The sequence below is a fragment of the Lethenteron reissneri genome, chromosome 27 (genome assembly GCF_015708825.2).
Source record: "Lethenteron reissneri isolate LAM-NWPU_2019-01 chromosome 27, ASM1570882v1, whole genome shotgun sequence".
Classification (NCBI taxonomy): Eukaryota; Metazoa; Chordata; class Hyperoartia; order Petromyzontiformes; family Petromyzontidae; genus Lethenteron; species Lethenteron reissneri.
This window is the reverse complement of record NC_083805.1, coordinates 13,669,166-13,777,668: the sequence shown is the minus strand read 5'-3', so window position 1 is coordinate 13,777,668 and position 108,503 is coordinate 13,669,166. Positions and strand designations below refer to the sequence as shown.

General features: G+C 48.0%; 3 protein-coding genes across 7 annotated transcripts; all 3 read right to left on the bottom strand.

Annotated features, from left to right (window-relative positions):
• Nucleotides 1-22,207: 22,207 nt before the first annotated feature.
• Nucleotides 22,208-51,717, bottom strand: SLC35E2B (solute carrier family 35 member E2B). 2 transcript variants are annotated; one of them, XM_061561495.1, is made up of 10 exons: nucleotides 51,310-51,717; nucleotides 34,901-34,969; nucleotides 31,877-32,045; nucleotides 30,505-30,625; nucleotides 29,445-29,572; nucleotides 28,746-28,866; nucleotides 28,209-28,262; nucleotides 27,090-27,162; nucleotides 26,424-26,554; nucleotides 22,208-25,889 (listed from the first exon to the last, which is right to left on the bottom strand). In XM_061561495.1, exons 2-10 carry the CDS (start codon nucleotides 34,964-34,966, stop codon nucleotides 25,628-25,630), a joined length of 1,125 nt encoding a protein of 374 aa, XP_061417479.1. In that variant the 5' UTR covers nucleotides 34,967-34,969; nucleotides 51,310-51,717; the 3' UTR covers nucleotides 22,208-25,627. The 2 variants fall into 2 exon arrangements, with proteins under 2 accessions (XP_061417479.1, XP_061417478.1); XM_061561494.1 differs by lacking the exon at nucleotides 51,310-51,717 and adding an exon at nucleotides 36,774-37,258.
• Nucleotides 51,718-55,615: 3,898 nt separating this feature from the next.
• LOC133348574 (trichohyalin-like) lies at nucleotides 55,616-81,369 on the bottom strand. Of its 4 annotated transcripts, XM_061561470.1 has the most exons (16): nucleotides 80,978-81,369; nucleotides 77,950-78,030; nucleotides 77,069-77,180; nucleotides 76,173-76,288; nucleotides 75,752-75,769; nucleotides 74,689-74,805; nucleotides 73,550-73,671; nucleotides 70,200-70,545; nucleotides 69,483-69,623; nucleotides 67,258-67,428; nucleotides 65,503-65,625; nucleotides 61,480-61,641; nucleotides 60,950-61,014; nucleotides 59,632-59,773; nucleotides 58,305-58,441; nucleotides 55,616-57,543 (listed from the first exon to the last, which is right to left on the bottom strand). In XM_061561470.1, exons 1-16 carry the CDS (start codon nucleotides 81,029-81,031, stop codon nucleotides 57,474-57,476), a joined length of 1,977 nt encoding a protein of 658 aa, XP_061417454.1. In that variant the 5' UTR covers nucleotides 81,032-81,369; the 3' UTR covers nucleotides 55,616-57,473. The 4 variants fall into 4 exon arrangements, with proteins under 4 accessions (XP_061417454.1, XP_061417452.1, XP_061417453.1 ...); XM_061561468.1 differs by having other exon boundaries at nucleotides 55,616-58,441; XM_061561469.1 differs by lacking the exon at nucleotides 75,752-75,769 and having other exon boundaries at nucleotides 55,616-58,441.
• Nucleotides 81,370-90,115: 8,746 nt separating this feature from the next.
• Nucleotides 90,116-107,362, bottom strand: GAPDH (glyceraldehyde-3-phosphate dehydrogenase). Its single transcript, XM_061561502.1, has 11 exons — nucleotides 107,199-107,362; nucleotides 98,322-98,421; nucleotides 96,657-96,763; nucleotides 95,319-95,409; nucleotides 95,075-95,190; nucleotides 94,461-94,542; nucleotides 94,087-94,238; nucleotides 93,256-93,334; nucleotides 92,330-92,413; nucleotides 92,145-92,242; nucleotides 90,116-90,679 (listed from the first exon to the last, which is right to left on the bottom strand). The coding sequence occupies exons 1-11, from the start codon at nucleotides 107,219-107,221 to the stop codon at nucleotides 90,610-90,612; spliced, it is 1,002 nt and encodes a 333-aa protein (XP_061417486.1). The 5' UTR covers nucleotides 107,222-107,362; the 3' UTR covers nucleotides 90,116-90,609.
• Between the last annotated feature and the right edge of the window lie 1,141 nt (nucleotides 107,363-108,503).

Below are 108,503 nucleotides of genomic sequence, written 5' to 3'. Positions count from 1 at the left end.
CCCGAACCCTAACCAGCTCTCCTCCGCCGCAACGCGACGGCCCATGCGTGTCGAGTATGCGGGCCGAGCATGTGAGGTGCCGCGACTTGCCGGGGTTTGTAGGGATGACTTGGGGCCTTGTTCGTCGTCCAGCCGAGGTCCCATGGCGCGCTGACGTGGGGCGCGGCAACCGGACGCCACGTGGCCCCGGAGGCCGCAGTTATAACACGTGATGAGGGTCGTCGGAGATCTCGGTTGCTCCAGCTTGCGGGCCGATCGCAGAGGCGAACGACCCCCCGACCTCCAGTCCCCCGGTCGTCCCGCGGTGAACGCCTCCTCTCGTGGGCTGACGACTTGGGATTCGGTGACTACCGGGCCCGGAGCTGAGGCCACGGCAGCGTTGCAGACGACCCCCTGTTTACGTTGAAGGACCTCGTGCGCTTGTATACTTGTAGCGACCCGCAAGGAAGAAATATCGATCTCGTCGGCCGTGTTGATGGGGACCCCCAGGTCCTGCGCCAACTTGAGCAGTTGCTCCAAAACCATCGCATCTTGGCCCTCCTCGTCCATACGAGGGAACGCGGCGTCGGCGAGAGCCAGCAACGCCGTGCGATAGGCGAGCACGGTCTCCGTGTCCGCCTTCCGCCTTGCATAAAAATGATGGCGACACGCCGAGGGAGGACCGTAGACCTTGGCCATGAGAGCCAGCGCATCCTTGAGCGTGGAGCAGTCCGACCTGCGTGCGGACGTGAAGGCCGCGAGTGCGTTGTCGTCCAGCATGGCAGGCAGTGCCCGCAGCGCCGTAGCGTCGGACCAGGCGGACATCTCCTGATGCGCCAAAAACCTGCGCTGAAATTGGCCCCAGTCCCCGCCTTCCGCCTTGAAGGCTGACAATGTGGGAAGGCGCTGTTGAAAGATGAAGTCGTCCTCCGCCTCGTGGTTCCTCTCCGCCGCCCCGTCGGTGTGTAAGATGGCGGCCCCAGTGGCGGGTGTCTGATGGCGGTCCGCAGCGCGCGTTGGTGACGTAAGCGGGCGCGCTTGCAGAACCGCTGCCACGTGGTGGTGTCCGTTCCCGCCAAAAGTCGGCGCAGATGAAATGGCGGGAATCGCTAAGTCATTTTGGCGGGAATCTGCGGAGCGACCCTGTAGAATGTCCGCCGCCGTCCCCGCTCCTCCCGACGAGCTGATCTCCGCCAGGATGGACGCGGCGGCGAGCAGCAGCTCCGCCAGACGGGAGTGCGCCTCGCGGAGCACGGCATCGGTCCCCCGTCGCTCGTCCGGCGCCGTCGGCGGATCCTGCAGCGTGGGCAATTCTTCGTCCTCACCCCCCGATGCCAGCTGGCCCGAGTCGTCAAGGTTGTCCCCGCGGTCAATCCCGTGGGTCCGACGGGTCTTCCTTGTATCCATGCTTGGAAGACCGTTTCACTTCTGACGCCAGTTGAAGTATTGGAATTGACGGCAGGAACTTCTTGACGGGTAACACACTTTTATTAAATCTTGACGTGTCACAATACAACGTGTGGTCTCTATTCTTCTGACTATACACTCCACTTAACTCGTGTAGACTCTATGCCTCTGGCTACACACAATGCACTTGACTCGTGTAGACCCTATGCCTCTGGCTACACACCATGCATTCGACTCGTGTAGACCCTATGCCTATGGCTACACACCATGCATTCGACTCGTGTAGACCCTATGCCTATGGCTACACACAATGCATTCGCCTCTGGGTTACACAGAGTCCCGGTCCCGTTAGGACAGCGGGACTAGGTACCGCAGGGCCCTATCTCTTCATCCCCGTCTTCATTCTTCGCTGGTTACATACTGCCTTTACGCCTGTGTGCATCCCCTTTTATAGCCCCTGCTCACGGGAGACGGAGCTGATGCGGACGTCGACGTGAGCATCGCTCCTTAGTTAACCAATGACGACGCGCTATCTCTACGATCCGTTTTCCCCAGCGCGTGTTAACACTACTCAACCAATCACACTGCGCTGCCACCCGATCACTCCCTCTCAGCGCGTCACCGGCACACAGCCAATCAGCACCACGTAACCCACGACCCCGCGCTGACCCCTGATGCTCCACCGTCAGCGCGCGTCACCACATACACAGCCAATCACTACGCGCTGGCACACGATCCCTACCCCAGCGCGTATCACCACTACATATGTAATATTAACTTTTTTTATCACAAGATATACAACAATTCCCACTTACAACCAACATCAGCGTCATCAGGAATCAAGGCAATTGAAGTTAAAACTTATTTGGTATGTTATGTACAATACAATATGTATCTATATATATAAAAGGGAAATTTGTGAATATATGTGTCTGTTCGAAATGTTTAGCATACTTACCGACATGCAAATGTACAATATTTCCTATGAGTTTAACAATGTTTCCCTTTTAAAACGGTAAAACAATTTATAGCAATGAGTTATGTGCATTTAAATATAATACATTTTTGACGACCGACTTATAAAACCGTTCAGGTCCCAGGAATGAAATCTGTTTATAAGTCGAGGGCTGCCCATATATTTTACAATATTAAAACATTTAATCCCCCTCTCCACTTCTCCCACAACCACATGTAATGCGGGCGTGAACGACCTCCCGGAGGTGACGTCATGAGGGGAGGAGTTAGGTCACGTGGGGGAGAGGGGTCAGGTCTATAGGGAGAGAAACCGGAAGAGGAGGGGGAGTGACGGGAGACCAGGAACGAGTAAGGCCACGTAGGGCGAGAGCGGAGGGTGGCGAGATCGCCACGGACACGGGGAGCGAGGATCGGCACCGTCGGCCAGCGGTGACCGACCCGAAGCAGCGAGGAGGCTGCAGTCAGCAGCGGGTCTGCATACGGAGTCAGCAGCGAGTCTGCATATGGAGTTGCAAGCGGGTCTGCATACGGAGTAAGGCCAGGAGGGTCTGAATATAGAGTTAGCAGCGGGAGTCTGCACACGGGGTAGCAGCGAGTCTGCAAGGAGAGGAAGGAGGCTATAATAGTGATAGCAGCCGGGGGCTGCAAGCAGAGTATCCCTAAGAGAGTGCCGTGAGGGTAATTACGAAGAACCCAAATAAAGGACACGGAGTCAGAGAGAAGCGTCCGAGTCTTTTATTACACTGGAGTCAGAAGTGAAACGGCATGGCGAAACAACTCAGAAAAAAGAATATTCCGTCTCCGGCATCGGCTTCATCTTCCGACGACGAAGATCTTCCTCCTGAAATCGGCCTGACTCTGGCAGAAGAAGAGGTCCGTGCTGGGATGAGTGCGTGTCCGGGGGTCCAAGATGTCGTCGTGTCGGCGGACCCGTCTGCTCCAAACGACGCGGATTTAAGATGGACCCAGATGGCGGAGCAACTCGTAACTCTTAAGAACGTTATTACGCAGTTGTGTGACCTTGTCATGCCCAGGGCGGCGTCGGGAGGAGACGTTGGTGGTCAGCAGGAGCCCGGGTCGTCTTCGATGGCGCCGCCATCGGCCACGCGGCACGAAGACGCCATCTTGGGCGTGGCGCACGACGAAAAGCGGGAAGCCGCCATTTTGGGACCGCCGCGACGGTCTGCCGCCATCTTGTCGACACCGCGTTGCGACGCCTTGTTGAATTTACCACCGGAGGAGTCAGCTGCTGCAGGAAGCAAGCCAAGGAGTCGCAGTCGTCACCTAACAACTGTCAGGGAATTCTCCATCGGTGGCGATTGGAGTGCGTTCGCCTGTAGATTTTTGGCAGCGGTACGCACAGCAAGATGGACGGACGCCGAGGCACTGGAGGTGCTTCCGACTCTTCTTGATGATGAGTCCGTTCGTTTTTTTTGCTCCATAAAAGCTGAGAAGAAGAAGACTCTGCGAGGGGTGTTCGACGAAATGGCGGACGCGTACGAGCCGCCGGATGACGCCCATCGCCGGTTCGTGCAACGACAACGCGCACCCGAGGAGTCACCGGTAGCGTATAGGGGCGCCGTGTTGGAACTTGCTATGGCCGCTTACCCGGAGACGGAGCCTGACCTGCTGGAACCTCTCATCCTGGGGAAGATGTTGGAGCTGTCCCGAGATCTCGGCATTCCTATGCCGGTGTGCGGTCACGAAAAGCTCACGTCCCGGGCCGCGGCCAGGTGTCTGGACGCCCAGTTTAACCTTCGCCGCTGGAAACAAGTCACGGCGTGGACAGGTGGTCCTGTCGTCGAAGGGGGTGCCTTAGGGTGGGACCCTAAAAAGGCTGTGTACGTGCCGGATGGGAGCAGCCAGCAGGAGCTGTCAGCTGCCTCTGCTCCGTGGCCGGCCAGGAGTGGGCCGGGGCCGCGGGCTGCGCCGCCGGTACGGCCGCGTCGGGACGGGGTGCCCGCTGCGCGCCGCACCGACGTCGAGTGCTTCCGCTGCGGGCGTCGGGGCCATTATGCCAGGGACTGCTGGGCCCGCGTTCCGGGTCCGCCCCAGCAGGAGGCCTCGACAGCGGACGCTCCTAAGAAAGATCCTACAGCACAGGCAAGTCGGTGCGCACCAGACACCCGGCAAGGCCTGACACCTCACTCATCGCCGTTGTTGTGCGACGCGGATGTTGTTAAATACGGGAAGCCAGTATCTGCGCCTTGTCGCTCGGTAACGCAGTGGCGTAAGCTGGCTCGGCGGGTTGTCGCGGCCGCTACCGGTTCGTCCACTGTACCCGGGTCGATCCAAGGGGTGGACGTACGTATTTTGGTGGATTCCGGTGCGTCCGCGACCATCATTTCGGATGTGATATTTCACCTTTTGAACATCCCGCCGGGGGCCGTGAGGCCGGCTTACGCTTCCTGCGTCGCTGCGAACGGGGGTAGCATGGGCATCGTCGGCCAGGTGGACGCTAACATATCTATCGGGGGAGTCTCGGCCTCGGGAATTGTATTAATTTCGAGGTCCCTTGCGGTTCCTTGCCTGTTGGGTACTGATTTTTTGGCCAAAATGCCCATTCTAATTCGAATCAATGAAAACTGCATTGAATTACCGGGGGGCCGGAAATTGGCATTTCTACCGTCCGCCTGGGGGCGACCGGCTCCTGTCGCCCAGGTGCAGGCGTTATCGGAAGTTTCGGTTGATATTCCACCTGGCTCGCAGATGCTCATTCCCTTACGATACCGGAAGCCGGTGCCGGGTCGGCAAGGAGCTTTTGGGGTATTGCTGTCGCCGTCCGCCGCTGTTACGGGCGGATTGGCGCTAGTGGGGGCGCAAACTATTGTCCGGCCAGATCAGCGGCCGTTTTTGCAGGTGCTTAATGCGAGTACTGAAAGTGTGTGTGTGCCGGCTGGTACCGTTGTGGCACATGCCACTACGGCGTTTACGGCTCAGAGTGATCTGCCAGACGGGGGGCTGGTGGGTGGTGTTTCACACGATGGGGCGGTGGATGATCGTTGGATCGCTGAATTGTGTGGGGAGAATTCGGCCCTTTCCGGCGAACAGCGTTGTGCGATTCATAAATTATTATCGAGTTATTCGGATGTGTTCAGCTCCGACGATTTGGACTTGGGACGCACCTCGCTGCTTTATCATCACATCGACACAGGGGACGCTGCCCCTATTCGCTTGAACTCGCGTCGGATGAGCCCGGCTGAGCGCGAACATGTTCGAGGGGCAGTGGATGACATGTTGAAAGCGGACATTATATCTCCGTCTAATAGCCCGTGGGGCGCGCCTGTTGTGTTGGTTAAAAAGGATGGCAAATTGCGATTTTGTGTGGATTTTCGTAAGTTGAATAAAGTGTCAGTGGCAGATGCGTATCCCCTGCCGCGTATGGACGATTCTCTCGACGCCTTGTCGGGGGCCAAGTTTTTTTTCAACGCTAGATCTCTCTTCGGGTTTCTGGCAGCTCCCCCTTGACGAGCCCTCGAGAGAAAAGACTGCTTTCCGTACGCCGCAGGGGTTATTCCAATTTAACTGTCTTCCGATGGGGTTGAATGCGGCCCCTGCCACTTTTCAGAGGTTGATGGAGTTGGTATTAACGGGGTTGCAGTGGGAGACATGTCTGATATATTTAGACGATATTATCGTCTTCAGCCGCACATTTGATGAGCATTTACTGCGGTTGGAGGCTGTATTCACCAGAATGCGTTCTGCTAATTTGAAATTCAAGCCTAAGAAATGTCACCTACTGCAACACTCCGTTCGATACTTGGGACATATTGTTAGTGCGGACGGGGTGGCCACGGATCCGGAGAAGACAGCGTGTGTTCGTGATTGGCCAACCCCGACCACGGTGTGTGATGTGCGTCGATTTTTGGGGTTCGCCTCTTATTATCGGAGGTTTGTTCCCAATTTTGCTACTATCGCGAGGCCTTTGCATCTCCTTACTGGGAAGGGACACAAATTTGCTTGGGGACCGCCGGAGGAGGCGGCGTTTCGGAGCCTGCGCGATTTATTGGCTACTGCACCGACGTTGGATTATCCGGATTTTGAACATCCTTTCATTCTGGATACGGATGCAAGCGACACTGGTATTGGGGCGGTGTTGTCTCAGTCAAAAGGTGGAGTTGAACGCGTGGTGGCGTATGGTAGTCGGGTTTTGTCTCCCGCGGAAACCCGCTACTGCGTCACTCGCAGGGAACTTTTGGCCATTGTTTTTTTTCTCCGCCAATTTCGACCGTATCTGTACGGTCGGTCGTTTATTGTCCGCACGGACCATGCGGCCTTGCAGTATGCTCTCAAGATGGACCAGCCATCCGGACAATTGGCGAGGTGGCTGGACACGCTGCAAGAATTTTCCTTCCAAATTCACCATCGGAAGGGTGTGCGTCACGCTAATGCGGACGCACTTTCCAGGTTGCCGCAACAATCCCCTTGCGCGTGTGCGTCGGGGACGCATAGGTGTGGACCGATTCAGCTCCCCCCTCAGCCTGTCGCGCTGGCGGTTGATGTGCTTGAAACTCCGCTTACGCCGGGACCGGTTGATGGGGGACCGGCTGATGGGATTTTGCGTCTCCCGAGGTCTGTGTGGATTCGGGAGCAAATGTTGGACGATTCCTTGGTGACGTTACGAAAGCAACCGGAGAAGGCGAGTAAGGGACTCGGTGCGGGTGGGGTACCGGAAACTGCTCTCCGAGATGGGTTGCTGATGTGGAGGGAAAGGATACAGGAACGCTGGCGTCTTGTTGTGCCGGCGTCATTGCGGTACGAATTGATTAGGTCTCTGCATTGTGACACACTTTTACATCTGGGGGTGCAGAAGACCCTATTGACGCTGCAGCGAGATTACTATTGGCACGGCATGACGACAGATGTCGTCGGTCACGTTCGCGCGTGTCCCGATTGTGCCCGCCGTAAGCTGCCTAAACATCCATACGTGCCGCCGATACAATCTATTCAGGTATCTCGAGTTAATGAGCTGGTTGCGTTAGATATTTTGGGACCCTTTCCGCCATCCGCTAGGGGAAATAAGTATTTACTGGTGGGGGTGGAGTACCTCTCCCGCTGGCCGATGGCCTGGCCTTTGCCTGACCAGTCGGCGGCGTCTATCACCGACGCCTTTCTATTCGGGTATGTTATGGACAAGGGGGCGCCGGAGAGGCTCCTTACAGACCAAGGCCGTAAATTTTCGTCTAAATTGTTGGGGGAGGTGTGTGCGGCCCTTGGAACTAAAAAGATACGGACATCCCCCTACCACCCACAAACGGATGGTATGGTGGAACGGTTAAATCGGACCCTGTCCGCCATGCTGTGCCATACAGTCGGTGAAAATCAATCTGATTGGGATTTGCATATCCCTGGGGTGCTTTCGGCGTATCGCATGACGCCGCACGCGGCTACTGGATACTCGCCGTTCTTTCTTATGTACGGCCGTGAAAACGAGCCGCCGATTAATGAGCAGTTGGGAACCGGAGCGAGGGGACCTGTTAAGCCTCTTCCTGAGTATATTCAGGACAACGTTCGCCGTGTCACTGAGGCGAGAGAAAGAGCCCGCATGGCTACGGCCAAAGCCCAGGCCCGGAACGAGCGGTGTGCTCGACGTTCAAAGGGGGAGTGCCCCTGGAAAACGGGGGACCTGGCCTGGCTTCATTGCCCACAGGTGCGGCCAGGTACCTCTCCTAAATTACATAAACCATGGCAAGGACCGGTCCGCCTCATTGAGGTTCCCAACCCACAGTCGGCACGTGTTCAGGTTGGTTCGCGGCGCTGGTTCGTGCATACATCCCGGTTGAAGCCGTACGTTGCCCCGCGACCGGATGCGTCATCTCCTGAGGTTGCCTTGCCGGGGTCTGTTGCTGCCGACTCGCCCTTGCCTGTGCCTGCTGACCTTGCAAGAGCGCCTGTCGTACCCCTTACAGACAAGCCGGCCGTGACGCCGCAGGAGGGAGGACGTTCCGCTCGTGGGATGCCGACCGGGGCCGCGGAAATTACGGGACCTGCAGCCCTTCCTACCCCTCCGCGGACGCGATTACGGGACGTCTCTGAACGCGACCGGGACGTTGGCAGGCCTCCAATGGCGACGGACGAACTTGCTCCTGTCGCCCTTTAAACCCTGCCACGTTCCCGCTCGGCGGGTGGGCTGCCGACCATCCGGGACGGCCCGGCTACCCGTACTCGCTCGAAATCCCTCCCATTTCGTTAACTTGTGTTGTGTTCTTGTTATATTGTTGTTGTATGCTTCGTGTCCTTTAGTGTATTGGTCTTTTACGCTCGCATTACTTGTTAGGTTGTTGTTCAGCCGAGGTCGGCTGGATTTTCTCTACGGGGGAGGGTGATGTAATGCGGGCGTGAACGACCTCCCGGAGGTGACGTCATGAGGGGAGGAGTTAGGTCACGTGGGGGAGAGGGGTCAGGTCTATAGGGAGAGAAACCGGAAGAGGAGGGGGAGTGACGGGAGACCAGGAACGAGTAAGGCCACGTAGGGCGAGAGCGGAGGGTGGCGAGATCGCCACGGACACGGGGAGCGAGGATCGGCACCGTCGGCCAGCGGTGACCGACCCGAAGCAGCGAGGAGGCTGCAGTCAGCAGCGGGTCTGCATACGGAGTCAGCAGCGAGTCTGCATATGGAGTTGCAAGCGGGTCTGCATACGGAGTAAGGCCAGGAGGGTCTGAATATAGAGTTAGCAGCGGGAGTCTGCACACGGGGTAGCAGCGAGTCTGCAAGGAGAGGAAGGAGGCTATAATAGTGATAGCAGCCGGGGGCTGCAAGCAGAGTATCCCTAAGAGAGTGCCGTGAGGGTAATTACGAAGAACCCAAATAAAGGACACGGAGTCAGAGAGAAGCGTCCGAGTCTTTTATTACACACAGACCAACTTAATAAGAGCACGTCCGAACCAACGCAATCTCTTGCGGATGGTTAGTGATTTGGATTTGGGGATCTGCATTTTTTCTGCACTGTTCATGTCACTCTGCACCATGGCTTGCTTTTGTTCAGCATCGTGAGGCTTAAAGTCTGCCTTGACCGTGCTCTCGGACTCCAGGAGAGGGTTAACAGTGTAGTCTGCGTTTATAGGCAGAGACAATATGGAGCCCATGCTCATCTCGGCTTTATTTTGGGTCGTCTCGGCTCCATTTTGGGTCATCTCATCGATTGCCTCAATTGAAATAGAAAATTCCTCAACATCCTGAGGCTTGATGCCCACATTAATTATGGTCTCCGACTCTGGGAGAGAGTCAGCAATTGATGCTGTAAGAGACACAGCAGTGTTCAAATCTTCCACCTGAATGCTGCATTTTTCGGTGGATGTTGAGCTAGTGGCTGTAGGCATCTCCCATTCCAAAATGGTTTCGATCAATGACCCAATAGAGACAGAAGCCAGGAAGGCGTCAGTGCTTGGCTGAATGAAGGGGATTGGAATGGCGGCTGGAGGTGGAAGTGAAATGACACTGGACACCTTTGGAGCCAAAATGGGAATTGCCAGTCAGGAAGAGCTGCTGCTCTTCCGGACTGGCAATGGATGAGCTGCACTCATCCATGGTTGCTTGAGAGCACTTTCCGGAGTTAGGCGGTCATCTGGGTTCTAGCTGAAAACAAAGAGACAAGTACCGATGAGAAGATCAGCAAAATATACATGCCCATATTACACATTATGGTGATACAATGAACTGACATCCACTTGACAAAGTAAGGGTTTGCAGGTAAGTGCAGTTAGGTATGGTAAGTCCTCGCTCAAAGTGTGCTTACACAACGCGTTATCGTGAAAATACATTGCTTCCATTTGGAAACGGGCTTTCCGAGTGGTTCACAGCAAATTACTTTCTTCAGCTGCGTGGCTGAGCAGTATAGGAATTCTGGGTTTCCGCGTGGAATGATATAATGATATAGTACGCGTTGGAATACCCTCATCACAGTTCTTTTTTTCGCCATGGGATGACTGCAGGCTAATTTAATAGTGAAAATGTGCAAATGTGCATGGTTTACATTTGTTATCTCTGTAATGTGTAAACGGTAATTCCTCACAAAATGCATTTTTTCTGAATGCAACACTTTTCATAAACGCATCTACTACCGCGTTAAATTACGAATTAGAGTACTGCATTGTCCTTTCATTCTTTACCTAGTTTCTTCTGCAGCGAGATGCAGATTTGCTATACCTTGCAAAGGGGATGCGTATTTCCCTATGATATAGAAACTTACTTGAATTTGTTAAAGTTGAGGGAAAGTCAAAGAGTGGGATACTCACCATAGGATGGAGCTGATGAAGTCCAGGAACAATGGGTCTTTTGTTTTCAGAAACTCCTTGAGCGGGCAACAATGAGGGGTCTCCTGCAGACATTCCTCGGTGAGTTGCCCAAAGAAGTCTGCAGTGGGTACAATCGCAAACGATGTCATGCATTAGAATATTATTCATGTGTACAAGGCTGTGTTGTATAATTAAGGCTGTGAAGGACGTGGGGAAACAACACAACTTTCACGCCATTGTGCAGCCAGATGAGTGATGTTATAATACCTAATCACATATTAAAAATAAAATTTGCATTACTCACGGAAATACCGATGACCGTCTGGTGCAGCGTGCAGCATCTTTAAGGGTGGTGTTCCCAGAATCTGAAAATAAACGATACATTTGCTCTTATGTCACTGGAGAGTTGAGGAGTTTTTCTTTACGTATTTACATGCATGCTTTGTATCCTATTGATTCAATTATTCATAATTGAGTAAACACTTGAAGTCACGTAAAACTAAGCAGTAAGTAATCTCAAAGTAAAACGTTCACCGAGGCAGTGACCATCGCCTGGCTGCGCCCTGAGTCAATAGCAAAACTCTGCATTCCTACGGCAACGGCGAATCTACTTCTATGTCAACCAATGTCGACTTCCCCAAAAAGTGGCACTCATTTTATCGACACTCGAGGGTTGAATAAACCCCCAATCAGATGTAAACTCACAACGTTGCGATTGCGAGCCAATTACTCAACCGCTGAGCCAACATAGAACTGCAACAACCAATCAAACATGAAACACTTCCCGTAATAAAATAGTTAAATCAATTAATTTTGAAACGAATCTTACCTTTGTGATCCCAGCGACCTCCTGAATCGTGCTGGTTATTGCAGGAGTCGTTTCCCAACAGAGATCTCGGCCAGTAAGCAGCCAGCAGCCCACATGTCAACTGCTGTTCCGAACGGCAGGGCCAGCAAGACCTCAGGAGCCTGGTATCCGGCCGTCCCAAAGAAATGGTCGGCTGGAGAAAAATAAGAATACAGTACAGGTCTTTCATAGCTAATGCAATTTTTAAGTCTATGTCACTCTGCAGCACAGACACTTGAAATGAATTGTCAACCTTCTCAGTTTTATAATTGGCAAAAAAAAAGTACATTCAGTCATTTGAAATATCAGGTCCCGCCATAGGTGGGCATTACTAGGTCCCAAGAATAAACGGACCAGCTCTAAAGGGTTAAGTGGACGATCGGAGTCCCAGTTTTACTGCGAAAAATCTCCAATGTGTTCTCGCCCTGTCCTGCATGATATGTGAAAGGACGTGATTTTACACGGAAGTGGACATTCCCAATGCGCTGTTGTGAAACGGAGATCGCAAGGCGTTGTAATCATACCTCGTGTAGAGCTACCATGCACACTCAGCACTGTGTTAAGCTCTTGTAATATCACATATGTTAATTTAATATTATCATCGTTCACGCAATTTGCATGAACGATGCTATAGAAAGCAAAATATTATTGTTCCATATAACAGGATCTGTAGGAAGATTTAGAAATGCTACGGTATGTATAAATGCATATAAAGTGTAACTTACGAGGTTCATTGTCAAAAAAACTTCCTCCGAAGTCGGCCAATCGGATGGCTGCCGTGTGGTGACCTTTCACCAAGATGTTTTCCTGAAAGAAATATAAGAATGGAAACATTTTATATATGTTATTTAACCAGATGAGGATCCGTTAAAATGATCACTGTCTGCATAGAAAATGGCGTTCATTTTTGCACTGTCCATCTAACGTTATAAGTGTTTATGCAATATCTATGTCCATTTGTAATGGAGAGGGAAGCAGGGGGATCAATAACTCTCCTAAAAATTATCCAATATGAAATCTTGCAATGAAGTTGTTCATGAAAACAAGACGCTCATAATGAGAAGAATTGCCAAAGCGACTCTTATCGTCAGCAATAACAAAGTTGTTCCACAATGCAGGATGGTAAAAAAAAACCTCAATAATTACGCATAAGAAGAAAAATAGGGCCACGGATCATTGGTGGTTTTATAGACTCGACAGTTCCCATGGATAATGGGAGTCATGCGTAATATTGTCACGGATAAGAGCTCCACTGTATGAGGCAGCTGCTGTGATGGGAATTAAACTGGCCAGTGTATGTGCATCATGCAGTGTATGTGCATGAGGCACATAAACTGCTAAATCTGCTTAAAAGATCACGGTGAAGGTGCAGCCCTGCAATTACTTGCTCACCCCTCTACTTCTAGAAAGGCCTCCGCCATAGGGAGCTGAAGAGAGCCCCTCTAGATGGTTTTGGGCTACTGTTACACAGCGTCAAATGTCTCGGAAGAAGGGGAAGTACCCACACTTCACCCCGCCACTCGTGACATGATTAACTGTGGCGTACCTGTTTATACTGATGGGTGTACAGAGGTGGTGGGTGGGTGGGGTTGGGATTTGAGAACCTGTCCACTGTTATAATTGCCAATACGGAGTATCAATTTAACCAATTCCCTCTGGGTTTCAAGTCTAGTGTGCGATCCATGACACCATAGCAGCGTCCCTTAGACCTGTTTAATTCCTCTAAAAGAGATATTAATGATAAACCCTTACCAGCTTGAGGTCCCCGTGGACTATGCCGTTCGTCTTCAGAAAGGCCAGCACTTCCATCAGGGACTGGGCATATCTCTTGACGGAGGACAGAGTAAATGCTCCGTTCACTTTCAGAACGTCAAAGAGGCTGCCCATGCTGATAACAGAAAACGAACACAGTGCAACATGGTTAAACAGCATGAAGTACAAAGGCACCAGCTCATCCACACATGCAAGTACTGGAACACTGAGGGTGAGGTAAGGCATTCGACGGGTAACAATTACTTGAATACGTGCTGACTGCAGATTTTTTTTACCACTGGGCCATGACTGGGTCCCGAGAATTGACAAACCAGCTATGAAATGGTTAATGCAGCTCCTTGTTAACAATGCAGTGTAGCATAGCTAAGGATTGTGTACTGATGTGGATCAATCAGCTGCCAAGCTTATATTTGTGTAGAGGTGTAATTGCGCATGGCTACGAATGTTGAGGTGTGATTATGCATGGCCACGGATGGCCAACAAACACAAGGGGCGGGGTTACGGCCGTACACAAGGGTGGCGCTAGCACCGACGTCCGCATGTGTATCCCCCACGGGCCCCCCCTCGGGGGCGAGTCCTATAAAAGGTGATGAGCTCGAGGGCTCGAGGTCGGGACTCAGCTTTAACCAGAGAAGACGGAAGACCAGCTAGTGTAGGCCCCAGAGCTCCCCTGGCTCGCTGTCCTTATAAGGGCCGACCAGGGCAAGCCGGTGGCGTGGCCCCGAGAGCCCAGACGAAGCTGGTCTGGTGACTCAGGGAGCCGGGATCCCAGCTTAACCAAGCTGGAACAGATAGCCTCCCCTAGTCCCGTAGTGGAGGAATTGGTATAGGTTAGAGGGGTTAGCTGTCGAGAATCCCTGTAGCCAAGTGACCTGTAATAACTGTGTTGGTGTAATAAATAAGTGTGCCTCCGATCCTGTCGTCAAGCCTCCATATATACTTACTACATCTGGGGTCAGAAGTAAACGTCCAACGATGGACACACGAGGGACGACACGTACCAGGGAGTCGGAGATGGAAGACGCCGCGGCCGAATCACCACCAGAGATGGCCGGGGTCGATTCGGAGCAGCCGGGGCCGAGTACGCCCGCGCCGCTACGACAGGAGGAGGGGGATGCGTCGGCCGAAGGACTCCGGCTGGCCCACTCCCGCCTGGCGGACCTGCTCTACGCCGCGGCCGCCGCGTTGGAGGAGATCACGCGGCTGGGGGCTGGAGGAGCAGCGCGGGTCGACGACGGCAGCCGGCGCGGGGCAACGTTTCCCGCCACCCCGACGCGGCTCGCGGTCAAATTTCCCGCCATATCTACAGTACGAGCGGAGGGCGGGGCCGGCCCGCGTCACGTGTCTGCTGAGCGCCAAGCACAAGCCGTGACATCATCAACGCCGGCCGGCGCGTCAACATCGGAGCGACCGGCGATGCCATGTGCACGGCCCGCCCACACTGTATCATCGGCGGGGAGCGACGGAGAGCGTTCTGCGGCCACGGACGCCGCCTTACAACAGCGTCTGCCGCCTCTTAAAGAATTTGTCGGCGCTGACGGAGACTGGGGCGGCTTCAAGAGGCGGTTCATCGCTCATCAAGAGATGGCGAACTGGTCGGACGCCGAGGCCCTACGCGCGCTGCCAGCGATGCTGGACAACGACGCCCTGGCTACCCTCACCTCGGCGCCGAGGGAAAAGCGCGCCACTCTACACCTGGCGTTGCAGCTGCTGTCAGCCGTCTATGGGCCGCCTTCGGACTGCAGGCAGCTGTTCCACGATCGGAGTCGGGGCGCCAACGAGTCACCCCTGGCCTTCCGGACGGCCCTCCTGGCTCTGGCGAAGGCTGCTTTCCCAAGGATGGACGAGGAAGGAGTGGATGCCATGGTGGCCGAGAAGCTGCTGCTACTCGCTGACGAGCTGGACGTCAACGTCCTGGCTCAGGACGACGAGGAGATGTCGTCCCTGCTGGTCGCGCGCCACATCCACGGGGGCTTGCGGTCCCTGCGTCGAAAGGCGGCAAAGGGGGCGGCCAGCCATGCCATGGCGGCTACCGCCCTCCCATCGGAGGAGGTCTGCGGGGTGGAGCGGCGAGGGGAATGGAGAGCGGCGGCACCACAGGCTCGGAATGGACCGAGCCGCCAGGAGCAGCCCAGGACATCGGGGGCGCTCACACGCTGCTACAACTGTGGCCTGCAAGGCCACGTTGCGTCAGGATGCCGGGCTCCCCGTCAGCGCGGGGCGACACCTCGTCAGGACGCCACGCCGTCTCCTCCCAAGCTCCAGCAGAGAAATACGGCGAGTCGCGGCACCTCACACGTTTGGCCCACGCACACATCCGACACACACTCACGCGCTCAACCAAACAGGGCTCCAAATTCCCCGTCCGTCGCGCGCGATTGTTCTATAATGCGGCGAGCGCTCCAACCGGGTCAGTGGTCGGAGCTCGCCCATCGTGTCGTTGCTGCGTCGGCGGGATCATCGGTTGTGGTCGGTCATATTGATGGGGTAGAGGTGCGGATTTTAATTGACACAGGGGCATCGGCGACCATTATATCTGATTTGATTTATAACATCCTTCCCGTTCAAAGTCGTCCCTTGCTCCCTGTTGACGTGCCATGCTATGCTGCTAACGGGGGCTCGCTGGGCATTATTGGGCAAATCCGCGCCACTATCTGCATTGGAGACATTAAATTATCCGGGCCTGTTTTGGTTTCCTCCTCACTCGCGGTTCCGTGCCTGTTGGGGACGGATTTCTTGGCCAAAATGCCCATCCGCATCCTGATTGACCAGGGGTGCATTGAGCTCCCATCGGGCCGACGCGTTACATTTTTGTCTTCCCCCACCACGGAGCGCCGGGCGTTTGCCACCGTGCAGGCGCTCGTGACAAAAACTGTGCGCGTACCTCCGGGGGCTCAGATGCTCGTCCCTCTTAGGTTGCGTCGGCCGTTTAATGAAGGAGTTGCGGATCGGGGGGTCTTGTTGGGACCATCTCGGGCCGGGGTAAATGGACCCGATTTGCTCGCGGCTCAGACCATGGTGAGAGGGGATGGGGACCCCTTCATTGCAGTCCTTAATGTGGGATCGCGAACGGCCGTGGTTCCTCAAGGGACCGTGCTTGCACACGCAACGCCGGTACCCTATGAGGAACCACTCGTGGGTCAGGTATCCACCGATCCTCCGTCGCGACCGCATTCGGACTGTGATGACGGATGGCTGGATGCGCTTTGCGCGGGTTCAGTGGACCTGTCCGACTCGCAGCGCGCGCAGCTGCGAGTTCTCCTGAGCGAATTTGCTGACGTTTTTAGTCAACACAAATTTGATATTGGTTGTACTAAATTGCTGCGACACCATATTGACATGGGTGACAGCGCGCCAATCCGCCAAAATCCCTTTCGGTTGAGTCCCGCCGAAAAGGATCATGTCAAATCGGCTGTTGATGACATGCTAGCCGCCGATATCATTTCCCCTTCCAACAGCCCGTGGGGCGCGCCGATCGTTTTGGTGAAAAAACATGACGGCTCACTGAGATTTTGTGTCGACTTTCGGCGTCTCAACAAAATCTCTGTGGCAGATGCGTACCCGCTTCCTCGGATGGATGAGTCGCTCGACGCCTTGGCCGGTGCGCGATTCTTTTCCACCCTCGATTTGCTATCAGGATTCTGGCAGCTTCCTCTGGATGACGAATCAAAACCTAAGACTGCTTTTCGTACACCGCAAGGTCTCTTCCAATTTAACCGCTTGCCGATGGGTTTACATTCTGCGCCGGCAACTTTTCAGCGGTTAATGGAATTGGTCTTGGCAGGTTTGCAATGGGATTCGTGTTTGATTTACTTAGACGATGTCATCGTCTTTAGCAAATCCTTCGAGGAACACCTCCAGAGGTTGCGTGCTGTTTTTCTCAAAATGCGGGCTGCCAATTTGAAATTTAAACCACAGAAGTGCCATTTACTCCGCGAATCGGTGCGATATTTGGGTCACATTGTTGGGCGCTCGGGGATATCCACTGATCCCGCCAAAACGGAATGCGTCAGCTCCTGGCCGACTCCCACCTCTGTGGGAGAGGTCAGGAGTTTCATTGGGTTCGCGTCGTATTATCGGCGATTTGTGGTTGACTTCGCTACGATTGCGAAACCATTGCATGCCTTGACGTCCAAGGGAGTCAGGTTTCATTGGGGGCCGGAGGAGGAGGCTTCTTTTCGCGCCCTCCGAAATGCTTTGGTGGGGGCCCCGCCGTTGAATTACCCGGATTTTTCACAACCCTTCTTGCTCGATACAGACGCAAGTAACACGGGCATCGGGGGCGTGCTGTCCCAGCTCATTGGGGGCGTAGAGCATGTGGTGGCTTACGGTAGTCGGGTACTGTCTCCAGCCGAACAGCGGTACTGCGTTACCCGTCGGGAATTATTGGCGATTGTTTATTTCATTCAGCAGTACCGCCCGTATCTGTACGGTCGGCGGTTCACCGTCCGTACAGATCATGCGGCCCTACAATACGCCCTGCGGGTTCAACAACCATCGGGCCAGTTGTCTCGATGGTTGGAGATTCTCCAAGACTATGACTTTGTCACCACATATCGTAAGGGTCTCCGCCACACGAACGCTGACGCCCTGTCGCGATTGCCACCCACTTCGGAGTGCGCGTGCCTCTTGGGTTCGGGGCGTTGTAGGTCTCCGAACGTCACCACCGATTCGGTCCTCGTGGCCGCTGCCGATGCGCCTTCGGTTTCGGGTCCTATCGAGCAAGAAGGGAGGGATTCGTTGCTGGGGTTGTCGGTCGCGGAATGGGGTCGCCTCCAAATGGAGGACACCTCCCTCCTCGCTCTGTGCCGTCGCGCCGGGGGGGTTGGCCAGGGGGTGGAAAACGTTGACTCGTGGGGGTTGTTCCAGGGACTTTTAATGCACTGGGATGGTAAAACCCGGCGCCAGCGGCTCGTGGTGCCTGCTGCTTTAAGGGGTAAGGTGGTATGGGCTGTTCATGAGCGGCTTCTGCACTTGGGGGTTCACAAGACCTTTGCCACGCTCCAGCTAGATTTTTTCTGGCCGGGCATGGAAAAGGACGTGGGGGATCTCCTGGGGTCATGCACGCAATGCGCGCAGAGGAAGCCACCTGCTAGGGGGTCCAACCCTCCGCTGCAGTCCATAAAAGTTTCCCGGGTTAACGAGCTCGTCGCTCTGGACATACTTGGCCCATTTCCCGCTACACCCAGGGGCAATAGGTATTTACTAACGGGGGTTGAATACTTCACGAGATGGCCTATGGCCTGGCCCCTGGCGAACCAGTCGGCAGCAGCCATCGCGGAGGCCTTTGTCCAGGGCTATGTCCTCGACAAGGGTGCTCCGGAACGGCTGCTTACTGACCAGGGTAGGAATTTTTCTGGTAAACTCCTACGTGAGGTGTGCGACCTCTTGGGTACGGAGAAGGTTCGGACCTCTCCGTATCACCCACAAACTGACGGGATGGTGGAACGGCTGCATCGGACCATCACGTCCATGCTGTCCCAGCAGGTGTCGGTATCCCAGACGGATTGGGACCTCCGCATAGCCGGTGTGTTGCAGGCCTACAGAATGGCTCCCCATGCGGCCACCGGATTTTCCCCTTTCTTTTTAATGTATGGGCGCGAAGTTAACCCCCCTGTGGCGACTCAGCTGAAGCTCTCGGCGCTCCAGGCGAAGTCTAATTTGTCCGAACACGTTAAATTTAACATCGCTCAATTGTCTGAGGCGCGGGAAGCGGCCGTGCAAAATTCTGAACTCCGCCAGAAGGCGAACGAGAGGCTTCGGTTGGGGCGGGTGCAGGTGGTCAAATGGAAACCAGGGGACAGGGCGTGGTTGCACTGTCCCCAGGTGCCGCTGGCAACCTCGTCAAAATTGGTACGGCCGTGGCGGGGGCCAGTGGAGGTCGTACAGGTCTTGCGGCCGCAATGTGTTCGCGTCAAATGGGGGAGGCGCCGGTGGTATGTGCACCCCTCAAGGTTGAAACCATTCATCGCGCCGCCCCGTGGTTCACACACACACACGCATGGCCAAACGTGTGAGGGTTCCGCCGACTCCCCGACGTCGCTGCACTCGCCTAACCCGACATCAACTGTTCCGTCCCCAGGCGCAACAGGAGTGACGGGTCCACACCCACCAACCCCTCCCGGAGGGGTCGGGGGTCACTCGGCAGCGACGCCTGACTCTCTTGCACCCGGACCGTCAACAACCGTCACTGAGCGTGCCAGGACGGGCCCTTGTGACGGGCCCGCCGCGAGAACGCGCGCCAAAACGCGCAGACTATTGTGAGGTCGGCCGTTGGGGGGCCTTGCGGACAATGGGAGGGGTGGCGTCCGGAGTGTGTGTATATATGTTGGTTTTGGGGTATTTATTCGGGGGGGGTGCGTCGGGTTATTTTTTTTCTCTCTCTCTCTCTATCTTCCTGTTGTTGTTCTTGTTAAGGTTCTCTTGTTCTTGTTAAAAATTACGCGAGGCACACACACGGGGTTTTCGTGAGGGATGCACCTTTATTCTGATTTTTTTTGCAGCCAGGGACGGCTGCGAGCTGTACAGGGGGGGGTGATGTAGAGGTGTAATTGCGCATGGCTACGAATGTTGAGGTGTGATTATGCATGGCCACGGATGGCCAACAAACACAAGGGGCGGGGTTACGGCCGTACACAAGGGTGGCGCTAGCACCGACGTCCGCATGTGTATCCCCCACGGGCCCCCCCTCGGGGGCGAGTCCTATAAAAGGTGATGAGCTCGAGGGCTCGAGGTCGGGACTCAGCTTTAACCAGAGAAGACGGAAGACCAGCTAGTGTAGGCCCCAGAGCTCCCCTGGCTCGCTGTCCTTATAAGGGCCGACCAGGGCAAGCCGGTGGCGTGGCCCCGAGAGCCCAGACGAAGCTGGTCTGGTGACTCAGGGAGCCGGGATCCCAGCTTAACCAAGCTGGGACAGATAGCCTCCCCTAGTCCCGTAGTGGAGGAATTGGTATAGGTTAGAGGGGTTAGCTGTCGAGAATCCCTGTAGCCAAGTGACCTGTAATAACTGTGTTGGTGTAATAAATAAGTGTGCCTCCGATCCTGTCGTCAAGCCTCCATATATACTTACTACATTTGTATACATCCTGCAAGTGCCACGGTTGTAATGGACTTGGTGTTATTACCTGATGTAGTCCAACACGAGATAATGGTAATCTCCCACGACAAAGTCTTCCTCGAACCGGATGATGCTATTGTGTCTCAGCACTTTGAGGAAGACAGCCTCGTGATATGCTTGCACTTCCTTGATGCTGCGTGAAGAAATACAAGCACTTATGAGAATCTTCTTGGTTCTTTCGGTAAAGTAACGTAGAAGGGAAGTAATAAAATAATAAAAATAAAACATAATAAAATAATTCTCACGACGTTTCGGCCACAACGCAAGCAGCCGTCCTCAGGTGAAGAACATGTCTAAATCTAAATGTACATTTAGACTCTGTCTTATCGACAGACATGTTCTTCACCTGAGGACGGCTGCTTGTGTTGTGACCGAAACGTCGTGAGAATTATTTTATTATGTTTTATTTTTATTATTTTATTACTTCCCTTCTACGTGACTTACCGAAAGAACCAAGAAGATGAATTCCTGCAGTTACGAAAGCTTTAAATCGAAACTCATGAGAATGTTGGAAATTGCATCATCATTAAAATGGAAAACGTATTGCGTCTTGTCTAGGTAGGCACACGTGAGTTTCTCTGACAGGAAGCTACTTTTCAGTGAAGATTGTGAAGCACATCATTACTTGGTCTCTCTCACCTTAATGTGATGTCAGTCTTTTTGAAGGCCATCTCCTTGTGGTCCCTGTGGTCCCAGCATTTGTACACCTCGCCAAATCCTCCATCGTCTAGTTTTTCCAAAACCGTATAACGATTGTTGAGGAGATTAGTCGCCATCTGGTCAAGAGAGAGTGTTGCAGTAACAGCAAGATCAATAAGTACAGTGACAGTTTCGATAGTAGCTTCCTAACCCCTCATTACTCTGAGTGATACAGCAGAAGGCCGACCTCAAAATCAGTTTCAATTTATAATCAATATGAGGTTTGCTCAGCCAAGCATTCCCCTAGGGTTGATCAAATAGGAACCACTTTGTGAGTCGAGAGAGGTTGCCTAATGGAGAGACTGGTCCTGGCTAGAGAAATGTGGATTTGACGGCACTTGCTCATGGCCACACGTGGGGGTTTGTGAGTTTATGTGAACAGACACTTTGATTATTTAAAATAATCAGGGCCTATTAACGGGCTATGACATTAATTTGGCGAAATAAGTGATCAAATAGTCCTGAGCAATTGTTGCACCCAGTCTAATCAATTGTAAGCAAGCACAGCCCTTCAATTGCTTGCTCAAATAGCTTATGGTGAAAGGGGCTCCACGGGAGGGATCTCTATCGAGTAGTCTATCTGCTCTTTCACGCTAATGAGACGTATTGATAAAGGTGGGAGTGGCCACATTCTACCACACAACACACAACTTGCCAAACTCCACGTGAAATATCAGGATCGGCCACAAGAGGGCATTGCCAGGTCTTAAGACTAAATAGACCAGCTCTAAGCGTTAAGTGCACTGTTGGAGTTGGTTTCACTGTAAAAGATAGATATTCCCAATGGGATATTGAGAGATCACAAGAAGTTGTAATAATTCCCTTACCTCACGTAGAGTTACCATGCACATGTATCACTGAGCACAGGTAATATCACGTATGTTAATTTAATTAGCACAACACATTCCTGGAATTTTATTGTGAATATAGCTTACATTTGGCTTATGCATGAAGTTGGTGATGGAATGGCAGCCTAAGAAGAGAACGTGTTCAAAATTGACCACTGTGGAGATGCAGCAATGACATCGGTTGATGTGGAGTGAGATGGAAGGTAGCAGGGTTGGACCATGTGGGATGGTGACGTGGACAATGGATGATGCAAAAAATTTAATTTCGCATGTATTTTCTATCACCACAATGCATAACCCCATAGAACATTCAAGGAAACTCGGGAATTCTTTTTAAAAAAAAGCTTTTATTTCAACTCAAACATCGCAGTTTTACAGACATTACAAAACCACTACTGCCAATGCATGTAGTGAAGACTGCCCATCTCTACAGGCTCACTCCTCAACCTTCAAACCTAGAGGTTGGGTTAACGGACCACACAGGGATGGGAGTCTGAATGACGAGGTCTCGCATCAAGAGTTGCGGCGGTGATGCTGGTGTATGTGCATCAGATGCCCATAATCTGTGGACGTGCAATCCAGCGAGTGGGTGCTGAATCTGGGTCCCATGTAAGCAGGTGCGCATACCATCCTAGTTTCTTTGTTTCATGAACCTTAAACCAAAGCGAGAAACTACATGGGTGCTTGTCATTACTTGTAAACTTTTTAGATTTGTACAATTCAGAATTTATGAAACAGCAAAGAAATCTGTGCCCATTTTCTCATGATATCCAGCCACATGGCACGATTTCCAGAGGATATCACTCACAATATATCCAGGTTTGAAATCAACCCAGCCGTTCATCATATCTCCAGGGCCAACAAAATGAGGTTTCATTTTGTGGGAAGTTATAGTGGTCATTCTACAAGGAGACTGGTCTCCACCATGGGAATGTGTAATTTCCACAACTCATTCAAGGATGCCAAATGAGATTATATTATCACCACAAACATGCTTATTTGGGAGTGCCTCATATAACCTTGCAGGTGTCTGGCCATATTTATATTCTGTAAGATTGATACTGTGCACAACATATCATCTGTAAAATATGGTACACCGCGCGCTTGAATAAATTCTGCTTAACATAGGGCACGATGGCCCATCTGCTTTGTGCCCTTTTGATTCATCAGCCATAACAAAAAAACACAATAATCACTTTGTACATTTGTAACGTAATAAACCAACATTGTAATGCAAAACATGTTTTGGCATTATCAAATAATTACAATTCGTACACCCACGTTGGCAATGTAATGAAAAAATTGCAAACAATAGGATATTTGAAAAGAACGCAGCTTGGAAAATTATTGGATTATGTTTTTACACCTTTACTTGCATGTGTATGTTTTTTTTCTTCTCCAAATCAAGTTCCTGCATTTTTCGTTTTAACACGTGGTCCCACAAAGCACAGGTTGATATTAAAATTCACGTTCAGCATGTGACTGGCTTTGAATGGCTGTGGCCAAAGGCACTCAACCAATATCGTTTCAGCCACCAGTTATTGAAGCAGGTTGTTACCGGGGATATCAAGTTTTCTGTTGGTCTGTGTCTCAAGTGTAGGGAGCAACACAAGCGATCGTCATCAGTTGCGATCTAAACGTGATATTTTGATTATTTTTTATTCACTTTATTAAATTTTGATTATTTTACTCTATCTACGCGACTTTACCGAAAGACCCAAAGAATATGAATTCCTGCAGTCACGAAAGCTTTAAGTCAAGATTTTGTATGGAGTTGGTCTAAGTCTGGTTACCAGTTATTGCACACACAAATAAAATTCAGCTTTGTAACACATGAAAAAGCTATTACACGTTCACCAGAAAAGTATGAACACAACTAAAATCATAGAATTAAGAAAGACAAGTTTGTCGCAAAGTTACAACAGGAAACGTGGATGCATTTCTGAAGAAGCTAGTCCCTGAATTAAGATTGATGCTTAATTGAGATGTTAAAGTGGTGTAGCTGTAATGCAGCAAGCACACAGTTTAGACAAAGTTGTGTTAACATAACACAATATTCTATTTCCTTAAGACTTGTTTTTTTAATTCTCTTCACACCTTAACGAGACTTGTGCATAAGTACTTTGTGATTATATATATTACATTTTAGAATAAGTGACAGCTAAACGCACTTGCCCCGACTACAAGGTAAAATCTTTACAATGTATGATATATTCATATTCATATATGCAATCACACACGCACACAGACAGCTCGGATTCAATTCCTGGCTGTTTCACACATCAGTGGAGAATTGGTATGTGAATACGGGATGGACCACCCCTCCCCTAGGTCACCACAGCCTGAAATGAAAAGCAACTCTTTGTTGCTGATGTTGATGATCCCAACACCACAGCAGGTACAGTACTCGTTAAAGACCGAGTCAACCTAGAGGAAGCCAAGGACAGTTTTCAAATCCCCATGCCACTGGTGTCAATTATGGCTCGGATTCAAATTCGAGTTGCAAGGATGAGGGTGTGGTGAGCGAACCACGATGTTACTACTTCCCACCACACACGCACGCACACACACACAAACAGGCGCATAAGAATGGCATTGACATTAATACTGACATTTACAACAAAGGTGCCGATTCTACAGGGTGGGGGGTTATCATATAATTCCACAAGACCAAGGCTCTTAAACCACATTAGCACCGATGTATAACTCACAATTACTGTCATGAAGACACACATACAAACACATACATTGGGGGATGTTAGTTGACAGGTACAGTATATACTTTCCCATGACCTTCAGTTTTTTTTACTGCTAAAGCTGCAGTATTTCTTTCAATCTCAGGGATGTAGGTGAATTGTTTGAACCCCGTTCTCAAACTCATGATTGTGTGACGTTGCCACTCGTTGTGAAGACCAACTGTAAAATGTCACTGCCAGGTCCTAAGAATCGTACCCCACACTTTTTCTGGCGTGGTGTTTTGACATGTGCTCGCAAACCATATAGAGGTATCTTCAAATTATGTACTAAAACATCGCTATTGTATGTACATCAATCAGCCAGCACAGTAGTTAGTGTGTCCAATTCACAAGCAGGTTTCCGAGCTAAAATCGTGTGGTAAAGTGTCAAGTCAACCCATCATCCTGCCGTGGTCAGTAAACTTCGTACAACCCTGCAGGAACTCAACAGTGGTGGTTGTCCCATGAGAACGCGACTTGCGTAACAGAAATGTTAAATTTCCACCAACAACCCAGGGTCATCAGAGACAAGGGTGGCTCCAAATTACTCCAAGAGATATTTTGATTCGCTGACGTATCATTATTATACACATGACACGGATGGATAGCCCACCAGTGAATCAGACTCCTGGGATTTAATGACTTGTGTCTCACTGTGACACAATAACTGGAAGGAAAATGGTCAAACTTCCAGGCACTTCCATTCATTCAAACACTCTGTTGTGTTCCACAATAGGGACCCAAGTATTAAAGACTTGTGGGAGCCCCTCCTTGCTTAGCCAATAGCTGCGTCGTCGGCAGAGGCGTGGCTACTATAGGTAGATATGGCCAGTAGCAAAAAGGCTTTTGCCTCCAGCGCGTGGCCAGTAAAAGCGAGGTGTCCATAACCTTCTCTCTGCCTACGCCTGACCAAAATTTCCCATCGTCTTATAGTGTTGATCCCCAAGCTCACCGTGGGATCATAAGGAGGGCATCACTGCCAGGAAATGGAAGGGCCTACTGCTGGCCCCGATCACAACGCGTGTGTGTGTGTTTGCGTCTGCACGTTAATCTGCTTGCAAGCGTTGCTGGGCGTGCCGTGCGTTCCTTGCGTCCCGTGTGTCGCGTGCGTGGCCGCCGTGGCACCGTGCCCGCCGTGAGCACGAGCGTGGCTGTAGAGCGCGACCCCACCCACGACGAGGGCGCTGCCCGCAGCGGAGACGACGCTCACGGGGTTCCCGAACACGAGCACGCTGAGCCAGATGGAAAGCGCGTGCTTCGTGGTGCTCGCAACGCTGCTCGCGGGAACATGCGTGGATGCACGGGGAAAACACAGGGAGACGCGATCAACGACAGGCATACGTACACATGGCTAAACAGGGGCACACCGATTACACACATCTACACATTGATGTACACGGAAACACGCGTATATTGATACACAGGGAAACATGCATATATTGATACACAGAGTACACAGATACACTTAGACACACATGTACCCGTATAAAAACAGGTACACAAAGACACATTTGCAAGGGCACATAGATCCACACAGGTACACAATTAGGTACACAAATAAATGAGTGCATGGACATGCAAATACACACGGGCATGGGCAAATGCATTGACATGGGTGGATGTGTTTTTGCGAATTGTGTGTTGGTGGTCAGGGAATGTCTGTGTATCGTGTGGGCAGTGTTTTGTATGCTTTATGTGTGTGGTGTGCGTTGTATGTGAGTTACGTGGCATGTGTGGTGTGTGATGTATGTGTTGGTGCAGTACGGTGTGTGATGCATGTGTGCGGGGTATGTCCATGTTGAGCCTACCTGAACGTGACGGGGGAGATGTATCCCATGAGAGCGAACGCGCACACGCTCTGTGCATGGAAGAGAGCTCCGTCAGTCACGAGTAGGCCAGCCAGGTCTGGCGTGATGGGCACGGCTAGCCACACCATGTCCTGCACACACCACATATACGTAGTTCCTAATGCATAACACCCACCATACCACACTCCACGCTGTCCTGCAGACAAACACATGGAATACATCACACCATGTCCTGCACACACCAAATATCCCCTGTGTAGCCTTCAGCAAATGTGGAGGCAAGCGCCGTTAGCGAGCACCTACGAAGGCTGCCACGGCACACAAAGTTGGGTGGCCAGCACCATTCCCAGCCGTCTTTATCTCCCCAGTGGCGATGTTTACACACCACACCAGGTACTCATTTGAGGTAAAGTCGACCTAGTGGAGGCCCAGGACCGGTTCAGAAAATTGTCAGCGGGAATCGAACTCGGGTCGCCGGGTCCGTACCACAGGGCTCTGACCGCTGCTCTACCGCTCGAAACATGTCCTGCACACGCACGCACCGAATACTTCACGTATATTACACACCACAGCGCACATCATACCACACCATGTCCTGCACACACCACATACACCCACATGCGCCACACACGCACACTCTTGGTGGAGAGAACATGAGTGCTGTACCGTCATGAGCAACCAGGCAGGGATCATCATCAACACGGCGGCTCCACTCGTATAGAACTGCAACTCCGCAGGCCTGCACCCACACACACCCACACGGACACCCACACGATGAGACAAAGATCCTCCGTGTAGCCTTTTAGCAGAATTTGGAAGAAAATGCCGTTCGCAAGCACCTATGCAGGCTGACACGGCACACGAGGGGGGCGAGTGGCCAGCCTTTGTCTCCCCGGTACTCGTGTTTGTACACCGCAACAGGGACCCATTTCAGGCTGAGTCGATCTAGGGGAAGGCACAGGACCGGTTCAGATATTCGTCTGAACCGGTCCAGACGTCTTGGAAAAGGTCGGATTACCCACACTTGACTCCACCGTACGCAACCTGCTAATCAACTAGCTGTGGTGTGCCCAGTTGCACTGCTGGGTAGACAGAGGTGGAGTTTACGAAACGTGTCCCGTTGTTTCAACTGCCGCACCGGGAGATCGAACTGGTGACTTCTGCATTGGAAGTCCAGTGTGCAGACCATTACACGTGTCCATTCGGTACATGCTCGTTACATGAAAGTGTGCTTGTGTAACTGTACGTATGTATATGGCAAGCATGGCTGCGTTGGCTGGGTCATGTAACCTGAATGCCCAGCCACCTCTTTCCCAAGCGGTTTCTGTTGGGCCGGATAGAGGGGGCTAAACGATGTATGGCACTGGCTAGAGAACAGATGGGCTGATGTGGTACAGGAGAATGTGGAGCCGAGTGGACTTGCCGAAGACTGGTACCAGCAGTGTCAAGATCTGCCTCATGGAGGAGGCTCGTGAAGTACATTACTGTGCAGTCGGAGGCAGTCGCCCTCCAACAAGAGTGGAGCGGCGATGCTCACAACAACAAGCAGAGCGCCGGACGGCTAATAAGCAGAAAGTTAGCAGTGAAGTGGACGTCCGTCAGTCATGTCAGTCAACCCTTGGCAACTGGGTCTGTGCCGTGACCTCTTGCCAGTTAGCCTTCGACACTTAACGTGAGCTCAAAGTACACCTAGCCTGGCACAAGTGAATGGTGGTTGTTGTGAATATGTGCGTGCATGTGCATACTCGTGTGAATGGTGTGGGTTTGAGCATGTGTGCTACTCACGTAAATCGATATTTGTCACCACTCAGAAGCTTCTTGGAGAACACGTTCTGTAAACTGCACACAGACGCACATGTGAAACACCGTTAGCAACTCTCCCATTCCCACTATACACACACACACTAACTCAATGTCAAAAAGCGGCCAGGTGTAGTGGATGGCCAGCGCTACACCTGCACGCTAATGCGTCTTGCATGCGCTATCCCAGCGCTCACCAAGCCCTACTAGGGCTGGTACTACACCCACCTACGGGGTGTACGCGATGACGGTGCATCGCACGCCATGGCCCTTCCGGGCCGGCACCATACAGTGACATCCCCGATGTCACTGCACTTGCACCGGGGCTCGTGCCCACCACATTTCGCCACTGCACCCCCGGGAGCCGGTGGCATTGACGAAGTGTAGGTGGTGTGAGAGATGTGAGAGGTGGGTGATAGGTGTGGAAAGTGGGAGAGAGGTGTGTGAGGTGGGAGAGGTGTATGAAGAGAGAGAGGCAGGAGCAAGAGAGGGAGGAGAGCGAGGCAGGAGAGAGAGGTTTACCAGTCAACGATGTTGGTGGAGAGGGCAGCACTGAAACCCAGCGAGCTGAATCCGACCTCAGTGGCTGTGCACATGGACAGGCCCAGCATGACGGGCATGAGCGACGCGGACACACGCCAACCTGCACGCACAAAGATCACCCGTATAGACTTAACAGACTGTAGGAGCAAGTGCCGTTAGCGAGAACTTACCAGCACGGCACACCAGGTGTTGGGTGGTCAGCACCATTCCCGGCCGCGTTTCGCTTTTGGTAATGTTTTCACGTAGCCTCGAAATGCACCTGGCCTGGCACAGGCGGCATGGTGACCTCACCGCCACTTAGGGGTGAGGATCCAGTTGTCAACCGCCCCCTGTGGTTAAACCATGGAGATTTAACTGCACATCTTTGTGTTCATGTTTCTGTTGCGTTGGGTTTCTCTTCAGTTACAGGTCTGAATGATCATCCCCTTAGAATTATTGTTCCCTCCGTAGTGTAAAGGTTAAAGCCCTCTCCATATATGTGGCTCCCAGAGGCATGTGGGATCAGTAAACATTTATGGCCATGCCGTGCTGAGTAATTAATGGACTCATCCTGGTTACTGCTTACTGCACAAAACATATGTGCAGTGAGCGAAGGGTGTGTACTCGTGTGCATGGTGTGCATGGTATGCAGGGTGTGTATGGGTGTGCAGGGCGTGTCCGGGTATCCAGGGTGTGTACCGGTGTGCTCTCCAAGGATGAAGCGTGACATGAGAACGGTGAAGATCGGTGCGGAACTTTTCACCGTCTCAGCGAACGACACCGCCACGTTCTTGAGGCAAACAAGGCCCAGCACCACCGTGGCACACCTACAACCACAACAACGCACTTACTCACAACCACAACAACAAGCAACAACCACAATACACTCACAACAACAGCCACAGTGATCGTCATCACCATCACCACTACTTTTGAGAACCAGGACAACCGTGGCACAACTACAGCCCCAATGACCACAACAAACTGACCAGCAACACTGCAACAACAACAACAAAACAATAGTCACAATGATCATCATCATCACCAGCACTGCCTTTGATGACTGGAACGATAAGGGAATATTACTGCACCCACATTTAACTTTGTGTGTTGTCTTGGTGTGGTATGGGACTGTTTTTGTTGTTGTTTTGCTGCCTGGCCCAAGCTTGCATTGAGTGTTGAAAAATCAGCAGGAATGTATGTACTTATGTAATTTGTACTTTAATACTTTGTGTTTATTATTTTTCGTGACTTGCTTAGCTTTTCTCTATTTTGCACTTCTATCGATTTTTTTTTGGGATTGTTCATTGTTTGTTGTTGTAACCTGCTGACCTGCCCCGACTGTACATATGTGAAAAAAAGATTCACGTCGTCAAGATGTTAACTACCTCGCCTGGTATGCAGGTGGTATGCAGGAGGTAGTGGGTACGATCCCGACCCTGACGTCTATATATTTGGAGTTTCCATGTTCTCCCCGTGGTCGCGTAAAATTTTTCTCCGGGTCCTCCGGTTTTTCCCTCCACATTTAGAATCAACATCACGCGTTTAGAGCATTTGGCTGTTATACATTTACACACGAGAAGCCACCTCCGTGAGTTATCATTTGTGGCCAGGTCGCTTCTGAAACAGAGCTATATAGCCGAGTGGACCTTACCTGGTGATACATTTTAAAAAATTTGGTTTCATCGGATTCCTCCTTCAGTCTAAATAAAGATTCTAAATTCTGAGACCGAACGCACTGCCCCACGACGAGCTGCACCTCATGCCGCCCATGAGCGTCATGGCGGAGACGAAGTTGGGGGGGAAGTCCTTGTGGGAAGACTTCCGGAGGCACATCTGTATCAAGCCGATGACCGACGTGGAGACCATCTGCACCGCTCCTACACACACCCACAGAAGTATGATACACACAGTACATGTCAGCACTACTCCTACAAAGACCAAGATCCCCGTATAGCATTTAGCAGACTGTTGGGGCGAGTGCTGTTTGCGAGCACCTATGAAGGCCGGCACGGCACACAATGTGGTGGATGGCCAGCACTACACCTGGCCGCCTTTGTCTCCCGAGTAGTAATATCTACACACTGCCCCAGGTACTCATTTGAGGCAAAGTCGACCTAGGGGAGGCTCAGGACCAGTTCTGATAATCGTCAACAGTGTTGACCGTGAGCGGGAATCGAACTCAGGTCACTGGATTCGTAATTCAGCACAATAACTTCTGCACAACCATTCTACACACACAAAAAGACACACATGAAAATTTCGGACAAAATTCCCTTTTGAGCCGAGACATAATCTTGAGGCAAGTGTTGTTAGCGAGCGCCTATTCAAGTCAGCACTCGAGACGCACGAGTGGGGAAGACGACCTGGTTGTGTCTACATTGGGAATGCGACCTCGACCCCCCTGCAACGTCACACGACGGGGTGGTGTGGCCATCACCACGCCTGGCCCCTTTGTCTCCCCAATGCTGATGTTAGCACACTGCACCGAGGATTTATTTAAGGCTTAATCGACCAGAACTGGTTCAGATCTCTCGCCATTGATGGTAGGCATGGCCAGGAGTCAAACTGAGGGAACTGGGTGAGTCGCATAGCGCGCCAACCACTGCACCGCCACAAATGCCCCCACCTCCAACAACAGCCGCTGTTCGCTACTCAGTAGCGGTGACGTCTCCACGGCGCTTGTGCTAGCCGAGGTGCATGATGAGGCTTGAAGTGTCGATGGCTCACTCGCAGAAGGTTACAGGTGTCATGGGTTGACTGAGATGACTGGCAGATGCACCACCTGTCCTCCCCAATATGCCAACTTTCTGCGTTTTAGTCACTCCAGCACTGCGCTCATCATTGTGAGCATCGCTCCTCTGCCCCCCACTGTTGTTGGAGGGCGACTGCTTCCAACTTCCCAGGAGCGTCCTTCACGAGCCTCCTCCACAGAGGCCAATCTGAACACTGCTGGTACCAGTCAACAGCAAGTCCACTCAGTCCTACATCCTTCTGTTACCGCAGCAGCCAATCTCTTCTCCAGCACGTACCGCGATCGTTTAGCCCCCCCCCTATCCAGCCACTCGCGCACAAACACAGTGCATCCTCGCCCATGTCCGCATGCGGTGCGTGCGTGTGTCTGTACGTACCCAGCGTGGCGGGCTCGCCGCCCAGCAGCGAGAGGATGTACTTGTTGAGCACCAGCGTGCAGAAGCTGAGCCCGTACCACAGGCACAGGTAGGTGAAGGCATGGCCGCCCCACAGCCCTGATCCGTGCTCCAGCTCTACTGTCTCCTGCAGGGTCACCCGGACCGAGCCCTGATGCAGGTTATGGGGTCACGGGGTAACAGGGGACATGGGGGGTAATGGGTAACGGTGGCCACGGGGGTCACGGGGCTAATGTGTAATGGGTAACAATGGTCAGAGAGGTAATGGGTAATGGTTAGCGGGGGTGATGGGAGTCGTGGGTAATGAATGGGTCACAGTGGTTATGGGGGACATGGAGGTAATGAGGGTCATGGCTGTGGGTATAGATGACCAGGCTGAGACCATCAGCTCGCTAAATTTGAGAATCCAGTTTAACCACAGGTGGCTAAAACTCTTGATATGAACCAAGTGGTGGTGGCAGTTCAGGATCTCTTCACCCTGAACCATGCGGCCACTTCACTCAAATCAGAGATATCCATTGTAATTGATATGACCCCTCTCTGGTCTTCGCACTTGATTGGTTCACAGTGACGACATCATATTTACCCCTGTACTTAAGACCGAAAAAGGAGGATTTCTCCATAATTCTAGTTGTCGCCTAATGAGGCTTGTAATTACCAGCGAAGCATCGTACTCGAATTGTAAATGTTGTGGGTTTACTCTCCAACACACCGGTGTGCTGAACAAGTAACTGATTGGCATGTTTTGTGTAGGTGAAAAACCTTACTAATTGGCTGTGTCCTGTGGTGGCGGGTTTAAAGAAATATTTATATTTACGTGATCTAACCCAAAAAAACTCTATTATGGACACCTCACTCTGTTCTGTTTAACAGATGTAATGCAGAGACAGGTACGGTTAAAATTTACAGAGCCTCCCGCTCAAACGGGTGGCGAGCGGATGGCGACTTTCGGATGGCCAGTGGTGGAAATTCTACATTACTATGGTAAAGTTATACTTGATCTAATAGATGGGATATTGATACTGGGTTCATGAAGATTCTGATTCTGATTCTGATTTTCTGATCTAATAGATGGGCTATTAATACTGGGTTCATGAAGTGTACCCTCAATTGAAATTTGAACTTGTGACTTTATGACTTCGGGTTGAGTACTCTAACCACAGCGCCACCTGGGCAGATGGGACACGTTGGAGGTAACACGGGAAGTGGAGGCAACACGGAACAGTGGGGATAATACAAAGTGGGGTTACCAGGCAACACGTATGTGAATCAGTGTGTGGCCACGTACGCGTGTGCATGTTAATGTGGGGGGGCAGTGGTGCAGTGGTTAGTGCACTCTGCTACGAACCTGACGACCTGGGTTCTATTCCCAGCCACGGCTAACATCAGGTGATCATAAAACCAAAACGTTGGGCAGTTCACGAGCATTGGTTCAAGCAAGCCTGACTGCTGATGATACGGTGAATGTTTAAAATCGGTCCAGAGTTTGCGAGTCAGCAACCAATGCTGTTTATAGGATACACTCCCAGAAGGCCGTACGGCAAATGGGATTTGTCAAAATATTTTTTCATGTGGAGAGACAACTATGTGATGGAGGCATTCTTTTATTTTGCTATTTCATGTTTAGGTTAACCAACCTCAAATAATGCTGGTCACACCACACTCAAGTAAACCATTCTGGCATTAATAGGTTCTCACTAACAGCACTTTCCATAAATATTTATGCAGACTATAAAGGTCATACTCTTTGGCAATCTTTGGAAGAACGTAATCAACCAGGTAGGGTGTTGACTGTTGTGTTAGCCGACTCTCTGTGTTGTATTGCATTATATTTCTAAGTTTACTAGGTTTGTTGTCTACCTGATGACGATTGCTTGTGTTGCAATCAAAACGTCGCATTCTATTATTTAATTTCTTTTCTTTCTATGTGACTTTACCGAAAGAACCAAAGAGTAATGCCTGCAGTCACGAAAGCTTCAAATCAAGTTTATAAAGGTCATGTTTGTCTTTACTAGTGTTAATGTATTGGTGCATGTGACTGTGTGTGCATACACGTATACTAGGTAGGTATGGATGCATCTATTAATCAATTACATTTTATTATCTCACTCACGAAACATGCATAGAATTGTGCCTGTGTGAATAAATTATGTACAATTCATGCCAATTTATCATGTTTTTGTATTGTTTGTTGTTGTAACGTTCTTACTCGCTCCTACTGGACATCTGTGAAAAAGAGCTCATTGGATTCCTCCAGTATAAATATTCTGATTCGTATATGCATATACAACTAATGTTACATTTAGGCTAATGGGGCCAACAAAACTGTACAAACGAGAAATAATAAATTACGACATAAAAATCGAGGCAACAAAGAATCGATCCTTGAATCAAATCACGACCCCACGTCGTGACATTTCATCAAACCTCTGGGCTGTGGGGAGAGGGTCACTTATTACATGAACATTATGTTACTCTACATGCATTTGTAAATATTAATGGAGAAACACATGGGCAACAACGGAGGGAAGAGGAGCGACGCTCACAACAATGAGCGCAGCGCCAGGCAACTAAGATGCAGGGAGTTGGCACAGTGGGCACCACAAAGGGGGGCATCTGCCAGTCATCTCAGTTAGCCAACCCATGGCACCTCAGTCTGTCCCGTGACGGCGAGCCTTCCGCACTTCAAGTGACAACCTCAAAGTGACCCTTAGTCATGTCACCGCTACCGAATGGCGATTGGTGACTGTTCATGCGACTGTGTATATGAAGTGGTAGTGCAGTGGTTAGCATGCTGCTCTATAAACCCGGGGACCCGATTTCGATTCCTGCTCATGGCCAACGCCAGTGACGATTTTATGAACCGGTCCTGGGCCTCCCCTAGGTTGACTCAGCCTCAAATGAAGTCCTGATGCGGTGTGTAAACATCGCCACTAGGCGTGGTGCTAGCCACCCGACCCCTCGTGTGCTGTGCTGGCATTCATAAGTGCGGATGTGTGTGTCTACCTCTGCAACTTTGTCAGGTGTCAGAGATGGTGGTAATAGAACTTCTTTCTCCTCCGGTCGCTCCATTATCTACACAGTGCCACAAGAGGAGACAATGACCATAAAGTCAGCAAGCGCTTGCAAAGGCTGGCATGGCGCACGAAGGGCTCGAGAGATCAGCACCACCTATCCAGGCCACCTTTGCATTCCCTGTGAAGATGCACACGAATCATATTGGGTACGCACGTGAAGTTGAGTCAACCTCGCGGTAGCCCGCAATTAATTCTAGTACCTCATTAACTGATAGTGATGATTTGTAACATAGCCATGAAGTCGGGGTCAAAGTGTAGTGCATTAAACATTACAGCACCACTGCAAAATCCCCCGTTATCGCCTTTAATAGGCCATTAGGGCAAGTGCTGTTAGCGAATATCACTGATAAAGGCCGGCACAACACGCAAGGAGGTGGTGTGGCTGACACCACACCCGGCCGCCTTTGTCTCCCGAGTGCTGATGTTTACACACCACACCAGGTATTCATTTTAGGCTGAGTCACCCTAAGGGTCCTAGACTGGTTCGGATATTCGCCACCAATGTTGGACGTGGCTCGGATATTTGATGTGGTGGAAGGCTTTTGACCTACTTACAAAGTGAAAGCATACACAAGTGGAAACACACAACAAAATCACACACACAATCCCGCAAATAACAGCACGTTCATGTGCCAGTGCCACGGCATCCGTACACTAAAATCGACATAGAATTAACATCAGTAACTCTTCATGCACGTGTTAACACCAATAAGGTACAGTACAACGAATCCGGGTAGGGGGAGTCGTGGCGCTAAAGTTACCGCCTATGAAATACAAAAAACCCGGACGCATTTGTGTGAACTAGAATATCTGAGAATAACAGCAGAGCGGAGAGATACGTGTCAACACGTGGTCTTGAGTGGTGCATTATTATTATTGACTACACGACTGGCAAAAGCCAGTACCTTGATTTCCTGGGAAGACTAACAGATGTCCAAGGACAGCAGCTGCCTCAAAAAAAGGGTTTTGAATGTCCTGAGAAAACCACCTCAGGTCGCAGCCTGAAGCAGCAGAGTGGTTAGTGCACTGCTGTGCTATGAACCCTGGCCAATTCAGTTAAATTCCCGGCCACAGCTAAAAAACAGTGGCGAGTGATAGCTGAACAGGTCCTACCCCCCCCCTCCACAACACCCTCCCCGCTTCACCAACACACACTGACCAGCGTGGTGAAGTATGCCCAAACAACTCCCCACGATCGACACAGCATGGGGGGGGAGCCTTCTTGCAATAAAAAAGGCTGCAAATAATGACAACCGATTGAACCGACATTTTATTTGTAGTTTCGAACATGGGCACACGATGCAAAAACTCAAACGCAACACAAATTTCCGTCGCGCCAAACCGAAAGGGATTTGCCGCGCCTGCCGCCCGGTGGGTCTCAACACCAAACATACCGCCATCGCGAAACCCTTTTGCGCAAACAAATAAGTAATATTTAAGAAAACTTTTTTAAACACGCTTTAATGAAATGTACCCAACTAGCAATGGAAGAACTCCACGACTCCAACAAGTGGCCCCGAAGCTTGCCATAACGTAAGGGGCCATGGTGATTTACAGCCAACGTAAGTTGAGCGTGGACAATTTGAGCCAAGCCGAAACATAACATATAAAAAGAATGTTTAAAAAGATACGTTTTTTTTTTTCGTCATAAAATATTGTATTGTCATCGGTATGACATAAATATACCAAGTTTGCAGTCGATACCACATTGGGAAGTGGGTAAAAATTGAGTTACAAGATTTGAGGATACAACAGACAAAGTGAGTTAATAAAAAGCGTGTAATAATAAAGAATCCCCGTACCTTCACTGTGGAGTTGACGAAACAAAACACCCTGTAAGTGTACATCCTGGCCACCCTGTAGGAGGGCATGACTTGCGTACGCAAGTGCATGAACGAGACGATCCCCGCAAGCTTTGAGGGGGCCCTCAGCGAAAGACTTCTCCCCTAAGTACGACGACGTCGAAAAGAAAATGTAAAAAAAAGATCCCGCAAGTTACTGTTGACAGAGTCTCCTGAAACGATGGCGCTGTGCAAGAGAGGGATAACGAGAAGCGCAAGATGAGAGCCCCCGCCGCCCTAAGTTGCGCGTGAATGTCGACTGGGCTCTCTCCTGGGGCAAATGTCAAGAGACCAGAGAGCTGAAACATTTCTTGGCATGTGCCTTCAATATAAAGTGACCGAAAACCCCCTACAGATAACCACGTGACTGACACACCCTCTCACAATCACAAAAACACTGCTGACCTGAGCTCGCACTCAAAATGCACGTAGGTGCTTTATAGTGTGCAAACATTTGCACACACACACACATATGCGCCAAAGCACACACACATATACACACTAACTCATGAGACAAACACACAAATCCCCCTCAAATACTTTTGGAGCAAGAACCGACAAGCTTTAGGCGAGAGCGTGGCACAAGAGGGGCTGGTTTGGTCATCACCGCACAACAAACACATGGCATTTTGTTTTATTCTGGCTAAGGGGCTTTCAGGGGAGGTACTGTTACAGAGCACCTATTAAGCAAAGCACAATGGCATAAGTAATGACATTGCAACAGCCTCAGGCAAACACCTATACAATTATATTATGATGTGGCACACAAATCAAAATGACACTGCCGCGCTGATTACATTTTAAGGGACATGAATTGACTTGATTTTCACACACACAAGTGCAATTATATAATTTTAAGACGCATAGGACATACACGAAGTATTGGCGCAGTGGGTTTGCACAATGCAGTCCGAATTCAGTGACGAGAGTTCGATTCCTGGCCACGGCCAAAACTAGTGACGATTATATGAACCGGTCCTGGGCCTCCCCTAGGTCGACTCAGCATCAAACGAGTACCTGGTGCGATGTGTAAACATCACCACTAGGGAGACAAAGGCGGTCGGACGTGGTGTTGGCCACCAAACCCCACGTGTGCTGTGCCGGCCTTCATAGGTGCTCGCTAACAGCATTTTCCCCAACAGTCTGTTAAGGCTATAAAGGGGATCTTTGTCTTTGCATCGGAGCATAAGGATGATGTCCACATTGGTTATTGATACGCTACCAATGCATGAGTCTATTACTGTGTATGCGTTGTGCCATACCAAGGCGCCGTATGCGGCCTTACCTGTCGCCACGATCACGGCTAACAAAAGGGGCTAGTGATATCTGAACTGGTCATGGGGATCCTCCTCTCGGTCAATTCCGCTTTAAACGAGGACATCTGTAAAAAGGAGCTTCATAGCTCATCCAGTTCCACCAGGATAAATAAAGATGCTGATAAACACCAGCAGTGGGTTGATAAAGGGCTGTCAAATACCATTATTATTATAATTCCACATTCACACACTCAAAAACACGTACACCCAAACGCACACGCAAACAGAAAGAAATGTGCCGACTTGGCACAACCTTGAAAAAAATACACCTTCCGTAATACACGTGCAAAGACAAAAACTGCCCAGTGACGATATTTACACACCGCACCAGGTACACTATTAAGGCCGAGTCGACCTCAGGGAGGCCCAGGACCGATTAGAATAATCGTCACTGGTGTTGTGCCATGAGCGGGACTCGAACTCGCCGGGTTTGTAGCGCGGTGCACTAACCACTGCACTACCGCTCCCCACGAATACACGTACACACGCACGCGCGCACAAGGAGCAATAACTGCGCCTGAGCGAAAACACCTGAGCGTACCCACCCCCTTTCTATATCCGCCACACCTCCAGGCAAAAGAAAAACAAGCTGAACGTGAGTGTCGCCTGTTTCTTCTCCCCCCCGGCCCACCCCCGATGAGAACACGGTGGTGCAGAGTTCACGCCCGGTGAACGCGCAGCTTGCAGGGGGGAGACGGCGGTGGTCGCGTGACAGCAAAAAAAAGAAGCAGCAACAAAAACACGCACAAGAGAGAATAATGACCGCGTGCGCGTAGACGGAGCGATGAGATTGGAACCCGTGCAGCAGTGAGACGCAGATGTGGACCTCACAACGACGTCTTCGCCTTGGGAGTGTACAAGAAAGCCTGGTGTGGGTTTGCGCAAAACGATGGTTCTACCGGACGTTACTTCACAATAACAAATAGGCAGATGTTAAAGGTGACGATTACATGAACCGGTCCTGGGCAGGTTCGCATAATCATGTATCATTAACACATTCATGCATTCCGCACCCCTGATTAGCATTATTGGCTACGTATGGTTCCAAAGAAGTTCAACATACATACAAGTGTAATTACGTATGACCGCAATGCCGTGCCGAGATATCTTGTAAACTAGATCTTCAAGAGTGCCCTTCCTGGATGAATGTTAAATAACTAAACAAAAAAAATAAAAACAAAAAAAGGACGTGCATTTGTCTAAGTGGGCTTGGGCAGGAAACATCGCGAGAAGGGTCGATGGCCAATGGGTGAGGCTTGCTGATGGAACGACAGCCAAAGGAGAAAGAAAGAGCGTTGGCTGAGAGGGGTGACCACCGTGGAGACGGAGCGATGAGATCAGTCCGTGTGCAGCAGCGAGATGGCCGGTAGCAGCACTGGACTGTGAGCGACGGCGATAGCTTGGGGTGGCCTTCATCCAGCAGTGGAGAGGCAATGGCTGATGAACGTACAGTTCTTGAAATAATGCGGGCGGATATACGTATCTCATATGTCAGGGGACTTCTTTGGGCAACCCATAACAATTTAACACGAATGAAAACAAACTGAACATTGCACTCACATAGCTCACAAAGCTCAAACATCCAAAGGCAGCCAACTTGTTGATCGGCAAGTCCTCACGGCGCACAGAAAGGTCATTGGCTGGGCAGTCCCAGCTTCCGACTTTACCCAACGGCAGCCAAACTCTGGCAATTGCATTGTCTCATCAAAAATTGGACGACTATTTTTGGTTGGTGGTTTTATTTTGACCTTTCTTTTACACTGGTCTACACATTTTGTAAAATATTGTAGAGATATTTAAAAAAAAATGCTATTTAGATATCACTCGAAGGTGTAAATGCACACACTTTGGCCTTCATGGAAACGGTGGGGTTTTAAGTAGATAGATGTATATAATGGTGCACCCCGCTCCCGAATGAGCCCGGTATTTTGAAGACACACTGTGCTGTGTACACGCCACATCAGTGGCAACGCGTGCGGTATGGAACAGAGCTCACAGTGACGAGGTCACGAGTTTACATTCCAGTCGGGGTCACTGACGACCACCAACAGCATCATCACTATCATCTTAATCGCAAATATCTTCAGAATCATTAGCTGCATTGTAGTTGTCATTATCATGATTAATGCATCAACAGCACTGCCACAAGCATCATCCTTCTCCTTAATTCGAGCATGGTCAACATTATCACCATCTTCATCATCTCGACCAGCATGGTCAGCACTGTCACCATGACTACCAGCATTGTGAGCATTAACACAAGTGTCATCATATCTGCATTGTTGTAGCCATGATCACTATCCCCAGCACCTCTAGCAGCAGCATGGCTGTCATCAATATCTCCTGCATCATCAGTAGCAATGTCGTCACATAGATCATCAACACTACTACATGCAGCAGCATCATCATCATCATATCAGACGCACTGTTGCCATCATCAACATCATCACCAGCATTGGCAATATCATCATCAGGCCTCCCAGATCGGTAAACAATCACCACTCGGTGCAGATAATTCCAGTGATTGCTGTATTAGGTGAGGACGCACCTGCCCTTGCCAGAACAATGTGGAATATCCATCACTGGTTCAGGACCACAACATCGAGTCGGGCATCCTAAGAGTATCAACCATCCTGCCCATCCCACCCATCTCCTGGTGTGACACCGTCGACACCATGGCCTTGAATGCTGTCGACCTAGTCACCTTTACAGCGGTGTTGGCAGCATGGTTAACCAAGAAAGCCCTTTACATGGCAGTGGCATAAAAACAAACTGAACCAGTTAGTTCACTTACACAACGGCTGTTGACAACTCGTGAATCACTTAAAGCAAATTTACAGAATCAAATGGGTCTATTCTCTTCAATTAAATAATTAAATGTACGCACTGCAAACGCGCTGCACACGATGTCAATCAATGACTGGATTATGGCCTCATCACGCCGAGTCGGTTGTTGAGATTGTTTGACCATACCGCACCACGCTGGTCGCTACAGGTTGGTGAAAATGCTCTGCATTTTAGAGGCGATGTAACGATAGATCCATTCGTTCGTTCATTCATATTGATACAGTCCTTGCAGCTCAAGAGTTCCTTCTCATAGCTCATGATACCTACACAGTTAGATGCAATGTGTTTTGGACCGACCAAACAGTATGCTGACGTTACACAACTGTACAAACCGAGGCAGAATAAAAACGCCGCAAAGGAGACGGTGAGAACGAGGTGGTAAAACAAACAACAGTAAAAAAAAATTCATCAATAACATTGTGCCCTTAAAAATATATGCAATAGGCAACGTTTTGGGCAATGGCCCTTCTTCACAGCAGAGGGGCCAGAGAAGTTGCGTGCTGTGATGTGCTGTGAAGAGGGCCGTTGCCCGAAACGTCGTCTATTATACACCCATTATATATTTTAGGGCAATGTCATTGACGAACATGTCATGTGTGCTTCTGCACCACTGCCAATGCGCTATCATGAAATAAATTGTTCAAATAAAGATTAGATTCTTGAAACGGATCGCAACCCCCTAAATATAAATAAATCACCGAATCGTCACGGATGGGCCATTATCATCCTGTTGTACGTATTTATTTTTTGAAATTTATTTTGTCCTTAATATCTGTTAATTAAAATTGCCCAAAATTTCTACCAGTGCTGTCAGGGGATTGCATTTTAAAATGCATTATTAACTTAAAGTAAATTCTGAGTCTTCAGTCTCAATCAAGCACGGGTGCAGTGCTAACCTATGTCCGCATTTCTGAGCCAGTGGAGATAATTCCACATTTTTATGGAAGAGATCAGTCCATCCATAGCACAACCTCTACTTTACTTCCACCTAAAGTGCGAATATTGTGCCGAGCTGACTCACAACCGGGATATGAACTCACAAGCTTCTGATAGATATTAAGTCATGCACTTGAACTGCAACCACCACCAGGCTAGATTGCTATTATTGCACAGGAATTACGCCATTCACACAGCAACGATCAAGGCACCTCAGCACGCCACCGCCGTTTCCAACGGTCCTACAATGTAATAAACCATCTCACTTATTTTATTATGTTTTATTTTTATTATTTTATTATTTCCATGGAATAAACCATCTCACTTATTTTATTATGTTTTATTTGTATTATTTTATTATTTCCATGGAATAAACCATCTCACTTATTTTGTTGTATTTTTATTATTTTATTATTTCCATTCTACGTGACTTTACCGAAAGAACCAAGAAGATGAATCCCTGCAGTCACGAAAGCTTTAAATCGAAATTCATCTCACTCCTGCACATGAACTGATCTCATTGCTCCATCTCCGCGGTGGTGATCCTCTCAGCCATGGTCTCTCCTTCGGGCATCATTCCATCACCTGTCTCATCCATCGGCCATCATCCCTTCCAGTGATGTCCTGCTCAAGCCCACTTAGGCAAAACCACGTCCTTGTTTTGTTGTTTAGTTAACACATTCCTGCGGAGGGAGCTGCTAGGAACGTTGGGTTGCTCGGTCAATGGCCAGGGTCAACGGCGGCGTGGTGTATTCCGCAAAAATAGCCGACTGTGAGGGTGGGCACCACGGGGTGACCAGCCACTTCCTACCCAGCCCCACCCCTCCCACCCCCCACCCAGCCCCACCCTCCCCACCCAGCCCCTCCCCACCCTCCCCACCCAGCCCCTCCCTGCACGACGGACACAATAATCCCCTGTGGGCTGATGTAACCAGGAGGTTCCTACCAGTATGAAATATTTATCCAGGAAGGCTCTCTTGGAACATATAGTTTACAAGATGTCTCGGTATTGTGGTCATAAGTACATGTGTAACAATGATGCATGAATGACTCTTATTGGAAATGCACCTTGAACGTCTGGCCCTTGTTATTGTTAAGTAACATCCAATACAACATTGCATGCTTTGTTTTTGACAAGTTCACAATCTGTTCTGTACACTGTAAAGATAACATGATGTCTTGTGATCTATAACCTTTTTATTCATACTGTTGAATAAAGGTTATGTGTACACATTCACGGACAGACGCACTGGTTACATGTACAGTTGCAATAATACACATATATACTTACAAAGAGAATAACACACACTCATGTACAATATCCGTAGACACATGCTATAAAACAAAGATACCCGTATAGCCTTAAAAAATGTTTGAGGCAACCGCTGTTAGTGAGCACCTATGAAGGCCAGCACGGAACATGAGGTGTTGGATGTCCAGCACCATGCCTGGCAGCCTTTTGTCTCCCAAGTAGCAATGTTTACACACAGCACCAGGTACTCATTGGAGGCTGAGTCAACCAAGGGAAGGTCCAATATCGGTTCAGATAATAGTCATTGGTGTTGGTGGCCTTGAGCGGGAATTGAACTCGGGTTGCCGGGTTTGTAGCCAAGTGTGTGAACAACAACACTACCGCTCCCCACATGCGAAAATACATACACATGCATACATGTGGATGCTATGTTATACATAACAGACACCTCCTCGGCATTGGTATTATAATACAAACCCTTACACATATCCTCCTCATGTGATATGGTGTTTTTCTTACTTCGTTGCTGTACTTTGTTTTGTTTGTTTTTCATTGTCATTTTGGTGACTCAGCTCAATCTGGCAGATTCATCTCTCTTGAGTGCTCACCTGGTTTAACAAAGTAAACTTGAACTCGAAACGCTTATACACACATTAAGGTACAAAGAGGCGACACCCGTCAACAACAAAAAAAACAAGACCCCCGTATAGCTTTAACAGACTGTTGGGACATGTGCTGTTAGCGAGCACCTATGAAAGCCAGCACAGCGCATGAAGTGGTGAGTGGCCAGAACCATGCCTTAGTCTCCCCAGTGGTGATGTTTACACACCCCACCAGGTACGCATTTGAGGCTGAATCGACCTAGGCGAGGCCCAGGACCGATTCAGATAATCGTCACTGGTGTTGACTGTGAGCGGAAATCGAATTCGGGCCCCCAGGTTCGAAGCGCAGCGCACTAACCGCTACACTCCCACATCTCCTAGAGCACGGTTGGCTATGTATAGTTCGAAATAAGTTCAACATACATACTCTACCGTTCCCCAACAACAAGAGCAACCGCCATTCGCCACTAAGTGGCGGTGACGTCACCATGGCGCTTGTGCCAGGCTATGTGCACGTTAGGCCGCGTGAAGTGTCGAACGCCCGCTGGCAGGAGGTCAAGGGACAGATCCAGGTGCCACGGGTCGACAGACAGATGACTGGCCGATGCACTACCTGTGCCCCCTACTGTTCCAACTTGCTGTGCTTTAGCCACCCGGCGCTCTGCTCATTGTTGTGAACGTCGCTCCTCCGCCCTCCCTTGTTGTTTGAGGGCGACTTCCTCCAACTGCCCAGTCGCGTCCTTCACGAGCCCCCTCCACAGAGGCCGATCTTGACACCACTGGTACCAGTCATCAGCAAGTCCACTCAGCTCCACATCATCTTGTACCACATTACTCCATCTCTTCCCTAGCCCGTGCCGTGCCTATTTAGCCCCCCGGCCGAACAAAACCTGTTTAGGCATGCGGTGGCTGGGCATGCGGGCTACATGACCCAGCCAATGCAGCCTTGCCTGCCGGAGGAGCTCACTGATTTGACTTTGTCCAGATCGTTCAAGGATTTGTGAGCTCCTCACACAATCCAGCCTGGTTAAGCCCAGGATGGATCGTAGGCAGGCCAGCCTAAATGTTTATAACCGGCAAAGATGTTCCATTAAGGGGGTCCACGTTTCGCAAGCGAAGAGAAGGGAGGGCATGGCCGAGAAGAACTGAAGCTTCGTGTGGCGTGACAGACCAGGTAGCTTCCACACAGTGTTACGCAACCGATGATAATATGCCACTCGACTGATTCAGAGTGAGACCTCTGCTGTCAAACCAGAGCCGGTCATGAGCACACTGCCCGGGTATGGGAAACTCTCCACTCTCTCCACAACTGCCCATCACCAATTGGGAGTTTTGGGGGTGGAGTGTCTGATGGTACAAAATACCCAGGCAGGTGCTCAGTTTTGGTGGGGCTGATGGTAAGGCCCCACCTCTTAGTGGCACGCTCCAGGTTCAGCAGCAGCACCTCCAACTCCTCTTCTGAGTGAGCAGCAATTACCAGATCATCGGCATACGTAACATTGTTGACCAATAGGGAGCCATCCCTTGACCGCACCCAGGCATCGATCAGCCTCCCATTGTATCTGTACCAGATGGAAATTCCTCTGGTACAGCCATCGAAGGCTTCACGAACTACGTGGTCAATAAAGATGTTAAATAATGTGGGAGCCAGAGGACATGTCTGTCACACCCCAAGGTGAACAGGGAATGGCTCCGACTCCCAGCCACGTAGTTTTACCCGGGCCCACTTACCATCATGAAGCTCCTTAATGATCGTCAGGGACTCCGAATGCAGGGACTCCGAAAGCACGAAGAAGAACCCAGAGCCCAGACCTACTGATGGTATCATAGGCCTTGGCCAGTTCAATAAAGTAGAGATGTAGGTCTTGTTGGAATTCCCTACATCTCTGCTGTAGCAGACGGACAGAAAATTTGGCATCTGTGCAGGACCGCCCTTTCCTGAAACCACATTGGGGCTTGCTCCCCACACCTGTAAACACACACACAGGGGAAAGCACATACACACGAGGTGCATTGACGAGCACCCTTTACTATTCTGCCCAACACCAAACACCTGTATTAGGCGAACAGCTTGATGTGAATTTGAGGCTGAATAGTAAAGTGTATTCAAATGTGATTAAGTAAATTAGAATAGAGAGATGTATGTATAAGGGTGCCACAGTGGCGAGAAGTTAACTACCTCGTCTGATATACATGAGGTCATGGGTTCGACCCCGACCCTGACGCCTATATATGTGGAGTTTGCATGTTTTCCCTGTGGTGGCGTGGAATTTTCTCCGGGTCATCCGTTTTCCCTTCAAATTGAGAAACATGCGTTTAGAGTATTTGGCTACAATACATTTCCACGTGATAAGACACTTCGTTGAGCTATCATTTGCGGCAAGGTCGCTTCTAAAAAAAGAGCAATACAGCTCAGTGGGCCTTACCTAGTAAAATAAAAAGTTGTATAGTATGTTGAACTTCTTTCGCACTATACGTACCCAACCATGCTAATCGATGGTGCGGGGGAACGACAACAAACTAAACACAAAACGCAGATTTCAAGAAATTCGTTTTCTATTCAGAACGAAATGAGTTTTCAATTTAGAGAAGGTGCTATGAACAGCATAGCAGAGAACATAAATGGGAGCTGTGATGATGCATCCATTTCATTTTTCATTGACAAAACATAGCAATTGACCAGTTTTTTTGCCGAAAGATTATTTAGGCCCTCTTAAAATTGCGGCTGTGCCTGCATCCTGCCTCCTGAAGGCAGGAAACCCCCGAGAGGACTCATCATGGTTGACTATTATTACTGAAGGTTCCACCGACTCACCCAGCGCAATATGGACATACGCATTTTTCTGATAAATTCCTAACATACAAAATAAGACACCTAGAAGAGAGAGATGCAAACAAGATAGAGGTGTAATTCGATATGATAGCAAAAGATGCAGACAGGAGACCCATTTAGTAAGACAACAGAGAACTAACTGAGAGATGCACAAAGATGTATGTGTTTAGACATGAGCTGTATGCAAGGAGATGAGGAAGATACAGATGAGATATACATGTATAAAAGCAACAATATGAGATGATAGTGTAGGAGATGTACATATGACACTAGATGATAAACGATTGATATGCATTCCGAATGGTCACACCCAGGATGGAACACAAGGAGGCTATCCTGAATGTTTCAAGCTGTTGCAGGTGTTCCAGTAAGCAGGTTTCACTTTTTGTAAATATAGAGAGAGCGCATGATCGTTTTTGAAAAGCCCCAGAGCTTTGTGTCTAGCGACAAGCTTGTCGCTACGCACACAGCCAGTGCAAATATAATGCTGCTTTACTCATTTGGGGTGAAACCTCCACTGTTGTGGTCACACTGCCCAAGTTGGAAACCTGTCCATAACCACCCCATGACCACCCCCGTGACCCATGGAGAGTTGAGGTAGTGGGGTGTTTGATAGCACAAAATGTACCCAGGCAGGTGGCAAGTTCCAGGGTGAGCAGCAATCTCTGAGCGAGCAGAAAATATTAGATCGTTGATCAGTAGTGATCAACGCCTTAAATGCACCCGAGCATCGATTCGCCTGCCATGGCATCTGTATTAGATGGGGATTTCACTAGTACAGCCATTGAAAGCTTCTCAAGCTACGTGGTCGAAAAATATATGTGTGTGATGTGGCCAGAGGTTATTCTTGTCAAAGGTGAACAGGGAATGACTCTGACTCCTAGCCATGTAGCTTTACCCAAGCCTGACCACTATGGTTAAGTTTCCGAAGGCTGGTACGGCACACGAGGGGTGGTTGGCCAACACGACACCCGGCTGCCTTTGTCTCCCTAGTGGCAATGTTTACACACCGGACCAGATACTCATTTGAGGTTGAATCGACCTACGGGAGGTCCAGGACCGGTTCAGATATTTGTCCCCGATCTGATGGTGGTCATGAGCGGGAATTCAACTCGGGTCGCTAGGTTCGTAACGCAGCGCGCTAACCGCTACCCTACCGCTCTCACATACATACATATATACACATTCTACTTCAGCTGTTACCTGTTGTTGACTGTAATGGCGCAGCAACATTATAATCTCATAAACACACATTATGGCACAAGGCTTAATACACATGCACACAAATAAAACTACACATCGTACACGCACGCCCTAACCACTCATAATATGCATAGCATACATTGTACACAGACAGTATAAATGCACACAAGCCTACTCAGACACCTACACATACAGGTATACACAACGACCCTTGCATCGTCATACACTTGCACACACTTGAATGCCTTTTCATTCACATGTAAAATCACACATGCTGCCCATACATACTTCTACACACATGTATACAGCCATTGTCAATCCACCGCTGGACGAGGGTCTCCCCATGTGGGTGATTGGGGTTATTTGACTATACTTCAGCACGATGGTCAGTGCGGGTTGGTCAAGGTGGGGAACATAGACGTGGGAGCATAGTAAAGTACAATAATGGATGTTTCTGCACTGCCGAGCACGTAGCCCCTCATCTGCCTATGGCAACGTGGCACACACACACATATACAATACAACAACCGCCATTCGCCACTAAGTGGCGGTAACGTCACCACGGCGCTTGTGCCAGTCTATGTGCACTTTAAGGGCACGTGAAGTGTCGAACCCCCGCTGGCAGGTCATGCGACAGACCCAGGTGCTATGGGTTGACTGAGACTGGCCAATGCACCACTTGTGCTCCCTACTGTGCCAACTACATGTGTTTTAGGCACCCAGTTCTCTGCTCATTGTTGTGAGCGTCGCTCCCTCTGCCATCCGTTGTTGCTGGAGGGCGTCTGCCTCCAACTGCCCAGTAGCATCCTTCACGAGCCTCCTCCACAGAGGCCAATCTTGACACCGCTGGTAACAGTTATTGGCAAGTCCACTCAGCTCCATATCCTGTCGTGCCACATCATTCCATCTCTTTTCTAGATCGTACCGTACCTGTTTAGTCACCTCTATCCAGCCGAACAAAAGCTGTTTGAGCATGCGGTGGCTGGGTATGTGGGCTACATGACCCAGCCAACACAGCTTTGCTTGCCGGAGGAGTTCACCGATGTGACTGTGTCCATATCTTATGAGGATTTATGAGCTCCTCACATAATCAGCCTGGTAAAACCCAGGATGGATCATAGGCAGGCCAGCCTGAATGTTTCTAACACATGTTCCATTCGGGGGTCCACGTTTCGCAAGCATAGAGGGGGCATGACTGTGGCCCACAAGACCCGAAGCTTCGTGTGCAGTGACAGACCAGGTAGCTTCCACACAGCATTAGGCAGCTGATGATAAGATCATGCCGCTCAACTGATTTGGAGTAAGACCTCTGTTGCCAAACCTGGTCATAAGCACACTGCCCTGGTATGAAAACCTTTCCACTCCACAACTACCCCACCAATGGGGTAGTTCAGGGAGTGGTTGATGACATAAAATACCCAGGCAGGTTCGTCGTTTTGGTGGGGCTGATGGTAAGGCCCCACATTGTAGTGGCACACTCCAATATATAATACATATACAGTATTCCACAGACAGTGGTTACTTCATGAGATGTGACATGTGGAATTTTCTTAAGATATTATTTTATTTATAAAGAGATCAGCACACAATTCCTCAACTAGCTTTAACATTCTGCTTCAATTAAATGTCATGGTACGGTCTTAACAAAACAAAAAAAGCCCATTTTCCAATCCAACAGTCTAGATGGTCCTTTTTGCTCCCACTCTTCATTATGGCATCTTCCATCACTTTAATGCAGTTTTCTCGATTTCAAATCTCCTTCCTTGGCAGTATAAAAGAAAGCTACGCTCCCCCACAAATTACATGGTGTCACTGTGGACATCATCAACGAAGATCCCACACCTCCGATTAGCACGGTCGCCTACGAAATAAGGTCAACATACATATGTAAGTGGAAACGGCTGTTGATACCAAATTAGCAGACCGTTTAAATTATATGTTTGCAGAGACGTGAAATGACTCAATGGTGGAATAATTATTCGGTTAAAAAAAGATGAGACAAAAATGGTTTCAAGGATTAGACCCATTCACATCTTGTTCCTACGATGCCAGTGAACGGAATGTGAATAGTTCCGAACATAATTCAACTAACCACATGGGCAACTACACCCTCGAAAAGCCAAACAAACGAGCGTCAAAAACATAAATTGTGGCAGGCTTTTATCGACAACGGAAAGGCATTTAATTCGGTGGAAACAAAATCAGTCGTACCATGCTCCCTCAAATTAAGGTCATTATATATCTTTTGCAAATAAAAAAAGTCAACAAATAATTTACAAAGAACCGCTACATAGAACATAGTAATACAACATAGGATAGGAAGTTTCGATTTAAAGCTTTCGTCACGTAGAAGGGAAATAATAAAAATAAAACATAAAATAATTCTCACGACGTTTCGGCCACAACGCAAGCAGCCGTCCTCAGGTGAAGAAACAGGTCTGTGGAGAAGAGGATGGCTGCTTGCGTTGTGGCCGAAACGTCGTGAGAATGGTATTTAATAATGTTTTATTTTATTATTTTATTATTTACCTTCTACGTGACTTTACCGAAAGAACCAAGAAGATAGGATAGGAAGATTTGAGAGTGGCTTTCGAGAGCTCCCTCCAGTGGCTGACCTTCCGCCAGCTGTAGCGTGAGCAGGCAATTGCAGGGATACGCCTCTACCCCTTGTACATGCTACATACAACATGCGAGTCCACACACAACACCCACGAGGACCGAATAAGACAATGGGCTGGAGCGGTGGTGCAGTGGTTTTTCATGACCTACCGCACTATGAACTCTGGCCCCAACCTGAGTTCGATTCCCCAGGCGCGGCTAACAAAGCTGTCAACCCACACGGCTTACCCCGTATTCTTGTACAGGGAAATTGAGTTTTCAGATCCATACGACGTACTGCCGTTTCAATACGGGCCCACAACAACAACAACAACCAAAATGTGTATTTGTTTGTGTTTTTCTCCCTTGTGATGTGACTTTGTAGGACGAACGTTGAGATGTATAAATGACACGGGGTGACCGATAAGGTTTGAATTGTTCTGTAGTAAGATAGGGGCACTGATGAGGGATTCACGGTGATGGGCTATAATCAGTGGCGAGTGATATTGAGAGGATTTAGTAAAGAGTAGCAGCTCCTACTGGGCCCTCTTCTCCTCCCTGACTAACGTGAAGGTAAAAAACAACCCCACGGCCGAAACGGCGTGGGCCTTCAACCAGCAGTGGACCGTGCAATAATAACAACAATTACTGTCATTGTCACAACAATGCACAAACACTACATTCTTACACGGCCCGACTCTGCCTGCCGTATGCATGAAGACCATCAATGATGTACTTACACACACACACGCGCGTTAACCACCGCGAACGCATTAAAGCGCAGGTCACGGTTTTAATCAGCAAAATAACTCAAGCGAAACAACCCGCCCTTCATAAAAAGACCATAAATGATGTACTTACACACGAACACCCTTAAACACAGAAGGAGAAATAATAAAAATTCACTTACACGTAGCGGCCGTGCTTGCCTGGATTCCCCGCCGCAGCCCGGCGCTGGGCCCCTCGCCAAGGAGCTGCGGTGCGGGGGGGGGGGTCGTCACCCTTCAGCTACACCGCTGGTAACAAAACCAACCATGCAAACTTCTACCGCGTTTGTCATTTACAACAACGACAACAACGACAACACATTAAGACAAAAAGGAAAAACATCCGTCGGTGGGAAGCTACGGCGTTCCTTATGTACGGGGGTCATGTAACAAGCGGCCGGTCAATGTGTGCGAGCGACTCCTACTGATGATGGTGGTGGTGGTGCCAGGGGGCTGTCACCCACCACGGCCACCCCAAAACCGTGTGGTCCCAACTCTCATTCACCGATATTACCTCGCTACCTGTGCCTCAACTTGTTCCGACGCCTCTTACTCCCACTTGTATTATTAGATTATTGACTATTATTTTTTTATTTGATCAGCTAAGGCCCCATTGAGGTGTGTAGCTATTTTTTTTTAGGAGCGACTTGGCCATAAATGATATCTCAATGAGGTGGCTTATCATGTGGACATTTATAGCGACCAAATGTTCTAAACGCGCGTTTCTAAACGTGGAGGGAAACTAAATTAAAGTATATATTTTTTTCTACCAGGTAAGGCCAACTGATTTGTGTAGATCTTTTTTAAAAGCGACCTGACGACAATTTATAGCTCAACGAGGTAACTTATAATGTGGACATTTATAGCGGCCAAATGCTCTAAACGCGCGTTTCTAAACGTGGGGGGAAGGACCGTATGACCACGGGGAGAACACGCAAACTCCAAACATACAAGCGTCAGAGGGTCGACATCGAACCCACGACCTCCTGCATACCACGACTAAAACATTAAAGCAAATACTTGCAAATGTACCGAACTCTTTCATGTTACACGTGCACTGTTTTTGACTCGCGCGTCTTTCGTTTACGACCGTTAAATGCCTCGTTTGTTAATTGTGCAATATTCCTGAAGGACTCTGTACTCGACCCCAGCAATGTGAACTTTTTAAAATTGTTTTATTGTTGCTGCTGTGCTCAGGCAATGCATCGCGGATCTCCTGTGTAAAATAGCAGGGAAGCTAAACAGTATCTATCATCCGTGTAACAAATTAAATAATTTTAATTACAAAGATAAGCGATTCATCCATTGCATTGCGATAAAAACTGTTATCAATAAATAACAATTATTCGTAAACATTTTAAAGTTAAAATGGTTTATTATCATCATCATTAAAAATGCCTCCAGATAGGATAGTTTCGCGAACTATGACCCCCAAATCGAACAGAGGGGAGGGTCCTTGTCTATAACTATTTGCCCTAGTAAACGTGCCAACGTTGTTGGGCCAATTGTTGGACCCAACGTTGACTCAACGTTCCATGTTTACTGGGTGGCAGTTAACCGTCATGGATTTAAGCAAGCCTGACTCTCGCTGGTGAGACAGTGAATGTTGAAATCTGTCCCAGAGGTTTGCTTTTGTTGAACTCATGCGGCTGAAAATTATACACTTCCGGAACCCAAATGTAAAAAGTGTTTGTTTCCTTGCACGCAATTTATAAAATGAGCTGGTTAGTCCAAATTATTTGATATTGCTGCTGCTGCATTGGCAGTGGAGTACAAGCGTAAATCACATAACACTTTAAACACGTTCGTCAATAACACTGCCTTGAAAAAAAGGCAACGTTACGGGCAATGGCCCTTGGTTTTATGAAGAAAGGCCATTGCACGAAACGTCGCATATTGCATATATTATTTCCCTTTTACATCAGTATTATTGACGAATGTGATGCGTTGTTGGTTAGTCCACCAGCCTATGAAAAAGCTTTCCGCGCAAATGTTTTCCAGCTGCATTTGTCTGAGCAGCAGCGGGGATGTTGGTCCATTGGGGGCTCAATGCAGACATTCATTTTTAGGGGGGCACCCCCATCGCAATGTATAAAGTCCGAGTGAGCTAACAGAAGATATATCCAAAAGAGGTTTTTGGGTTATATCGTGTAAATATAAGTGTGTCATTAAACCCACCACCACCCGAAACAGCCAATTAGTAAGGGTTTTCACGTAAATAATAAAACATGCCAATTCGTTACTAGTTCAGCAACCGGTGTATTGGAGAGTAAACTCACAACATTTACAATTTGAGTACGACGTTTCGCCGGTAATTACAACCAGCATCATCAGACAACAGCCAGAGTTGTGGGGAAAGCCTCCTGTTTCGATCTTAGAATCGATATGACAAGAAACAGAGATGTAGTAAGATATGAGTATTGTGGACAAACATCGAGATGTAGTGAGACGAGAGATGCAGAGGAAAGAGATCAGAGAATAATTCACTTTTTAAACTTAATGATGCTCATGTTTATTCGGAGGTGATTTTGAACTGATGTTTTGCTTGGCATGCTTCTAGATTTGAAGTTTTCGTGACTGCAAGGATCCATACTCTTTGGTTCGTTCGATAAAGTCACGTAGGTGAATTTTTTTAAAGAACCTCCTGGTTGCACCAGCCCACAGGGGATTATTGTGTCCGTCCGTCGCGCAGGAATGTGTTCCCGGGCCATGGCTAACATCAATGGCGCTTCATATCTGAACCGATCCTTGGCGCTGCCTTCTCTAAACCCACACTGACCAATGTTGAAAGTACCATCCAGTACGTGTATAGTCAAATAAACAACACGAGTCACACAGCATTGGAGGGCCTTTATCCATCAGTGGGTTGACAAAGGGCTGTGAATTATGAATGTTATGTAATGGAGTATAAGCTGAAGTTTGAGTGTAGCACACTTCCTGGTCAATTGCACTATTTCTAAGGTACCTTTTGGGATGAAATTAGATTTAAGGGGTAATTATGGGATTACTCTATTTAAAAAAGTTGTGCTAACATTTTTAAAGTAGCTATTTTACATTATTGTAAAAATGTCCTTATGTATATATTGCACATTTTAAATGAATGGGTGGTTCATATTGGCTGTCAGGTCATTGATATCTTGGGGTTCATTCCCTGAAGATGTGTGTCTTTCCCAGGAGGATCATGAGAGTTGACAAGGCCCGGAGCCAGCTTGACTCAAGTCATGGGTTTAACTCAGGGAATGGGTGTGAGTGTATGTCAGGAGGCTGTGTTGTTTCAAGACATGAAACCAGCGCATTCGAATCACGCGTTTAAGCCGTCTGTCTATTTTAAGTGGCTTTAAATGACTATGATCAAATAACCGAGAATGTACCAGAACTTCAAGCCAAGAATGGTTAATCCTGGATTATAATTGGATGGGCGACCACACATCAGGTTGTCTTAGGCGGCTGTATGGCAGTGCATCACATCCGAGTCCAAGGGATTTAGTGCAAGGCTGTTGACTTTAGGAGTACCAAAATAACATGTTCATATTCTTTGGGTCTTTCGGTATGTCGTGTACTGAACATATTCAGTTCACGACATAACTCTGCTAGCACAACTTGGATACAAGCTGCGATTGTCAAATTGAAATGCCATGTGACCTCACATTGCATAGTAATTATTTAAAACACTATTACAGGCTTAAGCCATTTTACATGCCACACACATACACAATGGGAATGTAACTGTATTGTTAAGAGTTTAAGAAAGCATACGCACAACATAGTGTACAATACATTTATTTAGCAAAAATATAAACGTGCGTACATTTGCAAAATCTTCACATGTGAAAGAAAAATGAGTGGCAAGAACATGCGACGGTCAAAACACAAGTTATTGTTCAACAGGTACGTAACAGCAACCATGCATAAATAACAAAGCATAAATACACTGGGTGTAGTTTTGCGGCGCACGCATGGAATGCATGGGATTGGAGATGGGGTTGGTCGATCATGTAATGACGAGCCACCCACATGTTGGGTCAGTGATTCCTTGTAGAAGGCAGGACTGCAACGAGGTTCCAGCTGGCATCTGTGTGCAGGATTTATTTGTACCGAGATCTTGTGGTATTGTGTTGAACTTCATGACAGTACACTACACAATTTTAACAGAAGTAGGCTGACTGAGATATTTGTCCGGGTTTGTTCTGTGGAAAAAGTGGCACCTTACCGTGCAGTGACATTTGAGTGTTCTCCAATCACACACATTGTTTTTTTTATCCAAAGTAACTACCCAGTGGAGTGTGCAAATTAAGGGCAGTTCAGGTGTCGTAATGCCAGATTCGGTATTGATATACCAGACTGAACGTCTAATGCAGAATTCAGGAGTGAACTGTACCTATAGGTGCTTGCTTATAGCATGTTCATTAACATTTCACGAAGCGAGACAATAAATGTTTGTCTTTTGTAAAAAAAAAAAGTGTCTGGGTGGGTACATGTTTAGACAGTGGAGTCTCCTTTAAAGGCCTTGGAATACGAGGTTAATTAATTGTCTTGAAGCACGATTCTCAAACACAGCAATGACGCAAAAGAGCGAGGCGTGCACCACAGATAAATTAGTCGCAGAAGGGAGACACTAGACTGCGCACACAGCAGACAAGGGAGTGCAGCTGTACGCACAGCAGACAGCGGGTTATGCTTGTGTGGGGGAGAAGGGGCTTAGCGGTTAGCATGCTGCGCTACGAATCCGGCGACCTGCGCCCGATTCCCACTCAACACTGGTGATGATTATCTGAACCGGTCCTGGGCCTCCCCTAAGTCGACTGAGCCTCAAATAATGAGTACCTGGTGCGGTGTTATAAATATCACCATTGGGAAGACAAAAGCGGCCAGGCGTGGTGATTACCACCAACCCCATGTGTACCGTGCCGGCCTCCAGAGGTGTTAGCGAACAGCACTTGCCCTAAAAGTCTGTTAAAGGGGGATCTTTGGAGTGGAGAGAGGTGCAATTGTGGTTTGTGCAATGCACTCAAATCTCACTGATCTAGGTTTAATTCCTGGCAAGAGCAGCATGTTGAAAATGGTTTCTGAACCTGGCTTGTCTCCTCTAGATAAAATCAGACTAAAATCAGTAAATCATGCAATGGAGATATGGCTATTAACATGAACGCAGGAGACGCAAAGACCACCATTTAGTTTGCAATGCTATCCCTAATAGGTGCTTGCTGACATTGGTATAGGCACTTACTCCGAAAGCTTAAACCTAAACTGTACGATGATTGTCTTTGCATGTGATTGTGTGGATTCTGTGGGTGAGAGTTTGTGCATGTGTGTAGGAACTGGTCCCGGGCCTTCCCAAGGTAAATTCAGCCCTAAATGAGTACTTGGTGTGGTGTATAAACAACAGCACTGGCAAGTCTTCTTGGTTCTTTCGGTAAAGTCACGTAGAAGGGAAATGATAAAAATAATAAAAATAAAATATAATAAAATACAATTCTCACGACGTTTCGGCCACAACACAAGCAGCCGTCCTCAGGTGAAGAAACAGAGCTGTCGGAAAGACAGCGTCCCAATGAACACCGCCAAGCTTGGCAGCGTATATTTAAGCTGGGCCGGGGGGAGGAGAGCACTGGCAAGATAAAGGTAAATGGGTGTGGTGCTGATCACACCACCCCATCGTGCCCTGTGTCGGCCTTATTAGGTGCTTTATAAAACCACTTGCCCAAAGATCAAATGCCCCACCTGCTCTCTCCACTGACACAATGAAGAGCACAGGTGGTGCATCTGCCAGTAATCTCAATTAGTTAACCCATAATACCTGGATTATCCCCATGACCCCCTGTCAGCTAGCCTTCCACACTTCACGTGACCACATATTGCACCTAACCAGGCGCAAACGCCTTGGTGACATCACCACCACTTAGTGGTGAAAGACAATTGTGTGAGTATGTGTGTGCTGGCGTGTGAGTGAGTGTGTGTGTGTCAGTGGTGGGGAGCGATAGTGTAGCGGTTAGCGCGCTGCGCTATGAACCCGGCGACACGGGTTCGATTCCCGCGCACTGCCAACATCAGTGACAATTATCTGAACCGGTCCCGGGCCTCCCCTAGGTCGACTCAGCCTCAAATGAGTACCTAGTGCAGTGTGTAAACATTGCCACTAGGGAGACAAAGGCGGTCGGGCGTGGTGCTAGCCACCCACCCCCTCGTGTACTGTTCTGGCCTTCATAGGTGCTCGCTAACAGCACTTGCCCCTACAGTCTGTTAAGGCTATACAGGGGATCTTTGTCTTTGTGTGTCAGTGAGACGGAGTGTGCCTGCGTGCCACGTGTTAGTGTATTCTAGGCTCCGCGAGAAGAAGCTTCCTCAATCGTTCCCCTTCCTCTTCCAGAAGCTGAACCCTGTGCACAAGGCAATTGAAACACACACACATGTAAACAACACAATTACCCGGCAACAACTTGAATATAAACATTAGCAAATGTCTGGATTTGTGAGTGTATACCTTTGTGGTGTGTGAGTGAGCAGATTAATGCTTGAATGTTTGTGGGAGTAACTGTAAAGCTTTTAAATGGTGGATACATTTTCATTTGTATAGGTAGGTGTATGTGGATATGGTCCTGTTAGAGTGGCACAAGCGTCGTGGTGACGTCACTGCCACTTAGTGGCGAATGGCGGTTGTTGTTGTTAGGGTGTATGTGTGTGTATGATTGTCTTTCGTGCTCACAAACAGCACTTGCCCGAACAGTATGTTAAGTATATACACGGGGGATCTTTGTGTATGAGTGTCTGGTGAATGATTGTGTGTAAGTGTATGAATGAATTTGTGTGTAGATATGAGGTGGTGTATGGGTGTGTATGTAAGTGGGGAATGATAGTGTAGTGGTTAATGCACTGTATTACGAACCCGGCGACCTGCGTTTGATTCCCGATCACGTCCCACACCAGTGACTATTATCTGAACTGGTCCTGGGCCTCCCCTAGGTCGACTCAGCCTCAACTGAGTACCTGGTGCGGTGTGTAAAATATCAGCACTGGGGAGACAATGGCAGCTGGGCGTGGTGCTGGCCACCCACCCCCTCGTGTGCCGTGTCGGCTTTCACAGGTGCTCGCTATGAAAGCTAAGAGTAGAGGTGTGTGTATCGGTGTGTTGTGCCGTTGCCTGTGCTGCGCGTGCTGGGTGAGCCTCGTCTGCTCGCGCAAGGAGAACTTTAGGTCGGCGACTTCTTGGGTGAGGTCACGTACGGACGCCAAAGACACGTGGAGCTCCTGCACCACTCGCTCCCTCCACGCGCGTTCCTATACAAAGACAAATATCCCCTTTATACCCTTAACAGACTGTTGGACAAGTGCTGTTAGCGAGCACCTATGAAGGCCGGCACAGCACACGAGGGCGTGTGTGGCCAGCACACTCCCATAAACACACACACAAAGATGCCTCGTGCAGCCTACATCGACAGGCCAAGTGTTGTTAGCGAGCACCTATGAAGGCCGACATGGTACACGACTGTGTCATGTAGCCAGTGCCACTCCCCACCTTGTTTGTGTCCCCAGTGCTGATGTTTACACACCGCACCATTGAATTCATTTTAGGCTGAGTCACCCTCAGGGCCCTGGACCGATTCGTATATTCGCCACTGATGTTGGAAGTGTTTGGGATATTTGATGTGGTTGAAGGGTTCGTAGCGTAGTGCATTAACCACTTGCAGGACAAGTGATGTCAGTTCGCCAATAGAAATGCTGATCCAATACACAAAAGGGTGGGGTGTGGCCAGAACCACGCATGTCCAGCTCTTTTTCCCCACCCTTGTACAGATGTCCAAAGTGAACTCGGGGAGAGGGCTGCATCAAGTTCAAATACCACTTGTCACTGACGGACTTCATGGTTGAGAACTGAAACGCAGGTCATCGGGAATGTGGTGCAGCACACAGACCATGGTAGACACACACACACACACATATAGAGCATTATATGTGCACTCAACACAAGGAATTCCCTTTCAGCCTATATATGATTATGGTACTGGTGCTGTTAGCAAGCACCTCGTAAAGGTGGTGCAGCAATACAAGAATACAGATCACCCCACTGAAGTGCGGTGCGCTAATCACTGCAACGCCACTCCCAAAACACGCATACGGCACACACCGAACATAATCTCCGTGTAATGTAACTGTGGCATCTGTGCCTTCTTACGTTCTTGGCACGATAAACCCATCGAATTGTCTGTAAAAATATATGATTTATAAGTTGAACATGCTGAAATTAGATCAGGGTAAGCCCTGCATTCAACAGAGATTCTACATTCGTCACCACGGCAGAAAAGATTTTAAATTTTGAATTGAACCTCAAACCCCCAAAGTGTGACATTTAATTGAACCGTTATGTGCCTATTAGGTTCACTCTGAGACAATGCAGAGTCTCGCTAACAGAAGGTCCGGGGGTAAACAGACCCAAGCAAATTTCTCTGGAGAGGTGAAGTCTCGCTGACCTTGCTGGCTGAGCTCTGCGCCAGCTTCAGGTCATGCGAGATGGTGGCCACAGCCTTATCCCGCGCTGACAGCTCTCCCAGGAAGGCGTCCCGGGCGCAGCGCAGGCGGGTGTGCCAGCAAACACGGCCAGCGTTGTATCGCCTTTGGGGGGGGGGGTGGGGGTAAGGGAAATATGGGGCAGACAAGAAGCGGGGCCTCTCTGCACGAGTTCATTAAGTTACTCCAAAGCTGGGTGACTCAGAGGTGAGAGCACTTAGCTGGCACAGCAGAGATCCTGGGTTCGAATTTGCACAACCACCTATGGTTATAGTAGGTTCTCATGTACAGTTTCTTGATGGTCTCAGCCCTGCCACCATTTATGCAATGTATGCTAAACTTATTTCGCATTGTAGGTAGCCAACTGTGTTCATCGGAGGTGCGGGGGAAGGAAAATGACTGCACAAAACAAATCATTTTAAATGTTGGTTCTGCACTTAATTTGGACAAATTTCAGCTGGAGGCATAAATATTGGTTTGAATGTCATGTCAGAAATACTTATTGCAGTGACAGAGCAAGTGGGAAAGTGTGGCTCCTTACTGTGGAAAATAGAGTTCACTTCAGAGGAATTGAGAGGTAGCTCTGTAATATGTTTCTGTGGATCGTTCTCTAACAAATAAATGTGTTGTCTCATGACAAGACACCGAAAGCATAACCTGGATTAAATTGGAGAAATGTCGAAAAAGAAATAATAATGTATGTGAGAGGAGAGAATGATATTGAGAGAGAAAGAGATTGGAGAGAGATGGCCAGTGGGAGAGAGGGAAGGGGGAGGAGTGAGAGTGTAATAGTCCAGGATAAGGGGGCAAAGAGAGAGGGCGAGAGAGAGGAGGGGAGTGCAGGGCATGCATGGAAGAGGATGAAGTGAGAGTGAGCTGGTAAAAGAGAGACAGAATGTGAATATCAGCTGGTGAGGGTATTCGCAGGACAGAAACATCTAATGTAGACAGAGAGAGATTGAGGGAAGACAGAAAAGACAGGAAGATGCATGAGGGAAGGTGATGTAAGGAAAGGGAGAGAGTGACAGAGTAAAAAAAAACCGGCAGATCGTGAGCACGCAAGCGACCCAGCGAGGAAGGACTAGAACCTGACAGAAACAAACTCGAAAATATCCACACGAAATGGGACTGTGGGTCGTTTGGATTTTAGAACAGTTCAGATCCTGCTATTACTCCCTCTGCTGGCCACTCAAGTAAAGTCAATTACAATGCAGATTTACAAACATTTCGGATTTCCGACATTAGGGCTATTGACGGTCTGCAGCATATCACAAAACGCACCTCATGTATTTGTCTGTTCTCTGTAGGGCTCGCTCCAACTCCATGCGTAAACCAGCCTCCTGGCCCTGAACGCGTACACGCACGTTAAACGCATTCAAGGAGCATACACAGTCTTGTAGATCGCCAGTAGCAAGCAGCAATTAAATCCGATGAACAACCAAAAGAAAAGAGCAAGTGCCAAAAATGAGTTGACTTAGAAGAAGAGTATCTAGACTAGAGACAATACGAACTAAAGCAATAAGATAATGACAGAGTGGATCCAAACGAGACAACTCCAGTGGTTTTGATACATGTCTATAATGGATCCGGAATGGATACCACACGTGGCGTTCCACACTGAAGCACACAGAACAAGAAATAGAAGAGATGCGGCGAGTTGACGGGGTGAAAAATAAATCCCCACTACCTGAACGGTACGTGGGGAGGCCCTCACCCAGCAGTGGAGTGGCAAGGGGCTGTACGTGTACATGTGCACACGTGAATTCTATACACGTGGACAGATGTAATAATAAGTTGCAGCAGACACACACCTGGGAGAGAAGCTGATCAGGTGCGTCTTGCAGTTTTGATTGGTCAGGTGGGCTGTCTCGATTTGGTTTCTGCTGCACAGCTGATCTGTCCTCCCGTTCCACAAGACGAAGCCTTAGCTCCTTCAGCTCCTCCTCCTGATTCCTGACCCTCTCCTTCAGCATCTGGCATGCACACGCATGCACACACGCAAACACATATAACTAGACATGCAATAACAACTTCAGCATCCGTCATTCACCACCTAATGGAGCCTCAGTGGAAGGTGCACTGACATGAGGTCATGGGTAAACCGAGCCAGTTCCTGTGAGTGAAGAGATGAAAGATCCAGAATGGGGTATCATAGATGAGACTGCACTGCAATACCTTAGCATGCTGGAGTGACCAGTAATTGTGCGAACTAAACAAAAACATTTTCAATTTGCTTTGCTTAATCTACCGTGGTGTAATGGTTTAGCACACTGGACTTGGAATCTGAAACTCGCTAAGTCGATCTCCTAGTGAGGCAAGTTTCTTAAATCCCACTGCCTCTATCCACACAAAAATATAGATGGGTACACCAGTTAGTTGGTTGGCAGGTCACATGTGGTGTAAAGTGTAGATACTCCCACTTCTTCCAAGATGTACAGCTATTGTAGAAGAGTCAGCCGCAATAAGCTCTAGAGGTGCTCTCCCGAGCGCCCTCTAGAGGAAATCATTCCACCAATAGTGGCGTGAGCAAGAAATTGCAGGGCTGCACCTTTACCTATCTCCTCAATACACCAGAGGCCCCGTAGAACCTAACATGAGCCTCCTCCATATAGGCTGTCTCATGCACCGCTAGACCAACTAGCAACAAGTCCGCTCAACCCCAGATCCTACCCTTTGTAAAATTGTAATTTTCATAACCTGCTCTTTGTTCACAAATGAGCCAGTGCGGTGCGAAATAAGTTCAACATACATTCATGGTAACAATGGTCTTATGTCAGGAAATGTAACATATTTCACGGAACAATGGCTGCATATAATTATATTTATCTACTCCTAAGCCAGTCATTTAAATAGCACATTGTTAATTGAGACCACTTAATGTGTTCGTCTTTTGGCTGTGCATGTCTGATAACCAGTATCTGTTAATGGAAAACTGCCCATGTAAATTCAACACTGTTCACATATCTACTTTCTTCAATGTTTGTTTTCAAGCACCACAATATAATGTAAAATCTGCAACTATAATAAGCCAAATGATTACTAATCTACAACTCGCATCGTAACAATAGCCTGATTACTAATCTAGTATATAATTACAATAACCCCCCCTCAAATCTTTGCACCTGATGAGTTAATGAGTTAATGATGACGTCACCCTGCTGCTGATCTATATAAGAACGGGAGAGACAGCAGAGCCTCACCATTCTGGCGAATTGCCCGATGATGCTGGATGCAATTACCAGCGAAACGTCGTACTCAAATTGTAAATGTTGTGGTTTCACGCTTCAACACACCGGTGGGCTAAAGCAGTGAACTAATTGTCCTTTGTCAACGTGACACTTGTTTACTGATTGGCCGTGTCGGGTGGTGGAGGGTTACGACACATTTATAAATAACGCGATCTAAACCCAAAAACGTTGATTATGTATGTATAATAAGTCAGTCAATCACTTCAATTGCTTTACCCTCTCTCTACCCTGATACAGGCCAATCTGTGAAACTTTAGTCTATGATACACGTTTATACTGGTAGGAACCTCCTGGTTACACCAGCCCACAGGGGATTATTGTGTCCGTCCGTTGTGCAGGGAGGGGCTGGGTGGGGAGGGAGGGCAGGGTGGGGAGGGGCTGGGTGGGGAGGGTGAGGCTGGGTGGGGAGGGGAGGGTGGGGTGGGTGGGGAGGGGCTGGGTGGGGAGGGTGGGGAGGGGCTGGGTGGGGAGGGGTGGGCCTGAGAGGGGTGGGGCTGGGTGGGGAGGGGCTGGTCATCCCGTGGTGCCTTTATAAAACTCAAAGTTTAACCTACTCACGCCGGCTTGTGCCTGCCCTCACAGTCGGGCATATTTGCGGAATACACCACGCCGCCGTTGACCCTGACCATTGACGGAGCAACCCAACGTTCCTACCAGCTCCCTCCGCAGGAATGTGTTATATAGTAGTGTTTATGACAAATGTGGAAAGCTTTGATCAGTGCAGTTCCTTATCGTTTAAATTCATCATCGTAACCATGGCTCCACTACGAGTTAACACAGGGAACTTCATGGCCTCCTGCTGTCGACTCCCTGCCCCTGTTCAGGTCCAAGACATTCCTTTTTTACCTTTATGACTGACTGCCTCTCTCTATAAAATAAATCTGGCCCATATCAGGGCAGAGATGAGAGAGCAATTAAAGCAATTGACTGACTTATTATATCTTGATTTGAAGCTTTCGTGACTGCAGGAATCCATACTCTTTGGTTCTTTCGGTAAAGTCACGTAGGTATAAAATAAAATAAATCACGACGTTTGGGGCGCAACACAAGCATCCGTCATCAGGTGGGAAAGCATGGCGGACGCTTGTGTTGCGCCAGAAACGTCGTCATTTATTTTATTTTATACCTACGTGACTTTACCGAAAGAACCAAAGAGTATGACTTATTATAATTGGAGATTTTGTTTCTGTGCGGCGTGCTGTGTACATAAACAGTGGGCATATTGACTTCATATAGGCGCCACGGTGGCGAGATGTTATCTACCTCGCCTGGTATACAGGAGGTCGTGGATTCGATCCCGACCCTGACGCCTGTATATCTGGAGTTTCATGTCCTCCCCATGGTTGCGTGGATTTTTCTCAGGGTCCTCCGCTTTTTCCCTCCACATTTAGAAACATGCGTTTAGAGTATTTTGTTGCTATACATTTCCACATGATAAGACATTTCATTGAGCTGTCATTTGTGGCCAGGTGATTTTTTTAAAAATATATAACTCAGTGGGCCTTATCTTGTCAAAAAAAATGTTTAACAGTTTAAATAGAGGTGCGATGACATTGAGATGCTCTAATCTCCTTCTAAGGTAAAGGTACCATCATTGCCTGGGCTTGGCTGCTTGGGATATTCTTTCCACACGCACTTTTCCTTTGTGCCTCTTCTCCTGTCGCACTCACTTTACTTATAGTTCATTCCACCATTGGAACCTCCTTTGCCAGTAGCAAAATATGATAATAGTTGGTTTACCCATTTATCTGGCAACAAAACTGATATCTTTTTTACAAGCAGTCATGTTTGCATTGACCACAATACCTGCAAACAAAAAAACACAACTCTGATAATGTATGACCGCAGGTATTGTGGTCAATGCAAACATGACTCCTTGTAAAAAGGTGTCAGTTTTGTTGCCAGATAAAAGGGTAAAAAACCAATTATCATATTTTGCTACTGGCAAAGGAGGTTCCAATGGTGTAAATGCTTACCCCGAGCTCTCATACTCTGATGGTGCATTGTCTTTGAGTTGTGCGCCTTTTGGCGTCATCTGGTCCAACACCATGTGAGACTAGGCTCTAAGGAAAGCTGTCTCGGGTGTGGACCAATGAATTTCAAGGACAGTGCATACATTATCAGAGTCGTGTTTTTTTTGTTTGCATTCCGACCGCAGGTATTGTGGTCAATGCAAACATGACTCCTTGTAAAAAAGGTGTCAGTTTTGTTGCCAGATAAAAGGGTAAAAAAACTATTATCATATAGTTCATTCGTCGTTTAAAGCAAATAGAACATGGAAGGTGAATGATGTAGATATGATTTGAGGTTGCGCATAGTAGGACGTGTGTGCAGCATGAGGGAGGGCCAATTACAGAAACAGGAAATGGAATAGTCCTGACAAGTTTGGCAATCCAAGAGGAAAAATTCAGACCAAATGGGGGGGGTCCCTGTTATGGCAGAGGTTGGAAGTGTTGGAGGTCAGATGCATGGTGGAGGGTAGAAAGCGTTGGCGAGGCATGGTAGCATCAGCGACTTTAGCCGTGACGATATCTTGATCTTTATCTCTGCAAGGGCCTCGCTCGGTCCGGATGGAGTGTGCGTTACCGTGCGACGCGCGTGTCCCTGCTGCAGCTCCGCCTGCAGCTGCAGCTGCTGGTGGTGCCACTGCAGCGTGTGCTCCTGCAGCTCCAAGCGCAGCTTACTCAGCTCCTTCTCCAGGGCAGACACCTTCAACGGGACAGCAGTGGGAATACAACATGAGGCACGACTACACCAACGATAGGACAATACTCACGATGGCAGTAACGATACAGCAAAACGTACTACAGCCAGACTCATTTTGGGCAGAGCTTCGACAGTTATAGGGGATGTCCGTAAAACTGAAAATAAGTAAAATACACATTTTAATTATAGTTTCATCCGAGTCACTTACCCACTGCCATGTGCAGACGTTGACCATGGAAATATGTGGAAGACTGCACAGATATCCTGATGGCCTTCAATAATTACATATAATCTTGCATATTTATAAGATAAAAATAGAATAAATGTAAAAAAAATAGAGTGTGTCGGATGAGCATGGTGCCAAAAAGCAAGGTTTGCACAATTACATACAACAAATACACATTTTAATTATAGTTTCATCCGAGTCACTTACCCACTGCCATGTGCAGACGTTGACCATGGAAATATGTGGAAGACTGCACAGATATCCTGATGGCCTTCAATAATTACATATAATCTTGCATATGTATAAGATAAAAATAGAATAAATGTAAAAAAAAATAGAGTGTGTCGGATGAGCATGGTGCCAAAAAGCAAGGTTTGCACAATTACATACAACAAATAAGTACAACGCATAGCTTTAGAATTGCTATTGCACATACGCACATTATCTCCTACTATGAGCAATGTAATTAGCGTGTAAACAGTGTTCTGAGTGAAGTTATTACTTATTTATTTTGTATGTTATTTTATTTATAGTTATTTAGTTATTATACGTAACCTAGCTTTTACAGGCTTACTCCAAATTCTGATCAACTTGAATCTGGTTTCGAGAGGTTTTACCGTATAACAAATTCACGATCACGTGACTTTCCAATTCAACAATGCAACCTCTATCGGTCACAACGCACTAAAGCGATGATCACAGTGACAACAAAACCATTATTATACAACCGATGTTACACTTGCATTGAAAAGCCTTAAAAACCCTGTCAAACCACAAACGCAAACACAAAACTATTAAAATAACCACAACTGCTGGTCCATTAGCGACACGGATGAAGTGTAAAGTGTCAACAACATAATTGGGTTCGCTATATAGCTCATCATGCAGGTTCTCCAGCTCTGAGGAGCGGTGGCGCAGCGGTTAGCACGCTGCCCTACAAATCCAGTGACCCGAATTCCATTCCCGTTCACAACCACCAACACCACTGACAATTCGCTATACCAGTCCTGGGCCTCCTTTAAGTCGACTAAGCCTCAAATGAGTACTTGATGCCGTGTGTAAACATCGCCACTGGGGAGACAAAGGTAGTCGGATGTGTTGCTGGCCACCCACCTTCTTGTGCATCAAGGGCCTGGAGTAAAGGAGGTAAGTGTATCGGCATTTTCTGTTGTTGTGTGTGTGTATCGGTGTGTCAGTTGACCCGTGGCACCTGGGTCTGCCCCGTGACCTCCTGCCAGCGGGCGTTCGACACTACACGTGGCCTCAAGGTGCACATAGCCTGGCACAAGCGTCGTGGTGACGTCACCGCCCCTTAGTGGCGGTTGTTGTTGTTGCCTGTGCTGCACGTGCTGGGTGAGGGTCGTCTGTTCAGGGCTATGTGGGGGATCTTTGTCTCATCTTGTGTTCACCTGTGCCACTTGTTCTGCATCTCCAGCGCGCTTGTGCCCTGTGGTGCCATGCATCTCCTCGTGCTGACTCTCGAGCTGGCGCTGTAGGCTCTCCACGCGCCCGTGCTGCCGCTCTGCCTCCTGCTCTCCTCGTAGCAGCCGCTCCTCCCACTGCCGCTCGCACTCCGCCGCCTGCGCCGGTGCCGGCGGTTTCAGTGACACCGGTCAACACGACAATAGCGAACGCGCATGTGCATGTGTCTGTGTGCGTGTGTCTGTATCGTGGTGTGGAGCAGTCGCGCAGTGGTTACTGGACTGTGATACAAACCCGACGACCCGAGTTCAATTCCCACTCACGACCAAATAACAGTGGCAAATATTTTAACCCCAAAAGTCTGTAAAGGCTATACGGGGGATCTTTGCCTTTATTGGTGTATATGTGAGTGTGTCTGTTGGTACATGTATTTCTTTGTGTGTTTATAATTGCATGTATTCATGTGTATGTCTGTGTGTGTATGTGATTGTGTGTGTGCATCTCTAAGTAGCGGGGAACGATAGTGTAGCGGTTTTCACGCTGCGCTACAAACCCGGGGACCCGAGTTCGATTCCTGCTCACGGCCAACACCAGTGATGATTATCTGAACCAGTCCCGGGCCTCTCCTAGGTCGACTCAGCCTCAAATGAGTACCTGGTGCGGTGTGTAAACATTGCCACTCGGGAGAAAAAAGCAGCCAGGCATGGTGTTGGCCACCCACCCCTCATGTGCCGTGCTGGCCTTCATATGCACTCACTAACAGCACTTGCCCCAACAATCTGATAAAGCTATACGGGCGACCTTTGTCTTTTGTATCTCTAAGTCAGATTCGCTCAGCGCTACTGATCTGTCCACTGACGATTGGCTTGTCGTCTGTAAGATGAGCCTGCCCTACATCTATGCTGGAGGTGGGCGTCCACCTTGGACCCCATTCAAACCCATATTAGCTTGATCTCAGTCAGCTGTTTAAAGTTTAAAGCAGGTGAAAATTGTCCCATTATTTTCAGTTAGGTGGCATCTTCCCCACCTCTTGCTGGGCTCACAGAACATGGGTAAGTTTCAGAACTATGGCTCTGCTGTGTACCCAGTTCACATTTCCCTAAATCCCTAGCTGTTCCAGCTGAGAAAAAGCGGTGGGCCCATTCTCACCATCTGAACCCACGGATCACTTGTCAACCCTCAAAAATTGTTCACGGACCACATGGTGTTTTGTGAAAAAATTTGTATCTACCACAGATTTGTGGACCATTTCCCATGGCCTTGTAAACCACCAGTGATCTATGGACCGCTGGTCTACAGTATCCCACAACTAAGGCTGAGGAGGCAGCCTACGCTTGGAGGTTTGGTGAGCCGTTCAGCACTACAAGAATGAGTGGTGGTCGCCGATTGCTGGGATGATCACAAATGAATCTAGAAATGCATTAAAAAAATTGTTTGCATTACCACCCAATTTCCATCCCTAAGGGCAATGATGGTGACTTCAAAGATCATGTTTGCAGAATTGATGGGCATTTCCATGATGTTTTGTAGGAGGGGGAACCCCTCAATCCAAACAGCGTGAGGTACAGTGGGGTTGACTCTGCTAGGGCTCACAGTCCACAAAGGTTGCAGGAACCAAACTGGATTATTTTAAAACAAACTGGGCTACATGAGGAGCTCGGAGATCCTTGCAAGAGCTGGACACGGCCCCATCAGTAAAGTCCTCCAACAGCGATAATTCATTAGCTGGGTCATGTAGCCCGCATGCTCACCCACCACATGATCGAGTGGCTGCTCTTTGGACAGAGAGGGGGATAAAATGGCATGAGCTAGAGAAGCGATGGGGTGGTGTGGTATATGGGACTGGAGAAGAGTGGACTTGCCAATGAATGAAATAGCGGTGTCAAGATTAGCCTCTGTGGGGGTGCTAAATGAAGGATGCTACTGAGTAGACAGAGGCATCTACTTATTCTTTTTAATGACACAGTACAGCAAGCTGGCACAACAGGCACCACGGGGGTACATCTGCTAGTCATCTCAGTCAGTTAACCCGTAGTATCTGAATTTGTCCGGTGAACTACTGCCAGCGAGCCTTTGACAACTACACTTGGCCTCAAAGTGCACCTAGCCTGGCGCTAGAGCTGTGGTGACATCGTCGCCACTCAGTAACACATGGCTGCTGCTGTCGCTGTCGCTCTTGTGGGTGGTGTGAGCGAGCTTGTTTGTGCCCCACCTTGTCCAGGAGCTGCGTGTTCTGCATCTGTAGCTGCCGCACGGTCATGTTGAGCGCGTCCCTCTCACCCTCCACCACCGAGAGGCGCTCGGCCAGCACGGACGGGTGTGTGAGCACACGGTGTGTGCAAGCGCCCAGTAGCTGAGTACGCGCACACACAGAGACAAAGATCACTGTACATAGCCAACCGTGCTAATTGGAGGTGCGTGGGTAGGACAACAAACAAAACACAAAAGGCAGTTCTAAAGAAATGACTTTCAATACAGATTTAAAAGTGCATAGCTCCAGTGGCTTCCAGATTTAAAAGGCCGCAGAAGCGCATCTGAAAGGCTAGTGTTGTTCGCGAGCACCTATGAAGGCCAGCACGGCATACAAGGGGGTGAATGACCTACACCACTCCCAGCCGCCTTTGTCTCCCAAGTACTGATGTTTACGCACCGAAACAGGTACTCATTTAAGGCTGAGTCGACCTAGGAGAGGCCCAGGACTGGTTCAAATATTCGCCAAAGTTATTGGTCACGAGTGAGAATCGAACTCGGATCGCCAGGTTCATAGCGCAGGGAGGTAACCACTGTACTGCCGCACTCATACACATACATGTACGCGTACAAAAACACACAAGCACGTGCACATACACACATTCACAAGTCACACGCGAGACAGACCCAGGCACTGTGGATGCAGGGGTGAAAATCTCACTCAACCCAAACAACTCACCTCCTTCTGCAGCAGCTGCGACTTCTCCTCCACCTCCGTCTCCGCCTCCCTCTCATCTCCCACGTTGACTACCTCCTCCTTTGCCTCTCGTGCCACCACGGGGGCGCCGCCCTCCCTGCGGCTGTCCCCATCTTCCACGGAGCTGTCACTGTCCTCGCTCGTGCTGTTGCTGTCTTCCCCATCGCCATGCCTCTCCCCGTCTCGCTCGCGCGCCTGCAGCTCAGCCAGCAGCGCCTCGACCTCCTCGTTGCGCTCGCCCAGCTCCTCGCGCGACACCTCGGCACTGCGTAGCTTCCGCGCCAGCTCCGCGTTCTGCCGGTGGAGCTCCTCGATCTGCGCGTGACAGCTGCAGGGAGGAGGACGGAAACCCCGTCGACGTGACCAAAACGTGCCAATTAGTTACTACTTCAGCACACCGGTGTGTTGGAGAGTAAACCCACAACATTTACAATTTGAGTAGGACGTTTGGCTGGTGATTACAACCAGCTTCATCAGGCGATTTGCCTGAATTGTGTTCACCAGCCGACACAAACTTTACTAATTGGCTGTGTCAGGTGGTGGTGGGTTAACGACACATTTATATTTACGTGATCTAACCAAAATAACCTTTATTATGAATAATGGTCGTAAAAGCCTTTGTGTTAAAGTGCCATCAGAGCTAACTTTCACCATGACGACACTCACAACACCTTATGCTCAGAGATATATATATATATATATAGTTTTGATTTACTACCTGGAGAAGAATGCTTCCAATACGGGCATGGGGCATGTTGCCTGTTATAATATATGGATCAAAAACATGAAAACTAACAAAGACAGTAAAATTAAATCATGAAAAGTACGTAAAGAAGCATGGAGAGATGCATGCTTGGAATTATACTGAGACAGAAGGAGGAAGACATGAATCAGGGAACAAACACAAATTAGAGACATCATATTAACTGCAACATACGGGCATTGTACGCGACTCCATAAAACAGATACATCTGTGCTCCAGCATTACAACAGCAACAAAAACCCACCTCTACAACGCGTAAATCCTGTCCGTACTGTTGTATGGCTCAGAGATGTGGTCAATGGCAGCTACTCTCTGGGCAGAAAACTGGATGCATTCGACCGGTGGCGTCTGCGATGGATACTCCGCATCCACTTCAGCGAGCGCATCACCAACGCTGAGGTCCATTATCAAAAAGTATCTCCTCTGGCAGTGACGGAAATGGTCAGGGTCAGGAGACTTCACCTCTTCGGACACACGCTGCCCTGGGCGGACACCTCAGCTGATCATACCAAAGCACTGCGTGCGCCATCATCATCAGCCGACCGAGGAACTAGAGCCGACCTCGGGGCAGACCACGGTTGAGGCCGATATCAAACATCATGGGTCTTGGACTGTGCTCAGCTTGGCGGCGTGCTCAGGATAGGGGTTGCCTGGCAGCCAGGACACAGCGCTGTAAGGGATGATGGCCGATGGATGAAACCGATGATGGAATGGCAGCCAAAGAGAGACAGCAAAATCTCCTATTGAGCAAAAGTTGACCAGAAGCAATTGACAGACGAACACAAATACACGGGGCCACCATCTAGATACTTGTGATAACAATGGATCCTGTAGTATTCTAAATGACATGTTATTTGTTACATGTGTAGTGACATAGCGCAGACTGTTGTACAACAGCTGCAACTGCAGGTGGGCACTTAGCGCACACGCCGTTGAGCATATACACAGATGTGCCGGCAGGGCGGAGGAACTGGGGCAAGGGTCACGGTAGACCTCGCGGGGAAGCCCCTGGAACCCTCTGGTGGGTTCGAGAAGGGAGGCGCGGCTAGGGCAGAGCCAAGCCGCGCCGAGGGGAATATAAGCAGCAGAGAGTGAGAGATCCAGGCTGCCGGTTCTGGGAGTGGACTCGTCTCATCGTCGCTGTCGTCATCACCGCCTTCGTCACTGCCGCCTTCCTCACTACCGCCTTCGCCCGATCATTGCGTGGCCGGACAGTAGTTGGCTGTCTCGGTCGACGCCGTCGGTGCAACGTGGACAGGGTCGTGTCTGGGCCGGGTCGTGCGGCAGCGTGGTCGTGAGAGAGAGGGGGCCCGAGTTGGTGGCGTGAACTCAACAACAACCTTGTCTCCAACTGAGTGTGTGCGACGCATGCCACCCGCACGCACACACAAGCCTTGAGCAAGAAGCAAGAAGACACCTACGACACTACACATGTATTGTTTTGATTTAAATACATTACATTAAAACTACAAACACACACTCACCACATGAAGAACGGTCATCTTCTCGATATAGCCCTGAGCCAAAAGTGGGAATTCCACATTCTTCTGGCAGAGCAAACTAAAGTTACAATTTCGAGTTGAGATTTAAGAAAACATTTTTATTTCTTTGGTCTAGTTCTATCTCATTTGTATTGTCTTGTCTCATTTGTAAAGTCTTCTTGACTCCAGTAGCCTAAATTTTAAATTAGTCAAGTTCTTGTAATATTGCTCAATTCAAGCATCGTATCTATTACACCCTCAATAGTGCTGTTTGTTGCCGACTACTTGGCGCTTTTGGCCTTTAGGCCTGTGCTCAGCAACCGTTGTTTGACGTAAAAAAAAACATGGCACATATTTTATTGATCACGAGAGAATGAAGGGCTGAGTCGACCAGGACTTGAACTGTCAAGATTTTGATTTAAATATCACACTTTAACCACAGGACCACCCATTTGGATAAATTAAGAAAACAGGGGCCCACGTGTATCTTTGCAAATGTGAAGAGAGTACAGGGGAGTAGCGGCCACAGGGAGTAATGACATGGGAATTAGCATGGGAAGAGACTAGGGGCCAAAAAAGGGTAATGACAGGTTAATGGACAGACAGGGTGAATGATCTGGGGTCTACGGGAAGGATCGAGAATAGGGATGTGGCCAAGTGACAGAAGAAAGCAGGTGTGGATCAGGGACCGAGAGCCATCGAGAAGGTTCTAGAAAGGGGGCGTGGCCACGGGTAAAGGGGTGGCCACGCATAGATAAAAGGGGTCGAGACGAGAGGCTCGGGGCTGCTGGAGTCGGGGTCTTCGCCTGTCAAGTGTTCGTGACTTCAATAAAGATCACGACAAGAAACGGTCTCCTGGGGTCATTACACATGATACATGCAGGGACTGTTATGCAGTAGCTATTAAGACTGGCATGGCCCACAAAGGGGTGGTGAATTCAGCACAAAGCTTGTCCAGATGCCTTTGTGTTTCCCCATGGTTGATAACCCCAGACCACAATAGGAGCTCACTTAAGTCTGACTTGATTTAGAGAGAGAAGGCCCAGTTCACGCACACGCATGCATAGAAAACACTGACGAGGGGACACCGTTTGTGAGGGTGGCTGCCGTTGCTGCTGCTGTTGCTGTTGAGCATCTCCAGCTCCTGTTCCTGTAGCTGCAGCCTCAGCGTGAGCGCGCTCCTCTCATCCGACAGCAGCTGCCGAGATTTCTGCACGCCCAACAGTGCAGCACACGCACAAGCAGCCATGGGAACGATTCACGGCTGAGTGGCGGTAACGTCACCCCGACACTTACTGCCAAGCTGTGCACTTTGAGGTCACGTGGAGTGACGGAGACTCATTGGCAGATCACTGAAGAGGCCCATGTATTCGCATTTACTTGTACGGCCCCTTTGTCAATTCACTGTTGGATGAGGGCCTCTGCACACATGTGCAAATTATGTGTTTTTCTTTTACCATTCTTCACCATACTGGGAAGTGCAGGTTTGTGGAGGCAAGGAGCATACACATGGAAGCATAGAAACACAGTAAAACAAATAATATTTCTACATTGCCCACAAGGTAGCTCCACAGCCGCATGACGTGTTTTGTGAATGGTCACCCAACCAAGCACTAACCAGGCTCAAACCTACTCGGCTTCGAGATCTGCCAAAATCAGGTGGATTCTGGGTGATTTGATTATGGGCCCATGAGTTCATGGTTGACCTATTGGGGCAACTGGCAGGTGCACCACCCGTGCCAACTCACTGTGTTTTATCTGTCCAATGTTCTGCTCGTTGTTATAAGCATCGCACCTCAATTATTTTGCATTAATTGGAGGAGAGCTGCCATCAACTACCTATTATCATCTTTCACAAGTATCCTACACACACAAGCTAATCGTGAGCTTCTGTTACCAGTACTTGGCAAGTCCACTCAGCTCCAGGTCCTCCTGTACCCACATTAGCCGATTTATTTTCCAGCCCAAGCTCCACTTATATAGCCCCCTCTAGCCAGACAAAACTGGCTTGGCATGCATGCTACATGACCAGCCAATGCAGCCTAGTCTGCCCAGGAAGACCACTAATAGGACTCTAGTTATAGTATCTATGAGCACCTTACACGATCTAACCTACATTAATACTGAATGCATGAATCCATATGTGTTCCTGTAAGGGAGACCATGTTTTGCAACCTTACACATTTTCACTTTGCTGACAGTGACCGTTTATGCTGTGTGTTAGTACCTCTGCCTTGTGGTAGAGGTTTTTGTATTTTTCCACTTTGTCACCGAGCGTCATGATGTCTGAGGTCTGCGGTGGCGTCTTCCAGGAGCAACCCAACACCTCATGCTGGGACTTAAGCTGCAAACAGAGAGGCACACAAACGCAAATATATACACACACACACACAAAGGCAAAACCCCCCGTATAGCCTTTAATAGGCTGTTGTGGTAGGTGCTGTAAGCAGACACGTATTTTGTCTGGAACTGCACACAAGGGAGTGGTTGGCCAGGACCACGCCCGGCCGTCTTTGTCTCCCCAGTGCTGATGATTAATACACACTGCACCAGGTAGTAATTTAAGGCTGAATTGACCTAGGGGAGGCCCAGTACCAGTTCAGATATTCATTACTGATGTTGGCTGTGAGCGGGAATTAAATTTGGCTCACTGGGTTAGTAGCGCAGTGCACTATCCACAACACTATCGCTCTCCACACACACACACAACGACAAAGGTCCCCCATAGAACCTCTTATAGACTGTTGGGGAAAGTTAGCAAGTACCGATTTGGGAGTGGGGTGGTCAACACCATCACCGGCCACCTATATAAAAATACAGACACACACGTGTGCACAACCAAGTATGTATGCGCATAAAGATGTCGACACACATACACATAAAGGCATAAAAATATACACAAAATGATCGACAGAACACACACATGCAAGCACAGACATGCAACTAAAGGTACACACAAGAACACATACACATGCACAAAAAAAGACCAAGGCAAGCATGCAATCATGTGCACGCAGAGGCACAAAAACACATGCTCACAAAACACACACACACACACAGGCATGCGCACACAGATGCACACACAGGCATGCACACACAGACGCACACACAGGCATGCACACACAGACGCACACACAGGCATGCACACACAGACGCACACACAGGCATGCACACACAGACGCACACACAGGCATGCACACACAGACGCACACACAGGCATGCACACACAGGCATGCACACACAGACGCACACACAGACGCACACACAGGCATGCACAAATGTGTACACACCGGGCTTGGTGGCGATCGCTTGTAATCCAGAAAAATGTGTAGGCAGGGTTGATGGATCACACAAAGACCATCATGCTAGTGATTAATGGAAAGTGATGGTCATATCAAGCGAGTAATAATCATGGCGATGATGACGATGATGAATTCGTGTTGTGGGCAGCAGATGGCAATGCAAACAAATTGTTGGATTGTACTCCTAAGCTTCTGCATCTATTATTCCCACCTTTAACCTGCACTGACTAGCATTGTGAAGTATGGTCAAATGACCCCCACTACCGACAGGGTGGGGGGAGACCCTGATCCAGCAATCGATTGACAAAATGGTTCTAAATGTACATGACAACTGTAATGAATACGAGTCTGAAGCAGAGGGTGATAGTGATAACCGAATGATATCAATGACAGTGGTGATGACGATTACCAGCAGACAAGCTCTCTCGACGAGAAGAAAGGCCACCTGCTCACTGGGAGAGGCCCCAATAATCTCTTCCATGCCCTGTCTTCTCAACATCTCCACGATCTCCTTGCGTTCAGTGTCTGCTCATACACACGCACATCATGTCACAAGATGAAGCATCCGTTCAGATCTCTCTCGTAAGAGTGTAACCCTTCCAATTGGAGAATGCCCCACAGAAGTCGATAGCGAATAGCTATCTCTTGAGATTCATACAAGTGACCTCTGTTTCACACAGTAGCAGGCAGCACTTACCCTGCTAAATGTTTGTCATGACAGTCAAACTGATATTTTAATTCTCAGAGATTAAGAGCAGAAACAAATGTAATCTCATGTTTTATTTTTTCAGTCCAGGATGAGTCAATCATCTCACTGCATTTGAGTAGCCCTAAAAAGTGTAAAAGTTATTCTGTTAGATACAGATAGCATGTGGCCAGCAACATTCTCAGCCACCTTTGCATCTCCAGTGACCTCACACATTGTGCCATGTATTAATGTAAGATTGAATCAAACAAGAGCATGTGCTATTGATGTTACATTCAGTCAGGAATCAAACTCAGGTTATTGATATTGTAGAACAGTGTACGAACCATTGGTCCTCACTTATGCCGTGCATATACACAATGACAACAGCAACCATTTGCCACTAAGTGGCGGTGATGTGGCCATGATGCTTTTGCCAGGCTAGCGTTGAAGGCTCGTTGCTAGGTCACGTGACAGATCCAGATGTGAGGATTTAAATGACTGGCCAATGCACCACCTGTGCTGTCCTCTGTCCCAACACCTCTGATTAGCATGGTTGGCTACGCACGGTGCAAAATATGTTCAACATACATACAACACACACGCACAAACACACGCACCCATCTGTGCGTGCATGGCCTCCAGTTCCTGCTTAAGAGTTTCATTCTCGGCCTCCAGTCCCATCTCCCGGTCTTCTGTCAGGGAGCGCACGTGGTCAACATATCGCTCCACCTGCATAGGGGCACAGACACACGAACACATGTGGACATGGGCAAATTAATACACAGGGTGATAGATACACCAACACACAGGGATATGAACGCAAGGAAATACTAACACATTAACACAGAGGGACATGGATACACGAACACCCAAGGAGACGAATACACGGGGACCAGGAGTGGACAGTAGGCAACGGATGGTATTGAGTTTGTAATGGCAACAAGTTGAATTCCTGGGTGGAAGTTCACTCAGACTATCATTCCTCTGGGGTTGACAAAATAAGTACTAATTAGTGCAAAGTCTAACACTGCTCAGGGCCACCAATGGAGATGGGCACCACCTCCCAAACTCGTCTAAGAGACACATTGACTTTTTAAGGAGGATGATGTCGAGTGTTCTGTGCATTGAGTAGCCTGCGTATAAATAGTGTAAGAAGCATTCATCATCAGCTGTAATCGATCCACTGCTGGACGGGGGCCTCCCAAGCCGTTGCCATCGCTCACGGTCTCGCAATGTTACAATACACATAGTTCCTGCACACACATTATTTCATCACTCCATTTCTCCACAGTGGACATCCTCTCGGGCAAGTTACCTTCTCTGGTTTTTGTCCTTTGACTGCCAGTCCGTTGTTAGTCTCAACCACCCTGCTATTATACCTTTGAGTGATATATCCTGCCTCTAACTTGTGTAAGTTCTCTGATCCTCGTGTTTCTTTTCCTGAGTAGAGAATAAGCTGTGCCTGTGTGTGTAGATCTGTGTGATGCTACATTAATACCTCCTGCATGTCGCTCGCCTGCTGCAGTTTTAGCCTCTCCAGCTCCTGCAGGGTAAGGCGGTACAGGTGCCACCCCTGCCCCTGCACACAGTCACAAAGAAAAAGATCCCCCACATAACTTTAACGGACTGTGGGATCAAGTGTACCTATTCGCAGATATTATCTAGGCTGGCACAACCCATGAAGTTGCGGTTTTATCAGCACCACGCCCGGCCACCTTTGTCTTCGCAGTGTTGATGTTCACACACCGCGCAAGATAATTATGGTTGAATCGACCTAAGGGAGGCACAGGAAAGGTTCAGGTCCAATATGCCACTGATGTTCACCGTAAAAAGAAAACAAACCCGAGTTTTCATATTATTGGTTCTTTCGGTAAAGTCACGTAGAAGGGAAAACAATAAAATAATAAAAAAACAATAACATTTTCTTGCTGTAGTGTTCACACCTGATGATGATTGCTTGTGTTGCAATCGAAACGCCGTAAGAATTTTATTGTTAAATCCAAGTTTCTCAAGTTTGTGCACGAATTGGTGGCACACCGTTCCCCAAAGACAACATACACACCCAGACACCATCTATTGCCTACCTTCTGAATCTATCTTAAACGTCTCATTCATTTATACCACTCCACTCTGTTTTGCCCTTGACGCCCCCTATATAACTCATCATTGTGACTTATACATTAACTCAAATCTGTCTCCCCTGGATTTCTGGAGAGACCATCACTGGGTTGTCTTTATTCTAAAGGTCCTCATAAACAAATCCACCAACTACCTGTAGGACCACTTAGTTCCACAAACTCCTTCTTTTAGCCTCAGAAGTTCCTCCTTATTCCTAATCAAATTCAATTTTCTTAAACTGTTTAGTAAAAAAGTCTTCCCGCGTTGCTGCTCCACATTTATGGAATACCCTTACTGCTTATCTACATTTCGGTTCTCCGACTTCACTCCCCCTCTTAATTTCCCTATTAAACCTAAACAAAGAGCATACTTGCACCTGTACCTAACCTTATCTTGGCACCTCTTGCACTCACCTCGTTTGTTATGCAACATCCCTTAAGGATCCTGTATTCGTACTCTGCAATCATATTTCATCTGTTTTCGCTGTGCTCACGAACCATGGATCTCCCTGGCTAAACGGGACCATCTGTGTAACAAATAAAATAAACTCAAACTAAACTCAAATAGGACATACACACTGCATTTATAGATTCTTAGCATTGGGCAGTGCCGGGCATCTTCTGAGCCAATGGTGGAAAATCCACATGCAATCGTTCCACGTGGATGCTGGCAGTGCTACCTGCACATGTTATCATTTCGAGTGGTCCCTCGATTAGGAGTGATCACTTTATTTAACCAAGTGACAACTTCAATAACCGAATGGAAATTTGAAAAATCAAGTAACCATTCTCAACAAGTACTCACTCGACTTCAGAATGAGGGCCTCCACCTCCCCCCACCGCCTACACTGTGCGGATCATATGGGTTATTTGACCATACTTCACCACGCTGGCCAGTGAGGCTTGATAAACAAGTGGAAATAAATTGGTCACAGGCAGCTATTATCAGCCACCCAAGATAAGCCACTCCTCACCAGGAGAGCTCCTGCTGACAGCTACACCCAGTCGTAAATGTATATGTCTCTTCACCATTGGAACCTCATTTGCCAGTAAAAAATATGATAATTGTTTTTTTACCCTCTATTTGGCAACAAAACTGACACCTTTTTTTACAAGGAGTCATGTTTGCATAGACCACAATACCTGCAGCCATAATGCAAACAAAAAACATAACTCTGATAATATATGAACTGTCCTTGAAGTTGATTGGTCCACACCCGAGACAGCTTTCCTTAGAGCCTAGTCTCACATGGGTAGGACCAGATTACGCCAAAAGGCGCCAAAAGGCGTCATCTGGTCCAACCCATGTGAGACTAGGCTCTAAGGAAAGCTGTCTCGGGTGTGGACCAATCAACTTCAAGGACAGTGCAAATATTATCAGAGTTATGTTTTTTTTGTTTGCATTATGGCTGCAGGTATTGTGGTCTATGCAAACATGACTCCTTGTAAAAAAGGTGTCAGTTTTGTTGCCAGATAGAAGGGTAAAAAAACTGTTATCATTATTACGTCTCTTTTTCAGAAGCGACCTGGCCACAAATGATAGCCCAGCTAAGTGGCTTATCACGTGGAAATGTATAGAAGCCAAATACACTCAACGTGTGATGTTAATTCTAAATGTGAAGGGAAAAAAAGCGGAGGACCAGGAGACAAATCTACGCGACCACGGGGAGAGACACCGCACACTCCAAATATACAGCCCGTGTCAGTCACGGGGGTCGGGATCTAACCCACGACCTCCTGTGTACCAGGAGAGGTAGTTAACATCTCGCCACCGTGGCGCCCCTGGTGCAACACTCGTCGACTCGTGGTTTAAATGCCAAATATCAGGTGCCAGCGGACCAATAGATCCACAGGAATGAAAAAAAATCCACCGTGTTGATAGAATAATCAAGCTAAAGTAAATTCCAGTTTAAATAAGCGAAGTTGCAATTATCATCTCCGCTCATGGTCCAGAGCCTGCGTTGCCAATTCCACATTGACATGGCAAAGACCAGTCCATCCATACTAGTCCATGGCAACCAGTCTATGAATGGACTTTCCTGTACACAACCTTCTACCGAGTACTGAATGGAATTTACGCCACAGTAATTACGAATAGTCAATAATTATAATCGTCTACAGCTCTTTCATCAATCCACTGCTGGATGAGGGCCTCTCTATGGCATTACTTCACCAAGCTGATTAGTGCGGATTGTTGGAAAACGGTGAGCATAGTATCGTACACCAAATTATTGTGCTGTACTGCCCTCTGCTGCCCAACTCATACACACGTTATCAATAACGTATTGCAATTATTAACCTTTACATTACAGATTAACGATTAAGATTGAACCCACGAGTGCATCTTAAATCCCCGTAATAATTGCGATCTCCCGCCAACACACCACCACCAAACATCATCACCATCACCTCCTTGTCCTCTTCATCTTCATCATCCTCCTCTTCACGCCCCGGCTCCTGCATCGCTACAGCAGCCTCATATACAACATCAACATCAACCACAACAGCAACAACAACAACCAAACAACAACTAACGCAACAAGTAGTACAGCTATTCGAACAACCACCGGTTTTCACTGAGCAGAGGCTGGGTCAAACCACTATCGACATAGGGGGATTCTATAATTTAGTTCAAATTTTTTTTTTATTTCCGTAAATTAACAAGGTATATTTCTATAACTTACGTAATATATTTTTAATTATTTAGCACGGTAATAACAGATATATATTTAGTTTGGAATAGCTTTCCACGTAGGTGTAAATATTTATAATATAAACCCCTCAATGGTAACTTGGTAGGGTCTGCATGACCCCGGATGTGAATTCCTTTGGCGTGACGAGTTACCATGGCAACGGGAGACTCCAAAGATGGGGGGGGGGTCATTTCCGGGGGATGCAGGGGGGGGTCATTTCCGGGGGGTGCAGGGGGGGTTAGAGCACGTGATGCAATCCACGTGTTGTAGTGCAGCATGCAACACCGTCCAGTAGCGCTGTCATGTCGTCTTAAAGTCTTAAAGTCACTTTATTGTCAAGTGTGTTACATGCATGACATACAACACAGATGAAATTACAGTCCTCTCTCTTGGTCCCACGGTGCAACCAAGCAATTAAAAAATTAATCACAATTAACAGACATAAATAAACAATAAACAATCGGCGATCAACACAAGATAAATAATCAAAAATGTAATAAACTTAAAATAAACAACAGTCAAGAATTTTTAAAATGTAAAATATTATTTAAATAAAGTATTTAAAGAAATAAGATATTTAAACCAGTGTGGTAGTGCGATGTAGTGCAATGTGCAGTCCAGAGATCAGGATGTACGAGTGAATGTGTGTGTGGGGGTTGGGGTCAGGGGGCAAAGGGGGGTGGGTGGGCAGAGGGGGGGAGTGATGGTAGAGCAGGGAGGGAGTTGAGTCTCCTGACAGCCTGGTGAAAGAAACTGTCTTTGAGCCTGCTGGTCCTGGCTGGAAGACTCCGCAGTCTCCTCCCTGACGGCAGCAGACTGAAGAGGCTGTGAGATGGGTGGGTGGGATCACCTGCAATCTTGATTGCTTTGCTGGTGATGCGGGTGTTATAAATGTCCAGAAGAGGCGGGAGAGAGACACCAATGATCCTCTCAGCTGCTCTCACTATGCGCTGCAGAGTCTTGCGGCAGGACGTGTACAATGCATAGATGACTTTACACTATGAGACCTCCTTTACCGGTAGCAAAATATAGTAATAGGTTTTTACCCTTTCATCTGGTACAAAAACTGACACCTTTATACAAGGGATCATGTTTGCAATAACCACAACACAAGCAGTCAAAATGCAAACAATAAGTATAACCCGTAAAAACAAAGTTTTTCACTATAAATCCTTTACATGCGTGGCGGCTAGAGTCCTCTCGTCCTCTGGCTTGAGATGGCTGCCACCTATGGGTCAGATGATTGCATTGCAACATTAAGCAATTGGTAATTAAATATAATATTTTTGTCCTAAAAAGTGTAAAATTTTGGAGAAAAAAATTTCACGAACATTAATTGTCATGCACAACGAGTCTGTGTGGAAAATGTCAGCTCGATTGGATCACGGGAAGTGGGTTAAAAAACGACCGAAAGATTTGCACGGTCCTAAGCAAGCAAGCGAACTTAATATAAAGGATTTAAAAAGAAACAACTCTGATGATGATAATGATATGCACTGTCCTTGAAGTTGATTGGTCCACACCCGAGACAGCTTTTCTTAGAGCCTAGTCTCCATTGGTGTTGGACCAGATGACGCCAACAGCGCACTATCAGAGTATTGAGAGCTCGGGGTAAGAATTTACACTATGAGACCTCCTTTACCAGTAGCAAAATTGTATAAAGGTGTCAGTGTTTGTACCAGGTGAAAGGGTAAAAACCTATTACTACCAATGCATAGATGAGCAATGTGTAACGTTGCAGCATAATGCAACGCAAGGCAGAGGTTCAATGTCTAACAGCGCAGTGAAATGCATAGGTGTGCATTGTGCAACATTAAAGTGTAATTGAATGCACAGATGTGCATTGTATAAACTTAACAGTTGACATGTTTTTATTTTGACCAGGTAAGGCCCATTGAGCTATATCGCGTTTTTGCAGAAGCGACCTGGCCACAACGAAGTGGCAGAGGGGGACGGAGAGGGGGCAGAGGGGGGTGGGGAGGGGGCAGAGCTAGGTGGGGAGGGGGGAGAGGGGGGTGGGGAGGGGGCAGAGGGGGGTGGGGAGGGGGCAGAGGGGGGTGGGGAGGGGGCAGAGGGGGGCGGGGAGGGGGCAGAGGGGGGCGGGGAGGGGGCAGAGGGGGGCGGGGAGGGGGCAGAGGGGGGCGGGGAGGGGGCAGAGCTGGGTGGGGAGGGGGCAGAGGGGGGTGGGGAGGGGGCAGAGGGGGGTGGGGAGGGGGCAGAGGGGGGTGGGGAGGGGGCAGAGGGGGGCGGGGAGGGGGCAGAGGGGGGTGGGGAGGGGGCAGAGGGGGGCGGGGAGGGGGCAGAGGGGGGTGGGGAGGGGGCAGAGGGGGTGGGGAGGGGGCAGAGGGGGGTGGGAGGGGGCAGAGGGGGGTGGGGAGGGGGCAGAGGGGGGTGGGGAGGGGGCAGAGGGGGGTGGGGAGGGGGCAGAGGGGGGCGGGGAGGGGGCAGAGGGGGGTGGGGAGGGCGCAGAGGGGGGTGGGGTGGGGGCAGAGGGGGGTGGGAAGGCCACAGGGGCAGCCCCGCCAGGATGGCGGACGGCAAGCGGGCAAAGCTGACGCTGAAGCGACGAAAAGTTCAAAGCAACGGCGGCAACTCGTCCGGCAGCAGCGACAGAGCCTCGGCGGAGAAGTCTCCACGACTTGGGGACGGCAACGCCGCCACTGTTTTCGGCTCTGCTTCGAGTCTGACGGCATCGTCCCACGAAGACACCGACCCTCGGATAGATTCCGTACCGAGCGAGGCGCGGGGGGACGGGCAGGGAGGTGTAGGCCGCGACGGGGAGAGCGCGGGGTGAGCAGGTTACAGTTCAGTGCGCTGCTGTTATTATTGTTATTATTGTGCTTGACTGTATTTCGAATTAGCGGTGGTGGGTTTACTCTCCAGCGCACCGGTGTGCCATAATTAGTAACTAATTGCCACGTTTTGTTTACGTTACAAACCCTTGCTAATTGGCTGTGTTGGATGCTGGAGGGCTACCGACACATTTATATTTACACGATCGAAACCCTCTCACCCCCCCCCCCCCCCAAAAACCTTTTTTTAACAAATATGTGTCGCGAAAGTTTACGTGTCAAGCTGATGTAATTGCCCACCATCATGGACTACCCACGCTGCTGACGAGTATGGGGAAGTATGGTCAAAAATACGTTCGTGAATTCGCAAAAGCATGTACATTATCATAGCACAGTGTGCTGACTACTTCACCACCAATCTCGATTTGAAGTTTTCACCACCACAACTGAAGAGTTTCAGTTACATTTATTAGGATTTACCCTGTGAGCCATTCGGCTCTTGATTTGGGTTCAACCGCAACAAACAATACAATTACAAGATGCACCTAAAATTCATTGAACACAAATCTAAACATCACATACGTAAACAATAAAAATCCTACAGAAAAAGCATAACCCGTCCATGCTGCGTATAAAAAGTGCAAAAAATTCCATTTAGATTAATCCCAATAACAATACAATACAGATCAAATTTTTAAGTATAAATTTATACTAAAAAAAATTGGGCCAAACCAAGCCCCTCTAAAACTGACTAAAACAATGCTTTTTAAACAACGTAACAGTTTTCCTTAACAAATGTGATTAAAAGTTTACAATAGCGACACAACACACATAACTAAATCTAGCATCCTTCGCTAGCTGCACAAGTTAATCCGTAACAGCTGGATTAACAATAGCAGTAGCAGCGCACTATAATCAAAATACATAATAAGTTCATACGTCGGTCATCTATAGCTATATTTTTTATTTCAGGCCACAGGATAGCAATGGCAGCTATGGTTGTACGACTCCTCGAGAGCATTTTTGAGTGATCGTCTTGTTGGTAACGATCCAAATGCTGTTCAAATCATCCGTCCTCTACTGCATTCTCCCACATCTGTCGTGTCTCATGAACTGTACTGTAAACCGATTAACTTTGGTTTCATACGCAGTTGGTGCCCTTGAGTGTGTGCATTGTGTCCGTGGATCACACACTTTCCTCTTTACTTAGTCACCCGAGTTCAATTCCTGGCCATGATTATGCTCAGTCATGCCTCGAAAGAGGATGTTCCTGGTGTCACACATGAATAAGTAACCATTTAAAGAAGGAAACATACCACCAGGTGGATTAACTGTGGACATGTTGGCAATGTCGTGTCCACTGAAAACTTGAGTGCACCAGCCCACATCTATACAGGATATGGACTTGTCAATTACACATAGCTTGAAGGGATGATGACGGATGGATAAGACAGGTGACAATAGCAAAGGAGAGCATGCACCTGAGAAGATAACTACTGTGCAGATGGAGCAATGAGATACATTCATGTACGGGAGTGAGATGGATTGTGGCAAAATAGGACTGACGCGTGGTGACAGCATGTGGAGGTCTTCATCTAGCGGTGGCCAGCTAATAGCTGATGATGCACATCAATGCCAATAGTCAACTTGTATCGTAGCCTGCACGGGGCACTCACGGTCAGCTCCGTCAAAAATGAGTTCCTTCTGCAGTGTAGTCTTGGGCCTATGCAAGGTGGCTGGGCATACAGAGTACTGGTACCACAGTACCTAGCCTTTAACACGTGCAAAATGAGCCCCTTAATAGATGCTTGCTAACAGCAGTTCCTGCAGTCTGGAAGACGTTTACGTATACACAGGGGAGTATCTTTGTTCCTGCAGGGATTTGCAGGCTGTATTTGAATTGCTGCTGCCTGGGTGTGGATCCCAAGTGTGGACTGACATGCCTGAGCTCCCACCGATGTGCGAGGTAGTGAACCATAAACATCACCACCATCATTATCGCTGTCAGCATCATTACCATCACTATTGTCACCATAGTCACCATCGTCACCATCATCGCTGTCACCATCACCATTACCTTCAGCATGATCACTGTAAATGTATTGGCATTTCCATCATCATGGTTCGTTAGTATTTGTAACAAGGCACACCACGACTTCTGCAAGTGTATTGCTGTGTACACACATATCGTATGCAGTTTTTTGCAGTTTCATACCAATAACAAAACAGTGAATGTCAATTCGTGAAGTTAATCTAAAACATCAATACAATTTGAAAGTACATTTGAAGGCAGTACAATCCTGTAACAGTAATCTATTAAACACATGTTTTAAAATTACATTTAAAATCTCTTTAAATATACATTTTAAAAGTTCCGTTTTTTTCTGGAGAGACGGATGAACACACGTTTAAACTCTAGATTACTACAGAGCTCCAGGAGCAGAGCTGCTTATTGCTCTGCGACGTCAAAATGCCTGAAAAAAGTTTCAGGCTTTTATTTATTAAGTACAGGTTTCCTTCACTTTAGGTGGTAGATGCGTTCCATGAAAAAGGGGCACAAAGCCAAAACGCACGATACAGGTGCCTGCCGAGTAGTGCATACAGTTAACACAATGTTGCCCCATGACCGACCGCATCGCCACATAGGAATGAATTCAAACTGCAGATAGCAAATTGTTGGGTCGAAATAGGTTAGCCACATATAAATAAGAAATTGCATAAACCAAACCTGCATAAAGCAAGGGAAGCCTGTACACCGAACCACTCTTCTATTACAATAAAATAATTTGTTTAAACCCTCGGTCGCATATATTGATAAGTGAAAGTAGCGTGATATCTGACAATTAAGCACCCATGTCCTTTGCACTCACAGGAGGATGACCCCAGTGAGCATAAATCTGCCACAGAAGCGATGCTGTTGCTGAATGGTGGGTGGCCAGCCAAGGTCACCTGGTCTCCGCTGCCACCACAGTCTTGAAGACTTCTCCTCCATGGGACAATCACGAGTCACGGATAACACTGGAGTTGGGCGATTATAAGTATCCGATTACCAGCGAGATTACTCGCCTAAATGGTAACAAAAATACGTGAACAAACGTCTTGCCTCTTTTCTTTACTAGATTGGCCATTGGTCCTGGTTTTCCTCAGGTCATCCTTTTTGTTGAGGTAGCTGTCCTGGGAAACCCATACGTCTTCCTGGGAAACCCCTGGTGTCTGTCAGTTGCTTAATAATGATATTTCACTCAAGACAATGCACTTACAATTAGTTATCCCGTCTTGTGGTATTGTGATTTTTCGGATTTTTGTACCTCAGAGGTGGCCAATATTTCTCAATGTGTGCCGCTCGACGCGAGGTGATGGGTGGGGTTTGACATGTCATTGGCATCGTCTGTTTCATCACGCTTGGTGTAGCTTGTAGGGGGTGGGGGGGTTTCCCACCTTCAGGAGGCAGAATGTGGTGGTGCCAGCTGTTTTTTAAGTGGCCTAAGGAATCAACTGCAACAAAAGATTTTGATTATACATTTTTGTTGATGAATCAACGTAATCGACTAACCATGAGCTCAAGAAAACGGGTCACCCAGGCTTTGGGGACCCCTACGATTAAAATGTTTTATGTTATCTAGATTTATATAGTGCCCTTTCCAAGGCGCTTTACAACAATTATACAATTGTACGTAAGATAATGGTATGCACATGTGCACAAATATTGACGCGCATGCACGCACCAAGGACAAACGGCCGGCACACCACGACTCTTCTCATCAGACGCCAATTTATAATTGTTGGCTGCGATGTTACAGCCCATGGGGGCTCCAAACAAATATTTTCCCTAGTCAACATCAAGAGCTGGCAAAACATACGACGGTCGTTTGTCAATTTCCACGAAATGTAAATATAATTTTACGAGGACACTGTTGATAAGGTTCGAATGTGAAGAGATTATCGTTGTCAATGCTATAGACGTCACCCTGCCTCCCAGCATCGTTAAATCCCCTTTCTGCCAAATTGACACCCAACTTCAATCTTTTACCAAGTCACCAGCCGTGCTCCATCCACAGCTGGATAAATGCATCACCATGCCATCACAAGGTTCTGCAAATGCCGCACTATCTCACTCCTTCACATGGACTCAGCGGATGTACTCTCACCAGCGTTCTATTGTCTACCAGTCACCATGTGTCCATTGTTCATCATCCCTTCGACCCATATTATGTCCTGTCCAAGTAGACTTAATTTCTTTATAGACAATCTCAGATTGCATTCTTTCCTTGAACCAAGTGTTGCTCTTAATGCATCGGTGTGATACCAAGCAACCATAATTTCACGTTGTGTTGAGCAGATCACTTTTCCACGTCAGTGTTTAACGTTCCTAATCTGTATCATAGCTGGAAAATTGAAATGATTAAAAATGTTCCTGTGGGCACATTGGTATGCTGTTTTTCTTCAAATGGAGTTTGCAACAAAGAAACCCTCAAGGTTGCGGATGGGACTTATTTGATTACAATCCCCTCCAATAATGCAATTTTTTTCATACGGTACGTAGCCAAACGTGCCAATTGGAGTTATTCTACCACTTCAGTTGTCCCTGTAAGAATGTTTACTTTTATTAGCCATACTTTATTATCAAGCTAGCATGGCTTGTTTTGCTCGTTTATTTTTGAAGTCCAACTATTCAGCCTTTCTTGAAGTTCTTATTATTTCTTGCAATTCATTGCCAACATTTCGGTAACTTCTGGGTGCAACACTAATTTACTGTTATTGGCGATGTGAAGACAGGCATCAGTTAAGTTGCTACCTCATGTGGTATCAATTTCTGCTGTGGGCTGTGGGTTAACATGTTAAAATAATTAACATTAAAACTTCAATCGAACCAGCAGAGCCACTAAGAATTCACATCACACAAACTTCAATCCTTTGTATGCATGAACTTCTTTCGCACCGTATGTAGCCAACCATGCCAATTCTGAAGTGCATGTGCTTGGTGACACCACACATCCAGTCGATGACATTTAAATTTGTACTTTCAGAGAATTAATTCTAGAAACGAGTTGAGACAATGTGCAGTCACCATCTCCCCTTTAACATGTAGGCTGTCGCGACCAATATCATCCACAAGGTTTTTTTGGTTAGATCGCGTAAACGTCGTTAAAACACGCCACCACCCAATAGCCAACTTGGCAGGGTTGTCACGTAAACAGAACATGGCAATTGTCACTAGTACAGCACACCCGTGTGTTGGAGAGCACACTTGAGTACCGAGCCAGTACTCTTGATTGGAAATATTGCAGTTTGGCTCTCCAACACACCGGTGTGCTGTACTAGTAACGAATTGCCATGTTCTGTTTACGCAACAACCCTTACTAGTTGGCCATGTCGGGTGGTGCAGGCTTTAACGACACATTTATGCGATCTAACCCAAAAAAACTTATGGACCATCTCCCCTTCAAGTTAATGGCATGTACAGGCAGCTGAGGTAAGACTGGATCTATTCTGGTTCAGCATTATTGCCCGAGGATCGCAATCCCAGACCAAACGCCATAATGCACTTGGGGATTCTTTACAGCATCGTTGTGATGTGAAAAGCTTTAGTTGCCCAAATCACAGTGTCCAATTTGGACAGCTCTTTGCTCAATCATTCACATGTTTCTTTATATGGTTTTCTTTTGCCAGATGGAATTAGATCCTATACCACTGCTGTACCAAATTATACACTGGCTTTATATAGCATACAAATGCAACTGTCACAACAAGAAAAAGGAGCAATCATGTCAACCCATGTCTGCTAATAACCCATCCAAGCTAAATACATAACCTGACAGTTTTTCCATAGTGAATGCAATGCCAGTAATTGATCCACTGCTGGATGAAAGCCTCAACAAGCTGTCGCCATCCCCTCAGTCTTGCAATGCAACAAGTGACAATTTGCACAAAAGTGGCCCACATTTGATCATGGCCTTGGTCTTTACGACTCGAAGGGCAAAGTCACAAGTGGGTAATAAGAGGGTAAATGACTGGAAAAACTACCCGGTGCTGCGATAATAAAGGGACACGTGCAGAGGGGCGTGCATCACGTGTTGACGTTTATTTTAGCTGTTGCACAGACGTTTCCACACTCAAGAGCGACATCCGCGCTCCGATCACACAACTGCAGCGTATACACTCGACTTTGAAGAAGTGAAGCCGGGGAAAGTGTGAGGGGGTGGGGGAAATCGGGATGAAATGCAAGACTTCGCGCCATCGCAGGCAAGGATGGTCCAGTCGGCCCCGAGAGGCCGAGTACACTTACAGTGGTATACTACGCACAGACGCTAAGACAGGGCACGCGGGCAACGCGACACCATCACCCACGCGAGCGACATTTACTTTACGTAGAGGGGGGAGAAACAGCACGCACACACAAACATCAGCTGTTAGGAATGGCGATAAAATCAAGACGGCGGCCGCCGCGGCGTGTACTGTTGGTCGTGGGAGAGCAAGGGGGCGGCACAAGATGGCTGCTGCCGCACGACAGGAGAGGAGGAGGAGAGGGCGGCCTGCTGTGAAATGCTCTTCGTTTTCACTTGCAGGAGTCCATGTACGTGATCAGGTCGATCACACGGGTGCTGTAGCCAAACTCATTGTCGTACCTGAGCGAGAGAATAGAATGTGCAGGTAGGGGTGGGAGAGGTGGAGAATACATCAACTTGGAGAAGTGCACGCTGTTCCTCCAATTGTCCCTGGTATACAGGAGGTCGTGGGTTTGATCCTTATGCCTGTATATCGAGATTGCATGTTCCCCCCGTGGTCATGCGGATTTTTCTCCGGGTCTTTTGGTTTTTCCCTCCACATTTAGAATCAACATGCGTTTATAATATTTGGCTGCTATACATCTCCACATAATCCACTTCAATAGGCTATCATTTGTGGCCAGGTGGCTTCTAAAAGAGAGCTATATAGCCAAGTGGGCCTTACTTGGTCAATAAAAAAAATAGTTTGCAGGACCTGCACTTCTAAGGGTAAGAGTTCAAATGCCAGTCGGCGGTTGACCAAGACCATCAACATAATTCATCTGGTGTATTGAAACTGGTACAGGCGTGTCTCTATGACTTTGCTACAACGATAAATTAGAATTTAGACCAATTTGTTCACAAAACAGGCAAAATGTTCGCATATTGAGTGGAGACCGACCGATATATACATGTTTTGTAATGAACCCAGCAACCCTGGTTCGATTCCCAGCCACGGCTAACATCAGTGGTGATATTTGAACCAGCAGTCCTTCATGGCCCCTGGTGTTCCCTCCATCCACTAACATCTACTGATGTTTTATTACTTTTTGTATCTCACATTAAAAAAGTTGTTTAAGAGTGGAAAAGTTTGGGGCTGGGAGTCAATGGCAAAAATTGTGATCTATAAGTTTAACGAGTTTAGATTAAAGCAATTTCCGCAGAACGGATTTTCGCTCGTTTAGCGAGATGCACCTGTACCACTTTCTGTAGCATGGTGGGTGCCAAATGTGCTTCCCCATACGATGTAGACTAGACGATTATCAGAAGTGGTTCTGCGATATATGCTTTTATGGGTCCTCTAAAACATGAAGGTTGTTATACACCACTCTGCAAGATTTCCAAGAGGGTTGATCTCATTACACCATTCAGCACATTGGGGTTAAATGTGGGGAAAAAAAAATTAACCCGTAAAAACAAAGTTTTTCACTATAAATCCTTTATATGCGTGGCGGCTAGAGTCCTCTCGTCCTCTGGCTTGAGATGGCTGCCACCTATGGGTCAGATGATTGCCTGCCACCATTAAGCAATTGGTAATTAAATATAAAAAAAAAATTCCTAAAAAGTGTAAAGTTATGGAAAACATTTTTCACGAAAATAAATTGTCACGCACAACGAGTCTGTGTGGAAAATGTCAGCTCGATTGGATCACGGGAAGTGGGTTAAAAAACGACCGAAAGATTTGCACGGTCGTAAGCGCGCAAGCAAGCAAGCGAGCATAATATAAAGGATTTAAAAACATTTAAAAAGCAAGGAATTATTCCATGTTAAAATGGATACTTTGCCTCCGTGTGTGGGTTGTGAGGAAAGTGGTGGAGCAACTGACCAGGAAATGAGTTTGACGAACTGCTTGTTGAGAGCGATGCCAGCTTGTGCGTCGAAGATGGACGAGTGGGTGTCGCCATTGAAGTCGGTGGACACGACCTACGGTCAAGCACACGCATGTTAGTGGTGACCGTGGATGGTGATTGGAGGTGGTGGGTTCTGGTAGTATTGGCTCGTTGTGCTCACCAAATCCTCGGTGTATCCCAGGATTCCCTTCAGTTCACCCTTGGATGCCTCGAGAACCTTGGCCTTGATTTCATCATACGAGGCCTGATGAACAAGAACAAACATCCATTAACAAACTGTTTAGGCAAGTGCTGTTCATGAGCCTCGATGAAGAAGGCTGAAGTGGCGCACAAGGTGGTGGTGTCTTCTTGGTTCTTTCAGTAAAGTCACGTAGAAGGGAAAGAATAAAAATAAAACATAATAAAATAATTCTCACGACTTGTTTAATATATCGGAAAGACAGACGCTGTCTTTCCGACAGACCTGTTCTTCACCCGAGGACGGCTGCTTGCGTTGTGGCCGAAACGTCGTGAGAATTATTTCATTTGTTTATTTTTATTATTTTATTATTTCCCTTCTACGTGACTTTACCGAAAGAACCAAGAAGATGAATCCCTGCAGTAACGAAAGCTTTAAATCGAAATTTAAGGGGGTGGTGGTACGCCAAACCCAGTCACCTTCATCTCCCCAGTGCGGATGTTTACAAATTGCACCAGCCACTCGTTTAAGGTCGAGTCGGATCAGGGGAGGACCCAGTGGTCCGGAATTTAACACTTGCGCACGGACACATGACATGTACAACACATAAATGCACAAGCACATGCAAATTTGCATGCGCACAAACACAAACAGGTGTTCCAAAGCCAAAAAACACATTCCACAAGACAGAAGTAACCACCCTTATCATGCAATTTCATCTGCATAACCAGGAATGTCCTTGGTAATTTACAAATACCCTGCTGACCGCACCTTACTCCAACTTTAACGAAACACCCCTCGTGATGCCAACTTACCCCCCCCACAGCCCTGCCCAAGTTGTGATCCAAAAAGCAATACGGAGGGGAGCTATTGAGCGGGGGTGTGTGCATGCGAATGTCTCTCGTTACCGGCTTGGCCAGACGGCACGTGAGGTCGACCACCGAGACGTTGGGAGTCGGCACGCGGAACGCCATGCCTGTCAGCTTTCTGCGGAAACATGGGCACACGTGTGGGGTTTACCCGGCGTTAAAAAACACACGCCGAGAAAGCGGAGCATCTTGTGCGTCCACACGCCACCGTTTGCATTCCCGGTCCTGCCTCCGTTCACATCAGTTCTGCACCATGCATCCCTTGTGCCTCCCCGTGCACATCTCCTTGGAGCATCCCCTTGTGCCTCTCCATTTAGATAGGCTGTTAAATTCCAATGAATCCCCCTGTGCACATGTATATGTACCCAAGCATATCCCAAAGTGTCGATGTCAATCCTCGTGCATCCCTGTGCCTCCCAGTTAATCCCGGTACATTGGCATTTATTTTTTCGTCGACAGCATCCTTATAAAATCGCCGTTCCATCTGTGACCCCCCCCCCCCCATTCGTCTCTTGCGCAACCCCATTCCACTCCACGCATCCACCTTCAGGCTCTACGCATTCATGCATTTCAACATACTGCCATGCCCCCCCCTCTCCCCCACAATGCATCCTTGTTCACCCCCTATAAGTTTCTTGAATCCTCTGGCATCCTCTTTCAATCCTTTGGCTCCCTTTGTGTCCACTTATCTCCGACTTGCCTACCCCTACCCCTCTTTCACCTACCATTTCCTCCCATCATCTTTACCCTGCCATGGTTCATGCCACATTACATAAACTTTTGTAACCATGCCTTCTGCGATATCACCAAAGCTTTCACACCCATTGGTCCTCGTGTTCCTCGTGCATCTCCCCCCTTGTATTCACGTACCCGTTGAGCTCGGGGATGACCATCCCCACGGCCTTGGCAGCGCCAGTCGAGGCCGGGATGATGTTCTGAGAAGCCCCGCGGCCGTCGCGCCACATCTTTGCAGAAGGCCCGTCCACAGTCTTCTGCGTTGCCGTGTACGAGTGCACCGTGGTCTGCACACATGCAGAGAGAGAGATAACTCCCTGAAGCCTTGCTGTAAGAGCTGGGACCGTTGGTCTAGTAAAGCCATTAATAGACCGAAAACTGTGAATCGACTACCTTTTAAATGCTCGATTTCTGTGTGCGCATTTCCCGGCTGAGTAAGCATGCGTATGCTCCGTGTATATATATATATGCAGGTTTCTCCGTTGAGTTGGGTGTATGCCCATGTTTACCATGAGCCCCTCCACAATGCCGAAGTTGTCGTTGATGACCTTGGCCAGAGGAGCCAGGCAGTTGGTTGTGCACGATGCGTTGCTGGAGACAAAATGAGCAGAGGAGAGCTGTCAGTAACAAAAAATTATGCACAAGAAAGACAAGCTTGCAAGACGGGAGCTCTGCAACCAGATTAGGTGGCGAGATATGGTATGTAACTGTGCGCGATTCAGCGTGTAATTTGTATGTGCGAGTGTGAATGTTTGTAAGTGTGCGAGCATGTCCCAATGGAGTGCAAAAATAAGGGTGTGGGTGTGCACATGCGAGCTTTATGAAGAACGTGTGCACAATTGTGTGGGTGTTAGCACGTTACGCGCATCGCAGCAATGCAAACGTGTGTATGTTTACGGGGTAAATGGAAGTACTACAAGTGTCAGACAGTGTGCATGTGCTGGGGTGTGAAAATTCCTGGGTCTATTCGATGACCTCCTGCAGCCTAGCCTTCCACACTTAACATAACGTCACAATGGTGCATAGCCCCACACAAGTACCGTAGCAACATCGCCGCCACTTAGTGGAGTGGCAGATCTTGTCGTTTCGGTAGCAATAGCCAACGCAGGTGCGTGCTCCGTACCTGACCACCTTCTGCGAGGGGTCGTACTTCTTGTGGTTCACTCCCATCACGAACATGGGCGCATCGGCAGACGGGGCCGAGATGATGACGTGCTTTGCACCGCCCTTCAGGTGCAGCTGATCAGCACGGAAACGGACAAACGGGGGTTAACGAGCGGATGAAAACCCTGCCCCCCCCCCCCCCCACAAACCACGCTACACGCGCATGTGTGAGAATGCAAGCATGTGCAAGAGAGCATACTTACAGAGGCCTTATCGATGGTGGTGAACACACCGGTGGACTCCACCACGTAATCGGCATCATGCTTACCCCATGGGATGTTGGAGGGGTCACGCCTGCACACACACAGAATCACCATTAGCACACACTTCCTTGTCCACTTCCCCCAATCTTCCCTTGCTTCTACTGCTCCATGCCTCTCAAGGTGCTTGCATGGCACAAAACATCTTCCGACTGGTCCTGGGATGGCTCTTTTACCATTTTGGTTAAGGAGGCATTGAAGACGGTTTTATTTTGCGTGCCAAAGCTGTCTTTATTGTGAACAATTATTACTACCTCGAGCACACATTAGGGGGAATCCTGTTGTTATATCTGGAGCACAACACCAGTTCCTCACTCCCTGCATTAAATTAAATGCAAAGCATTTAGGGTAATCGGTAATCCAGCTCACTTAATCACTCCAGTTACTCGCTCCATGGCAATCTATCACCTCAGTGTCACTAATATTGCTACGGACAGTGGTTTTTGTTTCGTTTGATCCATACCGTGTTCAACTAATCATCCTTCTACCACCAAGTGTATCGGTGAATATATTGTATTGGTGTGCACAACAATAATAAAAATGTATAGCCCTTGGTCAATCCACTGCTGGATGAAGGCCTCTTCATGCAGGTCAGTCGTTGAACGATACATATCATCATACGGATTAGTGCGGGTCGGTGAAGGAGGGGTCCCAGGACCAGTTGAAATATCACTCCTCACCGATGCCATCCGTGGATTTGTAGCAGTTTGCCAACCACTCCGCAAGTCCTCCCTACAACCGCTTTGCGCGTGTGCTGCATCGTAAGGTGGTGGAGGCAAGTATTGTGCAGGCATGCGCCACTGTATATGTGCTACGGTTTATATTAAATACAGGATTTGGGACATGCCTCGTGTGAAGGTGTGCTCTATAGTAATTAAAAACCTCATGTTTGACAATAACACTGCCTTAATATCAGAATAGTTGTTTGTACTGGAGGAATGCGATGAGCTCTAAAGTTATTTTTCACAGATGTCCAGTAGGGACGGGTCAGAATGTTACAACAATATGGAAAGTATATACCGATACGATGTATTTTAAGTCCATTTTACACATTTTTGTTTATAAGGCAGTGTTATTGATTAACGTGTTGTGTTTTTGTCATTTGTGCACTACTGCCAACGCAGTTATCACCATACAGTTTGTTCCATAGCCAGAATATCCACCTAGGCAAGTGTGTGTGCAAGGTTGAATGCTGCAATGATTGCCTCTGATATGCTGCACCCATGTGTGTTGCACAGTTGTGTGCATATACAGTTGTACACACAAGTGCATGTCACTTACTCCGAGTAGACGGCGACGGCATGTCCATTGATCAACAGCTTCCCATCCTCAACCTTCACGTCTCCCTTGAATCGTCCATGGGTAGAGTCATACTTGAACATGTAGACCTAGAAAAAACACAACCATCCAATGTAAAAATTCACAAACCCCACCTGCAGCCCAGGTACCATGAATTGTCACAATTCTATTCTGCATAGCAATTAACCTTACATGCTTTTATTCAGATACCACATTCTTCTGCCTGGCTCCAAGCCACCAGCTCGCACTCGCCCACATAAACACATACGCTCGACTCTGGGCACACGTTAGAAACAGCTGGATGAAGACCTCCCCTCAACCCTTAAAATGTTTAATCCAGGTCACCCTCAGGAGGAAAAAAAAAAACCCCATTTTCATCCTCTTTGGGTCTTTCGGTAAAGTCACATAGATACAAAAAAAAAACACGACGTTTCGATCGCAACACAAGCAATCGTCTCCAGGTGGAAAAAAACCCACAGCAGAACTGTATTTTTTCATCTCGACGGGGTTTCCCCCCCACCTCTATCACCTGATGAAACAAAATGGATTTTATTGAAATAGACACACCCATTTACATGCGCACCGAGGCTTTGGGCTCTGGAGGGCAGTGCAACACAGGAAGCAATATCTGCACCAACGTTGCCAACGGCTTTCACTGTAGAACCAACCCAACCGGTTTGTTTAACCGGAAGACGAAACCACGGTGCGTGGGGCGGAGGGTTGCATGGGTGTGTGGCAGAACCATGAGGGATAGGCACCGTGAAATGGACTCTACAGCCCAACCCTTGTGGATAACTACAAGAGTTGCTCTTTCCAGATTAACATTAAACGGTTTCATATTGATCCCCGACTTGGCCCCTCAGGGATGATTTTCGTCACAGCATCGCCATTTATTTTTCGTAGCATGCGTCGACCTTGGAGAGGGGGCTCTGGCTGGGTTCACATGCCAATTTCCCAGGTCTGATGGCAAGTCATCATCAGGACTGAAAGCCCAGGTGGCAGGCTTTGTAGTGCTGTGCGCTCGATAACCACCCCACCACTGCATATACAGTGCGTGCGCACAGGGAAATGCTGTTAGTGAGCACCACATTAATTTTGGCATTATTGAAGACCCAACGAAGAAAGGAAAGGCCGAGTTTCTCTTTGCACCGATGATAGTGGACCACTGAACAGTGTGCAAACACTATGTGGAAGGTGTGGATATTTCCTTCACAAATGGAAGATCTAAGGACTCAAACTCAGAATGCGGTGAAGTGAAAAATCAGGCACATCACTGATGACTACCCAATACACACACACATTCTGGTGGAACAAGACTCCACTCATACCATGGAATGGCTTGCACAATTAAAATACAATTAGTCTGTTGCTTTTTTAAAATGCCATGCAATAAAGGATAATAAAGAAATATCCAAACTGGTCATGGGCCTCCCCCTAGGTAGGACTGCACCTTATAATGAGCATCTGGGAGAATGTGTAAATATGAGCAATGGGGAGACAAAGGTGGTCAGGGCGATTCTGTACACACCACTTTGTGCACCATTCCAGCGGCTCAAAACAGCAATTTCTCCCAGCAATTTGTTCAAGGCTACATAGGGGAATTGTGATTTTGCCTGTGTGGTTTGGTAGTAAGATGAAGGAACTCACCATGTATTCCAGGTCAATGAAGGGGTCGTTGATGGCGACCACATTCACGTCTTCCTTTTGCACGGCAGCACGAGCCACCAGGCGGCCAATACGGCCAAACCTGTGACATGGCCAAACACAGGCACACAGAAATAAATCTTACATTAGAACACAAAAGCCAACAACCTCTGTCCTCGTTTTACCTATGACACCTTGGTGTTTCACCTCTTCAAGAGCTGAATCTTTCACCACAAGTACAAATAAATTCTACCATTATTACAATTTGAAGAGCTGCTCGAGTTTGGCTCCAGAGCATTGGGCATTTACGCTCACCTAATGCCTTAAGTCTGGCTTTGAGTGGCTTATGGCTCAACCATAGCAGTTGTGCAGGCATTTATCTTTCTAGATTTCAGGCAATGATTACCTCACACGATTGTGCTCCAGCGCATGCATGATCTAGAGTGCAAAGACTACATTTATTACCCATTGTTCAAACTTTTTTTATATAGAGCTGGGAGCAGTACCGCAGTGGTTAGCGTACTACACTATGAACAGAGCAACCTGAAATTTTTATATTGGCCATGGCCAACGGTAGTGGCGAGTGATATCCGAACCTGTGGTGGCCCTTCCAAAAGCAACCTGCACTGATCAAGCGTGGTGAAATTGTCAATTAACCCCAATGACTGACACTGCATCGACCGGCCTTCATCCAGTCGTGGATTGCCAAAGGCCCGCACAAATGATTGGTTTATACAGCATACCAAGCTGAACATTAAAAACGATTCCGATTTGATTTTGCAAAGGGGGGCAACTGAATGTCGTTCGCGGTCGTTTACGCGCATCGGTGACAGTGGACGCCCTGTAGCTAGGAGCTCATCACGATTCAGACAAAGTGAGAAAGACCAAGTTACTGCTGCAGACGTCAGAGTAACACACGGTGACAGAGCATGCGCTTGTGCAACACGCGTACGTGACCACACTGCAAAAGCGTAGACCACATTACAAATAAAGGAAGTTGGAGAGTTGCCGCATGTTACTGTAGGAAGCATTTTCCAACATTCATTATTTTTTTTAATGTAGACTTTTCCAAGTATAGGCTTGAGCTGACAACTTAAACTTGCTAGCAAGGTTGTTTGCATTTCTCTCAATTGTATTTAAATTAGAAAGTGAAATCCTGTTGTCACAAGAGAAAGGGTAGATTTGGAGATTTCACAAGAATCGGTGCGAATGGGCCAGATTGGAAGGTGTTGCACGACTGCGTCTGCAACAGCGTCCACATTTGTCAATGCCCTGCTCACCACACGTCAAGCATAATTTCGTTAAAACTTAATTTTATACGAGGATTTCCGTGCTACCATGGTTACTGGGCTGAAACCACCAACTCGTTACCCTTGAAAACCTGGTGCGATCACCAGCGGCTACAACTCAGATTTAATCCCAAACTCAAATCAGTTTCAGCTCTGTGCCCCCTGGCTACCTCAAGACATAGGCATGTTGGGGCGAGTACGTGTGCAGTGAAATCTCTGCCCCAACTGCTTTTTGCTTTCCACAAGATTGTGCATCGAACTACGCTGGATGCTCGTATCTCCAACAGCATCTGGGAGATCCCGTTTGGCTTTTCTGACCGCAATGTGTGATGCATGACGGACACCAGTCACGCGCAGGGATGGTTAAGATTATTATCGATTCCTATACAGATGCACGTGCATTGAAATCGTTTGAGATAAAAGTACAAAAAACGTGAAAACTACCATCCAAAATGCAGCTAGCTGACTGGGTGATAGAGCGAATGGTTTGCAATAAGTTGGAAGTTAGATCCCAGGTTGGGCAGGCCGAGTAAGCCCCATCTCTGGAATCTACACAATTAGTACCACTTAGTGGGGAATTCAAAAACGGTTATCAAAAGGCGACTCTCGTCACTGCCATTGGTGTGGAATTTCCAGCAAACAAGAGATCACACGGATTTCTGTAAAAAAAAAAAGTAGACAATTTCACTGTATCCAAAATATAAAACGATGGCAAAAACTTCAGAAGAATAGAATTGCAAACTTGAATCGTGGCAAGTGATCAAATAACTAGGGGGGTGAATTGTAACCTGCCTTCGCATGAACGAGCTTGTGTTTGTACTGTCGTAACGGTTTGAGGTCATGTCTGTGTGCAACAGACTGCAAATGCCTGTGACGGTTGTATATAAAAAATCGTCAGGTCTGAATCTCTTTTGGTTTCCCTGTACAGCAGATGGAAAATCGTAGGACAATTTTCAGCAAGTTGTTTTATGAGAGAGAGAATAGGTTTTCCCCTTTTATCTGGCAACAAAACGTGTTAAGTTGTTAAAACACCAAACTGAAACCTTTTACAAGGAATGTCTGCATTGACCACAATACTTGTGGTCAAATTCAAACAAAAAACACTGGTAATATATGCATTGTGTTAGACCAGAGGCTCAAAAGAAAGCTGTCTCGTGTGGACCAATCAGTTTCAAAGACAATGCATATATTATTAGTATGTTTTTTTTTGCATTTTGACCACAAGTATTGTGGTTAATGCAGAGATGAGTCCTTATAAAAGGCTTCAGTTCGGTGTTTTAACAACTTAACACAGCTGTTTTGTTGCCAGAAAAAAGGGGAAAAACCCTATTCTCATATTTTGGTACTGGCAAAGGAGGTCCCATGTTGTTTTATGTAACCAACCCCTGGGCTTGAATCCACAATCTCAGCCGTGCCAGCCAAGATTCTAACACAGCACAATGTCGACTGATAAATCCAATTAGTAAAATGTCACAAAATTAGACATTTCCATTCTGAACTCGCAGTGCTAGTATTGCAGCAGACCGACCCAGACATTTTTTCACCACAGTGCAACGAGGGCGTGGCAGGCGCGGTCTTTGCAATCCGAGCTGTGGGCCAAGGTTCGTTTGTAGTTTGCTTTTGGTAGCACGTCTCTCCCAGGGTTTCTGTCGCGCAGCTGCGTACCCATAGGAACCAGTGACTGCGGCTTGGGAATTGTGGGTTGTGCCTGCTTGGACACGGTTCAGCTCACCACAGGAACGCCAACTGGCCTGCCTCCAGAAAAATCCAGTTATTATGAAATAGTCCGAATTTTCACATCAGCTAGTTCCTAAATGGGGCTGGCGTGTAGAGGTGAAAGCAGCTCAGGTACACACGAGTGTTCTGTTACAACACCTAGGCTTCATCTCTACGCCCATGCACGTAAGAAAACTGTGCGCACGAACGCGCTTTATAAAAACAGGCAGTGTGTCTTGGTGCAAGGTGCAGTATTAGTCCAAAGCTTTATTACCCATAACAAAGGCACCACAAAGGCACCATTGGGTGCCTTTGTCACATGGTTGATTACACACCTTGCGGATGAGTAACGCGACAGTTTCTGGGAGGCTCAACGTGGGACGCATGAGCTCGAAGACTTTCCCTCCATCAGCCCGGTTCACTTGTTAGACAGCCACACCCACACAGGGAGGCATTGGTCTCACGCTACCATTAGCCCCACCAATTCCTCTGCCAGCCCAGCCCTACACCCCGGACTCAGGATACCCACCTTTTGCATGCATCACAAGTGAAGCTCAAAATATTTAACCTGAATAGGATAAAACATTTTTACAAATGCTTTGGGACATGTCATTCCAATGCCCAGACTGTTCTGGCTGAACCGGGTTATTTGGTAACTTTAGTTTGAGTGCGAAGTCAAAATCAGTGTTGTTTTGTGCAAAAAATCAGGGGTTCGCAAAAAGCATTTGGAAGATAAAGCTGGTGCTTGCTGGTGACACCCTATTCAAACCCGGACCAAGGCTACCTCGTTTAATGAACTACTACTGCTTACATAGATTAATCTGCAATTTGGACTACAAGTTGATGATTTATTGCCATGACCCTGCAACTTAAACCCACACCACTAGCATATTGGGAGGGGAGCAGGGGGGTTCGAGTACTGCCACGGTTAACAGTGATGGCCTTTTTTTGCAGAGTTGACCGATTGTGATTTAAAAACTTGGAACCTTCCAATTGTGACCGATGTGTTTCTATTCAAAAGGTGTCAACCAGCCTTTCTATCCATTTTACTGGCGACAGTGAGTGATGGTGTAAATTCAAGAATTCTACAAAGGCAAGAAGGCTGAAAATGTGGTATTTAAAACAAGTGTGTATTCTTACAGTTACAATATGAAAAACTAAATATTTAAATTTTAGCACACAACAATTGTAACGGTGGTGATAATTGGTTTCACGCATAGGACATGTCATCCTAACAGCCTTTACATTGCTGAAATCTCAGCATGAACATTTACATATAAACAATAACCATAATGTCTCCCAGGGAGTGGGACGTCCAAACACAGAAATAAATTTTCGATTTAAAGCTTTCGCGACTGCAGGGAATCATCTCCTTGGTTCTTTCGGTAAAGTCACGTAGAAGGGAAATAATAAAGTAACACATTATTTTATTATGTTTAATTATTTATTATTTTAGTATTTCCCTTCTACGCGACTTTACCGAAAGAACCAAGACGACAGAAATTAGACAAAGCCCACCACCATCTGCTTGTGTACAGTAAATATTTGCATGCAGCCATCGTGGTACAAGCAGGGCTGTTGGGGAAATTATTTTCACATGGCCGCAACCTAGCAGAAACGCTATTTTTGACAGCAAGCCAGCACCAAATCTCGAAAAAAGCCAGAGGCATAAAAAGGGCTGCACTGATGAACCTTTGGAACTTTTGACGTGAATGTGTTTGCTCAGCCGTGCTCAAGCTTGGCGGCCACTATTGCTGCTGCAAACCCAACCATTAAATGAGCTGCTCAGACTCCAATCAGGGCAAAGGGGGAAAAATCCATTGAGTGCTTCCATTTATCCACCGAGAGCCAAGAAAGATGCAAAACCCGAGGGTGATTAAGGAAAAGTTAAATCTATACGGCAGCTCCTGAATATTTCATCATGGCCGATGACGTCACGGCTCTTGGGCTGCAGCACTGCGCCACCGCCATTTCGTGGACAGGAAAAAGGTGTCTCGTGTGAAATAAAACTAGGTGGCTGGGGGAGGATCAGAGGGCTTATGTCCACGTCAGAACAAAGCGCCGGCACTGTCCTTATCCTGGATTTGAGCCCTGGGGCTGAGTGTATCACTGTGAGCTCAGTGTATACCAGATACTGGACCAGGACCCGCTGAGATAACCAGTTAGAATTCAGGTTTCTGACAACTTTCGATTAAACAAAGTTGACAAGGGTAGGGGGGAGTGGATATAATTTATTTACAATTTTTGAAAAAACACGAGTGCTTAAAATTTGGTTAAATGCTCATAATTTAAGGATTGCCATTTGGCAAACCGCTGTACCATAGTATACACGAGTGCCATCAAGTGCTGGATGAGAGTTTACAATTGTTGCAACTCCAGAAGCAAATTCTGTGGAGTCATCCAATAGGGCCGTTCCCTGACATGGCAATGTTCTGCTGCTTTTATTAATTCCATAAAGGACTTGTCTTTACCTTGTGACACAGCTCTATTGGAATGGGATGCACATTAGCCGAATATAAATGAGAACTTTATGCCGAATATTACGTAATTACTGTTGCGCATCCACCAGTTGACGATACCATCAGCCCCTGTTGTACATGCATTACATCAATGCAAGACTGTTTATGGGAGGGTGAAGTGGGCGATTGTGTTTCAAAGTCTTCTTTCACCACAATCTCAAATCGGTTGAGGAAAAAGTCTGCAAATCTATTGGTTGCCCTGGATCCACACCTTGGCAAAGGTCATGCTTAAGTTTGCTGTGCAATTAATAAAACACAAAAAGCCATTTGTAAAAGGATCCCAATGCAGAACCTCTCCTGAATACACAAACCGAAAGCTTTTTTTTTTATTTAAAGCTTTTCTGGGCAAGGCAAAGAATTTCTCTCATTGCGAATTGAGTGTCTACACTTAAACAGTTGAAATGAAAGTGCACCGGACAATACCGCAGCACTGCGGGAAGAAATTTTTCGCGTGAATCTGGTTAGATGTTTTGTTCCATTGGTTTTAATTGTTGCCACCGGTCCTGGGCAATGCAGCAAAATGAAGGCACATCAGACCACGCTTCAACAATGACACAAAAAGAGCCATTGTCTACATAATCCCCCCCACGGTGAACAGGTAGGAGGTTTGTAGTTGCCGTTGAGAGGGTGGGGGGCGCACCAGGACCTTTTCAGTGTTCTTACCCCAGACTGCAAGGGCAGACAGAGGAGTTAATGGGCAATGAAGTGGGAGGGCCGAGAATGGAGAAGGTCACCTTGAGTGGTTTTGCAGGGAATGCAGCAGCATTCGAGTGGAAACATTTTGAGTCAATGAGGCCTTTTGGAGTTGCGACCGATAAATGGGATGGCCACATCGGGGTCACGGTACAGAGTCCTCTGTGCGTTCGATCGTGTTGCAAGCGTGCGCACACAATCCCCGTTACACGATAACCAGACGGTAAACACGTTAATCGTTTTCACTTGTTGGCGCCGTCGTTGTTTTGTTACCGTGTTGCACACAGCTGGTTTAGATCGACCACCAAACTGTTTGCACAACCCAGAAAATAAAAATATGCAATTTAAACAACAAAATAACAAGCGCCAAGGTCAACTTAATAAGTGACGAGGCAAAAACGAGCTGCACTCATTGTTAATTGTTAAATTGACACTGCGTGCATGCTGGGAGCAATTGTGCCGCTCGGCCAATTGGAATCGAGTGGTGGGGGCCCTTTGGTGACATTTGACACTCTACCGAGGGGGCGGTGGTGGCAGAAGGTTGGCGATTGTATTCAGCGAGGGGGTGGTGGCAGACTGGAGGTGCAGAATTCTCTCCGCACAGCAACAGCATCGTCCTCACAACCAATATCCACCCAATGAGGGGCGAGCAAGTGACGTCACCTGGTAACGCACGTCTCTGCAGAATGAGGATGTGATGGGGGATGCTGTAGAGGGAGGCCCCTTGCCGTGGAGCCAATCCGATTGAAGGGGAGTGTGGCCTCTGCATTGGCGTCACGCCGTATGACTCCCCCCGACGAAATGTCACTCCTCCTCCGCCACCCCCCACCCACCCAACCCGCCCCAATTATATTTTCCGTGCACGTCCGCGCAATGTCCCCGATTGGCCCTTTCCGCCTCAAGCTCTTTTCATTCATTCATTTTGCTTTCTTGCTTGGCATTACGGCAAAAAAAAAGATGTTACCCCAATTCAGTATGACGTCTAACTCTCCCCAGCTGCAAATGTCAGCTGGGTTTCGGGTTGAACCAGCACCCTCCCTCAGTTTGCTGTATTCAAATGTAAGGTTTGATCATCAGCCATGGTCAATCGACTGCTGAATGAGGCCTCGAACAAGCAATCACCATTTCAAGATCCTGCAATGTATAATCCATCTCGCATCTGCCTACGAGCCGATTTAATGTCTCCATCTCTTTCGGGAAGGATTTTGTTTTTAAAGAGATCAAGTGTTACCATTTCTCATACCACAGCTGGGGTTGACGAATATTCAGATTTTTTTTATTTCGATTTAAAGCTTTCGTGACTGCAGGGAATATTCACAGCTTTAACACTTGCCTCAACCGGTTCCACAGCGATGCACGCGCAATTAAAAAATTGAAATGGTGGCGTAGGTTGCAATGGCAGACACATGTTGAATCATTGTCGGCAGTTGCAAAGAAAAACAAATAAATACATCTTAAAGGGAATTTTCACAAAATCGTGGGCTGAAAACCCCACTCCACCCACAAACAGAAGAGGGGCACAAATATATTAAAACTCATGGTATTTTTTTGTCGTCGGGGGGGGGGGGGGGTCACGACTTATTTCCAATTGCCGCAACCCCCTCCCCCGTCTGTCCGTCCCCCCAAACCGGCGGAACGTGAGTCACTGCAGATAAGCAGTAGAGGGATGTAGAAATGAGTCATTCCAACATTTTTTTTTATTTTTTTACCAGTGCAGGGAGCACACCCACGCTTTCACATCATTACATTCACAGCCCTTTCCATCAATCCACTGCTGGATGATGACGAGGGCTTGCCTGCCTGCCTGCGCCCGCTTTCATTTGCATCACGAGTGCGTCACTTGCAGACGAACGTGCAGAGAGGGCGCGAGAATTGACCCAAATTTCGGCCACGAATTAATGAGTCACCGTTGCAAATGTTCTATGGTGCCTGGGGGGCCCTTCGTGCCACGGCCAGTGCCACGTTTTGCACGTGGAAATCACCGCGTATTTTGCACGCACAACAGCCCCCCGCTTCGTGTCAATCCACTGCTGGATGACAGCGGACTTCCCACCGCGACCTCAGCACGCTGGGTCAGTCAGGGTTTGCTGGTGAATGTGGGTGGTAAAACCCATTGAAGTGGCGTACAAGGTGGGCAGTAAAAGATACATGTTCTGACAAACTTCACAAAATCATTTATTTTTTTACAAATACTTCTACGTCACGATGACACCTCTGGTGATGCACATTTTTTTTTTCTATTTTGACATTTAATTAATGCACTGCTACTTACAAACATGGTAAAAATGCAGCCTCTAAAATCCATTCATGGCAAAAAAGACAACAAAGGCTGATACAAAAATATATAAAAAAATGTCCAAACATATTAAATACTGCACGTAAAAAGTGCAAAATACACAACTTTATATAATCGCAGCAGCTGCTATTAGTATTTGACGACACGTTAATTGGTCGTTGACAGCTTTGAGATAACAAACAGACGGTGCCAAATTCCTCGCCCCTGCCAAAGGCGACCTTCCGGGCATTCCAAGGTCGCTGATCGGGGGGGGGGGGGGGGCGCCTTCTAGAATTACCGTCATCTTATTCACCACCATCTGACGAGAAAATAATCGATCGGGCAGCCTACGACACACGGGGGTTGCTCGTGCGTTCATTGAACTCACCCATTGATGCCGATGTTCACCATTTTGTAGCGGATGTCAGTGGATTGCGGACGAGATGGTTGTCTGACGGGAGCTGGGCGAAGCTGGCGACGTCTGGAAGCCGAAGAGCGAGCGACGAGAAGTCAGCTCGTCCGGTGCCCGCCTTTTATACGGCAGGGGGGCTTAACAAGTCACGCCCACCGCGCGCGCAGCCAATGAGACGCGCCCGTATAATATATGCAGGAGGTATTATATAATTTTATATTGACCGTATTAGGAAGCGAATAAATTATGTTAATGACCGGGTCTACACCTGCATTCCTTATATGGGCATTCCAACCGCTGCGAATCTGATTGGCCCGAAGCCGCCCGTGCGTGGTGAATAAAATTACGCCGTTCGCTCCTTTTTAGGACAGCGTTATGTTAATGAGCTATTCAAAAGACTGGGGCTATTGATGTATAGCCTTATATGGTAGTGCGCGTGACGCTGTTAAAATGACGCGTTGCATAAATTATGCTAATTACGCTGCACTGCTACGTGCCGAGAAGCACAACGCTTCCGCGATCGATTCTGCGCCGGGGGGAATATTGCGGCATGAATCGATTTACTTCTCATCAATGACTGGATCTCTCGTCGTCGTCGTCACCTTCAACGACGTTCCGACGCCAGCCCGTGATCGATCCACTGCTGGATGAGAGCCTCGTTATAAGGAAAATGCACCAATTTTTTTTTTTGTACAACATCAAAATCATTCAGCAGAAACTTCGCAATGCCACGGCTTTCATCAGTGGCGAGTGATAATATCTGAAGCCACGTGTTAAGGCCACTCCTCTTTAGCGTGTCCTCCACCCACTTACGCGTTCATCAACCCGCACTGACCAAACGTGGTGAAGTATGGTCACAACCCCAGTGACTTTAACGGTGTAAGGTAGTCCCATCCGTGAGCGGTGGATTAACCAACAACAACAACAAAATCCCACCGTAAATGCGTGGGATTTTCTGCATATTTTACGTGGATATTCCATCTGAAACTCAAGTTTCCACGTTGTCAATAATGCACGACTCTCGTTGACCTTGTGGCTACTACTGCACGTCTCGTAATGCGCCCACGGGAAGAGGGCATTTAGAGCTAATGCACCGTCTGGCACGCACGGTGTGCTGACAGAGTGATGTTAGCGAGCACCTATTGAAGGCTGACACTGCATTTGTACTGCATAAAGAGTGCCTTGAAAGGGGGTTGGGATGGGAATGCCGAGGTGGATGTTGGAAATTTATCTCAGAGAATAATAATAATAAAAGCAGGACAATATATCTTGATTTGAAGC

What these genes read in the sequence shown, in the direction of transcription:
- GAPDH (XM_061561502.1), bottom strand. Translation starts at nt 107,221, where the DNA reads ATGGTGAACATCGGCATCAATGG. An exon ending in GTGAACATCGGCATCAATGG is followed by an intron (nt 98,422 to 107,198) that starts GTGAGTTCAATG and finishes GCCATGTCACAG; the next exon opens with GTTTGGCCGTATTGGCCGCC. An exon ending in CCCTCGCAGAAGGTGGTCAG is followed by an intron (nt 94,543 to 95,074) that starts GTACGGAGCACG and finishes TTTTGTCTCCAG; the next exon opens with CAACGCATCGTGCACAACCA.
- LOC133348574 (XM_061561468.1), bottom strand. Translation starts at nt 81,031, where the DNA reads ATGCAGGAGCCGGGGCGTGAAGAGGAGGATGATGAAGATGAAGAGGAC. An exon ending in GGCCATGCACGCACAGATGG is followed by an intron (nt 76,289 to 77,068) that starts GTGCGTGTGTTT and finishes GTGTATGAGCAG; the next exon opens with ACACTGAACGCAAGGAGATC. An exon ending in AGGGACACGCGCGTCGCACG is followed by an intron (nt 61,642 to 65,502) that starts GTAACGCACACT and finishes TGTGCATGCCAG; the next exon opens with ATGCTGAAGGAGAGGGTCAG.
- SLC35E2B (XM_061561494.1), bottom strand. Translation starts at nt 36,863, where the DNA reads ATGCACTTGCGTACGCAAGTCATGCCCTCCTACAGGGTGGCCAGGATG. An exon ending in CGGCGAGCCCGCCACGCTGG is followed by an intron (nt 30,626 to 31,876) that starts GTACGTACAGAC and finishes GGGTGTGTGTAG; the next exon opens with GAGCGGTGCAGATGGTCTCC. An exon ending in CTGCCTGGTTGCTCATGACG is followed by an intron (nt 26,555 to 27,089) that starts GTACAGCACTCA and finishes TGGTGTGTGCAG; the next exon opens with GACATGGTGTGGCTAGCCGT.